Source organism: Pimephales promelas, chromosome 8 (assembly GCF_988280905.1).
Source record: "Pimephales promelas chromosome 8, fPimPro1.hap1.1, whole genome shotgun sequence".
Lineage (NCBI taxonomy): Eukaryota > Metazoa > Chordata > Actinopteri > Cypriniformes > Leuciscidae > Pimephales > Pimephales promelas.
In genome coordinates, this window is record NC_142776.1 from 8969691 (window position 1) to 9110242 (window position 140552).

General features: G+C 36.8%; 12 protein-coding genes and 1 long non-coding RNA gene across 26 annotated transcripts in view; 7 read left to right on the forward strand and 6 right to left on the reverse strand.

Annotated features, from left to right (window-relative positions):
• Positions 1-6952: 6952 nt before the first annotated feature.
• Positions 6953-16332, reverse strand: LOC120491627 (uncharacterized). 2 transcript variants are annotated; one of them, XR_005625280.2, is made up of 4 exons: positions 16213-16332; positions 10277-10373; positions 9408-9500; positions 6953-9303 (listed from the first exon to the last, which is right to left on the reverse strand). It is a non-coding gene; the product is annotated as an uncharacterized LOC120491627 (long non-coding RNA). The 2 variants fall into 2 exon arrangements; XR_005625279.2 differs by lacking the exon at positions 16213-16332 and adding an exon at positions 13979-14053.
• Positions 16333-21096: 4764 nt separating this feature from the next.
• Positions 21097-30170, forward strand: mcm6 (minichromosome maintenance complex component 6). Its single transcript, XM_039689497.2, has 17 exons — positions 21097-21297; positions 21589-21735; positions 22521-22631; positions 22764-23013; positions 24208-24373; positions 24459-24604; positions 24689-24839; positions 25877-26018; positions 26218-26359; positions 26437-26544; positions 27274-27429; positions 27517-27645; positions 27912-28073; positions 28158-28290; positions 28634-28819; positions 28930-29069; positions 29522-30170. Exons 1-17 carry the CDS (start codon positions 21197-21199, stop codon positions 29639-29641), a joined length of 2490 nt encoding a protein of 829 aa, XP_039545431.1. The 5' UTR covers positions 21097-21196; the 3' UTR covers positions 29642-30170.
• A 1022-nt stretch (positions 30171-31192) lies between these two features.
• LOC120491634 (uncharacterized) lies at positions 31193-34023 on the forward strand. 2 transcript variants are annotated; one of them, XM_089133874.1, is made up of 4 exons: positions 31217-31296; positions 32519-32616; positions 32691-33003; positions 33096-34023. In XM_089133874.1, the coding sequence occupies exons 2-4, from the start codon at positions 32547-32549 to the stop codon at positions 33253-33255; spliced, it is 543 nt and encodes a 180-aa protein (XP_088990000.1). In that variant the 5' UTR covers positions 31217-31296; positions 32519-32546; the 3' UTR covers positions 33256-34023. The 2 variants fall into 2 exon arrangements, with proteins under 2 accessions (XP_039545524.2, XP_088990000.1); XM_039689590.2 differs by lacking the exon at positions 32519-32616 and having other exon boundaries at positions 31193-31296.
• Positions 33547-47740, reverse strand: tmbim1a (transmembrane BAX inhibitor motif containing 1a). 4 transcript variants are annotated; one of them, XM_089133872.1, is made up of 13 exons: positions 47290-47707; positions 46247-46310; positions 40204-40511; positions 38420-38490; positions 37682-37746; positions 37500-37553; positions 37359-37409; positions 37124-37163; positions 36767-36804; positions 34920-35007; positions 34731-34826; positions 34569-34622; positions 33547-34466 (listed from the first exon to the last, which is right to left on the reverse strand). In XM_089133872.1, exons 3-13 carry the CDS (start codon positions 40496-40498, stop codon positions 34317-34319), a joined length of 1002 nt encoding a protein of 333 aa, XP_088989998.1. In that variant the 5' UTR covers positions 40499-40511; positions 46247-46310; positions 47290-47707; the 3' UTR covers positions 33547-34316. The 4 variants fall into 4 exon arrangements, with proteins under 4 accessions (XP_088989998.1, XP_039545522.2, XP_088989999.1 ...); XM_039689588.2 differs by lacking the exon at positions 46247-46310 and having other exon boundaries at positions 40204-40514; positions 47290-47740; XM_089133873.1 differs by lacking the exon at positions 46247-46310 and having other exon boundaries at positions 40210-40514; positions 47290-47708.
• A 702-nt stretch (positions 47741-48442) lies between these two features.
• pnkd (PNKD metallo-beta-lactamase domain containing) lies at positions 48443-55294 on the forward strand. Its single transcript, XM_039689586.2, has 9 exons — positions 48443-48632; positions 49023-49138; positions 49216-49328; positions 49733-49791; positions 51906-51998; positions 52094-52260; positions 52501-52587; positions 53975-54090; positions 54742-55294. The coding sequence occupies exons 1-9, from the start codon at positions 48472-48474 to the stop codon at positions 54913-54915; spliced, it is 1086 nt and encodes a 361-aa protein (XP_039545520.1). The 5' UTR covers positions 48443-48471; the 3' UTR covers positions 54916-55294.
• A 122-nt stretch (positions 55295-55416) lies between these two features.
• catip (ciliogenesis associated TTC17 interacting protein) lies at positions 55417-58355 on the forward strand. Its single transcript, XM_089133875.1, has 10 exons — positions 55417-55625; positions 55788-55856; positions 56397-56582; positions 56670-56725; positions 56863-56949; positions 57053-57220; positions 57357-57481; positions 57722-57798; positions 57894-57982; positions 58096-58355. Exons 2-10 carry the CDS (start codon positions 55790-55792, stop codon positions 58279-58281), a joined length of 1041 nt encoding a protein of 346 aa, XP_088990001.1. The 5' UTR covers positions 55417-55625; positions 55788-55789; the 3' UTR covers positions 58282-58355.
• A 352-nt stretch (positions 58356-58707) lies between these two features.
• On the forward strand, positions 58708-74327 carry casp8 (caspase 8, apoptosis-related cysteine peptidase). The gene is made up of 16 exons (XM_089134600.1): positions 58708-58847; positions 60091-60392; positions 60632-60731; positions 60978-61128; positions 61222-61259; positions 62186-62210; positions 62293-62348; positions 62722-62842; positions 62940-63438; positions 64757-64878; positions 72186-72214; positions 72450-72572; positions 72713-72830; positions 72910-73032; positions 73139-73622; positions 73814-74327. The coding sequence occupies exons 2-16, from the start codon at positions 60094-60096 to the stop codon at positions 73959-73961; spliced, it is 2436 nt and encodes an 811-aa protein (XP_088990726.1). The 5' UTR covers positions 58708-58847; positions 60091-60093; the 3' UTR covers positions 73962-74327.
• Positions 74328-78611: 4284 nt separating this feature from the next.
• casp20 (caspase 20, apoptosis-related cysteine peptidase) lies at positions 78612-81517 on the reverse strand. The gene is made up of 5 exons (XM_039689602.2): positions 81419-81517; positions 80428-80750; positions 80215-80320; positions 79080-79572; positions 78612-78877 (listed from the first exon to the last, which is right to left on the reverse strand). The coding sequence occupies exons 2-5, from the start codon at positions 80725-80727 to the stop codon at positions 78745-78747; spliced, it is 1032 nt and encodes a 343-aa protein (XP_039545536.2). The 5' UTR covers positions 80728-80750; positions 81419-81517; the 3' UTR covers positions 78612-78744.
• dytn (dystrotelin) lies at positions 81434-91621 on the forward strand. 3 transcript variants are annotated; one of them, XM_039689601.2, is made up of 15 exons: positions 81434-81715; positions 81850-81889; positions 82267-82338; positions 82447-82645; positions 82727-82812; positions 82888-82988; positions 83074-83145; positions 84237-84400; positions 84717-84828; positions 86002-86114; positions 86733-86874; positions 88164-88237; positions 88359-88509; positions 89079-89565; positions 90630-91621. In XM_039689601.2, the coding sequence occupies exons 2-15, from the start codon at positions 81871-81873 to the stop codon at positions 90731-90733; spliced, it is 1896 nt and encodes a 631-aa protein (XP_039545535.2). In that variant the 5' UTR covers positions 81434-81715; positions 81850-81870; the 3' UTR covers positions 90734-91621. The 3 variants fall into 3 exon arrangements, with proteins under 3 accessions (XP_039545535.2, XP_039545534.2, XP_088990002.1); XM_039689600.2 differs by having other exon boundaries at positions 81435-81623; positions 90630-91620; XM_089133876.1 differs by having other exon boundaries at positions 81478-81556.
• A 7028-nt stretch (positions 91622-98649) lies between these two features.
• adam23a (ADAM metallopeptidase domain 23a) lies at positions 98650-122755 on the reverse strand. Of its 3 annotated transcripts, XR_005625262.2 has the most exons (27): positions 122459-122755; positions 121527-121750; positions 120938-121014; positions 116988-117051; positions 116811-116893; positions 116410-116473; positions 112986-113058; positions 112811-112896; positions 112651-112716; positions 112380-112448; positions 112126-112292; positions 110888-110972; positions 110690-110777; positions 110522-110573; positions 110308-110407; positions 109264-109335; positions 109083-109169; positions 108882-108962; positions 107086-107136; positions 106923-106986; positions 106671-106776; positions 105439-105558; positions 105169-105337; positions 102967-103078; positions 101645-101735; positions 99769-99959; positions 98650-99109 (listed from the first exon to the last, which is right to left on the reverse strand). XR_005625262.2 is itself a non-coding variant. In XM_039689422.2 (26 exons), the coding sequence occupies exons 1-26, from the start codon at positions 122535-122537 to the stop codon at positions 99064-99066; spliced, it is 2376 nt and encodes a 791-aa protein (XP_039545356.1). In that variant the 5' UTR covers positions 122538-122755; the 3' UTR covers positions 98650-99063. The 3 variants fall into 3 exon arrangements, 2 of the variants coding, with proteins under 2 accessions (XP_039545356.1, XP_039545357.1); XM_039689422.2 differs by lacking the exon at positions 99769-99959; XM_039689423.2 differs by lacking the exons at positions 99769-99959; positions 101645-101735 and adding an exon at positions 102599-102689.
• Positions 122756-123970: 1215 nt separating this feature from the next.
• On the reverse strand, positions 123971-130078 carry zdbf2 (zinc finger, DBF-type containing 2). 5 transcript variants are annotated; one of them, XM_089133877.1, is made up of 7 exons: positions 129983-130078; positions 129355-129442; positions 129007-129047; positions 127405-127438; positions 127175-127271; positions 126788-126915; positions 123971-126649 (listed from the first exon to the last, which is right to left on the reverse strand). In XM_089133877.1, the coding sequence occupies exons 3-7, from the start codon at positions 129041-129043 to the stop codon at positions 124207-124209; spliced, it is 2739 nt and encodes a 912-aa protein (XP_088990003.1). In that variant the 5' UTR covers positions 129044-129047; positions 129355-129442; positions 129983-130078; the 3' UTR covers positions 123971-124206. The 5 variants fall into 5 exon arrangements, with proteins under 5 accessions (XP_088990003.1, XP_039545351.2, XP_039545353.2 ...); XM_039689417.2 differs by having other exon boundaries at positions 129007-129051; XM_039689419.2 differs by having other exon boundaries at positions 129007-129051; positions 129359-129442; positions 129851-129987.
• Positions 130079-130432: 354 nt separating this feature from the next.
• eef1b2 (eukaryotic translation elongation factor 1 beta 2) lies at positions 130433-132982 on the reverse strand. Its single transcript, XM_039689425.2, has 6 exons — positions 132825-132982; positions 132342-132464; positions 132019-132148; positions 131759-131822; positions 130785-130910; positions 130433-130627 (listed from the first exon to the last, which is right to left on the reverse strand). The coding sequence occupies exons 1-6, from the start codon at positions 132902-132904 to the stop codon at positions 130473-130475; spliced, it is 678 nt and encodes a 225-aa protein (XP_039545359.1). The 5' UTR covers positions 132905-132982; the 3' UTR covers positions 130433-130472.
• A 253-nt stretch (positions 132983-133235) lies between these two features.
• Positions 133236-140552, forward strand: part of ndufs1 (NADH:ubiquinone oxidoreductase core subunit S1) — a 10882-nt gene continuing 3565 nt past the window's right edge. Inside the window, exons 1-15 of the mRNA XM_039689424.2 lie at positions 133236-133494; positions 134104-134186; positions 134307-134398; positions 134485-134592; positions 134700-134776; positions 134880-134961; positions 135079-135209; positions 135633-135818; positions 137776-137910; positions 138005-138119; positions 138221-138366; positions 139792-139920; positions 140016-140145; positions 140260-140420; positions 140538-140552. The exon at positions 140538-140552 is cut by the window's right edge and continues 140 nt beyond it. Of these exons, the coding sequence (XP_039545358.2) occupies positions 134108-134186; positions 134307-134398; positions 134485-134592; positions 134700-134776; positions 134880-134961; positions 135079-135209; positions 135633-135818; positions 137776-137910; positions 138005-138119; positions 138221-138366; positions 139792-139920; positions 140016-140145; positions 140260-140420; positions 140538-140552 (1586 nt within the window). The 5' untranslated portion in view covers positions 133236-133494; positions 134104-134107. The remainder of the gene's footprint in view (positions 133495-134103; positions 134187-134306; positions 134399-134484; positions 134593-134699; positions 134777-134879; positions 134962-135078; positions 135210-135632; positions 135819-137775; positions 137911-138004; positions 138120-138220; positions 138367-139791; positions 139921-140015; positions 140146-140259; positions 140421-140537) is intronic.

Below are 140552 nucleotides of genomic sequence, written 5' to 3' on the forward strand. Positions count from 1 at the left end.
AGCCAGTACATTCTTCAAAATTTCTTCTTTCAAAATGTACGTGCTTCAAAAAGACTAAATGAGTAAAAAGAGTAAATGATACCTAAATGTATACCAAATAGTGATCATCATAATAAATAATAAATATGAAAAAATAAAAAACATCCCGGATTCCAAATCTTCTGAAACCACAAAAATCTGTATAAAGAACAATGCTTTTAATAAAAAGTTATTATTCACTGACATCCTGCTCTCCTTGTCACGTTTAAGAGATGTGCGATTTGTAAATAATTTTCCAGAGTCAGACTCTTCCCAACATAGTGTCGGCCCAGATCCGGCCCACATCTGGTAAACGTGATACTATGTTGCTGCCTGAGTTAAAACAAATCTGTTCACAGTGGTCTGGTTCACAAACCTGAGTGATTTTTTCCAATAATCTGACATGATTTGCTTCTCTTTTTCAGTTCACTCGTAATAACATAAAAAAAGAGAAGCGCGTTCTTTTTTTGTGTGTTCTGCAGAAGAAAGAATCTAATACAGATTCTTTATTAGGGTGAGTAAACAATAATAAAAAAATCATTTTATGATGAATTCCTTTAATTCTGTGTAAAATTGCCCAAAAAAACTCACACTGGGCCTCATTCCACAGCTCTGCATGTGTTTTTCCACTTACGAGCAGGGTGAGGGTTAGAGGGTAAAGCTATTGACATCCATAGTGCAGGAAGGAGATCATGTCTGGGATCATTAGTGGCCACTCACAGTTCCTGCAAGATTGACCCTAGCGGGGCAAAGAGACACTTTACGACCCCACTGACCCCCAAAACCTCAGCATGTTTACCCAAAAGGACTGGAGCCACAGAGGTCAGTAAAACCAAGATCATTTACAAATGAATCACAGTTCCAGGGGGCTTGAACAATGACCAAACAAATGCTACTGTACCAGTAAGCCGTTTAACACATGTCGGACAATTATCACGGACGAATTTGAAGCAGCAAAATAGCTTACATACACTGATTCCCACACACTGTCATTATGTACACCTATGATATTATACCCTCCTATTATACACATAAACTTCACACACATATCACAACACTCGCCACCCAAGAGCCTGTTGTGTGATAAACGGATAAATGTGTGTGTTATTCTAAGGGAAGTGGCTGTTTGGAAGACAGTTTCCTGCTGAAAACCCACAGGGACTTCAGCTCCCGCTGTGAAAATACTTACGGGGTCTGACTACAACCCATTTCACATTTTTTTCACTTTGAACAACAATGCCATTTCAGCAGGTTATACGGACAAAAGCTGATATATGACAGAGTTAGAAGTCAATATTAACCTGCATATATTGATATTTTGATAAATATTTATGCGTGAAAATGAAATGAAAAGTGATGTCCAGAGGAGATTTGTTTAGGGATTTGTTTTTATTGACCCTACACTGTAAAAAAATATTGATGGTTTAAGTTAAAAAGGTAAGTAACCTGTTTGCCTTAAAATTTTAAGTTGATTGAACTGGAAAAAGTGAGTTAATACAATGAAGGAGAATGATTTAATCATCAGAAACTCAAAATTATATGTTATCTGAACTAAATAAATTATTTAAGTTGATTTGACAAAAGAAAATATGTTGTGATAACAAATCTTGAATTTATTTGTGACAAGTTGACAAAGTGACAAGTTTGCTTACACCATCAAAATGTGAGAAAAATATTTTCAAGATTTGTTATCACAACATTTTTTTCTTTTGTCAAATCAACTTAAATGATTTATTTAGTTCAGATAACTTATTATTTTGAGTTTCTGATCATTAAATCATTCTCTTTCATTGTATTAACTCACTTTTTCCAGTTCTATCAACTTAAAATTTTAAGGCAACCAAGTTACTTAATTTTTTAAGTTAAACCAACAATATTTTTTTTTACAGTGTGAGGGAAGAAAAGCCAGTAAACTTGTTCAAAGTATGAGACAAAATAATGTATCCCCAAAAAAGAAGTAAACTAAAGCAAAAATATATGCATAATATAATAAAAAGCTTACTAAACACGTTCACTACAACATAATCAGTTATTGATATTTCACCACTTCTTTCTTGTTTTTGCATGTGTGTGTGCGTTTTTTTTTTTATGACAGCCAGGCAAAGAATTATGTTTAGTTGCATTATCAAAATCTTATATGTATGTGACAGAGGGGTTGATAAATAAAAAGGTTCATAAAAACGAGAAGTCAAATAATGACTTAAAAATTTGTATACATTTTTTTTTCACAATGTTTATATTAGCCTGTGGCAAATGAGCTGACAGACACAGATTTGTTGTAACATGTATACGTATGGCTGCCAGGTAACATGTCTTGTTTGGTGATGAATTATGATGACATTTGCACCATAGACGTGAGTCAGTCATATAATAATAAAAATACATGAATAGCTGGCATCGTCTAATGTAAAACGGCAACAAAAAACAAAAAACAAGTTGACTGTTTCGAGAGAAACAGCGTTATCTTCCAGAAAAGCAGTCACACCCTCCTCATTTGTGTTGGCGTCAGATCAGTTAGCAAATATCCGTTTCTTTGCACTGGAATGCTGATGATTGGCTTTGATTATCTTGTGTTTTTGTCGACGATGAAAACTCAAAAGTTGGCTTTGTTCTTTAAAAGCATCTTTAGCATTTATGCCAGGACTCGATTTTATTTTGTCTCCATGCCCTAAACCTTTATTCCTCACCGAACATGAGCCCCTCGACTCTCACCCGGGGCTATACGCTTGGAAACATGATCTTGGGGGAAGTGCGTTTTGAGGCAGGGCAGCTGCCCCTTTTAAAGGCTGTAGATGAATGATGGGATTAGATGTGTTATATGTGGATATGCATGTGTGTTTGTGTATGTTCAAGTTTAAGACCTGTGACTTATTTCATCACAAGTGATAAGCTCACCCTATTACGGAGACTTCCATATATCCTGTTTAATATCCAATACAGCACCTCTTATTAATTCATCAGAAGTGATTTTGTAATTCTAATGTCATTTAATCTAAATTCTTACCCTTCATTCCTTTAAGAAATATGATATGCTTCAAAAGAGGATTTTGTCAAGTGATTAGCGGAAAGAGGAGCTCATATCAAAGTGAGTGGGTCGGCATTCACTTAACACACACGCGGACACGCATAGACATACACGTGCACACACACACACTGTACTGACAGACGGGCAGGTGCTTGGGCACCTGTTTTGTACAAAAAAGTAAGCTCACTTACATTATTTCTCCACCTGCAGTCCTTCTATAGTTATCCCTTGTGGGAATACCCACAATACACACACACTTCCTCATTTGGGCCTACACACATCTCACTTTTGGCCCATAACATTATATTTCACCTCTTCTGCACTAACAGAAACAAGCAAACAGATAGTTCACATGCGTGAAGTTAAAGGATAATTTATTGTCAGTTCGTAACACGTAAGATAGAAATGGCAATAAAACTATGACTTGACAGTGAGATCATCCAACTATAAACTTACATACATGCTAACCCTTATCATTATCTCACATAATTCAGGCCATCACATGTTTTCTCAGGCGTTGTGTGACAAGCATGACCAAGCAATCAGAAACATATTCAGATGATAAACAATCCCCAAACTGAACGTTTTGGTCTTCAGGAATGGGTAATTTTGGCCATGTGGACTTATAGAAAAAAAAAAAAAAACATATATATATATATATATGAAAATGAGACTTTTCACACTCTAAGTAGTTTATTTTATTGGTCCATTTTCAATTCAGAGGAATTAAGAGTCATATTCTCTAAGAGTAATGAAAATACCTCCCACAGAGTTTTGCATTCTGTTTAACGGCAAAAGACATTTTTAACTTTTTGGGAATTTTTCTTGCTAAGGTTGTCGAAATAATTATACAGAAATAAATAATATTGTTTTAAGAAAAGTTTTTCCTTTTGCGTTTTTTACGTAAGATGGCAACGCTGTATTATTCATGCCAGACCAGTAGTTGGCGATGTCACTTTGTAAAGAAACACTACGTGCCTTTAGACTGAACACGTAATAGAGTGGTGAAGTTACGGCATCCATAGATATCTATATAAAGGCTAGATGTCTCACGGCGGAGTATTTATCGTAATCCCTGGCGGCCATCTTGTCACAGGCAGGCTTTCTGGCGGGCTCGGTGGTATCTGATGTACGAAATACTCTTATCTTGTTGAAATCTTGACGGATTTACAAACGGATTGGTTTCTTACAAACGTTAAAAACGTGGCTATAATTCTGGATGATTATTAATTTATACACTTATTATTCATAAGTGTGCAGTATCATAACTACATCTCTGACGTTTTTAACAAACCAGACCGTTTGAAAATCGGTAGAAAATTGAGCAAGTTACGGTGATTTAAAAAGTACATGCACCATTAAAACAATGTTACGAGTGAGCGAGCTGCCTGTGACAAGATGGCCGCCAGGTGCTGACGTCGACCTCCATTGGCCAGCAGCGCGGACGAGATATCTAGCCTTTATATAGATATCTAAAACGGCATCAATCTGTAGGCCAAAACGCGGAAGTGAGTTAGCATTTTAGCACTCCCGGTTCCCTCGCTCTAAAGTCTATAGGATTTTTGAATGGGTTTTTGCTAAATCGCCTGCCTTTCACGTTTTGACACAGACCACATAGTTATAACCTGCTTGTGTTTTTTTTAACTTTATAAAGGCTTCAAAAAGTATAAATTTTGGATTAACTTGTAAGATCATTTTGATAGACAATCTGGTAAGGGCCACAACTCTTTGTTGAACACAGATCTTATTTTTTTGCGATTTTCCAAAAGTCTATGGGGAAAATGCGTAGCTTTTCAATCGAGGGAACCCATGCGCTGCTAACTTCCGAGTTGCCTTACAAAGTGACGTCATCACTTCGGCACTCTATACATGCGTATGAAGTCACCGTTTTCACAAATTCGCATTTTTGTATTTTACATAGAAAACGATCACTTTCAAAAGTTTGCGTTTTCAGGTCAGCATCGTTGTGTTACTGAACGGCCAAAACGCATAAAAAGTTTTTCGTTTTTTATTTGAAAATGGTGTCATGTAAAAGGCCCCTAAGAGTCGGGCAATCCATAAATAATAATAATAAAAAAATACAATCAATTTTTAAAGATGAAAACTAGCCACAAAAAAGAGTTTACATTTATATTTAAAAATAAAAACTCAATAATCCCCTGGGTCATAACAGTGCCGAAGTTAAAAAGAGTCACCTGTACTATAAATCTCAAACAGCTAAGCGTCAATTTCCAAGTTTGGAACAACAACCAGGCAGGACAAACCATGACATGCGACTAAAAACATTTTAGCTCATCACAGGGTTCAAAGTTCACTGGACCATAACGAAACATGTCGTAAAGATCCAACATCAAAGCACGTATAAAATGTATGAAATTTAAATAGTGAAATCGGACAAAGCAACCGCTCTTGTGAGCATTCACATGATGGTCGTTAACCTATCATGATGGTCGTAATCATTTATCTCAGACACTGTGTCTAATTGGTCTGATGTGAGAAAACCTCCAACTTGTAGGCTAACTCACACAAATCCAATTCATGCTTATAATTTGACCTACCCTGGGAGGCAAAGAAGGCTGAGAGCGCACACATGTCAACAAAATGAAAGACAAACCAGCGCGGTCACTTGAACTCCTCACACTGCTTCGTGTGAGACATAAATCATCTCAGCAGCTCTTTCTCATAAACAGCCAGAATCAAAAGCGAAATCATGTTTATATGAGCAACCCCCAATTTCCCCTTTCGTCAGTGTAACACAATGGTTTTGCGGGCAAAGCTTCAGAGGACTTCGGGGCACTGAGATGTTGAGTGAAGGTCTGAACTATTTTCCCACTGCTTCAGAAAAGACTTCCTATCAGGAAGAGGGAGAAATAGAACCTGGAAGTTTACTCAGAGATTTTTTTGCGGCTTGTTTTTTGGCGATTTCCTGTTTCGGTTTGGCCTCAGCTGAGCCGCAAGAGTAGGACGAGGAAGAGAGGGCTTAGGCGAAGAAAGAGAAGAAGGAAGGATGGTGGTATAGTAAACGGAGGAGAGGGTTGAAAGATGGAGGCTTCCCCCCTCCTCCTCCTCCTCAGACCCCCAAACCCAGCTGTCTAAATGGAAAGGTGGCACGACAAGGAGGGAGGAGGAGGTTACAGTTGGAGGATGCTTATTGTTTTGTGATTCCTGTGTTTAGGGTTCGGTTTGTGTCCCTCAAACAAAGGCCCATTCTACTGGAAGGGATATCAGCAAGTCATTGTGTTTACAGGTTTACAAGCACGCAAAAACAAGTAAGCTAGACAAATTGGAGTGGCATGTCCAACATTGCACTTATGCATTGGGTTAAGATAATTGTTTATCATAACATATTCTCCATAAACTCCAGATTCCATTAGTTGTTTAGTTGGGCTCATGCATAAAACATCAGCAGAATGAATATTTGTGTAAAAAGCATCTCTGACATACACTTTCAAATATGAAACCACATGCTCCGAAACATGTAAATGTCATGTGCAAAACGTTCTTTTAGGCAAACTGAAAACACTGCATTTTGACACAAATGACCATAATAATAAAGTAACATAATTAATTAACCAATAGGTAAATGTGAAATAAATTACAAGTTTTGGTTGTGTGCTTTTGTCACAATTATTTAATGTTATAGATTTTTATTTCAGTTTTACGTTTAGTTAAACTAAATGAAAATAACAAATGTTGCCTTGGCAACTGGCTAAAATTAAATTAAGTTTAAAGGGATATTTCACTTTGAAATTATTTTTTGATATGTTTTAGCTTATCTCAAAGCATCCAAGATGTAGGTGCCTTTGTTTCTGCAGTAGTTTTTTTTAGGTCAAACCGTTCTTTACTCGTAACATCATCAAAAAGTAATCTAATTACATAACGCACATTACTTGTAATTAATTACTTTACTTGTAACGTCAAAAAAGTAATCTGATTACTTATGGCATGAAACACATTACTTTACTTGTAACATCAAAAAAGTAATCTGATTATGTATGGCATGTAACACATTACTTTACTTGTAACATCAAAAAAGTAATCTGATTACGTAGGGCATGTAACACATTACTTTACTTGTAACATTAAAAAAGTAATCTGATTACGTAGGGCATGTAACACATTACTTTACTTGTAACATCAAAAAAGTAATCTGATTGGCATAATCAGATAAATCTGAAACGCATAATCTGAAAATCTCTTTAAAAAAAGTGTAAAAAAAAAAGCAAACAAAAAAATTCTAATCTTGTTTTTCATACGCAAAGAGAGCACACAGGGAAAAAAAATCCTGAGGTCATAATTCATGCATGAAAGGGTTAACTGTCAAAAGCACAAAGAAAACGAGTTCCAGTATTCACTGACCAACTTAATGTTGCGCCTGTTCTGTGTTTTAGTCTGTTTTGGACTTTGAATTGGTTTTCCATCCTTTACAGTTCAGTTTCCTTTGTCCTCGTTCATCTGTTGCATCGGTTTTTGATTTGCCCTCCTGTGTCCCACCTGTCTTGTTAATTATCTTTGTTATATAGCCCCTCATTTTAAGTTGTTTCAGGGGCATGTTTACCATCACATCACCTTTCATTTTAATTACACTTTTACTAATATGATACTAATTGTTGCAGTTTTGCAAGTGGAATATTTACCCAATCTCGCCTAATACAAGACAGCTGCTCAACAGTCCATGGTTGTCTTTGTCTTGATTCTCCTATTCATGATGGACCATACATTTTCAATAGGAGAAAGATGTGGGCAGCAGGTGTAGAGTACGAAATCACTCTGTAGAACGTGTAAAATTAGGTCTGGCATTTTCTTGCTCTAGTAACCATGGACTTCCCCAAGCAAATGTCATCTTGATGGCAGTATATGTAGTAGCATGATGGTTCCTCATGCTATGCCATCTGAGGGCTCAAAGGTCATGCAAATTAAAACGGTCTGAATCTTTTGAATCTCCCTGAATCTTTTCATAATATTATGTGTGATAGACGGTGAAAGACCTAAATTCTTTGCAATCTTGCACTGAGAAAGTGATTTTTGAATTGTTTGACAATTCTCTCATGAAATTTGGCACAAAGTGGTGAGCTTTATTTGCTTTGCTTGCCAAAAAGGAGCATCTACCAAAGGCTCAATCATGATACCCTCACCTATGATCAATTCACCTGCTTATTGTGGACTATTTTAACACAATTTTTATTGGATATTCACTTTCATTTTGCAGACTTTGCCAACTTTTTTGGAGTTTGTTGCAGCAATCAAAATCAAAATGTATAAAATATAAGTTGGTCAGTGAAATCATTGGAAATCTTTTCTTTGTCCATTTGAGAATGCACAGATCCTCGATTTTATTACATTTTTCTAATGGAATTGTAATTCATGAACGTACACACGTTTATCAAATCTGAGGTTTACAAAAGCGTTTGTGAATCCAGAAGCGAGTTTTCAGGAAGGTCCCTTTTATGCGTAAATTACTCCAAATCTACACAAGTTTCATAGAGCTAGGCCCATGATAATCCGAAGGACACTGTTATTGTCCTATGAGACAATATGTCCTATATAAATGCCAACAAACGATGTGAAATCCATCACGCAATGATTTCTTGCATGTTTAACACTATGATGATCTAAGAAGGAATGATGGGTTAGTAAATGATGACATCATTTTCATCATAGGTTGAACTACAGTATCGCACTTTATTGTGGTATGGTTGTTATAGTTTTTCAAATAAATAGGCCAATAGGAAATAAAATAACCACAATAAATCTAAAATAAACATGACGGTTAGTGTGTTTAGCATAGACGTGGTTGTATTGAGCTGTGCACACATCCCATTATTCAAAGGTAAATACAGAGAGAGTGCAAAATATTTACAATTCAACACCATTTCCTTCTCAGCTAACTGTAGAGATATGAAGTTGTTGTACAGGTTTTCTAATTTCCTTACTTTTCGATCTTGATATCATTAGGCAGAGGTTCATTCATTGTCTATCATGCGATTATTGATTCAGTGAACTCTCAACTTCTCACTTTACGAGTCAAGTACAGTAATCTAATCTAACGTTGAGTGTCCTATGACAAGATCAATGAATGGCATTCAGTGAATCAAGTGCAGACATCAGGCCGATGGTGTGAAATGAGATGATAATGTTGTTTATGTTTTATGGAACATGACTGTACAAAGAGATTGTAGATTTGTTACGTGCTGGTATGTGTTCCCCGACGCATTTCTTTCTGCCGCCGTCCGTCAGTCTGACTGCTCCTCTCAGCTCCACTGATAGTAAAAAGAATGTACTATGATGACACACAAATACAACGTCATCATAACAGTCAAATTCTGATGTGCATTCCAGTAAACCTGTATTGACTGTGTCAGACCTGTCAGGACACCGTTTACTGCTCCTAATTCTGGAATCCTGCTTGTTAAAAGTGTAGACGGCTGTTCTTTGATGCATTTATTCCTTTTCTCACCTGAGGAGACAAGGAAGGGGTCATAAAGTCATCAAGTTCCAGATATTTTGCATTAATTTCTTTTGTCTGCCAAAACATTGAGCAATAATGACTGAAGACATTAACACATTAATTTGGACACCAGGCACATGTAACCGGCACTTAAAGGAGTAGTTCACTTTAAAAAAAATAACTTTTGCTGATAATTTACTCACCCCCATGTCATCCAAGATGTCCATGCCATTCTTTCTTCAGTCGAAAAGAAATAAATTTCCAGGATTTTTCTCCATATAATGGACTTCATTGGGAACCAAACTGAGTTTTAGTGCAGCTTCAAAGGGCTTTAAACGACACAAGACTATAAATAAGGGTCTTATCTAGCGAAACAAGCGGTCATTGAAAAAAAAAACTAAGTTTAAGTTTTATAAGCACAAATGCTTGCCTTGCTCTGTTCTGTGATGCACGTTCGTGACTCTCCTGTTCGAACTCGTTCATCAAAATGAACAAATCCTTTTTCGTGTCATGACTCGAAGGGTCCTAGATAAGACCCCTATTCATCATCTGGTGTCGTTTAAATCCCTTTGAAGCTGCACTGAAACTCTCGTTTGGACCATGAACTGTTTGGTTCCCATTGAAGTCCATTATATGGAGAAAATCCTGGAAAGTTTTCATCAAAAACCTTCATTTCTTTTTGACTGAAGAAAGAATGACATGGATATCTTGGAGGACATGGGGGTGAGTTAATTATCAGCAAAAGATTTTTTAAAAGTGAACTACTCCTTTAAAGGTTTACGTACCAATTTCGATGAATCTGTTTGGCATGTTCAGAGCTGTTCGCCCAGGTTTTTGTGGCTCCTGCTTCCCAGCAAAGATGGAACGTTTTCAGAACATCGGCTAAAATTGTTGTACAATAAAAAATAATAATAATGAAAAAATGTTTACTGTCATGTCAGATACGCCATTTATTGGGTTCAACTCAATACATGAATGACGTGAATGCAGGTTTCAAACTGACTGTCAACAACATCAGACAGAAAATGACAGCTGATGATGTTGACAAAATAACCATATTTTGCCATCAAACATGTATTAAATGCATAGTCATTGTGTTTCACTGTGGTTGGTAGATAGTTGAAATAAACAAAAAATATCTCACAAAGTTGACCAGAAGTAGAGAGATCTAGGCTATATTTAAGGTGCTTTTTTAAATATCAGGACAGTAGTAATATTGATTGGTATAAAAATATGTATTTATATTGCTGTTTTATAATATATATCTTAATATCCTGTTCAAAAGGCTAGGGCCAGTAAGATTTATTTAACGTTTTTGAAATAAGTCTCTTGAGATCAAAGATACAGTAAAAACTAAAATAACTTTTCTATTTTTCTATTTTAATATAATGTACTGTGGTGGCAAAGCTGAATTTTCAGAATCATTACTCCAGTCTTCAGTGTCACATGATCCTTCAGAAATCATTCAAATATGATTATTTGGTGCTCAAGAAACATTTCTGTTGAAAACAGTTGCGCTGCTTAATATTTTGATGGAAACCGACAACTAACAACTGTCATTAAGTGACTTTCGCTCAATAATGACATTCTGAATGCAAATATTACATTGTTTAAGATGTCTTTGTTATGACATCTTGACATAAACCAATACATCATAACCTGTCAGTGCCTTTGTCATGACAACCTGACATAAAATTAAGTTAAACTGCCATGTGATTTGCTTTGACATTGGCTGTCATGAGGCCATTATAACTGTGTCATGAATATTTTTCATGACCTCAACTACAGTGGTACTAATTGAATTTGTCATTAAAAAGTTATAATGGCTTCATGACAGCCAATGTCAAAACCAACCACCAGTTTAATATAATGTTAACCAATAAAGCTAGGTGGTTTCTTAAGTTTCATAATTAAATATGTCATGTTTATGACAGGTTGTGATGTCTTAGTAATGCCAAGTTGTCATGACAAAGACACAGACAGGTTATGATGTATTGGTTTATGTCAAGGTGTCATAGCAAAGACATCTCAAACAATGTCATATTGGCATTCAAAATGTCATAACTGAGAGAATGACACTTAATGACAGTTGTCACAATCATGCATAACACCTCATATTCATAACATATGTCATGTTAGTATTATGCACACCCCTTCAAGTAAAGTGTTACCCAAAATAGATATTTTATACAATTTTAAATTTCACTTTTGATCAATTTAATGCATTTTTGCTAAATAAAAGTATTTGTCTTTTAATAAAAATCTGACTTTTAGTAGTGTGCAAAGAAAGTATTATCAATAATAAGTCTGATGGTTGAGTGATAAACAGTAACCTTCTAATCTTCAAAGTAATCTTCTAATCTTTCAAAATTAAAGGCAGGTAAAAGTTTTTTCCATGTGTCAAGAATTAGACTAAAGCTCTAGAGTCTAGACTACAAACTACCATCATTTCAAGTGAGCAAAAGAAACTATTAACGCATGCAAGAGTGCACGTATCAGATGATTTCATATCCATACATACGCCGGCCTCTATTTATAGAATATTTACTGTCCTGCTGTCTGTAACAAAACAGGAACAACCTTTTTCCGCTTCACTTCAGGAAAGTTAAAAAGTCTAACAGACAACACATATGTTGTTGTGATACAGTGACAGAAAACACGCTTCAAAACACACACGGACGCACACAAACAAACAACCATATGCGAGCTCACATCTGTGCGAAACAGGTTGTCTTTGGAACCCAACACACAATAACTCACGCACAAGCTACTTGTTTGCAGGATACTAAAAATACAACAATAGGTCCGTCACAATATGATTATTCCGTATAATAGCTTCCTTCCAGGTCAAGTCCTCTCATCTCTCTCTCTCTGTCTGCAAAGGCCACTGATCAACCAAAGGACCCAATCACTCATTTGTTTGCTAATTTTCTCACGATCTCAGCTGTGAGGAGGATGTCCTCAAAAGTCCAACAACATCCTGATAGACAGGTGAGAGTCGAGGTTGTGCGCTTGTATGTGTGTGTGTGTGGTTTCTTTAGAAAGACTTTCAGAGGTTTTGTGCTAAGGCACCAATGAACTTCTTTCCTTCAAAACCCCCACTGTGGTTATACTAAGAATCACTCAGGTACATTTAGAGGGTATTTTTGTTGTATGATTCCTGATATCTCTTTGAAACATGAAAATATTATTTTTGGGTTTAACAAAGTCTCTTTAAGGCAAGTAATTTCAATTGGCGGCCATTTTTGAAACCCCATGGGCAGCTGTTCCAGTCATGCAAGTCTGTATGGGAAAACAACATATTCTCAAATGTTCACCAAGCTTATGATTAAACTTTATATTTGAAATCAATAATGAAATCTGTCTCACGAAGAACTGTCTAATAAATTTTGTTTCTAAATGCTCAAAACTGCATTTTTAGGGAGCAGCCAATGCGCATGTGCAGTCAGAGGACGTGTGACGCAATGACTTTGATTAGCTCTTTTATTTAGAAGGCGGGACTTATTCTACTTTTTTGCATTCATAGTAATATGTGTGCACTGTCTTTCTAATAAAGTCTTTCACACATTATTAGAAAGAAGAGTCCGATTTTTTAATTAATCAATGTTTTTGTTGTTGTTTTTACATTATATTTTTTATAAAAAGTATACATTTTTAAGAGTAAGAAAGCTTTTTTCTTGAAAACTTAAACCTCCCAATGTAAATGATTTCTGATTCTTCTAAGAAAGCTGTGAAAACTATAAATATTTTCAAAAGGTATACAGTATTATTTGCACCCTTGCTTATAATACATTCTACATGGGTTTTCAATCTTTTAGATGTCATGAACCTGAACCTATATTTTTTTATAATCACCCATTTTTCCTTTGACTACTAATGAAGTGTTAAATGTAATATTTATTTATTTTAATCAATTTTTAAAAATATAATTTAATATATTTAATAGATTAAAAACGAATTTTTGTAATCACACTTTTATTAATTCATTTATTTTATTTTGTATACTTAATATTATTCATTCATCACTCCCACAGCCCCTTGTTTGAAACCCCCTGCTTTAATTTAATAAAATATAATATATACCTCTTTTACTCTTCCTTTTTTCAAAAGTCCGGGTCAATACAAAAGCTTTATGAATCTTATAAAGGCTGGCGTTTGTAGACAGGTGTGTTTTATTATTTATGACTAATCCACTGTTACGGAGAGGCTGTTGTCATAATTCAGATTCATGGTCAAGCTCAATAGTAAGCGAGTAACAGTTAGCGCTTCCTAACTAACAGTGACCGGCTTTCCTGTGAGTCTGAGGTAACAATGGTGGGAAAAAAGTCCCTTCATTGACGGGACCTATTTTCACACGTCCACGTGAAACCCACGACAGCACGCACTCTACGCCCTTGACAAAGACCACCAAGTTCAAGAAAGACACTTCTGACAAAAGGACTATCATGACAACATAAACAAAGCGTTAAGAGAGGGCCTAACGTTACCCCTGAGGTTGTTGTGGTGGAGTCCATGGGAAAATGGGAGGGAGAGGGGGTTTAGGACTATAATTTAAAGGTAAAGTGTGTAATTTTTATTTTATTTATGTCAAAATAGCTTACAACTATAAGGACGCCATTAACAGGCAGATTTCTCTAGTGTAAACACTGTGGCTTAGTGGTGCTATCAAAACATTGATCTATTTGTTTGAGCCTCCGGACAACCGGATATAAAACAACATTAGCTCAACCAATGGCATTTTGTGGCTGTGTAAAAATCCCAATGGGCTCTATGCACGGCGGTATTTCCGGTGAAGGATTAAGAATGCTCGATAACTTCCGCCGATCGTAGAGTCCAATGCAATACAGAGAATTTATATTGAATTTTATACTCCATGGTTATAATAAAGACACGTTAGTCACAAAAACAGATAAAACAGACACCCCTCGTTGTGTTTATGCTTCTTTTTAAAATTATATTAAATAAACATAACTATATATAAAATTACATCTTTAAACGTATGTAGGTTTCGTTTCAAAGTCGGGAGTACAGTACATTTTGAAGGCTCTGCCATAATCCCGTTTTCCTCGGTTCTCCTCCACTTTAATCTCCACAACCGGAAATGGACGAGCATCCTTGCGTCAAATGCGGAATTTATGCGTGCATATAGCCCATTCTATTTGTCGTCAGAAGTGGCATAGATATGACAAACTAATGTCTCTACTGACATGAGTAGACATGAGTAGCAACTCATAATGTAAAAACGATGCACAATGTAATAAGTATTTTCTCAAAACGTAATAAAATCATGAGCTCATAATGTAATAACAATCGTTTGTCATATTTTTATAATTGTAATAGCTTTTAAAACATAACAAATATTTGTATTCCTTTAAAGTACATATTTAAAAATCTAAATCAGTCATAGGGTAAACTACCTGCAAAATGTGACGGATTTAAATATTCATTATTCAATTATTATTATTTGTTACAGCTTATGTCTTTTAGAATTATGTGTTTGTGTTTCTGTTGTAGGAGAAGGTTTGGCCTGCACTCAATCCAGCCGAGATAATTATTATATTTTTATTAAACATAAAACACTGGCATTCCTATGCACTTTAAAAATATAAATCCAGTCTTAACCTGCCGACAAAATCTATCATCAGATTACTACTACTACTACTTATTTACACAAGGTTTGTGTGTGTGTGCATATAAGTGAGTGTGATTGCATTATCTGCTTCAGCCAATGGAAGCATGGAGACCGTTAAGCAAGTTAAGCAAACATTTCTTCATTTTAATACAAGTTACAGCAAAACAAAACCTGAATTTACATCAGAGGGCAAGTTAAAAAAAAATACAGTCCAACTTACAATCACATAGTGTGGTTATAAAAAGTCTACACACCCATGTTAAAACAGTTTGGTTTTGTGATGCAAAAAAGAAAGAAAGATAAATAAAATCATAACTTTTTCACATTTGATGTCAAATTACAACCTGCAGTGCATAATTGTAATTACAATGCCAATGTATTGTTTCACTTATTCATTATGTGCTGGTATTTCCTTATGAAACTGTGATTACATTATAAGTTCTTAAAGTAATACATTTCTCATTCAGTAACTTATAATACATGTGGAATTTGAAAAATTGTTATTTCATTGGAAAATCGTCATTATGAGCTCAAGATTTCATAACATTTTGACAATATTATTACATTATAAACATTTATATTACATTATTAATGTAATACCAATTACATTAATGTGCAGTTATTACATTATGCTTTGTTATTTTATTATGAGTTGCTGGATGTTACAAAAAAATGCTGTTCTTTTGAGCTAAAAGAATCCCTAAAAAAAATAATTCACTGTTTGCACAAAAATATGAAGCAGCACAGCTGTTTTCAGCATTGATAATAATGAGAAATGTTTCTTTAGCACAAAATCAGCATATTAGATCGATTTCTGAAGGGCCATGTGACACTGAAGTCATCACATGAATAAATTGCATTTTAAATATATTTAAACAGAAAAAAATATTTTAAATTGTAATAATACTTCATAATATTACTGTTTTTCTGAATAAAGTCTTAACCCCCCGAATATAGTCCTTAATCAGAAAACAATGAACATGTGATTTACTTGCACATTTATGACCCTCTCTGTGAGAAACAGCATGAATCAAATAGGCTGACAGTGCATGAATTGCCAGACTTTGTGTGAAACACACAAACACACACCTGCTGTTAGACACAATGATCTTCCTCCGAAGACTCGTTTTCTCACTGTGTGCTAATGAGAGACCAGCTCAGTCGAAGATTCCCACCAGTCTACCCTAAACAAACAACAAGGCACATACAACACTGTTGGAGGGAGAGAGAGACATGAGACATCCAGGTGCAGACACAGACAGATGTGCCATTTTATTCCCATGCCTAAAAACACATTTTGGATATACACGTGTAAATACTGTGTGCAAATACACCCACCCCAGACACATGGCCCATATATTCAGCATGCAGGTTCCTACAGGTATATGTAGCCTGTGTAATTATAGAAGCCTGGTAAAAACACACCTGAAAATCTAGATTACGAGGGGTTTTGCTTTTGCAACCAACACCATTAAATCCTCGGTGGATTTTCGCTCTTTGGAAACTCTAACCGAAAGACTTGGTTTGACCTCAAACAGCTCTCAGAGCTCTAAGTGCTCCTGTGACCTTTCTTTTTTGCTGACCTTTCACCTCTGACATCTGTACTCTGCTCTCTTTCACTCTCTCGCTACTGTTGGAGGTATCTGAAAGCTGTGCTATGTATCTGTGTATATCTGGGTGCAAACATAACTTTTTGCCAAACCAGCCCATGGTGAGTAAATTAACACAATTTACCAGGGATACCGGCCACTAAAGGGTTAGTTCACCCAAAAATGAAAATGCGTTCATCTTTGGAACACAAATTAAGATATTTTTGATGAAATCTGAGAGCTGGATCACTCCTGCATACTAGTCCATATGCTTCTTGAGGGATTGAAACTTGCCGGCCTCGAAAAGTTATTAAAGACATCGTTAAATCTTGGCTCAATCTTAAGTTTATCAAATGACGAGAACACTTTTTGTGCGCAAAAAACAACAAAAGTAACGACTTTATTTCAACTATTCATTTACTTCTCTCTCTGCTTTGAGTCAGGTTACTAGTTTAACAACGTAAGCTTCTGTTATTTTACGTCACACGCATCACACACATGACCAGCGTCGGCCAATAGTGAGCCTACGTGTGACGTAGCTCTACGCTATCACACTACGTTAACTGACTAGAGGCCCATAGAGAAGGAAGTGAATAGTTGAAATAAAGTCGTTATTTATGTTTGTTTTTACGCACAAAAAGTATTCTCGTCGCTTGATAAAGTTAAGATTGAGCCACTGAAGTCACTTGGACTATTTTAACGATGTCTTTAATAACTTATCGAGGCCGGCAAGTTTCAGTTCCTCAAGAAGCCTATGGACTAGTATGCAGGAGTGATCCCTATGGAAGCTTGTTTCCACCATAGAATGAAAAATATAAAAGGTAATTGCGACTTTTTATCTCACAATTCTGACTTTTTTTCTCACAATTGCGAGTTTACTGATTTCTCAGAATTGCGAGATGGAAAGTCAGAATCGCGAAATATAGTCAGAATTGCGTGATATAAAGTCGCAATTGTGAGATATAAAGTCAGAATTGCTTGATATAAAGTCGGAATTGCGAGATATAAAGTCAGAATTGCTAGATACAAAGTCGCAATTGCGTGTTATATCTCGCAATTCTGACTTTATATCACGCAATTCTGAGAAATAAAGTCATAATTGCGAGATATAAACTCGCAATTGCGAGAAAAAAAGTCAGAATTGTGAGATAAAAAGTCACAATTATTTATTTTATTTTTATATTCAGTGGCGGAAACATGCTTCTATGTGATCCAGCTCTCAGATTTCATCAAAAATATCTTAATTTGTGTTCTGAAGATGAACGAAGGTCTTACGGGGTTGGAATGAGGGTGAGTATATACTGACAGAATTTTCAATTTTGGGTGAACTAACCCTTTAATATGTATTTTGCATTGGGGTCTGTATGAATTTTTTTATATTTTTGAATAATCTCTTACTTTTAAAATTCTTTTATGCTCACCAAGGCTGCATTTATGTAATAAAAATGCATTAAAACAGTAACATAGTGAAATATTATTACATTTTTATAACTGTTTTCTATATTTTATTTTGAAATGTAATTTATTTTCGTGATGATGACAAAGCTGAATTTTCACATTATCCATCAGAAATCATTCTAATATGCTGTTCTGGTGCTATAAAAAAACATTTAAATCAATGTTGAAAACAGCAGTGCATCTTCAGGATCCTTCATGAATACAACGTCCCTTTTGATCAAATGAACGCACAAACAGTGACAAACAATTCAGGTCCCTGTATCACTCACATCATCATATACAAGCATGTCTCTGACTCAATAAATCTGTGTGCATGCTATTATAGATAACAATTTTTGCAATGAAATCATTGAATGCTGAAAACGCTAAATTGCACCTTTTCACAATGCACAGAACACAAGAGTGACTTCAGCACAGCTCTCAGAAAACAAGTTACTTGAGTCTAGCTAGCTAACGTCATTTGGGGGTGGAGGAGTGGGAAGGATGGTGTCTACACATCAAAACACCACCACCCAGAAACAACTCACATGTTATTATGACTTTCAAAACGATATCTGTCACATCTTGTTTTATGTACCTTGACAAATACTTGCTTTCACCCCCAAGTAAGATAGTGTGTTTTTGGCAGTTATGCTGTTGTGTGTGGGATTGTCAAAGACATAAATCTCCTGACTAATGCAATATCTTATGCTCACCATGGCATCTGCAAGCATGCAAGAAAGCCCTCATATATACTGCTGTGCCAAATGTTACGAAACATCTGATGTACTAAAGGCGCCCTGCAGACAAGACCGTCTAGAGACTGTTCGCCGTAACGCTATACCTGGCTAAGGTGTGTGTGTGTGTGGTGATTTAGTCACTACGTTAGCGTATGTTTATCTAATTTACTGAGTTACGTCTATGGTCTACAGCAAAGTGATTGAAAACATGCTTGGGTTTTTAACACTTTGAGGGCACATTAACACACATGCACCCACAAATAAAGAGAAGAGGGGAGAGTGTTCAAATCAACTTAACCATTACAAAAACACAGGCAAGCGTTAGTTTGACGTCTGCAAGTCTTCATTCTACCCACCAATGAAAGTGTGACTTCAAAATTTAAAAATGCCGCCAGAGGATGAATTCAACCGCCATAAGGGAAACCACAAGAACAAAAGACATAGATAGACCACAACTCAAAGTCTACGCCCAACAGACACTTAAAACTCTCAGACACAAATACACTTACATACCACAAAAAAATGTGTTCTTACTCACTAGAATCGACCAGCAAGTGGTTTTCTACCAGACTAAACTACCACTTCTTATTTAACCACACACAAATATGGTTATTCGTCCACAAAGCCATCCAGCCACACATATCTGACAAAAGATCAGTCACATTTATTAGTTTGTCGAAAAAACGAGTTGAATGATTTGAAATCTTGACAATGCTTGTGTTTCTGAAGGCCTTGAATCAAGATAAACAATACTTTACAATAGTTATAATACTTTCACTGTGACATGTCAACGGTGCAAAGAATTTTTCATGTTAACTTTTTGTAATAGAAAGAAATCTTCACAAGTAATTTGTGCATGTTATTCCAAAGAGAAAAAAAATTGTATTTGTAATTTTTAATCAAAATGTAATAACCTGCTCATTATCTCAAATGACTTTCTTCTCTGTTGATGGCACTTAACTTATCGTTGAATGTCCCTATCATGTCAGATTATATGTCAGAAACATATATCCTAACATATCATAACATTGAAATATCATATTTACTAATTAATTAGGCCTACTTATTAATGAAAACCACAGATCATGCTATTTTTGTTGTTGTTTGGGAAAACATAAATCACATAAAAAACATTTAATGCTGGCCTTGGGCATATATCGAATGAAATATGAAATATGTTGTACCATGTTTGCACAGAGGAATATTTTTTTTCACTTGCATTTTTTGACACATTTGCAGTTTTTATCATATAGTGTTATTATGCTTTGTTTAACTCTCTGGCGCTCTCTGCTGTTTTGATTAAAAAGCTGGTTACTCGGCTGTTAACATAATAATATAGCAATAGCGCCATCTACCTTTGACACGAGGCAATTCGTAGTGTAGGCTACTGTGCCAAAAAAAAAAAAAAGAGGAAGAATAAAATAAACAAAAATCAAGTTGAAACGAAACAGACATGTTTCGTTTAAGTCATTAACGGAGGCAGCTGAACTGCCTCGATAACAATGCAAAGTAACGGCGAATGGCAAGTGATGTCACAAATAACTGCAAAACAACTCATCTTTTTTTATTATTATTTTGCTGCAGGCCTATTCATATCATGTGCAAAACAATAATGGCAATTCATTATTTTGAAATGTAACAGTTTCCAAGAGAACAAGCTCATCTAAGCACTATCCGTGGGATGAATCATAAACGACTGTGATTGGTTCAACTTTACTGGCTCAGAGACCAGTAACAGATACCACGTGACAAACAGTGCCGCAGTGTAAAAATAATTTTAATGGCACTGTTGAGATGCGATAGTTAGTAAAACACGAAATGCAGTGTTAAAATAGCAGGTTTGTTATTTATACTGTAAGTACTAACTTATGTGTGGATCTATTTACGGTAACCTTACCTCTCTAATCGTATTAAACGTCAAATGTCTAAGGTCCGCCCGTTTCGAGTAACGTTAACACCTGTTTAAACCTTTCACATTACTAAATATTTTTTTTATTTTGTTTCAATCGTTGACATTTTTATATTATTTAGAACTAAAATTTCCTGAAACTATCTCTGAAACTATCTAACCTCAACAAGTCAACATGATGCCACGACCCTCAGAAAGCTCGAATATGATTGGCCACAATGGCCCAATTGTAGTAGCAGCACAGAGAAGCATCTATCTGATTGGTTCCTGGTGGCGCGAAACAATCACATGGTACAGCTTTTCGCGCGAAAACATCTGCAAGAGCTCGTGTGCTTCGTGTGGTAGACGGGACGGAGGCTACATTATTGTTATAACTTTGTAATACCAATTGCTTTGAAATGGATCTTTTGGAACCTGGAGCGAATCAGAATGCTGGTCAGATGATGAAGGACGAACTGGCGGAAAAATGCCAAAAATTATTCCAGGATTTTTTAGAAGAGTGAGTAAATGCGGTGTTTCTTATTGTTCTTCTGGATCACAGGTTAGACACCAGAACAGAACAACAACAATAATTCTAATAAACATTACACGCTTGTACAGTAACGTTACGCATATTAACATTTTTTTATGTTAAACTACACATATTTATATGCAATGCACATTTTCTAATGAGACTTGTGTGCACGTGACCATGCACCATCTTGTTATAAGTTGATCTACTATAATTATACTTTACGTGATTTGTATTAATTTGTGGTCTTAATCAGAATTTTACTCAAATACTTCGCAGGTTTCATAATAGTGATGGAGAAGTCAAGTACCTGCGGGACGCAGAGGAACTGATCCGGCCAGAGAGAAACACACTCGTGGTCAGTTTTACTGACCTTGAGGGCTTTAATCAAGAACTGGCAACCGCCATCCAGGAGGAATTCTACAGGTCTGAAAGCAGCCAAAAGAAAACATTTAAATTGTTCTCATACATAGCTCTAGAATTAATCCACCACATTCTGCCCCAATTTTAACTTCTATGCACTAACACTTAAATTAATCATTTAAAACAGTGCACTTTAACATTGTACTTATTTTATGTAATTACAACTGTATTTAATATGTAATTACTCAGTTTAACACACCCTTAAACCTAACCATACCTCCAAACCTGTCCTAATCATACCTGTATTCCCACCTCAAAATCAACACAAGTGTTTTGCTATACAACATGAACACATTCAGTCCATTGTATTTAAGGTTTTTTATTATACAAGTACATAGTAGTTAAAGACATCTTATATAATGTGACTCTATATACTTTGCTTATCTTACTGTTTAATGACTAGTACACACATTGATCATAATATTCATGCTTAAAATTGTTATTACTATAGTAACATCATTTAAGTTTAGCTTTTATTATTATTATTATTATTTTTGTATAAAACTGGTATAACACTTTCAAGATATTGCATGCTTACGTTTGAAACATAAGTGTGAGTGAATCAGAGAATATACCTGAAAGAACCTGAAGTACTCTCATGTAACCCATAATGATAAATACATATTCTCAGATCACGGTTAATGTGCAAATGAATGTGTATAATATGAGTATGTACTGCAAATGGACTTGCATTTGACAAAGGCTTTGCTAGTTACAAAGCTGCCTTTTGAAATTGATAACACATTATTTTTAATAAATATATATATATATATTTGTATTTTATTTAGACTTTACCCCTTCCTGTGCCGTGCTGTGCGCAATTTTGCTCGGGATCATGGAGAAATTCCCCTCTCCAAGGAGTTCTATGTTGCCTTCCAGGATCTACCAACCAGACACAAGTAAAGAGAATTTTAAGATGCAATGACTGATTGATCATTTTGAACTAAAATATTTGACAAAATTCTAAATAGATTTTTTAATATTCTGAACAAATGCGTCCCTAACTGATGTTCTCTTGTGGGTTCCTGCAGGATCCGTGAGTTAACCGCAGTGAAAGTTGGCTCACTCGTGCGCATCAGCGGACAGGTTGTCCGTACTCACCCTGTTCACCCTGAGCTGGTGAGCGGGACCTTCCTGTGTTTGGACTGTCAGGGAATGATTAAAGACGTGGAACAGCAGTTTAAATACACCCAGCCGAGCATTTGCCGCAATCCTGTATGCAACAACCGTAGACGTTTTCTCCTGGACACAAACAAATCCAAATTCATTGACTTCCAGAAGGTATGACAAGTGCTTTTTTAAACCATATACTATTACGTTCTTTGGTAAACCCCATATCCTGTCTTGAAATGAAGAAGTCACAGTGTAAAGCGTGTACAGGGAAGGTTCAAAAAGACTGCTGTGTTGTTGATAATGTCACAGGTTCATCAGTAAGGATATTTTTCTGTTGGCTCTGCCAAAATTATTAAGTATGCCATTATCCTGCAACTTATTTTTAAGTGAAGTGTGAGAAAAAAATGTTGCATGACAATTTGCAATAAAATAAAAACCTCTGACTATTTATATAAAATCATCATAGAGGCAATATTTGAAGCCAATGGAGAACGAAAGTCCAGAAAACAAAATAATTAAATCAGTAATATTGAGAATGGAAAGGTGTGTCAATAGATATTTCTAATGTCACCTTAATAGAGGCATAAGTTTTATTTTTTATGTATTTACACAGGAATTGTGGTGCATGATTTGTGCAAAAAATATAATTGCTTTTTATCTGATTAAAATTGGGAGTGTGATAAAAAATATAATTATCGGAACAAAACCATTAGGTACCACATGGCTGCACAATTTGGACCAAAATTATAGTTATTATAAGTTAATAATAATAATAATAACAATAGTTATTGTTAACAATTATATATATATATATATAAACAAAACAAATATTATTGTTATAGTTCACATAAAGAACATATTCATTTAATTAAATGATAGCCGTTACAATTGTATAAGCCATATCGCAACTTCGTGTTTAAAGTTATTATGAAGTCAAAATCGACAACTCTTTATTTTTTTATGAGACATCACATCATTTTTTATATTTTTATTTATTGTAATATTATATGTAATCTTTAATCCCCTCCTGTTACTTACATGAGATCTCCCTACATTTTTTCCTTGTCTGAGAGGACTCTCACTCGGATTAGTCACAATAGGGAAGAAAAGACTATTGCAACTTTCATTTCATGCCGACTTTAATCATGCAGCCCTACACAGAAATAACAGTAGCCCGAAAACAATGTATTGCTCGCTTGAATATTATATTTAATAGTCTATCCTATTTTATTGTGCTCTGTCAGGATGATTGAGCAGATGGCAGTTCATCATACTGGCCCTAAGCCATTCTCTCTGTCGACCACTGTATCTACAATTTAGTGTTATTAGTTTATGTTGACGGTTTACTTACCCTGACACCAGGTGCGTATCCAGGAGACCCAGGCTGAGCTGCCACGAGGCTCCATTCCTCGCAGCATGGAGGTGATTCTGCGGGCTGAGGCTGTGGAGTCGGCACAGGCCGGTGATAAATGTGACTTCATTGGCTCTCTCATTGTTGTGCCTGATGTATCTCAGCTGGCCACGCCAGGTATACAGCTCTCATCCAGTCGGGCATCACTGATGTTAACACAGTGCTTGTAATTCTTAGCATCATGCGACTATGTGTGTTTCAGGTGTGCGGGCTGAGACCAGCACACGCACTGCTGGTGTGCAGGGTTACGAGAACGAGGGTCTCCGTGGGCTTAAAGCGCTGGGCGTCAGAGAACTTAACTACAAACTTGCTTTCTTGGCATGCCACGTATGCCTCACCAATCCCAGAGTAAGTGTCAAGCCCAACATTTTGACATGGAGGTCTCGTTTTTTATCACATACTATTATTTTAATGGGCTGTCGCTGTTTGTAGTTTGGCGGTAAGGAGATCCGGGATGAGGAGCAGACGGCGGAGAGCATTAAGAAACAGATGTCGGTACAGGAGTGGGAGAAGGTGTTTGAGATGAGTCAAGATAAAAACCTCTATCACAACCTCTGCACCAGTCTCTTCCCCACCATTCACGGTTAGTCACTATGGCTGTCAATGTCTTATTCTAAGTTGGGCACAAACACAAATTGACACTATCAAAATATGAGGATTATGTTCTATTTATACTAGTCGGTATGAATACTTGATTCTGTTCATTAAACCTTTTAATGCACAGGTCGCTCTAGTCAGGTTGCCTCCACCTGATGTATTAAAATGCTTTAATAAACAGCTAGCTGTGGATTATCCCTTACATTTATTATTGGTCAACTAATAGATATTTAATTTAGTCACAGTAAATAACCATAGCCATCATTTGTTCACCCTCATTTTGTTCCAAACCCATCATACTTCCGTTCATCTTCGAAACACAAATGGAGACATTTTTAATGAACCCCGCCATTGAAAGTCTATTACAACAAAACGTTGACGCTTCGAAAGGTTCATAAAGACATTGCAAAATTAATCATATGAATCAAGCATCTCTCGCAGGCATGTTTGAGCTTCTGTTTCCATATTTGATATGCTATGTATGTGCTTTAATCAATGATTATACATGAATAAAAGCCTTAATTAAATCTATTCATTGAAGTTGTGTGGACTTCTAATGAAGGGAGAGAAATCTCTTGGGTTTCTTTAAAAATATTTTAATTTGTGTTTCGAAGATGAGCGAAAGTCTGCGGTCATATTATTCCAAGGGTTCCAAGTAAATGACCATTTTTGAGTGAAATAACCCTTTAAAGAGCTATTTTTACCTGAACTGCCCTTTAACATTACTTTCAGTGGTTTAACCAAATGTAATTCAGTTGTTTTAGACAAAGTTAAAATAAAACCAGTTCATTTAGACTTTTTAGGTCATCCTGACTATCTTTTGACTTGACATTTTTTTACATTGTATGATATAATTAACTGCACAGTTAATGTTTGTCACTGAAGTCATCTTGAGATTTGTTGGCCAGCAAAGACATGAAGACGTGCATGTCTATCATTTGTAATATGATTCTACATAAACCATTCCACACAACCTGTTGGATAATATCAAGATGCTTTACGTTATTCATGTGTTTTTCTCAGGTAATGATGAAGTGAAGCGAGGAATTTTGCTCATGCTGTTTGGAGGTGTTCCTAAAACCACCATGGAGGGCACATCTCTGAGAGGAGACATCAACGTCTGCATCGTGGGAGATCCCAGCACAGCCAAGAGCCAGTTCCTTAAGTGAGACTTGTTCAGCTTCTAAAGCACATGAACACTTTTACAGGATTCATTATATATTAATGTAATTACTCTAGAACAGGTTATATATAGAAGATATGAAGAAATCATAGTGACATTTCAGCTAGTTTTACATTTTTGACCGAAATGAATATTAAAGAGTAGAATACCTATTAGTTCTAATGGTTTGGCTGTTATTCAGGCATGTTGAAGAGTTCAGTCCACGGGCGGTCTACACCAGCGGGAAAGCCTCCAGCGCGGCAGGTCTCACAGCTGCTGTGGTGAGAGACGAGGAATCACACGAGTTTGTCATTGAAGCTGGAGCGCTCATGCTGGCTGACAATGTGAGTTCAACTTTTACAAATGATTTATTTGTGTAAAACCCAAGTGATTTGATATTCATAATATTTGTTGTCGATAGGGTGTTTGCTGCATTGATGAGTTTGATAAGATGGAAATGAGAGATCAAGTGGCCATCCATGAGGCTATGGAGCAGCAGACCATCTCCATCACCAAAGCAGGGGTCAAGGTAGGGGTCAAAGTTCAAAATGTGGAAGCATCACTGCCTCTGTGAATAAAAAAAAAAAAATTAGGAATGGACTAAAACCTTATATTACAGTGTGAGTCATTTTATGTTATGATAATGATAAAAATCACTATCTTTTTCCGTTATTGTTTGATTTACATTAAGGACATAGACAGCAGCATTTACAGTATATTAGGCTGCTGTCACTTTAAGACTTAATCCATTGACGCACATCCGATTTTTTTTCTTAAAATGTAATGTAATGTTAAGATGACATCTTACATGCGAGAACCCAAATTGAATTCTGTTCGATGTCTTAATATGCTTTAACGGTTATCGGCTTTCAAATATAAAGAATTATTGTTATTGGACAAAATGTTCATTTCAGTGCATCCCTAATCTAAACGTAACCATGTATCCAAAATTTATATACATTTTCAGATTTCTACACTGTAAAAACCTGTCCAATTGCTTCCTTTATTTTTTAAGTATAATCAAATTGGTTATGCAAGTCATTTCAACTCATTACAACTTAAATGAAAAAAATTAAGTTGAAATTGGTTAAATTATTTAGATGAGTTAAAATGGAAAAACACATGTTGCCATGACTTATTGATCATATTATTTTTTAAAGTCCAGTAGTTTACTGTGTCTATGGGTATATTTCTCACTTCTAGCTATAATCGCTAAGATATTTTATACTTGTTCTAAAAAATATTTTTCAAATTGTAGGCCACTCTGAATGCTCGCACATCCATCTTGGCTGCGGCGAACCCAGTGAGCGGGCGTTACGACCGCTCTAAATCTCTCAAGCAGAACATCAACCTGTCGGCACCCATCATGTCACGATTTGATCTCTTCTTCATCCTGGTGGACGACAGCAATGAGGTATGAGCATGCTTGTTCTGAACAACATATGAAGATGTTTGTGGATGCTGTTATACTGTTAGTAAATGCCTCGGTCTCTCTCTTCAGGTCACAGATTACGCCATAGCCAGGCGTATAGTGGATCTTCACTCCAGGATTGAGAATTCTGTCGAGCGTGTCTACAATCTAGATGAGATTCGCAGATACTTGCTGTTTGCTCGCCAGTTCAAACCAAAGGTGAGCGACAGGAAGACTCATCTGCATTCTTTCTGATACTGCCAAAATATTGAGCAAATGAATCTGAATACTTGGGCTGGGTTAAAAAGATTGAGTTGATATCCTGTATCCTGTTTATCCAAATGGATCAATATGGAAATGAGCTCAGATCAGAGTTGAATTGAATCACAAGCTTATAAATCACAAATTGAATTTAATTGTGATGTTTGTAAATAGAGCCGAAGTCAGCTATTTATTAACTGCGTTTCGATCTGTGTGCGTGATAGATCTCAAAGGAGTCTGAGGAATTCATCGTGGAGCAGTACAAGCGTCTGAGACAGCGGGACGGCTCCGGAGTCACTAAATCAGCGTGGAGGATCACAGTTCGCCAGCTGGAAAGCTTGATCCGTCTTTCTGAGAGCATGGCCAGGATGCACTGCTGTGATGAGGTGGGAACGAAAGGCGGGAGCATGATTTTGGTTATTAGATATTAGTTAAAAACGTTCCTAAAACTTCCTGTTTCTATTTTTTAGGTTCATCCTAAGCATGTCAAGGAGGCTTTCAGGCTGCTGAACAAGTCCATTATTCGGGTCGAGACTCCTGATATTAATTTGGATCAGGAGGAAGAGGAGGCCATGGAGGAGGAAGACGACAATCAGATAAATGGTACAGTTGTCGTCTCTTTCTAGGCACCTTAACGTTTCATTCAGGCTCATTTTGAGTAATTTTGGTCGAGTTTAACTTGGTTTAATCAATGGTTCTCGACCGGGGGGCCCCAATATGTCTTTTAAATGTATTTAAATTGACTTATATTAAAGTCAATCATCAATTTGTATTTACATCGCATTTGTGAATAAAGGTCAGGCTAGTACTCTATGCGGTGGAAGCAACTTCAAGCCACAACTAAACTAAACCTTTAACTGGAAAACATTTGCAAGCATAAAGGGAAATCCGTCTTTCATTATTAGGAGAGTTTTGAACCATTTCTTTGTTTTCTCGCTCTTTTTAGGCCATGACGCACCTAACGGTGTGAATGAAGCTGTTAACGGGGAAGTGAATGGTCACGAGCACACAAACGGTATTAACGGCCATGGGGTCAACGGAGAAAGCGCTAAACCCTCGCTGCGACTTTCGTTTGCCGAGTATAAACGCATTTCAAACCTGTTGGTGCTACATCTGCGTCATGCCGAAGAAGGTGAGCACTCTGTACAAGTCTTAACAAACTGTCATTTTAGCAATTAACATGACAAGCTCAGACAAACACAGCACAGAGGAATCTAATTTGAATTGTGCCATTTCTCCTAGTGGAGGACGAGTCTGCACTTAAGAAGAGTGAAGTTGTGAACTGGTACCTGAAGGAAATCGAGTCAGAGATCGATTCAGAAATGGAACTCATCAATAAGAAGACAATGATAGAGAAAGTTATCTACAGACTGGTTCATTACGTAAGGAAACATTTTCATGTGATATAACCCTTTTTAGTTTTATGTGAATATATGGAAGCTTGTTTCCACCACAGATTAAAAATTAATTTCAACCTTTTAACTGACATTTTTCTCACCATTGTTTATATCTCACAATTTGAACTTTATAACTGGCAATTGCAAATTTGACTCTCACAATTCTGAGGGAAAAAGCTAGAATTACCAGATATAACCTCGCAATTCTGACTTAGTTCTGAGTTTGTAATTTTGAACTTTTTCTCACAATTGTGAGATATAAATTTGAAATTGCGAGTTATAAAGTCAGAATCGCAAACATGCAAATGCAAGAGTTTGAATTGCAGGATAAAGTTGCACTTTGCTTTTTTTCTTTATTCTATGGTGGAAACAAGTGGGATGGAGACTACATGAAAAGTGTTTTAACAAAAAAATGTATTGACTTTTATTTTTATCAGGATTATATTCTGATTGAACTGACACAGTCTGGTCTGAAAGGGTCAGCTGAGTCCAGTGGAACAGAATCCCAGGAGGATGTTACTCTGGTGGTCAACCCCAACTACACATTCGATGACTAGACCTTCTGGTGTATTAACTCAAAATAAGGGATGTTTGATGAGATGGTGTTCAGGAAGCAGCTCTCTTCAGTCGTTCTCTCTTTGTAAATTGGTTGTTTTCTGGTTTTAGGATTGATATATCCATCATCATTTTTAAAAGAGGATTTGTGACCTTGCAAAAATGGGGGGGAAATTCATTTTGTAAATATGTTTCTTTGTTTTGACTGTTATAGTGTTTTAGAATATTTTAGAATGTTGGTATTGGACATACAATGCCTAAAATGTTTTGCATATACAGTTTATCATGTTTTTTTTTAAGTGCTGTCAAAGTATAACATAAAAGTAACTTGTGTTCAATACATTTTAAAATTGTTTATTTTGTGAAAAGTGTGTTTTGTGTTTAAAACAGAAATCTATACCCTTTGAATACCCTGTAAAATGTTATTGGCCAGTTGTCGGGCAATATACTGCACGTTCAGTTGCATCGAATTTTTAAATCAAACGTTTTCATGGATTAATAAATATAAACTGGATTAAGAATTTACCTAAATACACGGCTAAGTTATGTCGGTGCATTTGATGCAAATACAAAACAAGGTTCAGTATTTACAGAGACGATATTTGCATCACTTAATTTCTAAAAATGAACCAACTTATAATAAATTGACATAGTACATCAGTAGAGGCTTGTGACTTCCAGCTGAATAATTTTTCAGAATTCAATTATAGATTAACATCTTAAAATCAAACACTTTATTTACACTTAAGAATGTAAATAGATTTTTTTTCAAGAAACATGCAAATATACAAACATTCAGGAGAATGTAAGAGTTCAAAAGAAACATTTTTATGTAAAGTCAGATATCTCAAAGTAATAAAAATAAGAGATACAAATAAGTAATAAGAGGACAAATAAAAGACTAACGATAAGGAGAAAATAAAAGATTAAGTACCCTATATTTTATAGGGAAACAATAGCTAGATAATAATAATAATAAAAAAAAAAAAACATCAGACCCATTACAGAATAATTGTTTCAGGAATCTAGCAAATTTTTATTGCTAATTTAAACTAAAATATTTAAGCAGTGATTTTACCTCAATCAAATTAATATTTGAGTTGGAAGTGAGCCCATAAATGTCTGTTTATGGATGAAAAATTTGCCAAACAAAATAAAAACGTTGAAAATAAATTCTTTATGTGTTGGAGTCAGTGTAATTACAAATAATATATTTCATGGAGTGTGCATGAATGGAGGTTGTATTTAAATTAGAATAAGTTAGACCAACATTTCTGAACCAATTTACAAGAATAAAATAAGTGAATCATCAATGTTGAATCTTCTTCACCACAAAACGAATAAGTAGGCCTACTAGGAATATCAATATTTGGACACCGTTGAATTAATGATCTTATGCAGTTTTTAAACGTTTCTATTAAAGTATTAAGTATTCTATTAAATAACTAAATAATATATTTAGGGGTGTGAGTGTGTGCAGTTTATATTGTACAACAAAACATCAAAGTATAGTCAAGTGATGTTTACTACAGGTTTTTTAGGGAAATCTCGAGAGAACCACATAGACGAGAACCACTAGCGAGACTTCCGCGTTCTCTTTCTTACACAACAAAGATGGCTGCGCCCTGTAGGAAACTGATGAGGTCGACTTTGCAAGGTAGATAAACAGGTTTACAAATAATTCATTTTCTAAATTATTATACGTATGAATGAATTGGCTGGGCATTATTGTTTTACTATTAAAGAATGTGTGTAAACCACCGCTACTAAATAAAATTTAAGGTGTGTTTGCAGCTTACCTTGATAGTTTGACATTCATACAACATTTATCTACTAACGTTATCCACTGAATGAATGCAAAGAACAGGTTAAGCTAAATATGTGTAACGATAACTCTGAGAAGACGAACTATTGTGAATTCATTTCTGAAATCTGAAAAATCTGCAAGTTACTCAGAATTGCGAGATACAACAATTGCAAACAGTTACTGACATTTCCCTCGCTGAATTGTGAGATAAAAACTCTCACTTCACTTGGATGCAAAAAGTCATAATTGTGAAATACATTTATATATATATGTAAGCTAGTTTAGGTTCCATAGCTAGTTCGACTGCTGACATCATCTGCACCCACTTAACCCTAACCCTTAACCCTCATTACTAACACCTATGCACCTACTAACCTGATCAGATGCCTCCTCTGCGTACAGATAACTCTTTTTCTTAGTGGCTCAGTTGTTATTTTGTTTTTTGTTAAACGTTGGAGTTCACAAAACGTGCTGGGATGGTAAGAAAGCACCTGCCTAGAAAATAAATGTAGGCTCCATGCCATTATTTAAGGGTTAGTTCACCCAAAAATTAAAATTCCGTAATTATTACTCAATGTCATTTCGAACCCATAAGACTTTCATTCATCTTTGGAACACAAATGAATATCTTTTTGATGAAATCTGAGCAATTTCTATCCCTCCATTGACACTGACCGTCTTCGCAACTACCACTTTAATGCTTCAGAAAGTTCATAAAGAGATAAAACTAATCCACATGAATGGAGTGGTTTAGCCAAATTTCCTTAGGAGACATCATATAAAGATCGCTTTATATGATGAACAGATTGAGTTTAGGCTTTTCACACATCAGTTACAGTATGTTAAAAGGAAGCTCAAGCATGTTCGCTTGACATGCAAGATCCAATGAGGGTCATTCTTGTGTATCAAGCAGGTTCAGTAGAGCTTCTGGTTGTGTTGGCTGATAAATGTTTATATGTACAAATAAAAGCCTAAATCAAATCTGTTCATCATATAAAGCGATCGTGTTTCTTCAGACTAAACTGCTCAATTCATTGATTAGTTTTATGATTTCTTTATAAACCTTTTGAAGGGTTAATGTGGTAGTTGGATTGCTGTCAATGGTGGGACAGAAGAATCACCTCAAATTTCATCAACAAGATGAGTCTTATGGTTCGGAACAACATGAGGGTGAGTAAATGATAAGAGTTAAAATGTACTATCCCTTTAAAAAAAATTCTAACCTATATAAATTTGTTTTTCAGGTTTGTATCAGCTATCAAACAGGACCTTGTGGATAGGAACACACTCTGAGCAGATAGTTGCCCTTCCCAGACTGCAGGAGAATGTTTTGCACAGTAGAGCTCTACACTGTGGACATTATGCCTTACAAACCATCACCAAGATGGAATCTCCAAAAGTTCTGAAACCACAGAAAGGAGCTGAACCTGAAAATAAGACCAACCAACAAAAGAAAGAAGAAGAAGAAGAAGAGGAGGAGGAGGATGAAGATAACAGCCCTGAGTACATCCCCAAAAGACAAGCCAAAAATCCAATGATGAAGATTGGATACGCATGGTAAGTGCAGCTTAAATTGCATGTTTTAAGTCTTTTAAACTAGTACTGAAATCTATGAATTAAGTAGCAACTGACTTGGGTGTTTCTCTTAGGATGATTGGCTTGCCTACTGGAATCATCGGCTTTATTCTGGCAAAGAGACAGGTGGACAAGAACCGACTGAAGCAACTGAAAATCAGACAGCGAATGAAGAATTCTAATGAGGGAGATTACGAGAGTAACCGATATAAACCAGCCCCCAGGATCCAGTGAAAGCTCTACTTCTGTGAAATGACTCTATTGTACTAAAGAATGGCTTCATTGAACACTAATCATCAGGTTGCCATGGAGACCATGAACCATGCAGAATATAACAAAGACATTGTAGAAAGCAATCATTTATTATGGTGGACCTTTCGATCTTATAAACAAGGATTTGATGAAGACTTTGCATTTAGGTTTGCAATATATATATATATATATATATATATAGCAAACATGCTTGATCATAAACATACAGAATACAACCAATATTATCAATAAAAAAACAATGAAATAACTGAATAATATTCATTTTCCTTTTAATGATGTCGATCCTTACAATAATGACTATAAAACTTCAGTCACATTGTTCTGAGAACATTGTAACAAAAATACACGTTTACATGACATCATTCTAATATAACAAATGTATTTAGATGTAGTTAAGACTTTTTATAACAACTTATTTACAGTGAATTTTGGTGCTGAACAAAAATGGAAAAGGCACCAATGTACATCACAATCTGTGACATTTAAGTGTAGTAACAGATTCAAAGGCATTTCCCAAAACTAAAGCAAAGAAATATTTTAAGAAATAGTTTTTTATTCTTTATAAAATGTCAAATAAATACTCTAAATTACTAATCTGAAATACAGTTAGATTGTATGTACAAAGCAGAAAACTTACATACCCTTGTCCAAAACGTACCACACCCATGTAACTTCAATAGTAAATACAGCAAATCTAAGTCTATACAGTAGAAATTTGCATAATACAGACCCATTTCTAAAAATGAGCATCCATTACCACGACATGGACCAGAACAATGCCAATGTAATCTTGCTAATATTTTATGATAATGCATACATATGGTTTGTAAATTTCAAATAATAAGTCATGGAAATTATATTCATCCCTTTGTTTGATCAGTATAATGCTTGATATATTTTACTAGTTCAGTATTATCTGAGTATATATTGTTTGGGAATTGACTGAGAAGACAGTGCATAGTGAATAAACAATAAAGCCATTATAAAAGTACAGAAAAGCTCCATCCGCCAGCTTGACGCTTCTATCTCTCAGCAAATCCGATAATTTGCAGGAGGAAGAGGAAGATCTGGACAATGTCAACATAAAGGGAGAGAGCAGCAAACACGTACTCCTCTGGGCTGATGGAGAGCTTCCTGTTCCCGATGAGCAGCTGGGTATGATAGGCCAGAAACTAATATTTAAAAACACAAACGGAAAAGTGATTTTAGGATGGAAAGAGTGAACAATGTTAGCATGCAGAACCAAAGTCTTCCAAAAAAGTGAATTGACATACCAGAGTGAATGCAATGGCTCCTATAGCTGCATAGAGCATGTGAAGCCATGGGACCTGAGAAACAAACAAAGAAAACAATATTTTATATATTATATATTATTATATTTTATATGATCAAATTACTTTTTTTTTTGCAAATAAAAGACGCAAAGTCACGCTTACGTATTTGAATGACAGCACAATAACCGTAATGATGCCAGTCACAAACACCACGATTCCGAGTACGGTGAAAAAGCCTGCACATTTAGTGAAATCCACCTGTAGAAGAATAGAAAAGCGTGTTAACACACACTTTGACACAATGCCTGGTTGTAAAATCAAGCTTCTGTTCATATTATATATGCACCCCACCTTAGTCTGAAAGCAGAAGATGGTTACCGCAACACACACGACAACAGTGATTCCCAGCGCCAGGAACACAGCCTTAGTGCTGTAATAACTGCAAACACAAATTTATTTTAGTCCCGTTTCACATGTACATAAATATGGAAGCTTGTTTCTGCCACTGAATAAAAAATAAAATAATTGTGACTTTTTATCTCACAATTCAGACTTTTTTTCTCAAAATTGCGAGTTTATATCTCGCAATTCTGACTTTATTTCTCAGAATTGAGAGATAAAAAGTCAGAATTGCGTGATGTAAAGTCGCAATTGCGTGTTATAAAGTCAGAATTGTGAGATATAAAGTCAGAAATCCATGATGTAAAGACAGAATTGCATGATAAAGTCAGAATTGCTAGATATAAAGTCAGAATTGCTAGATATAAAGTCAGAATTGCTAGATATAAAGTCAGAATTGCGACTTTTTATCTTACAATTCTAACTTTTTTTCCTCAATTGCGAGTTTACATCTCGCAATTCTGACATTATAACACATAATTGCGAGTTTGTCGAAATTCTGACATCTTTTCTCAGAATTGTGAGATATAAACTCGCAATTGCGACCAAGACCAATTCAGGCCAATTCTAAGGTGGAAAAAAAGACTAACTTTTTCCCCCCTCAGAATATTTTAAATCTCACAATTCTGACTATATCTCGTATTTCTGACTTTATAACACGCAATTGCGACTTTATATGTAGCAATTCTGACTTTATATCTCGCAATTCTGACTTTATAACTCACAATTCTGACTTTATAACTCGCAATTCTGACTTTAAATCTCGCAATTCTGACTTTAAATCTCGCAATTCTGACTTTATATCTCGCAATTGCGACTTTATATCACGCAATTCTAAGAAATAAGAATTCTGAGAAGTCAGAATTGCGAGAAGTAAACGGAATTGTGAGAAAAAAAAAGTCAGAATTTTGAGATAAAAAGGTCGCAATTACCTTTTATATTTTTCATTCTATGGTGGAAACAAGCTTCCATACATACATGTACTTATTGTAGTAATGGGTAACTAATAACTAGGTACTAGGTACTAACCCTAAACCATGTTGTAACCACACACACACACATATATATACACACACACACACACACACAGACCACCCACTAAGTTGTAAGCCTATCTTTGAATACTGAGACCCACACAGCATTTGATCACTGGATTTAAAGAAATACTTCTAGTTTTAAGAAGTGTTTTCTCAATATTGCAACATTGCATATTTAACCAGCTCTTGACAAAAACATGAATCATTATTTTTTTTAATCACTCAGCAAGTCATTTAACCACATATTCCTAACATTGGAAGTCTTTTTGTCTTTCAAACACATTAAAATGTACTAATTGATGTCATTACATATTTACATGCAGGGACTCCCAACTTTTTTGTCAGCTGAGCCTCTTTGACCTAATATACTTGAAGTATTTAAGTTAATAAATTAGGTCAATAATAATAAATAAATAAATAAAATAAAATTAATTTCAGGATTCTCTGATTTTTTTATATCTTATCTCTTTATAAAATCTTTTATTTCAAAAATTATTTTAATTGAACTTTTTTTATGATTCAATGAGCTTAATTAATATAACCCCAGTCTGGGAAACCCATTAATAGGCAACGGCAAGTATCAAATATTAAAAATACAGTGGCAACAAAGCATAAAAGGGGGGTGGAAACAAAACCTTTCTATCACAAAGAAAGTGTAAAGTATATCCATTGAAACACTATTGACAGTCCTCATGCCATAGTCATGCTATTTTACTGTTTTCCCCACTCACTGTATCTCATCGTGTGTGAGACATGACTCACCTTGCAATATTTCCAGTCATGAATGATAAGGCCAGTGTCTAAAACAAAACAAAATATGCAATGTTATGCAAAGACTTTCTGTAACATCCTTAAAGAGATAGTCCACTTGCAAACCCTCAAGTTGTTCCAAACCTGTAAGAGTTTCTTTACCACACAGTTGTTAGCTATTGACTTCCACAGTATTTTGTTTCCTACTATGGAAGTCAGTGGCTACCATCAACTGTTTGATTACCAACATTCTACATTCTAGGGTGAACTATCCCTTTAATACTTTCTCTACACCATTACATGAAAAAACAATACTGGCCATTACAGGTTTGGCCACATTTCCAATTCAAAGTGAATTTTCCAACTCACAAAAATGGCCAACAGGATAAGGTTCCATGGGAAACGCCTCCTAAAAAGTGACAGAGCAAATGCTAAATCCATTGGTTCACATGACAACTTATGTTTGTGGTAGCTTTTTTTTTTTTTTTAGTTTTTAGTTTTTAGAGTTTTTTTTTTTGTTTATACTGTGGTATGATTTTTGTATTACTGAACTATGAGCAGTAGCTGCTATGAGATTGATTCAGAAAAGGAGCGATCACCTCACCTTGGTCCAGTACAGCAAACCAGTACGATGTGTGTGACAAAATAGATAGCACTGGAAAAAAATATTGTTCAACATTTACATTTAATGTTTTAAATGTAAAGTATTTGACAATGTGAACAAACAAAATGTCTAAGTTCTTACTATGAAACCCAGTAAATGGCAGGGTTCTTCCTCACATACACTCCTACGGGTTCCCTGTATGAACAAAAACACACACCTGAGTTTAATCACAAAGCCTACCTAAACAAGCAGTGATAACGCTTAACCTTTTTCTCTGTGAACACAAAGCACATGAAGTAACCACACCGAGAACAGAGACTCACACAAATGTGAAAATAGCCACGATGGCAGCTGTGACAAGAAGCTGAGCAGCAAGGATCAGGTAAACCTGCAAAACACAATGGAAGCATTATTATCCATTATAATATTCACACACAATTTAAATTTAAGAGGACCTATTATGCCTTTTTTACATGGTCAACTTTCATGTTTCTATTAGAGCATGAAAAAGGTCTGCAGTTACAAATCCCACTCCTATGGGAACTATTCTCTATATTAGTAAACTCGAAACATTTTGATTGTTGTCTTGAGTTTTCTTTTGGGAATGAACAATATTCCTCATTTAAATAACTGACACCCAAGGCATAAGCAAATGTGTTATGGCCATGTCCATGAGATGCTGTTTTTTCACCTGAATCTATTGAATTAATAAGGCAAAACTAACACCATTGTTAGACCCGGAGAAGATGAAACGTGTGATAATGGTAAAGGGCGTGACATTTCTGAAATGAGTTCAAAGTGCTTGACCAATAACAACACATTGATTCCGTTGAGAAAGAGGGGCTTCATAGGGAGAGGAACTAAACAGAGCATTGATGACAGACTAGGAAAAGAGGTGCTACTCCAATGCAAAATAAGGTGTTTTTGAACATTTAAACATGAAAACCAATCCCCAAATATGATATCAAGACTTTGTAAAAGGGCATAATATGATCTCTTTAATCCTAAAAAAACTCTTTTACTTTGAAGATGATGCCAATTATAGAAAAATGGTTCCTTACTTTCCGTATGAAACTATGGCGGACACTGGTACTCTCGAATCCATCTGTGGTGGTAAATCCTTCATCGTCACCTGTAACAATCATGTTTTCAGTGAAAACTACATTTTATGAAACTTAAAACCATGATCATCTAAACAAAGATTAAAATAGAAATATTTATTGTGTGTCATTTTTAAATCAATATCAATTTTAAATGACGGTTGTGTGTAATTTCTAACAAGTTTTACCCAATATAGTTTGTTAAAGTTAGTGTACTTATTTACAGTGCCAGTAAATAGCATTTTTGAGATGAAATATGAAACGTGGTGTAGCATAACATTTATAAATTTGAATGTGCTATTATTGTGTCATTTCCAATTTTATTAAATTATGCAAAAAGTGTGAACATTTTAATTGCCTGAATACATTGAATGCTAGTTTTGAAATTAGCCTAAGTAGCAAAGATAAGCAAATAAATTAGTAAAAGGCTATTATGTAGTTTTAAATGTAATTTCCATGAATATTGAACATATTTGAGATGTGGAAGGAATTTTCATGAAAGGGGAGGCCAAATTATCATGTGATCCATGTATGTCCACTGTGTTAGTGGACAAATTAAAAAAACTAGTGACAGTGTGAAAACTCTGTTAGGATTATTTGTGCCGTTAAAGAAATTTCCAACTATGTAAGTGATAATGTGGTGTCAAAATAAATACTGGCGAGGACTTTACAGTGATACACAGCCAGTTAATATTATTGCAAAAGTTCTGACCAAATAAGTAAATAAACATTTAAATGATTTGATTCAATTGCAAGAAAGAGATCAGAGTGATCTACAAGACGTGAAAATGCTAAATATACGAAATCGGTTGCCAATTGACCCGTCAATTTTTCTTCATGATTTATTTTCAGACATCATGAGAATAACGTTATACTGGGTATTTTAATGTGACATGTTATATAACAAGAACATCTATGGCAAGAGATCTTTTCAATCGCTGTTTCTTTTCCTCAATTCCTTTCTTTTTTCCCATTGCAATCTGCTGTAAAAGTATGAAAAAGGACAACATATACTGCACATTTGTGGTCTGTTCTCCTGAATTTAATTTACGATATATTCCATTAATAACTCACTAGAGTGCACAAAGAATCTCTCGTAATTCTCCTCAAATGTTTTCACAGGTAAATTTATAATCTGTCAAAATTACAGACATCACTTTGAAATAGTATCACGTAATGCTGAATTTAATGAACATTTTTGATTAAGGCAACATAAATTACATAATACATATACTGTTACTGTAGCCTACAACAGTGATATTTTGTATTAATAGAGCGAGCCATTCACTGATTGTTTACAGCTTAACGGAAGTTACACCCACAATTCGTGCAAAGCGTCATGGGGCGTAGGAATAAGGTGGATAGTGTCATTAAAAATATATTTTACCACAGCTGTGACTGAACAATGAGACTCAAGAATTCAAGAGAGGCATAATTAACACTATATTACCAGCCTAACAACACTAATCTGGTTAGAGCTAGAATACAGGGAACACATTATGAAAAATTACGAATTCAGTGTAAATTCAATTCAATGCCCGGTATATGATCTTCTAAAATTAAATTTTCTTAAAAAAATTTGATTATTTAAGTATCGAACCACATCCTAAACCACTTTGCAACATAGTAAGCTGGCCAGGAGGACATATTGTTCATGTTGTTCTTAAATCAGGAACATGAGCACAGTGATAGTATCAGCCTATAAAAGTGAAGATAAACTAGATACAAGAAATAATACAACTTGCCTATACCAGGAGGAATGACAGGGATGACTGGTAGACTTGGTGGCGGGTATCCTGCAGGCTGTCCTCGGTATGGATCATTGGGTTGTGGGTAAGGCGGTTGTCCCCCGTATGGATCATTGGGCTGTGGGTAAGGTGGTTGGCCCCCGTATGGAACATTGGGCTGTGGGTAAGGTGGTTGTCCCCCGTACGCATTGAAGCCATATGCAGGGCCAGAAGCGGGGTAACCTCCCCCAGGCTGAGGGTTTGAGAGCAGACGGGACTCATCATAACCCGGAGGGAAATCTGACCTTGACATGCTGCTTTAACTCCTGCTGGGTAAATAAGAAACCATTTGTGAATCTAAAGTTCGGATGCAACCAAAGTTAAAATCAGATTTTCACCAAAACAAAATAAGAATTTATTTATTTTTTGTTCCTTCTTTGCGAGGACTCAAATGATCAAGTGTTACCCCTTTTCACCAAGAAAACTTGTTTTCTGCCTTTTCCAAAAATTCTCCCATCCAGCCCTAAAATATATTAAAATAACTCTAAATCTATGATAAAGTGCTAAACATGTAAAACAGCCCATTTCTATTTAATGATAATGATATACACTCACCTAAAGGATTATTAGGAATACCTGTACAATTTCTCATTAATGCAATTATCTAATCAACCAATCACATGGCAGTTGCTTCAATGCATTTAGGGGTGTGGTCCTGGTCAAGACAATCTCCTGAACTCCAAACTGAATGTCAGAATGGGAAAGAAAAGAGATTTAAGCAATTTTGAGCATGGCATGCCATGGTTGTTGGTGCCAGACGGGCCGGTCTGAGTATTTCACAATCTGCTCAGTTACTGGGATTTTCACGCACAACCATTTCTAGGGTTTACAAAGAATGGTGTGAAAAGGGATAAACAACCAGTATGTGGCAGTCCTGTGGGCGAAAATGCCATGTTGATGCTAGAGGTCAGCAGAGAATGGGCCGACTGATTCAAGCTGATAGAAGAGCAACTTTGACTGAAATAACCACTCGTTACAACCGAGGTATGCAGCAAAGCATTTGTAAAGCCACAACACCCACAACCTTGAGGTGGATGGGCTACAACAGCAGAAGACCCCACCGGGTACCACTCATCTCCACTACAAGTAGGAAAAAGAGGCTACAATAAATTTGCAAGAGCTCCCCAAAATTGGACAGTTGAAGACTGGAAAAATGTTGCCTGGTCTGATGAGTCTCGATTTCTGTTGAGACAGATAGTAGAGTCAGAATTTGGCGTAAACAGAATGAGAACATGGATCCATCATGCCTTGTTACCACTGTGCAGGCTGGTGGTGGTGGTGTAATGGTGTGGGGGATGTTTTCTTGGTACACTTTAGGCCCCTTAGTGCCAACTGGGCATCATTTAAATGCCACGGCCTTCCTGATCATTGTTTCTGACCATGTCCATCCATTTATGGCCACCATGTACCCATCCTCTGATGGCTACTTCCAGCAGGATAATGCACCATGTCACAAAGCTTGAATCATTTCAAATTGGTTTCTTGAACATGACAATAAGTTAACTGTACTAAAATGACCCCCACAGTCACCAGATATCAACCCAATAGAGCATCTTTGGGATGTGGTGGAACGGGAGCTTCGTGCCCTGGATGTGCATTCCCACAAATCTCCATCAACTGCAAGATGCTATCCTATCAATATGGGCCAACATTTCTAAAGAATGCTTTCAGCACCTTGTTGAATCAATGCCACATAGAATCAAGGCAGTTCTGAAGGTGAAAGGGGGTCAAACACAGTATTAGTATAGTCTTCCTAATAATCCTTTAGGTAAGTGTATCTGTTATGATGTTTGGTCTCCCTACATAATTTATCTCTGGAATACATAGATGCAATAATGTTTTTGTCTTCTTAAATGTAATATTCGTTTTTAATTTTTTTAGTCTACTGTAGCGTCTAAATGTCTCCCATGGGGATAAATACATTTTTTTTTTATCTAAACACCTTAAAGGGGCTTAAACTTTAGTTAGTATGTAATGTTGCTGTTTGAGAATAAACAACATCTGCAAAGTAACAACGCTTAAAGTTCAAACTAAAGGAAGATATTTGCTTTTGAAAAAATCGTTTTAAGGACGGCTAGTAGGGATTACACAACATTCCTCACAGGTTAGTAACATCACTAACCCTCAAAGTTACATAAACCCCACGCCCGGGAACACACAGTCCATGTTAAGAAGAAGAAGAGTTTGTAGTAGAGCACATTTGTGAGTCTGCTCAAGCTGTTGCATCCAGTTTTTGCATGCTATGTAACAAATGCAATGACATGTCACTCTGTAGTCATCTTAAAACAGTTCCCAACTTGAAACATTTCAAAATTTACCTGAACTGCTTTGCAATTAGTGACTTTCAGTCAATTAAAATGCCTTTTTTACCAGTTATATATTTAGTCATTGAATATTTCTTAAAAATAGAGTTAAAATAATCTCATGCTCAAATGTTTAACAATTGTTGGTAAATTATAATAATAATATATAGTTATATTATTAATGTCAGTGGTTTTAAAGCAATTTAAAACCCCCTAAGGCAGCTTTATGAAAAACATACTTGACATAGACCTAATTGTTTAATTTTAATAAGTGATCGTAATAGCTTTCCAAATCATGAAATTTGTCAGTGGTTTTACTGGTTCCTCATTGTTCTAAAATTAAGTTATTGAAGTGAGACTGCAGGGGAAATAACTAATAAAGAATTACAGGAGTGAGAAGTTCAGCGAGTTTCATTTTTGAAAACAATTTAGACATAAATGTAAACTGACTAGTAGAACATTTCTGAGAGAGCACTAAACTTAACTTAGATTATCCTTCCTGCTTCAAGTTCAACATCTTTTCCCAATAAGACTTCTGTGATAAAGATAGCAATGTGGCTGTGAGGGTTTTGAGAGGTCCAGATGCACAACACAGATAAGTGGACATAAATTCACTCTCTGCAAGTCCGCCCACACCCAGTGCAAGTCCACACCCAGTGTTTTGAAAGGTTTCTTTCCATTTTAATCCCTACAATGGCATGCATAAAAGACATGAACTGAAGAGTTTTGGAAATAAATGATCAGGGAGTATAATCTCCTTGTTATTCAATTAGTTTATGCAAGCGCCACTATTATTATGTAGACCTGTATAGTTATTATCTGTTGGTTGTAGGCCTGTCACGATCATACATTTTGTGCTGATGATAAATGATCATACTAATACTGCAGGCTTCACAAATATTGGCACCCTTCTTAAATAGGAGTAATACTGACAGTGAAAAATTGTTTTTGCAATTTCTCCTCCAAGCCTATCAACTAATGTAATTAAAGTCAAATAATTGAAAGGAAAAATAGGAAACAAATTTTAAAACATTTTTTTTCTGAAATATATGAAATCACCCCTTCATTTAATACTTTGTGTAGCCTCCCTTTGCCAAAATAACAGCTTTGAATTTTCTCATATAACGCGTAATATATAAAATATTCACAAAAATCTAACGTTTAATTAATTAATTCAGTTAATTTACACAAAATATAAATGTGGAATAAATGAAATAAATGTTTTTCTCCAAAAAATGCGTCACAAACAATTATTGACACCCCTACAAATTCTAATGTTAAACTTGTAAACTCTTATACAAGTTCTCAGTAATCAGGAACACTTAAGTCATGACTTCCTGTTTCACTGGGCTATAAATATGAAGTGAAACACAGGCCAAATTCTAATAGTCATCCATCACTGTAGGAAAGTCCTTAGGATACAGTAATGATGTGTGAAAAAAGATGTTGAGCTGCACAAATCAGGGTTGGGGTAAGTAGAATATTACCACTAGCTCATCCCCACTGTGAAGCATATGGTGTTGGAACTTTAATGCTGTGGAGCAAATTTTCTTCCAATACCCTAGACAACTTTTTAGGATACATGGTAACATAAACTCCATCAAGTGCCAGCAGATACTCTTTCTTTCAGCTTGAAAATGACCCAAACACATCTCAAAATAAAAATAGAATAGTTCACTGACCACAGAATGAAGGTTTTGCCATGGAGATAGTACTCCCCTGACCCTAACCCCATTGAAAACCTGTGGGATGAGCTGAAGAAAAGAGTCCACGAGCATGGATCTATGAATCTGACGGTTCTGGAGAAAATCTGTATGAAGGAATGGTCTCAGATCTATTGCCATATGTTCATCAACCCTATTAATTGAGAGCAGTTAGTTCTCTTGGAAAAGTGAGTTTGTTAATTGTGGAATGTTTTAAAAAAAAAACTTGTGAAGAACAATTTTTTGAACTCTTTGACTAATTCAATGTTACATTTTTGTGAATATTTTGAATGAAAGAAAGACTAATCAGCAAAATTGCAAACACTAATTTTCAGTCAGTTTTGCTCATATTTACCAATACTTGTGAAGCCCCGTGTTATTGTGATTAACGATTGAATTATATTTTGTTCATGTTCCTTACAGTGTAAGCCTAATATGTTATTTTGTGGCTAATACTATATATTTGAACTGGAACTACAACCCCCCTTGAAATTCACTCTCAGACCCCCGCATTTTCAACCTTAAATATACATAATATATATTAATATACACAATATATTACTTTGTAACATAACAACATAACATAATTTATATGAAGGAAGACCTTTTGACTATATGTATTTAGCCAACGTTCTTTTTCATATTATTTGGTAAATGTGATTGAAATTTAAACTGCACAATTATTGTGGTTATCTCAAAAATATTACAAGAAAGTGTAATTGAATAGCCACGATCAGATGATTACTCAACAATCGTGACCCACTTATCTGGCTGCCACTTTCCCTCTCACCATTGTGATCACAGCAAAAATAGCATTAACCACATTTTAAACAGTCTTCCTGGAAATAAACAGCCAACAAGGCACAGCCCATGAAAGGCCTTACAGTAAGTGGATTGAAAACAACTAGCATTTCCTCAGCAACTAAGTATGCCAATGCTTAAGTTTAGGAAGTGAGATTTTTGGAATTTGAACGTTACTTGTTTTTTTACAAGTTAAAACATTACTTATGCACCAGGATCAGCACTTCCTCTTATCAAACAGATGTAAAGCAGCTCACACAGAACCACACAGTGAGGTCAGCATGAACATGTGACACACATCTGCCAAGGAAAATGTGATTCAAGCTAATTCATGAGTAAATCGGTTCATCATTTACTCAAAGTGTCCTGGGAAAAGGCGTTTCTACATCTCATGCGGGGAGGAGTGACCGACAAATTCACAATCTTTAAAATAAACTGAGTCATAGGCAGTTGCTAAATGACCAAAACATTCCAGGATATGTGACATAACTCTAAGAACAACATACAACCATGTTTAATGTCACCTTTTTACTTTCAGACAATGCACATTGAAGGACTTTCTTGTCTATCTACCTCTATGGTATTCAGGCTATTTATAATGTTTACAAAAACATGTGCGGGGAGGAGTGACTGACAAATTCACAATCTTGAAAGAGCAAATAAACTGAGTCATAGGCAGTTTCTAAATGACCAAAATATTCCAGGATACGTGACAGAACTCTAAGAACAACATTATACAACCATGTTTAATGTCACCTTACTTTTAGTCAATGCACATTGAAGGACTTTCTTGTGTATCCAACTCTATGATATGCAGGCTACTTATAATGTTTACAAAAACATGGATGGTTCCGTCGTGTAATTCAAGCCAGACTGGAAAAGAATGTCTTCATTCTTTTTTCAGCTCAACACTGCCAGCATGAGTCAAGCAGGCCCTCCACACACTGTTACACCATTATGTTCTCTGCTAAGCAACCTTTAAATATAACGTGGAATATAAACTTCACTTTCTTCACTTTCCATACCGGTCCACCCTGATGCATGAGATTTGCCAAAATTGCATGTAATCTGTCATGTTCAACTAAATTTTACGCAGAGAAAAAGTTAAAACTTTTACTTTAGTTTTTTTTCTGACAAAATTGATCAGGCACAGTGGAATTTACAAAAAATATAATTATGTCATCAATTACTCACCCTTATGTTGTTCCAAAAGACTTCAGTTATCTTCGAAACAAAACTGAAGATATTTTGATGAAACCTGGGAGAACCAATAAGGTTTATTCTTGAGTGTTAAAAAGCATGATTAAGCTTCTGTAAGAACCAATGAGGTTTGTTCTCGCGCGTCAAGCAAGTTCGGTTGAGCTCTTGTTTATTGTTCGCTGATCAATGTTTATGTGAACAAATGCCTAAATTTTATCAATTTGTCATAAAAATTATTGATTCTCTTCAGAGAATTTGGACAAAACCGCTCAATTCATATGGATAGTTTTAAGATATGAACTTTTTGAAGTGCCAAAGTAGTTGCGTAGCTGTCAATGGAGGGACAGAAATCGCTCAGATTTCATCAAAAAGATCTTCATTTGGGTTCCGAAGATGAACTAAAGTCTTTCAGGTTTAGTTGGAAGGACATAAGGGGGAGTGTTTTGTTGAATATTGACGATTTTCATGTTTGAGTTAACTAACACTTTAGCAACCAATCTGAAACAACAAAAAACAGGCTGTTTCAATGCTTGGTAAGCTGCCTACTTACCGTTTTCCATCATAATTGCATTCAGTGCCCAAAAGTTGTTTAGCTACTAGGCAGCTCAGAGGTTTTGAAACAAGCCACAGACGGCAAGCTAGCTATCCAGTTCATGGGCTGGAGTGCATTTTAGAGAAAGTGTTCTCTTCACTTACTCCCATTTTCCTAGAATACAAGTTAATCTTTAAAAATACACTAAAAGTCAATTCAATTACAAATACAAGACTCAAACAGACTAGAAGTCAATTAAATTATGAAATATGTATACAGGCTAAGTCACGACTAAAAGAGCTTGACGTCATAAAACATGTTAACAGCTTGCCCTCACTCACCCCTTGCAAATATTTATATGGTAACCGTGGTTTTCGCCTAACAACTAATACATATATTTTACTATTGTAAAAACTTAATGGATTAACTTAATCATTTGAAGTAAAAAATATCTTGTTTTACAAGAGCACGTGATTGTACAACATACAAGCAATTATATTCTTACCACGCACTGTCGACAATCCAAAAAACTTTATACGATCGATGCCGGAGCTTGGAGAAAGAAATATCAGACGATATAATCCCTCAGACTGAGCCTATTGAAATAAAAACCCGTGAGTTGACACCCTGATCCACCGTCTTCAGTGTCACTTGTCTTCAACAAGCCAGCAGTCAGGGAGTCAGGCGATGACGTTCAGTTTAATAGTGCTCATGATGCTTACAAGCCAGCAGGTGGAGTCAAAAGAATCTGAAACATGTTGCGTTTAACTAATCTGCAAAATAGCCGTTGTACCAATAAAAGTATGTTTTACCCCTGAATAAAATGAAAACGACACCTAAATTATTGCGTCTCTCTGTTCTCTTTATGTAATGCTTCTCCCCCCAAAAAACTCTGTCGAGGCGTGTGGTAAAGTTGACACACCCAACCCAAGCTACACCATTAGAACAAGCTGTCATGTGTGTTCTTTCGGTCGCTTCCGTTGTCTTACACCAGGTGGTGCTAAATTGCAGTTCCTATTCCTTTCAGAAATTTCTCATTTTAAAGGGATAGTTCACCCAAAAATTTAAATTCTGTCATCATTTAATGTCGTCATTTATTTCATCTGCTGAACACAAAATAAAAAAAGGTATTTAGAAAAATATAAGTAACCAGACTGGCCCAATGACTTCCATAGTAAGAAAAACAATAACATGGAGTCATGATAAACAACAATTACATGGAAGTAAATCGTTTATATTTCTGTAATGACTTCCATAGTAAGAAAAACAACAATAACAATAACATGGAAGTAACATATGAGATTGAGATTGAGTAAATGATGAAAGATTTATTTATTTATTATTTTTGTAATTTTTTGGGGGTGGGGGGGGGGTGGTAATAAATTAAGATTAGCGTATTGCTTACCTTATTAGCAATACGACAGAGTCAAATAGAGCGATTAGAGATGGGGTCACAAAACTACATATTTATTTTTTGGTATGGTAAAACATGCTATGTAAACATGCATGGAGTTTACAATAAATGTAATGTTTGTGCACAAATGTTATCGCCCAATAATAGCTGCCAGATACAAACAATGCACCTTATAAAAAATGCATGAAGATATAGAAAAATAAAATAAGAGTCAAGTATCTGCCACTCGTAGTTGTACCTTTTAATTGCGTCATCGTCGACACGCCCTCTAGAATGGCGCTTCCGGACTGGACAGTGTATTTACTTTGCATTGCTTCAATATGTGGAGGGTTTTACATCTGTCGTTTCCCTAAATGCGCCAGAAGAAGTGCATGGAAAAACAGCCCGATCGGTAAACTGATGGCTCGCACAGAGAAACCACTGTTTTGGATAGCGTAAGTGGCTTATTTGGCCTGCTGCCGCAGTCTGTTTCATGTTAACACAGGCTACTGTTTTTATACACTCTATCGTAAATGATATTTACCTAAACAGTTTTGTACGTGATATTGAAATATAAACGATTTACTTATCGTTCCCTTCATTGAATGTTATTGATTTGTCATTTATCATGGTCCGTGACCGTGATTAATGTAGAAATCTAATGAAAATCTACTAACGGTAAAATGTAAAACGTCAACACCATGGTTAATCAATGAAAGTATTCTCTCTTATTAAACAAACTAGGGTACTTGTAATGAAATTCACTAGTCTAGACACTTACAAACTTTCATTTACTCCCCTAATTGATTATTTAGTTTTTAATTTATCTTTAAAAACACTTTCAGGTACTCTCTGTATACGCGGACCAAACTTGGGTACATATTTCATAAGAGGCAGATGAGGAAAGCACGAGAGCGGTACCCCACTGGCCATTCCAGAACTCAACCTACTATAATAAACGGTGAGCAGAAGCACCTTTTTCCATCATACACCCAACAGCTGATTACCAATAATTAATGACACTATTATTTCCAACAGGCATCAAGATAATACCAGTACCCATCTTATCAGACAACTACAGCTATGTGGTTATTGACACTGCATCCAATACGGCTGTTGTGGTTGATCCTGCCGACCCTCAGCCTGTTCAGGTTGGATTCAAAACAAGGAGTTTCAGAAATAGTTTTCTGGATTATATATCTTACTGTAATGAAATTGCCAAACCCATGTGGTTTTGTGGAAATGACTCCCGTTTCCTCACTGGTTTACCAAAATTGTGGAAGATGGAATCATTTTCAGTTATTTTTATTGGAAATCGGTCATTGTAATGGACAGATTCCAGTTTTTCATTCTCACAAATGCAAAAGTACAGTAGTAATATCAAAATATGTAGGAGTCGGCCCTTCATATACGTGAAGAGATGCTTTCTGGGAATGTGTCATGTATAAAGTCACATGTCTATAACTTATCTTTCACATGACCTTAACCAGAGCCTTAGATTTGTCTTCTCGTTTCTAATATTATTTCATGGTCTGTCTTCTTCACACCCACACAGGCATGTCTAGAGGAAGAGGGGGCGGCATTACAAGCTGTTCTGTGCACGCACAAGCACTGGTAAGAGCAAATTTGAAAATGCCAAAAATCTATACAGCCTGAATGCTGCACAATCTATTAGCAGCAATTGTATTGCTTTTATTTTTATTATGAAGATAATTTTAGCGTTGTAATGTCACATTGCACCAGTTCTAAGACACATGAGGCATCTAACAACATCTAAGGGTTAGTTCACCCCAAAATAATAAAATAATAATAATATTGTTTTAAACCCATAAGACTTTGTTCATCTTCGGAACACACGTGAAGATATCATCAATATTCTCACGAGTTCACCATCCATTGAAAGTAAACAACCAAAATACAATAAATCCATATAAATAGACACAATGGCCCTCGTTTATCAATCTTGCGTAGAAACGAGTGTATATGTTGGTGTAAGATTATGCTTACACTCCTCTCACCGCCTGATTTATGAAGATGTGCGTACGTTTGAAATCCAGGTGTACGCAATGCCTGCCCTTGATAAATCCCGCGGCCGAAAATGATCGTCATTAGAATAACACGCCCCTAAATATTCAAGTCTCCGCTCCCCCCACGCCCTCATTTTACGCCATGGACACACGGAAGATGGCAAAGAAGAGAAATTTCTCCGACGTGGAGCCAAAATGACCTATCACAATGCATTATTTTGCAGCATGTCTTTTGAAATTAGCATTCAATTTCGAATCACATCACATGTATGATAGTGATGATGATGATGTGATGTGAAGTACCATTCATTCACATTAAAGGCACACCGCGGAACTTTTGGCCAATAGTGGTGCTCGACCTGTAACTTTCACGTCTACCGTCCCTCGAGGCCACAAGCTCCGCAGCACTGTCGCAAAAGTCAACAAACAGTCAACTGTGATGAAAACATATAGACGGCAATCAAACGCGTGTTGAGGACTCGCATCAGAATCTGAGGAAGTTGGGGGTGACGTAGGTGACGTATGCCGTAAAGCGGTCGAATTTTGTAGTTCTTTTTGTGCTCGGGTTCCTACCCGAAACCCGAAGTTACATAGTGCTAGTAAAAGCGACACAGATACCTTCAGGCTACGGCAGACGTGTCATTCAACCTATTGTAAGTGGAAGTACCATCTCAGTGGGTTTTGGTAATATATTATAAAGGTTGAAAAGTTCCACAGTGTGCCTTTAATAATTGCATGACAATTTGTAATAGTATTCTTCTTATTATTATGATTTGTATTAATGATGCTTATTGTTATTTAGAAGAAGGATGTCGTTATTATTAATTGTATTATTATTATCATTTAAAAGAAGAAGAACGTATTTTTTATTATTTTGTCAGTCTGAATAATTTTTTGGTGATTGAAAGCCTTTCATTAGGCTACCGAACCCAGTCCGTGCGCACCTGCCGGGGATAATCCTGAAACGTCAGGGTAAAGCGGGTTCGCAACTGAAGGAATACATATTACAAATCAAATGCTTTGGTAAAGTCACACAAATTAAACATTGAAGTCCACCTTACACAAAAATAAACACTGAAGTTTATAATTACTATGTTGTTTTTTTGTTTGTTTGTTTTACAGTGGGTCATAATATGTCATATCTTTTAGTTTGTCAGTGCGTTTTGTGGCGTTAGGAATTTTTCTGCGGATTTCCTCACTAACTCAAAACGTGCGTACACCACCTCCTGAGCTGGTGTAGGATTTGAGCGTGCCGTACGCCCACGTCCATATTGATAAATCTCAAACTCACCGTGGTTTTGAGTGTACCCAAGGTGTACGCTGGAAATTTGGTGTACGCACTTTTGATAAATGAGGGCCAATCACTTTATATGATGAAAATGTCTAATTTAGGTTTTTATTGACAAAAACTTTGACCAATGCACATGCATATTGCACATCAAATATGGTAAAGTGAGTATCTCTCTTCAGAAGACTTGGATACTTTTACTGTGTTTTTTTTTAAGCTTGAAAATGTTGCTTGAAATTTTTTTGACTGGTTGGACAAAAATGTAAGAATATTAAGATGCATCTTAATTTGTGTTCTGACGATTAATGAAAGTCTTATGGGCTTAGAATGACAATGAGGAAACTTTTAATTTCTGTCGAACTTAACCTCATCAAGATTGAATTGCTTATTTTCATACATTTTTCCCTAACCAGGGACCACAGTGGAGGAAACAGGGCTCTAAAGAGGCGTTACAGTTCCTGTCGAGTGTATGGGAATGCTATGGACAACATTCCAGGCCTTACACAGTCAGTACCTTTGAATATATAATAATTTCAGATGACGTTGGATAGTACTTGAGAGCATGAGATGGACCACTTCAATTGATGTTTTGTGAATTTAGCCCCCTTTCAGACAAAGACACAATAGATTTTGGAACTCGGCTGCACTTCAGGGCCTTCTTTACACCTGGGCACACAGTGGGTCACATGATCTACCTGCTCGATGGCCGGGTGATCGGTGGCCCCAGCAGCTTGTTTTCAGGGGATCTGGTATTCCTCTCTGGATGTGGTGAGTGTGGCAATAAACATTGCTATCTCAGAGTGCTCTTAAAATGTCATTGTATCATTTTTGTTTAAAATATTTGTAGTGTTATTGTTCCCTGCCTTCAATGTTTGACATATAGTGTACAAATGCTTACATTACGATTTACCCCATACGGATGCACAGCAAGGCATGTCAACTGCAAACAAGAATTCTTAAATCCAGCTTGGCCTATTTAAAGCTCTGAATCATTTCCAACCCTTGTAGGGAGAATGTTTGAAGGTAATGCCTCAACTATGTTGTCATCTCTGGATACTGTGGGATCGCTGAACGACGATACTCTGCTTTGGCCTGGTATGAAAACACTGTTTTTTTATAGTCTTTTCACACGTGAAGTTGTAAACCAGAGTCAATTTTGTATTTGGGTTATTTGTTTCATGTTTCAGACTGTTCATACTTTATCCTGGGATCATAACAAATACTGGATAGACAGTTATTTGGGGTCTATTGGACAGAACATAACCTTTTTGTGTCTCTTCATGAAGCTTTTGTTGGCAATTTTGATTTCCCTTAGGTGCTGAAACTAAGCACAATGCATGAGAGTGTCTGCAACTATATAAATTGTATCAATTTTTAATGTATTTATGGCATTCTTGCACCACATTTAGGGCTTTTTCCACTTGAAATAGTTAACCCTGGGTCATTTTAAACCCTGGGTAAATGGAATCCTGGGTTATTTTGCTTCACATTTCACAATGCTCATAATTTACCCGAGGTTAATTTATCTTGGGTAATCATAAGCTTACATTTTGCACTGGACATTCCTTAACCCTGTGTTAACATTCTTATTTGCATATTCCCAATGTCATTGATTGGACGAGCCCAGCATGCAACCTGTTTACATAAAGGCATAATACATAAATCATTATAAATAATGTAGCATTGCACATCCTTTATATTATATTGTCGACTTCTTTTCTGAATGGGTTTTCTGGACTATAGAGGAAAGAATTAAACTTTTGCTGATAATTTATTCACCCCCATGTCATCCAAGATATCCATGTCTTTCTTTCTTCAGTCGAAAAGAAATGAAGGTTTTTGATGAAAACATTCCAGGATTTTTCTCCATATAATGCACTTCAGTGGGAACCAAATGGTTCAAGGTCCAAAAGACAGTTTCAGTGCAAACTGCAAACTGTTCAAAGGGCTTTAAACGATTCCAGACAATGAATAAGGGTCTTATCAAGCGAAATGATCGCTCATTTAATAAATAAATAACAAAGTTTAAGTTTTATAAGCTCAAATGCTCGCCTTGCTCTGTTCTGTGATGCGTGTTCGTGACTCTCCTGTTCGAACTCGTTCATCAAAACGAACAAATCTTTTCCCGTATCATTTGGTTCATTCAACGAACAAAATGAACGAATTGACTCGGAAAAAGATTTGTTCATTTTGATGAAAAGCGTGTAATGTAAGGATGTAGGATCAGCAGATCTTAAACAGATTCTTAAATTTGTAATCCCACAGGTTTAAAAGCAGGGTTTAGAACTACGGTAACCCGGGTTTAACTGTAGTGTGAAAAGCCCTATTTTGAATCATATGCTGAATTTAACCCTGGGTTAATTGTAATGTGACACGCCTGTTTGTCATTTTTTGTTTTTATGCTTTCGTAAACTAGCACTTGGGTGTGATTCTAAGGAAAAGCTTCATGTTCGTGTTAATGAAGTTGGTACCTTTTTCTCAGGACATGAGTATGCTGAAGATAACCTTCTGTTTGCTGCTGAAGTGGATCCTTGTAATGTTGTACGGGAGCAGAAGCTGCAGTGGGTGCAGCAACAGAGAAGTCAGAGATTGTGTACAGTAAGAAAGATGACAATTCTGTTAAAAATCCTCCTATTAAATAAGGCCAAGACAGTCCAACATAATTGTTACCAAGCTTGTTTTAAAGTAATAGTTTACTAAAAAATTAAAATTATGTCATCAATTCCTCACCCTTATATCATTTAGTCTTTCATTCATCTTCTGAACACAAATTAAGCTGTTTTTAGTGAAATCTGAAAGATTTAATCATTTAGGCATTTACTAAGCCATTGATCAGTGAAATTTGTAGAGCACTCAAATTTGGTAAATGTACCCTCAAGCATAATTTAGGTATGGTTGAGCTCTTTACCATATTTGAGTTCTGTTTGCTGATTAGTGTTTTTATTTGAATAAAAGCGATTTTTCGCTTTTAGCAAAAGTTTGTCATGTAAAGCGATTGTTTCTCTTCAAGACTTTGAGAAATAAATTGCACTTAATATGGATGGATCTCTTTTTGAACCATCACAGTTTTGGGTAAACACGTTTTCAGCGAAATAAAACTCAGATTTCATTAAAAATATCTTTTGTGTTTCAAAAATGAATGAAAGTCTTATGAGCGACTTGAAAGTGAAAAAATAATAATAGAATTTAAATTAGAATTTAAAGAGTGAACTAACCCTTTTAATGTAATTATCTCTCTTCTTTATACAGTGTCCATCCACTCTAGCTGAGGAGAAGCAATACAATCCTTTCCTGCGGAGCCACTCCCAGGATCTCCAGGGGGCTCTGGGCCTGGAGCAGAAGCAGGACGAGGACTGGACGTCATACCGCGCCCGTGTTTTAGAGGAGCTGCGTAGACGGAAGGACATTTTTAAGGACCGATAAGGCTTTTATCCTCTTACATTTGGAGGTTGCAACCACTGAAACCATTCCAAGCTAAACGTACTGCTCCTCCTTACATAAGTGAGCTGGATTAAAAGCATTAATTTAATGTGAATTTAAACAGTGACCTGAAAAGTGAAGGTTTTGAGCAGTGTGAAGTTGACATGGGCATTATTTTGTATACAAATTTTTTTTTTTACTTTTAAGTATTTGGTAGACTTTAAAAGGCATCGTTTGAACTGAAAAATATTTAAAATGTTCTTCTTTTTTTTTCTTACCCTTGACTGTGTTGGAGCGGCTCCCAGCGTTTTGAATAACTATGGTACCACAAAGTACTGATATTTATGTACTAGTTGTCATAATAAACCCATGAATTGATTAACTAATATGTCTATATTCCATTTGTTGCCCTGTGAAAATCAAATCATAGATGTGGAAATAGTGTGGCGCCATTACAAGAAGGTTTACGACAGTTAACAACATCGTTACCAAGGAAACCAAAGATGCTAATAAGTTGGAGGCATGAACGTAAAACACAAATAGACGCTAAATAAAAGGGTTTAAATGCCTATTGTAGCTGTCGTTAGAAGTTTGGGCTGTTTCCTTTCGTGTTAAAGCCATATGTGTCAGTTTATTGTTGATTCTGCTTTTTAATAAAATTAGCAAAGTACGTTAGCTCGTTTGATCATTTGCTGAAGCACCGCATGATCCAGGTAGCTGCTAACGTTATAAAGAAACAAAGACGCGAGTAACTTAGTATTAAAATTCTCAATATTATTGAGAATATCGATATTATATATGTATATTTGTCACAGTTAGGTAGTTATTTTGAACTAATGTTATGATAATCTCTGGTTTTATATCTGGACTCTAAGGCATGGAGGAGAATGAAACCGAAGAACTGAAAGCTTCAGTTAATGCAGTGGAGTTTATTCACGGCATTGGTGAGTCATTTTTTGTGGGGGGATTTTTTTTCCCATTGGTAAGTTAATTTAAACATGATTATGATTCAATAAATTACGTCACTTCTAAAGTTTTTTTGTCAGAGATGTTATTATATGGTCTGGGACCATCTGTTAATGGCAGCAATGCCCTTCACGTTCATAAAGTTGAACTACTCTTCTTTTTGAGAATAATTTGAACAGTACACACACACACACACACACACACACACATATATATATATATATATATATATATATATATATATATATATATATATATATATGGGAATATAAAATTATATATATAATTTTATTTACTATGATAACTTTGCAGGATGGATGGTTTGTGCCAGCATTATGATAAATCATGAAGTGCTGACGTCTACATAAATGTGCCTTTAATTAATGAATGCACTGAATGTTTCTGCAAGTATTTTCAGACCCACTGTGATCACCATAAATTAATCTTCGGTCAAGAGATTAACAGTACGTGATTGCAGCAGGCTTCTAATTGCAAGCCACTTCTGCTCTCACTTATAGGATCCAGGGATCTGGATGATTGTTTGTTTGCGGATTCACTTGTGACTGTGTCAGATTCGGGTAGGGAGCTGGGAGACTTCTCTGTGAGCGTCACCAAGGCGAATTACAATAAGGAGCTTTGCTATCTGCTCCATGCCAATAGTCATGGAACGATCGATGACATTCCTTGTGGCACATCCATTGAAGGTGTGAATTATTTCTTCTCTTCATAATTTGTATAATTGTTCATAAAGTTTGTTAAACTCTGTGTTTGTTCCCTTGTGTGCTTGCCAGCCTACATATCCAGAAAGCTTGAGATACTGGAAGAGAATCATCATGAATATGTAAAGGTATCTTTTCTATCGACTTTACGAAAAACGTAGGTTAGGTTCCGTTTAATTCAGTTTAATTTGATATATACAATAAATGAAATAATCGAAATCGAACTGTTAAGCCACCCAAATCTGAAGTGTTGTAAACATTCCAGCTGGAAAAGCAGACGGTGGACCGGAAGGTACATATTGTTAGACAGGATGATCAACTAGTGGTAAACAGGATCATCTCAGAGAAAGAGGTGAGTACTATGCTGCACAACATATGTTGAATACATTTCCTTAAATATGTGCAAAAGAAAAAAAAGTATAATGAAATTTCCCATTTTTCAACTCATTCTTTAGGGAGTGAAGACTCAAACACACACATTTCCATTGAGTTCTCTAAAAGGCTTTGTGTCTGAAGCGTCCAACTTCCTGATCCTACGCATTCTGGCTCGGCAGAAGATTGTTCCGCAATACATGACGTTCCTGTCATTTGATGCTGATACAGTGCTTTCTAAATCAGTTTATGTAAGTCCAGGGAGATTATTGCCTATAGTTCAACCCTTGGATGTTATTTATAGGCCAAATTTATATGAACAGTACATGTACAATTGAAGGTGGTGGGCTTTTTATCATTTTTGCTTGATCCACTTGTTTGCTTCAGAGAGAACTTGGGTGTAAGAAGCAGATGATTGGTGAAGAGCTAGTCGATATCTTTGGGATTGAAAGGACTGTCTACTCTGCAAAGGACTCCTCAGCAACTTGGCATTGCTATTTCATGTCTGATGGGTAGAATACTCTCTTCGTTTTTTGCTAAAAAGAAAAATTTGTCATCTGACTGGATGAAATTTCTCATAAGAGTGGATGATAGCTGTTGATTAGCTGTTGATGATAGCTTGGTCCTTCAAACAAACCAAAGCTGCCATACATAGTTGTTTACAAACTCAAACTTTTTTCAGCAGCTACAGAAGTTTTAAAGATTTGACCTTTGTTTGAACATTAACCTTTCCTAAAATATTTTACACTTAGGCATCTGGCAAGCAGAGTGCAGTTGGGCTCACCTGCCATTATGAAGCTACTGCATTTGCCTTTCTTCCTCGATAAAGGTTTGAAGACCTTAAAATTTGGCAGTCTGCTTCTTTGTGATCAAAAGTAATCTTTAAACTTTAAAGTAAAACTTTTTTTTTTTTTTTTTTTTTAGAGGAGAAAAACCAAATTCCTGTGTTTGAGAAGAAGCCACTCATCTGGGAGGAAGATATGGAGCTTTACTCAAAGTTTCTTGACAGAAAGGTGCCTATAACTGTTCATAAGCATTTAACTGACACCATATATTACTCAAGAATATCAGAAGCAAATTTTATATAAGCAAAGTTGTGACTCTCTGTCACCTGTTTATGACATAGGAGGAGCTCAAAGCGGACTACTCCTCCTACATCAGACAACACCCTGAGCTAAAGGCTTTGATGGCAGACTTCCTGCAGTTCCTGCTGTTGAGGAAACCTCAAGACATCTTCTCCTTTGCTCGTGACTTTTTTGCACCCTTTGCCTCTGAAAGTCCTTCAGGAAAATCCCCTAATGACTCCCAATAATTTCCATAGAGATAATAAACACTACCAAATGGTGTGATGTAGCAGAGATTGAAAATAAAGGTTTTCTTGGTATATATTCTGTGATGGTAATTGATTCATATGGATGAACAGATCCTGGTGTGAGAGACACTGATTGGTAGTGCAGTAATAAAGAAATAGTGCATATATAAAACAATAACTGAAACAGTAAACATTCTAGCTTGTAAAACATTCAAGCTTGTCTTGTCATATAACATAATTTTAATTTGTATATAGAAAATAGCTGAAGCAGTATTTATAATGATACATATAAACTCTTTATTTTTTTTTTTTCTTCAAGTCAAACTTTCTGTAAACTAAGTATTTCTTTAAAATTCCATGACTCAACTCCCAGAATTACACAACACGTGTGAACACGCCCTTGTGACACTTCCTGTTTAAAATTGAAGATGATGAAACTGAAAGTAAAAAAACGCGTTGGAAACGGCTTTAGCATGTACATCAGACTAACGTTATATTGCTTGTGGTTCCTCTAGTGTTTACGTAATACGTTGATATCATTTCAGTTGGATGTTGTGAATGTAAAGGTAAGAGGATTTTTGAGTATTTTCGTTGATTGTTCGTCCGAGTTGAATTTCATGGACGTGTTTGTCAAAACTTAGTTTAGGATTCATATGATTTTAGCAGTAGCATTTTAGCTCTCGACTCGGTGAACAAGTTTTTTTGGGGGTAACGTTAGTTGACAAGAAACAGTTGCAGCAGTGTCGTGAATTGTTAATTGTGACATTATACATTTGATCTAAAGCAATTGTTTTATACTTGTATAAATGTTAAACATTTCGCTCTACACATTGTTATTGTTGATTGTTAAAAAAATTCTTATCACACCGCAGAACTATTAGGTGATTTATAAATAGGCCTACGTGACGTAGTATGTTGTCACAAAAGTCCTATGTGTGTGTTTCTCAGTAGGCTACTTTTATGATACGATCTAAAACCGAGTCTTTGTGTTTTAGTATTATGAAATTAAAATTCTGTTAGCCAAACAAAAATTCTATTATCATATTTTATCTGCGAACACAACAAAAACCCGAAATACATTAAACCGTCGAACTCTGCTCTTAGGACATTGATATTTTCCCAAATGTTGGGTTGGGCAAGTTGAGACATGTTTGTCAGAGCAAAAGTTCACAAATTAATGAATTATTACTTCTTACTATTGAAGAATTGAATTGGATTTAGTGAAGACGTAGCAGTAGTTGTAGTGTAATCAAATAAACTTAGCAAATAATACTTTATTTTAAAAATATGTATTTCGCTCATGTCTATGCCAAAAACCTACAACGTTTCTTGTAAATAAGCATATCTTCAATTCAAAGCATCATAATTTCATTAAAAAGATTAGGAAATGGCATCACCATATTTACAAATGATCAAAGTCGCTTTTAAGTCTTTGATTTTTTTTATGCATTCTTTCACTGTTGAAACTTAAACAATAAAACATCATGTTGGAATTCTTCGATTTTAGCACTCGTTTTATGTTAACAGTATGTCCCATCTTCTTTGATTGGTAATCTTGGTGATTTTGACATTGACGAGCACTGTTAGACCGCTGAGGCAGACCGGCCTAAAAAGTGTTTAGAGTGCATCAGAGCAGCATCAAGAATATCAAATATTTGAGGGGACGCTTTGGTCACTTCTATTGGAGGGGAATTATTTCCCTCAGTGTCTATTATGGTTTCAGTCCTGTCACAAAGTATTGGCTTTTTAAGGTTGTTTAAAATGTTTTCCCTTTATATCATTGATTTTCTATTTTACATTATGGAGCAGAATATGGATCCCCAGAAGTTTCACGAGATTGACGAGAACCTGACAAGTACTGATGTGGACCAGCTGAAGTTTCTATGCATGAACCTGATTCCCAAGAAGCGTTTGGAGACCGTGAGAGATGCCAAAGACCTGTTCCTGCGACTGGACGAGCAAACACTGCTTGATGACGAGCTACTTGTCCCTGAGCTTCTGATCACAATTGGGCGCCTTGACTTGCTTTACATCCTGAACACTTCGAAAGAGGAAGTGGAAAGAAAACTGACAGAACGTGAATTTCCTAGTAAAGTTGTCTCACCTTACAGGTATGAAGAAAATTCCCAACGATCCATGAATGTAGATTACTACAATATAAAAAACTCCCTTAAAGTTATTGTCTGATAGAGATTAGCACACTGACATGCTAAACAAGATCCATAGAAGTCAAGAACACTGTCAATAGCAAATAGTTTTTTGTTTTGTTTTTTGGAAAATGCAGCTTGTTCTTACACTACTTTTAATATTTGATGTCACAATGTGTGTTTTGTTTTCCTCTTCTCATCAGAAAGATGCTTCTTAAAATATCTGAGGACATGACAGAAGAAAACCTTTGCTCTGTAAAGTTCCTTTCGGATCTTCCAAGGGCAAAACTAGAAACATCGACTGTGAGTTTTATCTTAAGCCCTGAAGTTATAATGTTAGTGCTGATTGCACTCAAATAATAAATTAATGTGAACGTGGAATATACTATTGCTGATAACGAACTAATTTGACTGCAAAATCTAGCTTTGTAAATTACATTATTTTTCAATTTTATTTAATTAAAAAAAAAATATATATTTTTTTTTAGTCTACTATTTACTGTATTTATGGTTTGCTTTTTAACCTGTTGTTTTATTTGAACCATACAGTCACTACTAGATGTTATGATTGAGATGGAAAAGAATCAGAAGCTTGGGGAAGACAACCTGGATGAACTTTACAGTATTCTTTGGCGATGTGACAAAAAGCTGGCCTTTAGGATAGAGGAGTTCCAGAAAATGGGCAGAGGCCCAGAACAAGGTTACTGATTAAATCAAATGAATTATCCATATCTGCTCTTCTCATTTATCCAAACATATACAACAATGTTTTGTTTTTTCTTATGTTTTGAAGAGACTCACAGACCTCATGAGGAAACCCATTTACCCATTGTAAGTAAGCCAAATCTTTGCCTCAATTTTCACACATTATGACAAATCATTCTCATGATGTGGTTATTTTAAATTGTTGGAGTCTGGGGATCCCCTGCCATGGATTTATGTATTTATTTATTTTGCTTAACTGCGTTAAAATGGTTAATTTGTTCAATTGTAGACATAATATGTAAAGAAAATTTTACTAACACTTTATCGTCCTTCTCCCATTTTCACCTCAATTTGGGTAGGCTGTGCTTCCTTTGTCTCCCCCAATGAGCCGCCACTGATCTGGGTAATCTTAGAAAATGTGTAAATATTTGTGTAACATTTACACCCATAAAATCTAAAGCAGTGTTTCTCAACCAAACTTTATATTTACCTTTAAGTGGTGAGCCGACAGCGAACCAAATTATTAGTAAAAACTATTAGATTCTTCTCCGACAACCATGTTTATCATTGTTCTAAGTGAACCTGTTTAATGTAGTCTAAGTCATATTTTATTGCCTTGTTTAAATGATTTTAGGATTATGGAATGTTACACAACCTGTCAATATTGGCATCTGCTTAGTTTGGTGTTTAATCTGCACCAAGTGTCAGATGTATTTGAGCCAAAATTCTGAGTTTGACTGAATACACCGCCTTTATATGCGAAGCGCTGTTTCCTCTCTTTTAAGTTTAGTCAAGCCTTTTTGTTTTGCTAACATAAAATACAGTTACACTAGAGTAGTTTTTACCCTGCTGTACATGACCTGGGTTGTTGAGAACCACACATCTACAGCTTATATCAGCAATTAATATTTTCACATAAATTAACATTCTCAAAATAAAGAGCCTTTGAAAATATCAGTTAATAATAGTAGTAGTCACATTCTAATACAGAGTGCAATTTAATGGATAATATGTGTTTCTCTTTCCTCCACATCTTGCTGTCAACACAACAGGTGAACATAGAGAGAGGGGAAGGACGTGAGTTATATATGTTGTACATTGTTGCACATTAATGATCTTTTTAAATGTATCTATTTCTAATCTTATACGCCTTTCCTAGGGAGAAGAGACTCTTCTATTGGCTCTGTTTCCACCGATTCAGACACTCCACCCAGGGTAAAAAAGACAATTACCTTTTATTCTTTATTGTTTCATTGTTAAATGACCGTTTAACAATGACTGTTAAAAGACTGTTGTATCTGTACACATCCAAGATTTCACATCAATTTTGATTAATTGATGGATCAGGGTCACGATGATCAACTGTTTTAATAGAACCCAATAGTCCCACAACTGATAGATTTGAACTTTTTCATCAAGACATACTGTAGCACATGCTAGTAACAAAAGGCTGTTTTTAATTTCCATAGTTCCACTGCTAGGATTTAACAATGATGAATTATGAATAAGATGTGTGATTGTTGTGTACTGGCTATTTGTGTAATATGTAAATAAATGTCATTTTAATGTTATTTGCTTTGCATTCAAGCAGTCAGATGACTATTATATCATGACTCAACGGCCTCTTGGACACTGTCTAATCATCAACAACTACAGATTTAAAGAAAATACCTCATTGCGCAACCGTGAAGGCACTCAGAAGGACCGAGGTATTTTGGGTATTAAGTTAACCCTTTCTTATCTCATTTGTATAATTCCTTACAATTGTGACTTCTAAATGAACACTTTCTCTCTCTATTTCTGTAGAGGCTCTTGATGTCTTGTTTAAAAGAATGCATTTCGAGGTTGAGGTGCGGGACGATCTGCAAGCCTCAGATATAAGAGATGTGATAAAGGAGTTTGCAGATAAGAATCATGCTAAAATGGGCGCTTTTGTCTGCTGTGTCCTCTCGCATGGAAAGAAAGGCACGGTGTTGGGCACAGATGGTGAACCGGTTGAAATCCGTGAACTCACACAGCCTTTTTCTAAATGCCGCACACTAGCTAGCAAGCCCAAGCTTTTCTTCATTCAGGCCTGTCAGGGTGATGTGGGCCAGAACGGTATATGGACCGCAGATGGAGAAGTGAATGATACAGAAGAAGGACCATTTGAGGAGGATGCTTGTAATCCAGCATTGCGCAAGATTCCCATTGAAGCTGATTTCCTAATCGGAATGGCCACAGTAGAGTACTACCAGTCGTATCGCCACATTAAACGAGGGTCTATCTATATCCAGGAGCTCTGTAAACAGCTGAAGAAATGCAGGTGAGTTAAAAACATAGAGGATGCATTCATGGCATGCCTTGAATGAAAGATATACACGTGACTTTTTATATGTACCTTTGCTGGGTCTGTATAAAGTCATGCTCCAGTTCTGTGATGTTTACTTTGCAGTCTTTAGTTTCCACCAGTCATCCCATCTATTTCCATCAGTTTGACCCATTCATGCCGATAAAGAAATGCTATTTGTGCATGCACTTCCATTCAAAAGTTTAGCGTCTTGTTTTAATAGGAATTCATATTGTTATTCAGAAAGGACATTATGAAGGGTTTTTTTCCCCCCGAAGAATTTTTCCTCCCGTCTCATGTCCGAGGCTCCATAGAGGGGTACCCCTTCAATAGAAATTGAGCTCAAGGCTCCCCAATGCCCCATGGGCCCCCCTACAACACTGTGCCCCTTTTCCGCCCTAAGCGACAGCCCTGTTTACTCTACACTTCAGAGAAAGAGCAGTGAGCACCTGGAAGGCAATAGAGATCATGTATTCTTCTAAACCTTACTGCAGTGGTGTCATGTAGAACTTTAGAAAAATGTTGGTCTACACAGTGTTTGATCACCTTTTTTGTCAAATACTTTCTTATTTGAATGCCTTTAAAGGGGTCATGGACTGACTTTTTTTTATTTTATATTGTTGTCTGAGGTCAACTTATGACATTCGCTTGGTTTTTACATTCAAAAACATCAAAATGAATAAGTAATGGGCTATTTTCTACCCTAGTTTTGAGCCTAGCTAAAAAAAATGCTCTGTTTTGTGAGCGTCTCGCATTGAAGACTTGGAAGTTAACGCCCACTTTTGCATATTATAACGAGTTTCAACTCACTCATCGGTGTACATGGGGGAAATTGTTTTGAAAACTTCCAATAATGTAAAATGGCAACCGGAATGATTCGGCCATACATGTTCGACCCAGAGTCCGTGTGTTGCACCATTCCTGTCAGATCCAATATAGATGGCACATGAAATGGGCGGGGCTAAACCGGCCGTGTTGAAGAGATTGAAGTTGGTCTTCTTCTGCGGGGGTGGTGTTTTATCGTTTTTGTCGCCATAGTTCCCCACTTCGAAAAGTGAGTCGTTTGCTGAGCCTGGTGTCAATAAAAGCTTTTAATGGATTAACAAGTACGTTTTCAGTTCGGAAACTCTTAGATGTCAAAAGCTCAAGGAAATTTAGATTTCTCAGTTCATCACCCCTTTAAAGAGAAACTGCCTCTCTTGCCTCCTTGGAGAAAATGCTCCTGTTGAATATTTTATGGTGGTTTAATTTAGATGGATCCATATTAAAGTCTGCTTATCTGCTTTTCTGATAGACACGAGGATATCTTGTCCATCCTGACAAAGGTAAACCGTGAAGTGAGCACCAAAGTTTTGCAAGGCCACAAGCAGATGCCTGAGCCTCGATATACCCTCACCAAGAAGCTGGTTTTCCCATGAACTGAAGCAACTGATTGACTTTGGTATTAGTGGATTTACGCTAGCCACGTTAACATTATTCCGTTACTCAGAGTCTATGTTTATCTTTCAGGGAGGATCGAGGCACTTTGGCACTATAGAGTCATATTGATCTTGCTATCTCTTTGAGTCTGGTCTCAAATTTTGAAATTCAGTTTACAGCACAGAGTTATGGAAATGTAGTTATATTTTTAAACAGTGCAATTCAAGAGTAATAAGAGTACATCAGATATGTAATGTGATTTCTATACCAGCTGTCTAAATGATTTAGTTTTGAATGCTGTTGTAAATGCAGATCTATTGATATTTCTTAAAGTTGTTTAAGACTTTAAAATGGTGAGAAATAACTGATGTATAGAAAATAATAAACTTAGACATTCTTAAAATTGTCATTTAAGAATTATACAATTTTTTAATTAAACAAAGTTTTGTTACATTTTTTAATTATTTCATTTTCTCCTGCAATTTTAAGATTGTCATTTCTTTTCCTTCGCTTTATGAAGGGAGCATTTCTTCATGAAGCATTTCTTCAAGCATTTCATAAATTTTTTTTTTTTTATAAAATACTTTAAGAAAAGAAACGGGAAAAAAATATTAACAACAATTATCGTCATTGTCATAACACAACAATACTCCAGTCCTTCAGTCTTTCAATCCAGATTAAGTTCCAAGTCCTTAAACACAGCCACTGTTCTTGTAGATTTTTAGTTTTTAGAGAACTCAATAAATTCAAAATACATTTTCTTTTCAAGTTTAAATCTTTAAAAAAAAATGCATTTAGAAAATGTATATGTGTGAATATAATAGTTAGCTATCGGAAAAATAAGGTTTTTAAGCTAAAATCACTTTTCTTTTTTAATTACATTTTTTAAATGTAACTCAGAGTTAGGATTCACATAACATTTGATAAAATCACAAATGTCACACCAAAACAACAGAGGGTATTAATATCATTATTTTCTAATTCTAATATCAGTCTTTTGAGAGAGCACTTATCTAGGTGAAACCTACGATTAAACTTAAAGGTTATTTCTCTAATTTTGTTAGTTATCAGGTATTTGTGAGGTAATGTCCAAATTTTTGTCATAATGTCACACTTACAAAACCATTCCAGTAAGTAAGAACTAATTATAAGGCATAGGAACAGACTCCTCCTGAAACATTTTTATTTATTTATTATTATTTAGATGAAGAAAGACACTGTCAGTGTTTACCTGCAAGTGTCTTACACAGTTCCACTGAGTGACAGGGATGAAAAAGCAAATCCTTTAAAAAGCATGAGAACTCCTTGTGCCACTGCATCTGCCACAATTGTTCTTTTGGAGTAAAAGGAAATCCATGCTTTACTAAGAAACTCAGAATAATTACAAATTGACCCATTTTGATTGAATAGTTGATACAGAAATAATTCAATTTTTAAACCAACTATCAAAGACAAAAGATTTATGTCTAGGTCCTTGTTATTCCAAATTATATAAGATCGGGGTGTTTAAATATGAGGAACCAAGCAACTAACATTTGCCTTTGAAAAGGGATAATTTGACCGGGATTATCATTATAATACGAATTTTAAACCCACTAGTTTAGAAAAAAAATAATATTGAGGATCAGATTCCAGATAGATGTGGGCTTAGTAATAACAGTACAAGTTTAGACTCCCCTTCTCAGTGTTCATACGTACAGATTTTCTGACAAAAGGAGCTCCCAACAAAGTATTTTTTAAAGAATGGACACTGGAGGTGTCGACACTCAAAGAAAGCTTAAAGTTTGAAATATGGACATTTTACAGACAAGGCTTACTCCTAGACTAAAATGCAAATTTGAGCAGTTTTGTCTGAAAGCAACTTGCACTGACAAATCTTAAAATAAGTCACTGCCGTTCTTTTGTCTCAAGATGCACAACAGTAATGTCTTTTTCTAACGCACATTTATAAAAGCTAATTAAATGTCCTAATTAAACTAAGGCCTTCATCTAAACCCTGTCTGTGAAACTGGGTCTTTGTTTTGTAGAAACACAGGTCTATCATCCCACAACATCTTGATGTGGGATTTTCAAACAGGAGCCATGAGACCCCCCTGGTGGTGTTCGGAGTTCCATGAAAAACTTTAGAGAAAAATGTTGTAGAGAGTCTGCCAGAAGCTAGTTATTTTAATCGCTAAAGTTTAAAATATGGATATTTTCTTACACAAACAAAACGCTTCACTTCCGAAGGCCTTTATTGACCCCCGTGTGGAGCACTTTTTTTGTTCGATGCGAGTCCTGAACTAATCTCGGACTAACAGAATCATGGGGATTGGTCAATTAAGCATTTTTTTTTTTCTAAACACTTGAAATTAACAAAATCAAATAAAACAAAATATATAATACAAAATATTTTAATTAACATTCAAATGACAGATAGAACTAGTTAGATTAGAACATAGTCTTGGGGTCAGAACACAGGACCCTTAGACTAGAGCCATCTATTGTCTGGGGGTCAAAGCAAAGGAACAACCTGGGACTCAGAATACAGGACTGGATCCACCTGGACCAGAACATCACAGCCTGTCATACTCTACAACAACTAGGCATACATTCCAGTCCTGGAGGTTACAGGGAAACATGAAGAGTTGCTCTCTCTGTTACCCCTTTTCCACCAAAAAAAGAACTGGTTCGGAACTGGTGCTGGTTCAAAGTTGATTCAGATTTGGTTCAACTTGCGAACCTTTTCAGAACGTTTTTCCACTGAGTAGAGCACCCAGGGAACGACGTCATTACGTCAGTGTGTACGTCGCCATACGTCTTAGCTAGAAACGCTTGCAAATACAACATTACTTTGGCATTATCTCTAACTCGTGAACCAAGAAGGCTTTAAAAACAATTGAAATATCTAAGTCTTTTCGTTTGATATGTAATCTTTTCTGATTAGTTATGTACCCCTGTCTTGTGTATTTTTTCTTTCCATTAATTTGTTCTATATTGTGACTGTTTTCTTCTTTGCTTATGTTTTCAATAAAAAAATTTAAAAATAGAAACGCTTGCGCCAACTTTAAGCATAACAAATACAAACGCGGAGTCCAACGTGTTTCTGCAAATGTTTCTCCTGGCTTTGCCATAATATCCAATATTATGGTCAGAAAAGATGTTTAGAACACATCTAAACCCGCCCCAGCCCCCGATGTAAGCATGATGTGGTAAAAGAACGGTTCTAGTCCAGCAAAGAGTTGGTGCCACTTTGGAACCAGTTTTCCCGGCTGAGAACCGGTTCTTTGGTTGTCGAAACACAAAGAACTGGTTTGCGCGCAGGCACCGGCTCTCAAAATGCTTTGGTGGAAAAGGGGCTGATGTAGTTCCTCCCAAGGGTCTATCCACCAGCCAGAAACTCAAGTCTCCCTGGGGATCGCCATTGGCTAACAAGCCATTACCTGCTGTTAGCATTCCATAGACTCCCATTCATTTTGGCATCAGTAGTTCTAACTCAGCAGCTTGTGTCAAAATGATTTATTGCTTTTTGATGGACAGGGGGCGGAGCTGACCTTTGCCCTTCCGGATTCCATCTTTGAAGTAGTCATAAACCTTCGACCTTTTGCATTCCATCTCTGGAATATCGATTAACCTTTGACCTATCGATCAATCAAATGGACAGGTGGTTTTTGACCCGTTGACCTTTTGCATTCCATCTCTGGAATATCGATTAACCTATGACCTTTTCTAATCGAGAACATGTGTGTGAACATTCTGGTTTTGACCCGATGACCTTTTCTAATCGAGAACATGCGTGTGAACATTCTGGTTTTGACCCGTTGACCTTTTCTAATCGAGAACATGTGTGGCTACATTCTGGTTTTGACCCAGCTGATCCCAGGAAGCGATCAATCAATTGAACATTCTGGTTGTTGACCGGTTGACCTTTCTAATCCAAAAAACATGTGTTGGTACATGGTGGTTATCCGGGAAGCGATCAATCAATTGGAAAGTTTGACCCTAGTGACCCCAATTAAATCTTTATAGTTTTAATACATTCATATCTTCTATTTCTTTTAAAGATTACTCTTAATGATTTTGTTTAATGCCGACCTAAAGTAGAATTTTTATTAATATAGCCATAACAATTTTTGCAAAAGGAAGTCAGTAAGAGGCTGCTGTGAGACTGCTGCACGATACTGCAATCCTCGTTGCCATGATTAAGCTTAAAAATTGAATCTAAAAGGAAACGTGACCGGCAAATTCAAAACGAGGGTAAATGTTGGGACAGCTTTTCCCAGGTGGATAGAGCTAATGAAGGAGAAAGACTTTGAAAGGAACGCAGAAGTCCTACTTTCTTATCGAAAGGTAAGTCAATGATCTAAATTACAAGCTTTTTCATTCCGTGGTTGTGTAATTCATTATATAGGCGGCGTAACGGTAGAATGTGTATAGTTAAACTTGAAAAAGTGCTATTGGACGACATGTCCTAGCTTCTTGGCACATACCGGTCACCGTAATCACAACACACATTTAAAAATGCGCGGCGCTAGAGAGTACTATAGGTTTGAATGCCAAATACAATTTCACTATTTTGCTAACATTTGAAAATTCTACATATATTTTGAGTAGATAACCGATAGTATATTCTCAGTGAAGGGTTTCACCTGTGTCTTTCCACAATGAATAAGGATAGTTTGGGAGATACAAGAAAAGTAAAAATGATATAACTTATAGGTAGGGTCATATAGCTACGTAGAAAAGTAAGATCATGCTTTGAATTAAGATGAGTAAAATTAAATATTCGGTCAAGACCAAGTGCAACGTAGAGTCGCGTGATTTCTTTTAAAAGAACAAAAACAAACTTTAACAACTTGTTTCATGTGACATGGACAAAATAATGTTTGAATTATTTTGTATAAATAAGATCTAAGATGCCAAATCACAGTTTTTGCTTTTAATTTTTCTTACATTTTAGTATAAATAATACCTTTGGTTAAATTCATGCAAACCCATTTATATCATACAGAAGTCTTGTAAGATAAACAGATGATAGGACTTTAATAAAAACTTTAAACAGTCTTTTAATTTTAAAAGATCTAATTGAAACTTTTAAGATTATGCTTTTAAATGAATTTAGAATAAAACTCTGAAAAGTAGACTAGCATTGCATGCGCTGTGACATAATTGTGGCTCATCTGGCCTGTAACTCCTCCGTTTCTGTGAGGGTGTGAAGCTTCATCTCACCCTATCATTGACGGATATGGGATGGAGGCATAAAGTCAAGGGAGAGGCCCATAAACAATCATAAAGTTAATTCCGTCGCTAGCTCAAGGACAGCAAAATTCGGAAGGGAATGATTCAGATTCCTCTTGGCGCAGCTACTAGAAGACTTACAACTGTCAGACAGGTTGCTCACGTCACATCTATGAGGTCAAACTCAGTTTGAGCCTGCGCAGTGTGCGCTCAGCCGTCAGGAAGTGAGTGCTTCTAATTCACTTCACTTTTCTCCTATGAAGTCTATGGGGTCGCTGTGTCCATTTATTTTACTGTCTATGGTTCCTTCAGGCCTTTCAGGTTGAGGCAGCTTCTTCACCCCATCACTTTTAGGAACATGTCCATCGCTACATCAAGATTATCAAAGAACTCCCCGACTGTTGTTTTATTACTGTATTACTTGTTTTAATAATATTATTACTGTTATGAGTTCATACAGAGAGATGGTGACGTGCTAGGAAGCCCCAGGCTGTCTTCCCTGCTGTATTGCCTTGGCATGATGGCTTTTCTACAATGTTTATGACATTAAAAATATGTAATATTACATTAAAATATGTTTAAGACTAAACTTAACTTGTGCCTCGTGTCTCACTTTACCCCACAGCCATATTTTAGAAAAAACAATCTCTCTTAGCAATTCAGGATAATCTTCAGCTTGCACCATCACATGGTTTTATATGTTGGTAGTTCATCAACATGTATGATATAATTTTTTCTACCTGAATCAATTTGCTTTGGCACAACAGCTGATTAAGCTGACAGCAAGAAAATGATTTTTTTCAAGCAAATTGTTGTGTGTGTGTGTGTGTGTGTGTGTGTGTGTGTGTGTGCTTACACACACGTGGTAACATGCTTACCACAGCACTTCTCTCCCAGAGCCTCTGTTCTCTCCTTCATGGCCAAGGTCCTCACTGCAGAACACGAAATCCAGAGGAATCCAACTCCTCCCTACCCATCTCTGCCCTCTGACCCCTAACCCCGCCCCTAATTATACCCATCTCCACCCCTAGATCTGGATCCAACTCCGCCCCCCTGGATCTCGTGTACTGCAATACGCCTTATTCACGGCAGGGCCATCTTTGATTTTTAATGAGAATGAAAGCGAGGCTGTGAGGGATAGTCATGCATCTCTTCAATGGGCTGTTATTTAATGTGTTTTCGGATTTTTCTGCTCATGAAACATTAAAAAAAATATCTTTCCAAGAAATTTCAGTTGACAAAAAACTCCCGAAAGTGTAAGCTGTGGAAAATTGAAAGTAATCTAGGAGCTTTATTCAGCTTTTTACAGCGGATGCCATTGGAAACACGGTAAGTCTATCCCTCACAGCCTCCCTGTCATGGCGCTGCTCTGAATAAGGTCTATGACTCAGGTACTACCATAGACAGTAAAGGGGGTGCTTCTGGATATTTGAGGGGCTTGAAAACATATTGGTCACATGACCACAAATGTGTTCCGTTGCCTAGATACATACAGGGGGTGTCTCACACTCCGTAACCCGTTCTCGCACATGTCAGCTTCAAGAACTCTTGAACTCTTGACTTTTTTTCCCAGCCAACTCAAATCTTCAGTTCCACGAATGCTCATAAATCTGCTTTTAAAACAGTGAAATCCCTTTTCATGAAGTCGCTATGTAATTGCAAAATGTATTTAAAAAAAAAACACCAATTCATTTTTGGGCTAGTAGACTATGGGCAAAGGTTGAATTCTTGTGCAAACAGACTGTATTAGTAATAGTAACTACATAAAGCAGAGATAAAGTAACTGAAACGTCTCTGTATTTGACAAATATTGCATTTATTTCACTTCTGCTGTGGTAAGTCTACAAACACAGCACGAGCGTCGATTACTAATACTACGGCCCGGGAATCAGAAAGTGTCCGTTTGCAGCTCCTCCCGCCTGCATGCGGTAACTCTCGTAATATGAGATATTCTTTGAGGCGGGCATTTAACTTTCTTCCGGATAGAGCGGAGAGATTCTGTCCATCTTTCTCTTTCTCCGCACTCAATGTCCACAGAACACCAACAAAATCTAAATCTATCCGACTGATCTGCATTGTTTCATAAGCCAATCTTGCACTTTTCCTCGAGTTAATGGTAAGTGTTTGTTTACTCATTCATATGTTTACGTTTATATTTTTGTATCTGCACAAAAGCGCGCGAAAACTTCCTGCACACTGACTCCACACACTCACTGGCGGTGCGCGGTGTTTTTAATATGTTGAATGTTTTGGTTTAAAACCGTGTATTGGACAATATATTACATTATTTGTTGATATACAAACATCTAATGATTCTGTTGGCATACGGTTTTTCTATTAATTACTCTCAGATGAATGAAACTGGCCATGTCAGCAACAATGATCAGAAAAGTCAGGCTACCAAGAATGAGCAAAATAAGGGCAAAGCATCAGATAAATCACGAAGAAAGAAGGCTGTAAAGAGGAAATCACAAGTAAGATTTCCTTTTAATGAATGTAATTTTAAATGTCCTGTTATTTTATAGATATATTATTTGAGAAAATTATATTTCTGAACCATTGTGATAATATTATGCTATTAGTAGTATTTCTCTTTTTATTTATTTTAACATAGGGAGCCAAAGAAAACCAATGTGTTCAAAAGAATATTTCACCTAAAAATAAAAGAAAGCGGGAGCCCCTTCAAGCCACCGGCAATATTTCTGACCATTACCCTAAAAAGAAGCATGCAGGTAAGTCATTTACAATCTGTTATGTTAGTAAACTATATGCCAAGCCTAACCTTCTCCTAAACTGTCTTTATTTTCACAGTGACAAAGCACAATGAATTTTATTCCATGTCAAACAGACCTTGTGGATATTGTTTGATCATCAACAACTATAACTTTGAGGGTTCATCACTTAAAAACCGGGAAGGGACAGACAAAGATAAAGGTATTTTGGGGAGTTTGATCCCTACTTTAAATGTAGTTTACTAATGAATATGTCAAATTTGGCTTTATGATGAAGACCTAACAATACATTTGACTTTTTCTCCTAGATGATCTTACCAGAGTGTTTGAGAACATGTTTTTCAAAGTAGATGTGCGGGCCGATTTGCAAGCCTCAGATATGCAAAATGTGATAAAGGAGTTTGCCGAGAGGGATCACTCTCACATGGATGCCTTTGTCTGTTGCATCCTCTCCCATGGAGAGAAAGGCTCTGTTCTGGGAATAGATGGAAAACAAGTTCCGATTCATGAACTCACACAGCCTTTTGCAGATTGTCGCACCCTAGTCAGCAAGCCCAAGCTTTTCTTCATTCAGGCCTGTCAGGGTAATGAGGCCCAGCAAGGTGTGTGGATGCCAGATGGACCGGAGAGCACCACAGAAGATGAAACTTCTACGTTGCACAGTGTTCCTTTAAAAGCTGATTTCCTAATCGGAATGGCCACAGTAGAACAATACCAGTCGTTTCGCAACACTAAAGACGGGTCTATCTATATCCAGGAGCTCTGCAAGCAGCTTGAAACTGGCTGTCCATGGTGAGTTGTCTTTATTTTGATCATTTTGGGTGAGTTTTATTATCTTGGAAACACATTGTGGTCTGGTCATTCAAAGCACCATCAAAAGATGCGTGCATACGGCTATTTTGCATTTGTAAACACTAATATGTATTGATGTGTCCACAACCTACTCATGTAACTTGTTTGTTATCTCTTTCTTTTTTTGACAGCAAAGAGGATATGCTCTCAATTTTGACAAGGGTGAATCTAGAAGTGAGCTCCAAAAACTATCAGCATTTCAAGCAGATGCCTGAGGTTCGCTACACTCTAACCAAAAAACTGGTCCTTCCCATGAAGCAAACTCCTTTTAACAGCTAAATGTAATATTTGTATAATTTATGATATGTTAATAAAGCCCTCCTGTTCCTTATTATGCTGGATCCATAGAAGATCAAGTCATAATGGTTGATAACCATTAGTTAATAATTTACATAATTTACAACTCCACTGTTGTATTTAAATAATGCTGGCCATATAACGATTTCTGTATTTTTCAACCTGGGACCCACGTGAACTGCACTGATATCGACATTGCCGCAAACGGTTAATAAACAAACAGCAAATGATGCGTTTACTAATGGCTTGCTTTCTATGGCTCCATCTTTCAGAAATGAAGACAGCCATAAATATATTAGTATTGTAATTGTACTGTTCTGTATAATAAAAGTATTTTTTTATTAATTGATACAACTACTTCATATTTTACAGTACAGTATTATTGGAATAGGAATATATTTCTTTTTAATTTTTATGTTAAATAACATTAAATTGGGGTTAGGTTTTCATTCTTTTTTGTCTTTACTGGATCACATGCCGGAATACATTTTGTAAAGGTTTTTTATATTTGATTGAACATTAATAAGTGATTACTCATCTAAAGGAATTGATGTCTTTAGAACAGTGAATGGATGTTTAGGAGTTTCAGTTAAATGTATTGTAAGTTAAAACAACTGCTATACATAGCAGTATAATCAAACTCAATTTATGCTGACATATTTTATCCCCTAAAGTGATATTAAATACTCTGTATAGTCACTATGGCACTGGACACAAACTGCCGTTTTAGCTATTATTGTGTATTTACAGTATAATTACCATGGCCGTTCTTGTCCCTGCCTGTGGAAATGTGTTTTCTGATGCCTACATTTGACATACAGTATACTTTTCTGTTGGTCTTACCCAATGGCATGTTTCTGTGTTGATGAATTTTATTTTAACTTGATAATGTCATGTGCATTTCATTGAATATTTAATCAGGCTTTTATGTATTTAAAAATTTTAAAGACTTTTCAGATGCAGTTTGCATGCACGGTTTGGATAATAATATGCACATATCTGGAAAAACCCTGTGTTTTAACCACAAGTTTGTCATTAAAAACTGAAAAACAAATTGGTTTCAAATTATTCTTTCTCTTCACTTTTACAGATGTGGCAAATATGCGGTGTTACAAATAAAATGTCATTCCTGTGGGTGGTAAACATTAGCAAATAACTGTCTCTGTGAAAAATTAGGGCCGTCAGAAAACTACTGCATATTTATAATCTTATATGTTTCTGACAGAACTGGTCAGAAAAACCCATGTTGATGACCAATGATTTGAATATTTGGTCGGGGGGATGTGTCCCTTCGTCAATTCTGTCATTCTGGTGAGTCTTCAAGTAACTGGTATCTTTGTATATGGGTCAGTAGTTATAGGATACAGCTTGTGTCAAGATGATTTATTAACCTATGATTGACAGGTGGGCGGAGCTGACCTTTGACCTTCCGGATTCCATCTTTGAAGTAGGCATTAACCTTTGACCTTCTGGATTCCATCTCTGAAATATCGATTAACCTTTGACCTATCGATCAATCAAATGGACACATTGTTTTTGACCTGTTGACCTTTCTATTACAGAACATGTGTTCATCTGTCTTTGATCCATGGTGGTAATAATCATTCATTTGGACACTTTGTGTTAGACCAGGTTATCCCAGGGGAAAAAATATTCATTTTTGACATTCTGTTTCTGACCTGGTGATCCAGGCACCGATCATTTACTTTGACATTTTGGTTTTGACCTGGTGATCCAGGCACCAATCATTCACTTTGACATTTTGGTTCTGACCTGTTGATCCAGGCACCGATCATTCACTTTGACACTTTGTTTCTGGCCTATTGACCCCTTTGGGGAAATAACTCCCCTGTGACTCTCTCTCTCACCATGCCTGCTGTTGCATTGCCAGAATAATTTTCTAATAATATCCCCATATCACATATAAATATGGTCTGTAAAATAAAAGCAGCTTACTTGAGTGGTGATGATCTCCCCTGTGATTCTCTCTCTCTCTCTCTCTCTCTCTCTCTCTCTCTCTCTCTCTCTCTCTCTATCTCTATCCGGTCTTTGAGAGTGACCTCTGTGAGAGCGTCTCTCTATGCGTCTGTGTGAGGGTATGAGACGGTTGCATGTTCCTTCACCCAGAGAAAATCTCACACGAGCTAAAAAATGAAACCGTGTTTTATAGATTATAAGGAAACATTTAGATTTAAATATGATGTGAAAAAATAAAAAGCATCTTACTTTATCAGTCATTTCCATAAAGATGTTGAAAAGCTCTCTCGCTCTCTCTCTCTCTCTAAATTGACCTTTTTGACAGTAGCATGTCTGTTTGTGCAAGTGAGACACACGACACGCTCCTGCAGCCCCGTGCTGAAACAGTTAGAAAAAGTTCAATCTTTTTCACACTATGTAAAGTTGAAATCATGGACCATTTAAAAGTATACCAATATGCTTTATCATTCATTTTAAATAATACAAAATGTTTTATAGATTCTAAAAAAAAACCATACAGGTTGCTAATCAGTGTCAAAAATAAAAGTATCTTACTTTTCCAGTAGGAAAAAGTCATCGGAAAAAGACATCTCGCTCGCAGATTAGGGGTCGTTTTGCTTCTATGTGTGTGCGAGTGTCAAGAGTTCACACCAGCACAGTAATAAATTAGTTCAGCCTCTGGAAACAATACAGTTGAATCCAATCTAAAAGCCATCTGTTTACCGAAATACCAAAAAATAACTGCTGTGATCACTGATGTGTTTTAATTAAAACCATCATGCTCAAATGCGCTATCATCATCACAGCATCAATCTATGAATGAAAAAAGAGGGCTGCTGCTTTTTCACGAGCTAGGCTGGCATACCACACTGCTGTGAACTTACATTTCATTCCTGATGCAATGGCGACATCTAGCGGACACAGAGTTATTTTTTGGTATTTCGGTAAACCGATGGCTTTTAGATTGGATTCAACTATGTTGTTTCCAGAGGCTGAACTAATTTATTACAGTGCTGGTTGTACTGAATGTCAGCTTGCTTATTTTGCTCAAGATAAGGATTTATTACCTCCAAATGTCATGCAATATAGAAACGATACCTCCAACCGCAGGTCGAGAGCTGTCATTCAAACCAAACAACTTTGCGATGCTGTTTGCGAATGTTCGTTGGAACGATGGTTTCGGGAAACCCCGACTAGTTGAACTATGCTGATAACGACGGAACTTGCGACCATAGTTGGCTAACGATGCTTTCGGGAAACGCACCCCTGGTCCGGCGGGGAAGGCTAACTGTCAGGCTAAGTCTGAGTCCAGGCTTAAAGGACAACTCCGGCGCAAAATGAACCTTTGGTCTAATTACACATTAGTCAACCGTTATCTAAGATTTGTTTTCATGATTGCCAAATGTAAATAGTTTTATCTGTAAAAACAGTTTAGCCTATAACGCTAGTAAATAGGGCATAGAGTAATGACAAATAAAAATCGCTTTATTACCACTAACTAGGCTCAAAATAGCCCCACACTAACACGGCAGCATAATAAGGGTCCCTACATTCAAACCGAAGCATTGAGAACTTTGTCAGTGTCCATACAGTTTAACAAACAATTGCAAAAAAACTTGTAATACATTTTTTGTTTGTCTTGATGTAAGTAATCAACTCAGTGATTTTCATGATAATATCTAAAGATTAAAATTTTTTACCCTTTTCGCATGAGAAAAAGAATGAATAGGCGAATTAATGGGATATATTTGGGTCTTTTTCTAAACCTTCCCCTAATGGGATTCTTCGGGGCTTTTTTTCCTTACTCAGGACATATTAAGGACACAAAATCAGCTGAGTTTGCTTCTGTTGCAATTTGTTCAAGGTTGACCCCCATTTTGACTTAAAATGACTGGACTAATACCACTTTATAAAATACTGATTGTTTCAAAGCAACTTACAGTGATTTAATTATGGATATATCTCGATCTGATTTTTGACTTGGAAGATCTTTTTTGGAGATATCTGCATTTAACTTTGTAACTAGGAAAAATGTCAATGACGATACTTCATTATACAACTACTGTGTATTAGCAATTAATCATTTGATACAATGCAATTATTGTGTACATTAATTTTACATTGTTTATACTTAAAAAAATCAGAATGTAATTAAAGCTATAATTAACTTCTGTAATTACATTTATTATTACAATATTGACTCTTCCTAACATTGTACCTAATGATTTTTTTGATGTAGTTATTAAAAGACACCTAATATAAACCCCCTACATTTGACACATACCACTCCTGTCATCCTAACTGATGCAATGTTTCTGACTTAATGTGTATTGCAGGTATACATTAAATTGCATTCCAATTTTGCATGCAGTAATACACCATTTAAAAATATTTATTATAAAATAATTAAATGAGTGTATTTATACATTTATAGGGTACAGAAAGTAGTGTATATAGAAAAGTAGAAACATTTTGTATAAACAAATGTGTTAACCACTGTTTATATATATATATATATATATATATATATATATATATATATATATATATATATATATACAAACTTATTACACCTGGAAAAACAAATTGATCTCAAATGGCTTTTGATTTCCTTTAAGTAAACAGTTTTGGCCCTTATTTTTTTTTGAAAAGTCCTTTAAGAACAAGGAAGAGTAAAGTAAACATATCTCTTTTTACAGCCCTTTTTGAGATTGAAATTATCCTATATTATGAAATGTATATAAAAAAGACATATCGAGCCATCTTAGCATGACATATGTAGGAGCTTTCAGTGGTTCACTGGCTGCAGGATCAGTTTCTTCCTCATGGCAACTTCATGGACAGGCATTTGTGCGCATTTGATCCCCTTACTGCTAACGTCATTATTCACACAAATCAGGATCGTTGGGATGTCTGTACCCCTGGGGACAAAAAAAAAATCAATAAATACTTTTTTTTTTTTTAAATAGTAGCCTACCGGTATATATATTTCAGATTTTGTGAATGTTATTGATTTCAGTACAGTGTACACATTATTTTCCTTTATAATTTTCTCTACTTCGTATACTCAAATGTTCATTATGAACATAAAAGTGCTGCATGAAATCTTTGTTACAAACTTACAGTGGACAATGTTTCTCTAGGTTTTGGCAGAGAGACTGAATAAACCAGGAGCCCTCTTCTGGCTTTCTATAAGAATAGTGACCGTCAGTGGTTGACCGGGCAATGAGGAAATCCGTGTCAGCTGGGATTGTGACATCAAAATCATCACCACCATCCACCTCCATCTCTGACTCTCCATCTTCTGGAGCGTCCGCTTGGACTTTCACACGATGTTGATTTTTACTCCCTCGACATGCCTGTATAAAAAACAGTTTGGGCTTGCCGGCTAGTCTTTGGCAAGTGAAAGGCTCCCGTATTTCATCAACAGAAACAACATCACCATCGGTTCCACAGACTCCTTCTTTGTTGCCGTGGGAGAGGACACAGCATACAAAGCAGTCTCCATCTACTGTTTTCCCCAGGTCTGTGAGGAGATTCTTCATTTCATCTGCAGTTTTATTTTTGTGCACCTCCACCTTAAACCCCAGCCAGCGGAAAACTTTGTCAAGGTAATCTGGGGTTGAAAAGAGAAAATAATCAACTCAATATATTCATTGATATAAAAAATGATAAATAAATAATATTTATAAAAATGGTCAAATAAATATTATAATTTAATAAAAAAAATGAAAAAGTATATAAATATTTAGAATTATTAAAACAAATCAAACTATTTTCTTTTCTGAATTATTTTCTTATATTTTCCTTTACACAATAAGAGTAGATAATCCTGGCATGGTCTTTTCCTGGCATTGACAATTTAAAGCTGTTATTGATACTTGCGGCATCAATACTTTAAAAAACGTTTTACTGCACACCTTTAAGCCAATCAGAATCAAGTATTTAGACAGACCACCATGGTGTAACTTAAAATAGTGGTTACACTTTATTTTTAAGATGTCCTTGTTGTTACAGTGTAATATACATTTAAGTACCAAGTAATATTAACTAACAACAGATAAAGGTTGGTTTACGATAGGTGTAGGTTTACGATAAAGGTTGTGTATATGGTTAGTTGCATGTAATCATGCATAATGTATAGTTAGTACTATAGTAACTACATGTAACGTGTAACAAGGACACCGTAAATTAAATGTTACCAAAATATCTAATGCTAAATATCTAAATACAATGCAAAAATATTTAAAAAACAAACTTTGGTCCTTATCTGATCCGCTTCTTTCCTTCATGGTCGTAAAATGTACATTATTGAAGATTACGCAGATACCACGTGGAATTTGTGATATTTTGTATTGAGAGACCTGAAATAAAAGCACATACGCACACATCAGTGGGCAGTGGCAGAAAACATACTTGAGTGCATCATCTACATTAATTTTAATATGAGCATCACCTGTATTTACATCACCTGTACTGGGGCATCAAAAATGGCATGATCCTTTAATGTTGGACATATTTCCAAAATACTATCATTCCATAAAAGGTCTATGAAATTGCGACAAGTTTCCTCCCCCTTTCCGATGAGTTTGTCAAGTAGGTTGATGATTTTCTTTTGTCTTTCAGAAATATCTGTGAGGTTCATATATTCACGTTGAGTAATAAGTTTAGCCTGTTGCACATTCTGCAAGATGAATTCGGCATCTACAGATAAAGTATCTATGAGGAAGACTTTATGTTTGACAATTCTCTGAAGATATTTTTTGTCCATTTTACAAAATCAACACTGATGAACTGGAGAGAAGAAGAACATAAATAGATGTTAGTTTATGAAATTGAGTAAGCCAACAGTAAATTGTTCATATTCACTTCAAAGCAAAGAAATGCTAAACAAAAATACAAAGAGTTAATAACCTAATAATGGCCATTAGCTCTGAAAAGGACAAAGTGAAATAAAACCTCTCTGTTCAATACATTATTAACTATAAGTAACACAAACCAGGCAAGAGGCAGCTTGTGCATGCGAGTTTAAAAAGGACGTTCACAAGGAAACAAATTCATAGCGTACAGGTGAGCAAAAAGTTCACTATTATATATTTTAAGTAGATTAATCTATAGTACGATGTAAATATGCTAAATACAATACTTATTTGACAATTGCTATAATAGCGTGTTTATAACATTAATATTAAACCGTTCGGTTCAAGATTATCTGACGAGACGAATAAAATAAATGTGCTTAGTAAGTTATGCTTTGCTTTCATTTTCCCTTTATTACAACAGGGTAGCAGCTAACTTAGGCTAATACTGTAGCTTCAGCTATTCATTTGCACTACTTTGTTGCATCACATTTATACAAAATGTACAAATCCAAACATCGATCTAACGTTATCTAATTTGCAATAATATATATTAGCAAAGACGTTTGGAGGTAACTTATTTGTAATTTATAAAACACCGACCTTCTTGTCAGATAATAGTTTCCCTCACAGAACTCATCACGAAGGCGCGCAAATAATGTGAATGAGGGTGTGGTTGCCAGATATTCTGGGTTGCCTAGTCTTCTGTTGGGTCGACCTATGCGAATAATCCATAAAAATGTACCACCCTTTAACTAACCTTTGACTAAATATTGATAGTGAGCCTCAGGAAGTCAAGCCACATTATGTATGAGTAGTTTTATTTTGTATTCAGTTTTGCGGGGCACAGGTTACTTTTTTTGTGCTGAATCCTTGTTAGCCTGCTACTTTCCATGCTAGGTTAATCTATTCACTTCTAAAAATTCTCTCAAAGAAGATAATGTAGTTGAAAATAAAAAGGAATATGGTGTAGATGATCACTGATATTTATTTATTATTTATTTATTTATTTATTTTTTTGTCTCCACAACCAGGGTTTTATACAGTGAACTGTTATGGATGTGGATAGCATTGGTAAGTTTGTTCCCTGTTACTTCCCTGTTTCATTCAGGATGAAAATGGCAGAAAATGTCTGTGTAAGGTGTGTTAAGAATAATAAATAATGCTGAATACGACCTGTAAATAATAATGTATTTATTTGTTAATTATTATAGAATATATATATATATATATATATATATATATATATATATATATATATATATATATATACTGTATATATTGTGCGTGTTTAGAATGGAATCTCTTTCTCTGTGGGCCAATGCAATAATATATTGAACATTAAGTACATTTATTGATCAAAATTCCATCAATTTGTTATTTAACAAATAAAAAAAGTTTTAAAACTTTTATTTTATTTTTTACTGATTAATGTATCTCTCCCACAAAAGGTCTGAATGAGGTTCGTCCTGCAGTGTATCGAGCTGCTCTAAAGCTTCGCTCATTACAAAAACTATGTCAGAGTAAGTTTTTCTGTGTTTAATTTTCTATGTGAATGCAGTAGGATGCTTTTATATAATAATATATAATCTCACACACTTACTATCTCACTTCTTTTTTTCAAACTGCAGTGCACCTGGTGTCACTGGAGGATTTGCGCCCAGTTTTAAATACTTTATGTTCTGGGGAATCAATGATAAGTCTTGCTCAAGAAGATGTAGAGCAGCTTCTAGAAGAGTTATTCCAGAGCATTTCACATGAACTTCCTGGTCAGGCAGTACCTGAAGCCACAGATCAAACCACGAGGCTTCTCTTTAAACTGTTTGACAGGTGAGGAGTGACTATGATTCAACATTATATAGGTCTATTTCTGTATTTATGCATGTGTGATTTAACTTTGCTTTCTTTTAGAGAGCAAACCGGGGTTATTCTGCTCAGGTCTGTGGAGGCCGCGCTGATCACCCTCTGTGGAGACACTCTCTCAGCTAAACAGAAGGGTCTGTTCACTTGATTTTTATCACTTATTCTGATTCTGTCTATAGCTTTCAGAATGTATTATTGTGTCTCTGCAGCTCTGTTCCGACTGGCTGAGAGCTACAGTGGGAATAAGGAGAGCAACAGGGGCTCCATCAGTCAAAGTGCACTCAGAGTCCTGCTGGAAGACCTCAGCCAGGTGAGAAAAGCAATAGCTTGATCCAATTAATAAGAGCCACTTCTAACAAATACAGCACATTTCTAAATTAAAACATCTGGTTAAGGTTCCTGCAGTGGTTCAAGAAAACCATGTGTTTGGCCTTGCTGAAACTGCAGTGTCCTCCTGCTTCAAAGGGGTATTGTACATTCTCCTAACATATTACACACACACACACACACATATACTGTATGTAAGCAATAAGGTACGAGAGGCTGTGCTGTATCGTGAATAAGTAACGGCTGAAGGGCGTTATTGGGCATGACACCAAGTGGAGTCGTTACTTATTCACGATACAGCACTTGCCTCAAGTACCTTATTGCTTTTAAAAAAAACGGTTACCACACAATAAAAATATTAAAGTAAAAAAAAAATGCATTACTGCAACTTTCATGAAGTAAAACCACCAAAAGTCTTCCTTTGTTGAAAAAAAAACAATTATTTCATAATGGGATTTCCCCCGCACTTTCAATGATTTTACTTCAATGAAAGTATTTTTTTTTTTGCAATTTCTTTGACTGAAAGATCAAAAAATAATTTTTTACAGCCATTTTTTTAAATCATATTTACCAGGAGTGCCATTAATTATGACCACAACTGTATATATGTATACGCACAACTGTATATACACGTATATCAAACCAAAAATTATTAGGACACCAGATACACTTTGACCTGTACCTGTTTTGCTTAAGTTTTTTTTTTTTTACTTTAATTTCTAATGCGACCTTTTTACATCCCTGACTGAAACTTTTTTAGCATTGTTTGGTAATTGGTTGACCTAAATTGGTATTATCTAATTGTGTACTTAAATTCAACAGCTGACAGCTATTCAACCTAATTCATTTGTGAGACAGACTAACAGAATTAGGGCCAAAACCAGTGAAATATGAGTTCTTGTAATATTTTATTACCAATTCCTATAAACTGAGATAATGTGAGAAATTTTGAAGGTGTCTGAATCAATCTTGGTTTGACTATACACAGAATATATACATGCAAATATAATGCCTTTATTTTAGAAAGGTGGTCCCTCACAAGAGGACCATATTTTTGCTAAGCTGTGGCATCAAAAAGTTTGAAAATCCCTGTTGAGCAGATTTCTTTCATTCAAAGCAATTTACAATACATGTTCCCTTTTATGTATTTGAAGGTACAGCCCTTAGTAGTTTTAGATTGTTGTAGATTTTCAGAAAATCAGGGTTTTTTCTCTCTCTCTCTCTCTCTCAGGTAATCCGAGCAGAAGTCACTGAAGAGCATTTTATTGGCTGGCTACAGTCAGAACCCCGTCTGCTGTTATGGCTGTCCACTCTTTACAGGATTTCAGTGAGTGAGGCTGTACAACACAGAGTCCACTGCCATGTCTGTAAAGCCTTTCCGATCACTGGCCTCAGGTGGGTTTTATAATATTAGTGCTATACATCCTTGCAAAGTTTGAAACTGGTTTACTGGCCCACAGCTCTGGTTGCAATGTTTATGTTTCAGGGTTATTATCCTTTACTAAAACAAAAATTGAAACAAATTAAATGAAACCTAAATAGCAATACTAAAAAAAGACAAAAATACATAGCAAAATGACCAAAAATGTAACTCAAATTAAAACTGATACTACCACTAAAATAACACTGGAATGATTGTATTAGGGCTGACATGCGTGCTGTCTGGTAGATGAAATGGATAGTGACCTGGCATGACCGTCTCTTCTCATAGGTATCGCTGTCTGAAATGCCTGAATGTACACCTCTGCCAAAGCTGCTTTCTGACTGAGAGACGCACCCGGAAACACAAGCCATCCCATCCTGTACTGGAATATTGCACTCAGGTGTATTACCATGCATAATGTTTTACATACTGTGGATGTATTAAGTAGGGATGTCAAGTTTTATGCCTTAAAGCTGCAGTCCGGAGCTTTTTTTGGGTTAAAGATAATCCAAAATACATATTTGAGCAAATACATAACCAGCCAGCATTCAAAACTCTCTGCTTGCCTTAGCTCGATTCAAAGCAGTAAGCTTGTTATAATTGTTATAAAACTTCAGTGGTACTGATGGATTTCCGCGGCAGATTCGAGCATGTCTTTGCGTCATTACGTCACATCTGTACACATAAAGAAGGAGTCTCGGCTAGTAGGCTATATTGCGTGTGAGGATGTTGGAGGTGGAGATTTATAGCCTTTTCTCACAGCACTTGATATAAGTAAACTTATCAATGGATGGCGGATCCAGAAAGGTTCAAATGATAATCACCAGTGACAACATAGTCACATATTCTGTAAAATGTAAAAGACTACGTTCGGACTTCGGAGTGTCTAACTTACGGAAAAAAGAGACTGCAACCATGTGTTAGCTCTCTAAAATGACTAAAAATGACTAACAAGTTCAAGGATACATATCGGAAGGACACATGTAGTCACGCAAAACTGACGTTGTTAACATTAACAATTTGAGAACAAAGTATAATTTGCACGGTTTTGCGTGATATGATAAGCACTTTTTAGATTTAATCAGCACGATTTACTCCAATGTCAGAATCAGAACAAAAGTGGATGTTACTTAGCCTACTTGTTCAGATGACATTTTCCAGTGAAGTTTATTATGTTGGTCAAACTTCCAAAAAGAATAATCTGTGATTCTGAATGCCAGCATCCACACCGGCGCGGTGACTGACAGCCGCACATTCTCCTCAAACATTGTGTTCATCCGCGCTGTGTCGCGTCGAAGTACACGTGAAGTTGATAATTCCGCGAATAACTGCAATTGCAGATTTCGAACAGAGATGGCGACAAAGAGGAAAAACTGCGGACTGCAGCTTTAATTTGCTGTGAGTAATTGAAATAATTGAATATAGTTTTTATTGTTTTATTTTTCATTTATTTAGACAAAATATTTTAGAATTTTTAGGCATTTATCAATTATATCATTATCGAACAAAATATAGTTTAAATAACACATACTCTTTTAATTATGCCTTATATAATGTGTTATGGTTTGTTCAGCCATCATGGAAGGAGTCAATAGCATCACTGGCCTCCAGCGCTCGACATGCTTTGGTGCCTCGACACACCCGGAGAGAAGCAGAGAGGAAGAGAGCCCTGAGAACAGGGTCTAGGTACACATTTTATGTGTGGTTTGTGTTGGAAAGAAATCAAACCTTTAAACTGTGAATGATTTTTAAAGGGATACTCCACAATTTTTTTTTCATATTAAACTCTGTTATTCCCTTAACTAAGATGAGTTGATACATACCTCTGTCGTCTCAGTGCGTGCACTCAATCGCTTTGGCGCGCGGGACTCTTTGTTAGCACTTAACTAGCCCAGTTCATTCAATATGTATAATAATCTCTTAAATATGATTAAAAGAAAAAATTGAATTAGATTAATCAGAGTTTATTTGAAACCTACCTCTCCCATGCATGCAAACACAATGCTGAAAGATAAGAGGAGATGCAAGGATGAAAATTAAGAAAATTAAAGGGGAAGATGCACACATACAGTGAGGAAAATAAGTATTTGAACACCCTGCTATTTTGCAAGTTCTCCCACTTAGGAGGGGTCTGAAATTGTCATCGTAGGTGCATGTCCACTGTGAGAGACATAATCTAAAAATAATATTTCACTGTATACTATGACAGTCACTGCAGGTATAGCTACATACTTTTTTGTGTAATTCTGTATATTAAACGTGTAGAATACTTCCCATACCTGTGGTATATGTTTGTGTCTGCAGTGCCCCCTCTCCAGTACTGCAGTTTGTGGAAGACCCAGACATGCATAATGCTCCTGAAACAAGTCTGACTGCCAGTGCCACCCCTGCTGCGGTTACAGTGCAGTCTAAAGCCCTGCAGACGGAAGAGATCGAGATTCCTCAGGTAACTTACCTGCAGTCAGTGAGCTCCCATTCCAATACAGCATTGCAAAAATACACATAAGATATAAATAAAATATTTAGGCTTTTATAAAGTCTTTTTTTTTCTTGTGATTTCAACAAAAGTTGTATTTAGTGGTGGCCAAAAGCGATAGGCCTAGGAAAATTGACCACATTTATTTAAATATGTTAAAAATTATTATTAAATTTAGTTTAAAAAAATATTAAGGATTTTGTAAGCATATTGCATAGTTGTGCTTGGAGTCCATTTTTTTTTAATTTGTGATAATGTAATGAAAAATACCAATTGTTTGGTATTGTGTGGACACAGTTCAGATCCTTCTTTTGACAAGTAGGCCGACGAAGAAATTATGAACACATGCAAAAGCAAGAGAGATCCAACGAAATATTAAAAACGGATTATGTTGTAGTTTGTCTATGCTTTTTCCTGCGAGTTTTTTGTTTTTCTTTTTTGCATAGCAAAAATGATAAATGTACCTGCCTTTTTGCCCAAAAATATTGTCAGATAAATAACTTAAGCAAGTTTAGTATTTTGTTCTGCCCTCATATTTAAAAAAAAATATATATATTTTCCTCATATTTAGAAGTTAATCGAACTTGTAGGGAACACAACAACATGAACAACATGTTTACTGATCAATGTTTACATGTGAATTAAAGCCTAAATTCAATCGGTTCATTATAAAAATTGATCAAGTGTCTTTACAACATTTCAATTCATATGGATTAGTTTTACGATTTCTTTATAACATTTTTGAAGCATCAAAGTGTCAGTTGCATAGCTATCTTTGGAGGGATTGAAAGTTCTCAGATTTCATCAAAAATATCTTCATTCGTGTTCCGAAGATGAACGAAAGTCTTACGTGTTTGGAATGACACGAGGGTGAGTAATTAATGACAGAATTTCTGGGTAATCTATCCCTTTAATCTTTAAAGGGGTATTATGTAGAATTCAGAAAGCCTTGTTATTAGAGACACTGGTGGCCATAAAGTGAACTGCAGCCAGCAACTTACTGCTTGTGAACACAATTTATAGTGATGCAAGTGAACACCAATGGTAATAGTTACACACCAATAGTAAACGACAAAAACAAATCCTGCTCTACATTTTTTTCTCATTCTAGAAGCTGCTTCACTCTTCCATCACAACAGGGACGAAAATGTCAAATTTAAGAAAAAATGAATGGGAGAAAATGCTCGCTGCACTCTGGAGATTGTCATAATGCTGAATGATCACCCTGTGAATATTTTTTTATGTTTATGATGTTATAGAGAGACACAACTGATCTCCAAAAAGACCTCAGTGTTACCCAGAAGGCCATGAGGGATCTGCAGAGAGATAAATGGTGGGCCTTTTTTCAAAGTAAAACTTTGATTATAGAAAAGACATGACAGTCTTTTGTGCCGTGTGTGCATATGTTTGAACGTGTGTATGTTCATGTTAAATAACTGCATTTTTGTGTGCAGGCTCCTGGAGAAAGAGTTTCAGGTGTGGAGAGTTGCAGCCCAGTCAGAGCATGATTCACTGGAGGACAAATGCACTGAGCTGAAGACCATGATGGAGACGCTCAACCAAAATAATCAGCATCTGGAGGACGAACTGGACAGAGTCAGACATGTGAGAAGTGACATAAGGAGGGCATTTAGGCCTAAATATAAGATATATGTATTTAAATTCCATCTTTGAATTGCACAGTTTTAACTAATAAACTTGAAGGTCACCATGAAATCAATATTGGCGATTATTATTTTGATGGAATATTGCAGTATTTACTGTATTATAAATGATGTATCCATGCACATCATTTAATACAAAAAAAATCTCTTCTTTTCTGATGACGTTTGAGGGTGGAACAACCTTTCACTCAAATAAGATTATAATACACTGTAGAAATAATTATATGATCAATAAGTTATGCATTGATCAACTCATCAAAATAAATTCTTTTTTTTTAAATAAATTATACAAAATCCAACTAATTTTCAGTCAGTTTAATGTAATTTGACATTCAAGTTGATTGTTCTTAAAAAATTAAGGCAACTTTTTTTTTTTTTTTTTTTTTTTCTACAGTGTAGTTAACTGTGCAATCCAAATGAACTTTAGTTGTAGGAAATATTTGTATTTATTTATGTAAAACATGAATGTAAAACAAGTTCTTTAAATGTCGTTTGCTGTCATTGTCACAGGTGTTGAGTCGTAGGGCTAGAGATGAACCCAGAATTGACTTTCATTCCCATTCAGACCTTCAACCAGAACATGATGACAGCATTAGTGAGAACAACTGGACACAACCAGGCTGTTTAAAACCTCATGACAGCTCCAGTGGAGAAGAGGAGATTGAGAAGGGGGGAGAAGGAGGAATAGAATTGGAGGAGGAGACTCTTTATGAGGTATCAGAAGACATCTCTACGAATCTAGATGACACAGATAGTGTTTTGAACCAGGATGTCCAGACAGCTTCGGGGCAGCAAGAGGACTTTGAGGAGGAGGGGCTACAGGAGGAACAGGAGGCACTGCTTGAAAGACAGGATCTTTCTTTATTCCATCAGTCCATGTCGGATTTAGCACTGGAAGAGCATTCCGGCTCAGACGAATCACAGATGGACGACGAGGAGGAACTTTGTGAGCTTGTACAGCAACTTAGAAATGAGCTTTCTCTATATACAACCACAGGTTTGTGGAGTCATTTTTATTATGCTTGCAACTTTGAAGCTTTGTTGTTGATCCTACAGAAAGTATTCTAATATGGTGGTTTTTGTGCTCAAGAAACATGAATTATTGTCAAAACTGTTGTGCTGCTTAATATGTTAGTGGAAACCATTGTACACTGCCATTTAACATTTTGGGGTAAGAAAAAAATCTTAAAAAATATATATAAATTAATACTTTTATTATGCAAGGGTGCATTAAATTGATTCTAGTGAGAGTAAAGACATTTATAATATTTCAATTTCAAATAAATGCTGTTATTTTGAACATTCTATTCATCAAAGAATCCTGAAGAAAATGCATCAAAGTTTCCATACAAATATTTAGCAGCAAACAATGTTTTCAACATTGATAATAAGAACAATTATTAATTGCACAAATAAGTATATATTCAGTATCATTTATCCAGATGATTTATCACATGATCCTTCAGAAATCATCTAATATGCTGATCTGCTGCTCTAGAAACATTTTTAAATTATTATTATCAATGTTGAAAACTGTTTTTTCTGCTTACCATTTTTTTCCAAACAATGAGACCATTCAAACATTTGCGATACGATTTTAAGAGAGAAATTAATACTTTCATTCATCAAAGATGCATTTATTGTGACAAAAGTGACAGTGAATACATTCATAATGTTATAAAAGATTTCTATTTATTGTTTTAATTCATTGATTTAATAATGAAAATAAATGCTGTTAATTAAAGTTTCTATAAGCTGGTTTCAACATTGATAATAATAATAATAAATGTTTCTTGAGCACTAAATAGGCATATTAGAATGATTGGATCATGTGACACTGAATGCTGTTGTTATGATGCTGAAAAATCATCACAGGAATAAATTATATTTTAATATATATACAAATAGAAAACAGTTTTTTTTAAAATTTGTAATAATTTTTCACAGTAGTACTATTTTCACTGTATTTTTGATTAAATAAATGGAGCCTTAGTAAGCAGAATAGATTAAGTAGAAAATATAAATGTGTGTTTGTGCTGTTTTTTGCATTCTCTCCATCAGGGTCTGTCTTTCTACAGAAGGAAATGCTAATGACGGCAGCAGAGGGAGTCAGAGACACAGTTTCTCATTTTGTCAACTCCGTGAGGACCACCAGTTTGGCATGATGGCAGCCAATTCCCTCACTTCCAACCAGTACAAGCCAATTTTACAAGCCAAAGTCTCATCCCATCACGAGGCTCATCATAAATTTCAATTTACCAGCTCAATTCACAATTTAATGCAATCTAAATCTAAATATAAAGAGGTTGCAACTCTTTTTCAAAATTTACTTTACTATTTATTTATATTGGTAATCTAAATGAGACATTGGTTAATAAGAGAGGCACCAGTATTGACATTCTGGATGATACTGATAACGCTATCATATTCTTGTTCCTTCATGAATATTTGATTTTTGATTTGACTGGTCAATTGCAATTCAGTGATCAAATTATTGACATAACATCTGTTGTCAAGGGCATTTCAGAAGCGTTCACTTTGCATTTGGGTCTGTCTGGGTTTATTTTTTTAGATGATGGTTGGCTGACCCTTAATTATAACATTCATCTATAGTTAATATGTGATTTTATAGGCTGTTTTTAATTGACTTTTAATACTAGACATTTTGGATCTTTTTTATTTATTTAAATAATGTCCTCATAATATATTTAGTTTGTTGGACAACAAATAAACATTATCCATTTTTATATTTTGCATTTAATACACAGTCATTTTTTATATTCTCATGTTATGCAAAACATATTCATACACATATTCATAGAGTGTTTTTATTTTATTTTAAAGTTGTCATGAACGTCATTGTTTTTGTTTTGTTTTGTTTCCTGGGGTGTTCTTGTACTTATAATGTTATGATTTTTACATCAATGATCATAATTTGGAAATAAAGGGCATTTTCCTTGTCCACTGATTTGGCTCTGTTTTAAGGGGCGTGTCTGCTGTGAGACTTCAGTGGTAACAGCCACTGCTGTGATTGGCTAACATGTTTGCATTTGAAATAGCTAAGTAAAATATATGTGGAACCTCTTTTAGCACATTTTTACTATTACAGCTCTCAAGGTTAACCAATCATGAAAAGTCAATTATAGCATTATATTCCGATCGTGGCATGAAAGGTTGCACTGATGACTATTGTAGCCAATCAAACATGTCGAGCGCATGAATAAAGTGATCTCCATTGTAACTTGATTTCAGCAATAATAATAATAATTTGTTACATTTATATAGCGCTTTTCCTGGGACCTCAAAGCGCTTCACATATGGAAGGGGAAATTTCCTCAACCACCACCAATGTGCAGCATTGGTGGTGGTGGATGATGCGACGGCAGCCATATTGTGCCAGAACGCTCACCACACACAAGCTCTACAGTACACACTAACGAAAGCATTTCATCTAACAGTACAAACATGTAAATAAGAGATTTGTTGATTATACCTGAGTTTTGTCAAGAGTCCTGAACTCAGTCACTGATAAACTTGTAAGTAACATAGACTTACGTGGCACTAAACTGGATCGAGCTACCAAACAATAAAAATGCTGTCGAAGATCACAAAATATTGTGCATTGCCTGGTTGTGGGAGAACACAGTCAGTGAATAAGCTTCCTTTGGACTCGAATTTTAGGAATGCGTGGTTGAACTTTATTTTTAAAAAAGTTCCAGCTTGCTTGGGTAAGACATTGCATGTTTGTTCGCTTCATTTCATCGCAGATTCCTTTATAAACAACACACAGTCTGGATTTGCAGACAGAATGATATTAAAAATTAGATTCTATATTGGATCCCACAGGAGTGGTGCAACACACTTATGTGAGTTAAAGGGTCACTTCACCCATTTGCATTAAGCTTTGTATCTTTAGAAACCCAGTCATATTTTTGAATGGTCATGGTTTATTCCCTTATTTTCCCCTGAGATGGGAGAAATAAGGATTTAAGTGTTTTATTTCCTGCTTATCGTGACGTAAAAATCGTCATTTTGCGTCACGATAAGCAGGAAGTCACATTTCATTGAAATGTCAACAGTTTTGTCATATGAGAACTTCATGATGAAGCACAGTTTTCCCATTCCTTTTAAGGAATACAATGCGGTAGTTAAAGCCATCCCTTCTGGGTTGATCCATCTAATTAGGAGTCATGTTCTTTTTAATAAAGTAAATACCCCATATCCTCAACCTACATTGTCTTTGAACGGCATTCAATTACTTGATAAAAAATGTAACAATAAATATATTCGTACAATATTGCAAAGTAAAAACAAAGTCGTTCCAAGAGGACATTTTTTTTGGAATTCACAGTTGGATGATATAAATTGGAAAAAAACATGGCTTTTACCTCATAAATTTTGCATTTCCAACAAGGTAAAAGAAGTGCATTTTAAAATCTTGCATAAAATTTATCCTGTAAATTCAATTATATCCAAATATATGGATGTTGATAGCTCCTGTTCTTTTTGTGGATGTGCTGATGAAACTTTTACTCATCTTTTCTTTCATTGTGATTCTACAAAGAAGTTAAATTATTTCATATTCCCTCCTCCCATGATGATTTATAACTTTTCTCTCAAGGATGTAATATGTTATTATGATAATAGTAAGGATCAATCTCTAATTCATGTGGTGAACTTTCTAATTTTATTGGGGAAATTTTTCATTCATAAGCAGAAATTCTTAGGCTTTCAACGCTCATTCCCTTTATTTTTAGTAGAACTTAAATTACTTTTCAATTCTCTTACCCTGATAGATAATAAGAAGTGTAATAGACTTATAGAGTGCTATGAAAATATATTTGGTAAGCTTCCCTGATATTATAGTGATTAATTTACCCAATATTTATTGGCTGTGTAAGAGGAATTTATTATTTATGTATTCTGTGGCTAGCTATTTTTATTGTATTTTTATTTATTTATTTATCTATTTTATTTAAATGAAATAATTGTAATGCGTATGTATGGATATGTTTGTGTGTGTGTATCTATTTTTTTTATGCTTATATTTTATAATGTGAGAAATTTGTTAACCTTTCTATTTCTGTTTGGTGTTTGAATGTATCTGACTAATTTTTGTAATTTACAATAAATTAAAAAAAAAAAAAAAAAAAATTGAAATGTCAACAGACTACAATGATTAGCTCATTATTATTCAAGGGTGTGGCACCCACTCACCCACAGGCCTATTACAGATCAGTGGGTGGGACTTCACTTGCAGAACCTGAAATCAATATTCGCCATCTTGTTTGGAAGCTAAGCTAACAAGCCCTGTGGAGATATGAAGTTATGATAATGGAAGAAACTAAACATGATATGGAAGAAGAGGGTTTTTGAAAGTCTGCTGCTTGAATCCGATGTTCGTGGCTATCTTTACGAGCTGCGGTATAGTTTAGAGCAGCTGAGGCTGATGGAGGAGCAGGAGACGCCCGGACTGGGTCGAGCTCGGCGGCCTGCTGTTGCCTGTACACTCGCTGCGTGTCACGGCCTACGGACACAGAGTCCGTCTGCTGCAGAGAATTTCAACGATGGCAATTTCTCCTGGAGGAAATCTCTGAATCAGACGAGCACACGGACGTTTGTGTTGTGAAGTTTCGCCTTCAGAACATCCAGGTATCATGCAGTCATTCACCATACAGAAATGAATACAAACGCGGAGTAATTCACTAACGTTAATGTGTTTACAAATGTAACGTGAACGGGGTTTAATGTTGTGGGAAGAAAGAGGCATGAACCGGCGAACATTTAAACATTTTAATAGTAAAATGAACAAATACAAAACGAAAGTAAGCCAGCGTTACACACAACAAAAACAAAACATAAAATCAGGCCTGTTTCTCTCTCGATCTGCCGTCGTCGCTCCCCATTTTATGCATTCGCTCCTTCTATTCGTGAGAGACGCACCGGCGCGCGCCTCACAGGTGTCTTTCATTATCACTCACGCCACCGGCCTCGCGCAGCGCGCCGTCCTCTTACATCCCTCGCCCTCGATCGTTCTGTTGGCCACAGCCAACTAACTAGACATTTTGTTTGAAATGAAATGAATTTCAAACTCTTACTCTTACTCTGGTAACAGCTAATCTTCTTCTTCTTTTTATTTGGCGGTTGGCAACTATTTCTTGTGCATTACCGTCACCACAGGACTGGAGTATGGCATAGGAGCTACTGTCTTATTCTTTACTATTATTAAAAACAAAATATACCAGCAATTTCATAGTTATTTATAAAAAAAATAAATAAAAAAAAAACTTTATTCCTATATCCTTTTTAAAAGGCCTGTACTTTTCAAAAAAGAAAATAATAGATCAAAATTCTCCCTTGAACTTCTGTCCAATAATGTTTTAGTTTCTAAAGACATTTTCTTTGCTTTCAACTCATTAACTAGTCTTTGCCTTGCTTCATTGTATTTCTGACAGTACATTATTACATGCTCTACGGTTTCAGGTATATTACTCTGGCAATACTCACAATTTCCATCTACATGCTTTTTTATTAAAAACATTGTACTATTCAACTTTGTATGACCCAACCTCATCCTAGTCAGCACAATTTCTTCCTGTCTTGATCTGGTTATGTGTGTTTCTTTTCCCACTCTCCCTTGTATCCTATATAGATGTCTTCCTGAGCACCCATTATCCCAGATATGTTGCCACTTTTTAATAGTTTTAGCCTTAATTATGCTTTTTATCTCTGCTTTACTGTATTTTACATCTATATCTATATTGTTTTTATCTGTTACTCTCTTTGCATGTTCATCAGCCATTTCGTTACCTTCCACTCCTATATGGGCTGGAACCCATACAAATGTCACCCTCCTTCCTGATGCTTGTATTCCATTTGCTAGCTGTAAAATTTCAACCAAAATATCTTCCCTTGAATCAGACCGATAGTTCTGAATACTGTACATTGCTGAACTTGAATCAGAGGCAATTACTGCCTGCAGACAATTGTTAGACTCTAGCCACAAGAGTGCTAACCATATGGCAACCAGTTCAGCAGTATACACTGCTAGGTCATCATTTATCCTTTTTGCCATTTCTATGCCCATCTCAGGAATTACATAGGCTACCCCTACTCTCTTCTCAGTGTTTTTAGATGCATCTGTAAAAATCTTTACACACTCTTTGTATTTTCCTGTTATATAGTTGCTTACCCCATACTTATCCACTCCATCTTTCTTCTTTACTTCCAATAGTTCTAAATCAACATTCAATTCTTGTAACATCCACGAAGGCACGATTGGATATGACACTGTTGGGCAGATGTTCAAAGATCCAATTCCCATGTTATTCACCTTATCTTTTATGACCCACCCATAACTTTTGATTTTCATACTTTCTTTTTCCTGACATTCCCTTAATACTATTTGAGACATGTGGTTCTCTTTATGCCCCCTGATATTTGCCCAGTATACCAGTGCTAGCTGGTCCCTCCTCAATTGCAGTGGCATCTCACCCACTTCTACTTGCATTGCAGCTATTGGAGAAGTTCTTATTGCACCACTAATTATCCTCATTGCTTGATTTTGCAAACCATCAAGTTTGTTTAAGCTTGTTTTGGAGGCAGATCCATATGCTATACAGCCGTAGTCAAACACTGATCTCATTAGACCTGTATAGATGGTTGGTAACAGCTAATGTCAGCGTTGTAGACGGAAGAGTGTGTTTGCGTCTCTGTTTGCGCTGTTCCGGTGGGTGGGTTAGTGGGTGTGTCTTGCGGAGCTGTGCAATGTTGGGGAATTCTGGGAACTGTAGTTTTTTAACACAAAGGCGCCCCTTGGTTATTTTCTGTCTTTTCTCAGTCAAGAGGGCACCAAATTAAAAAATGATTTTACATTTCGACTACATATATGATCCACTTTCAATAAAGATTAATGTTGCAATGGGTGAAATGCTCCTTTAAATGTATTTTATTTGTGCTAGTATTGCATTGTTACAGATCGTCTGATGTCTACTGTGAAATCTCACGTTACATGATTAACGATAACTTACTGGTGTCACAGGCTGGAATATCCTTTCTATTTAAGGTGTTGTTGGTTCATTGTTCTGCGATTCGTCATCGTATTTGTATGTGTGTAAATCATTGCGATTGCCATTTTTCAACATTGGAAGTTTTCAAAATACCCCACGTGAACTGACAGGGGTCGAAACTCATTATAATATGCAAAACTGTTATCCAATCATAGCAGTGGGTGTTTACTTCCAAGTATTCAATCAATGCGATAAACCAGGGTATTGAATAGCCTTACTTATTCATTATGTTTTTTAAATGTAAAACCACACAAACGTCATAAGTTGACCTTAGACAACAGTATAGACCATTTTGCAAGATGTAAACAGCACTGGTCCAGAAAAAACATTTACTGTTTCAGTTTGTAACTGTTTTCTTTATTTCACATGTAAAGAAAAAATCTTAAAGATGTTTGTTTAACTTTTTGATTCAGTTTTATATGTTTGTATTTTATCCCAGTAAAAATCCCAGTATATTTTATGTAGTGTTAAAAAACTCAAACAGGAAGTGCTTCTGGACCAGTTTTGTTTACATCTTGCAAAATAGACTATAAAAAATGACCCCTTTAACATGGTTACTTATACAATTATATATATGTTGCATTACTGTTGAGTCCATATCATAAAAGTCTGTTTGCAAAGCCTGCGCCGAAATTGCGACTGGTTTACCAAAGAATCCACAGTGAAATGTACCGAATACAAACAAATAATGCTCAACTGAGACGTTCACATTGTTGAAAAAAACCCCAAAACAAACACATTCCTAGCATTAGGATCCTTTGGAAGGTAATGTTATTTTTAGTAAAGTGATCCCTGCTCTACTCTTCTCGTCATCTCACTCACAAACCAGTGGGCGGGGCCAAAGTTGCAATGTATATGTAGGTAGGGAAGTAGGTGATCGTCTATCACCTATCGATGACGTCACATAGGCACATTCCACAAGTCATTCTCTGGGCTTGGTTAGAATAAAAACGTTTTTTTTCTCAAACAAGGAAGATTTCAGTTCTCAATTCATGACCCCTTTAATCTGAATGTGAACATGTATTTGGTGTCAATTGTCATTCTTCACGATCAACATTTTGGTTTGTACAAAACAAACTAAGATCACAAAGAGGAAAGGTTTTGTCAAGTTTTTTATTGGTGTTATTTGTTGTTTTGGCAATATTTCCATGGGAACATAAGATGGCTGTAAAATAGCTCAGGGTTTAGATGACAAGTTCAAAAACCTGATGGTGCAGATCAATGATGGTATAGAAAAACACTCTGCTCTTATTTCAGTGACATTTCCCAAAATTAGAGCTCCCTCTACTGCAATATCCCCGTTCAATTAATCATAATAATTCATATCACAAGTGCCTCAATTATGCAGTCCCACACAGATGACAATGACATTTTAATTTTCAGAAGCTGAGATTTTCATAGAAACATTCATTTTAAGTAATCAGAAGCTTATTATAATGTCAAACATAGATGGCCGAGCATATAAAAGACTGCCTTATTAATAATCCGCTAGCTTGAGATCAATTTCATTGTTTGTCTCAGTTGAGAATTCTTTACCAAACCGTAGGGTTTGTGCAATGTTTCCCCTTTGCATAGTAAGTAAATGTTAACTGTTTATCCTTTGACATGCAGATACCTTGAAAAGCGCAGCAGGCTGTGTGGGCTCCGCCCCCAGTGCAATTACATCATGCAGCTCTCTGTTTGGCCAGTGATGGCATTCAGGTCAGGGCAGACCCTACAGTGCCCAGCCAGTTTACATTTTTTTAAGGGGAATTAAGCATATATGACAGTGGTGATTTCATCATGCAGCTGTATACGCTGCGAGCCTAATGGATTAATTTTTTTACGTTTTCATTTGGGTTTGTTTCATTAATACTACAGAAAGTGCCTGCAATATAACATGCTGAAATAACAAAAAAGAAAAACTGTAAAGTTATGCCTTGAAATGTTTGTCCGAAGAAGATATGGGTCCCTCTGATTAGCCCCTCGAAACACACATGGGCGTGTTCCCCACCAACTGGAACTTCAAATCATTGTTCTTTTTTTTAACTAACAAATATGTTCTTCTTACACTGGTGACCCTCCTCTGCCATGCGAGGTCCACAGCTGAAGCTGGTCATGCCTGGGTCGGAACCGGAGATTGGGGCGTGTAAATCGGAAGTCATGCCCCAATGAGTGGTGCCGTCCACTACCAGTTATCAGGGTTGCTAAAAGGCTCGAGACCAGAGGGCAAAGGAACGGGGGCAGCGCTGAAGAAGCAGTTCTACGTGACTTTGGATTAAAAATGTTTGATCATTGAGTCTCTTTCTTCTCTCGCGCTCTGTCCTTTTTTATTCAAGTAACGCCAATGCCGTCGGCAACGGCGTCAGCATCGGGAGAAGGTACAGTCCAGCGGGTTCTGACAGAACCAAGGGGCACACTAGGCAAGGATGCAGTTCTCTTAGCCTTTAGATGGCACTGGCGTTAGGGTCATATCGTCTTTTCTTGACATTTCTTGGTGATGAGGACAAACAGGACAAAACAAACAAGAGGGGGATTAGTGCAGGCAATGCCAGAGACATCAACACTCAATTTGCTGCCCATCTGACCGCCTTAACCCGCAGCAACCACGTGGTTGTAGTCTCAATTGGCTTCTTAATCAATTCAAAAAATGAATCAAAAGCTACCCGTAACGTTTTTTTTGTTTGACTCCTAACGCCACTGGGTTACGGCGGGTAAAAGCGTCTGTCCTTCGCAGCGGCAAGGAGAGACACAGAGTGTCCCTCCGTTGACTGCGGGTGAGTATGTGTTAGAAAGACAACAAAGGATGCGGAAAAAGAACATTACCTTCTGGGAGAAAAACACGGACATAGACAAAAAGAACAGCAAGAAAGAGTTGTACAACATCGAGGGTCAGAAAAAAGGACTTCACACCCACAACACGAACGACGACGATACCACCAGGAACAACAAGAAAGGCAACAAGAACTGCAACAACACCAACAACGACAGGGGTTTGACACAACCTCCCCGTAGCGTGGCTTGATGTGGGGCATCCCAGCAGTTTAACATGCACCTGTCCATAGAGAGGTTACGTGGGAGACGCCACTATCGCTGTGTAGGGGGGGTGACTGGGGTAGCATGCAGGTGCAGTGCAGCGCGTGTGTCTGTACCAGGTCTCTGTGAAGCAGGCAGTAAAGGCAGCGGTGCCGGGCGAGTCCGGGTGGGGGGTGAGGGCTCTTGCTCTGTTCTAGGTTTTCAGGGGGCCCAGGGCCTTCCGGGAGATAAGAGGGCGTGGCAGCCAGCCATGGCACAAAGGCTGCCTACGACACAACCTCCACCCCTCTCCGCTCAAACTCTCACCCTTTCAGACAACGGAGGGGGGATTGAGAGAGAGATCACGGCGAGGAGAGCGGGTCAGAAAGTCGTCATCCCTTCCCACCCCGTCCCGCCCCAACAACCCACCCCGTTTCTCAAAGCAAGGAAAACAATAAACACCCGTCCCTCCCTTCCCTTCACTTGAGGTGAGCCCAGCCTTTGTGCGATGCTCTGATAGCACTCCGCTTTAGCTCTGGCGTGGTGCCAGTCCACATGCAAACTTTAAATGGGCTCAGTCAAGATGCTATGTGCAAACGAGCATGCTGCGGTGAGCTAAGTCCTCTTGGATAACCTCTAGATCTCAAAGCTAGCTTCCCAGAACTTCCTCCTAGTGGGGTCTAGGCTGGCCATTAGAAAGGTTTTACATCTACATAATCTACATTCAGATACTGCTTTTGAACCAAATGCACCCGTAAAGTTACACTAACAGCATGTTTGATGTTACACACATTTATTAGAATCTTTAAAGCTACACTATGTAACTTTTAAAACGTTACTTGCGGAGGAAGATTGTTTTGGTAATTACACGAGTTGCGTTTCGTCTACACTATTCTGCACGGTTGAATCTGATGGCTTGAGGCCAATAAATTAACCAATAAATACCAAAAGGAGACAGACATCCGAAAAAAAAAGGTTTGTATTTGGTTTTAGAGATTGGCACTATTACCAAGGTAAACTTTGTTCAAATCAATGTACAGCGAATGTGATGCTGCGCAACCTAAATGTATTTCTGAAAAGCAAAGCTAGTGTTGATTTGTATTTAAGTGGGCACCGTCACTTTTATTTTTTGTTACAAGCACACCTTCCACTACATATAGTAGTAGACTGACCTTCTATATGCTACTTATGGATGTGGTGTAAACATACACAGACGAATGACGTAACTATACAATTTCCAGCAAAATCCAGCCCTTCATTTTGAACAAAAAAAAAAATGTTACATAGTGTAGCTTTAAGTAATCATACAAGGTTACTTTCTCCAACAATTCCCATCTCACTACACAAATTGGTTATGGCATTACTGATATTGTACACATTTGAAATGTTAGCATGTAATTACAAAAAAAGGCTACACATCATTCTTCTCTTTTATATTTTATATTATATATAATTCATAACTGTCATTAAACATCTTGCTCAGTATCCATTTTATAATTTTGCTCGCATGCATGTCAAGCGATAGGCCAGTCTGCACGAGGTTCTGCTACAGTCTACAGAGCGCTAAACCAAATAGACTACTGTACATGTATTTACGTAGACTAAAGCATTTATTTACATATGTATCCAGTTCATTTTTGGATTGGTTATCAAGAGCTAAACATCTAGCTAGCAAATGAGGTAAAGTCGTGTGTAAAGAAGATATTAGCATATTTAAGAAAATGTTACTTTTAAACAACTTACAGGTTGTTAAAATGGCAGATATTGTTACAGAATAGTCACTTAACGTCCCTTAGGATTAACATTTTATCATAGCATATAGCTCAAAATTGAAGACTTTAAATGATGACCTAGTTTTAGTATCTGTTGTCTATAGCAGAAGCCCAGGCCCTTGTGAGTGAATGTGAGTGTGTAGTGGTAAGTGTTGTGTGCATGTGTGTGTGTGTATGTTTAAGTGTTAGTGAGCCTGTTCCAGGCTGGCAGGCATTAGGTAGCATGCGGTGCAGCTCTTACTTAAATCCCCATCCCGTCCCCCCCAGCACTATGGCTGCCATCAGGATGGCCCCTGCGATGGAGCCTATGATAAGGTTGGTGGCGCTAGGACCTGTAGAAGGGCATGATGGGAGAGAAACATGACGTAAGCTACAGGGGGCACCTGCTCATCAAATGCTGGACTTCACTTATGTTATACACACTTTCAGTCATGTGATTACTCAGGATGCATGTGACATAGGAAAGTCTTGGGAATCCGTAGGGTAGATTATGCTCAACTAACTTACCATTAATAGTGTGTGTGTGTGGGATTTTATTGGATGTGGGTTCTGGATAATTTAGGGGCTGCAGATTTTGGCACAGAGGAGAGGCACAAGTTGGTTTATCGGGTAAGATCTTAAAGCATTGATGTATTTTGAGCTACGCCACCAACGCAGGACTGACGAAAAAATGCACACACACAGACGCACAAAGAAACACTAGCCTACAAACACACTCATGGTGAACTTTCACCCACTCACGCACACATCGGACCTAGTTAGAATGGAATATTTAGCTCAGCTCTGAAAGTAGGCCAGTTCTGAGGGGATTTTGTGTCAGTTAAAAATGCCATCTTATGTCAACGTCAGTCCAAGCCATCTCATGTTTTTCCACCTTCCTCAGTTGTTCTTCGTTCTCGGTCCTCGCTTTGAATCCTTTGTTCTATGTAAATGCCCCACATGGACCAGAGAGGGAAGCGCCGCAATACTCCATTAACACAGGGTGATAGTAAAAATATCCATGATAATAGCAGCCAGGGGAGAAGAGAAAATAACCAATCAATCAGTCCAATTACACAACAAAAATTACAAGGCACCATCACATTCAACACAACGGACAAAGCCACTGGGAAAACGCACGCACACGCGCACACACAGGGGATCACAGGATCTCCCTCTTGCTGGGGGAGTGGGTTAAGGGTTAAGAGGTGCTTACTCTATTCCCCACCCTGTGCCTCCAAAAATCACCCCCAGGGCCAGAATGGTCCCTGCCACTGCCCCTATCAGCCTGTTTGTGGCCACGCTCACTGTGCAGAGGAAATAGGGGTGATTCAGCAGAGAAAATGTCACTCAAGGCCCCATTATAAAAAAAAATGTACACGTACTTAGTACTACTAGTGTTTGTAAAAGTCTTGTGAGTGGGAAAAGTCAAAACATCAAGATGGGCACCTACAAAAAGTATTGATCTTTGGAAATGGCTTTGAACTGGATTTTGGAGATAAGTTGTGTATGCAATTGAGGACTAGTCTGTAAGTTTTGTGTATGTAAGTGGGAAGCTTTTTATGTTAAGGAGAGGTCACGAACCCTTGGGACCCGGGTCCTCGATGACAGGCGGCTCTTTCGGGGGGTCGTGCATGCTGCAGTCTGTCCCTGCCCAGGTAGAATCACAAGTGCAGGTTGCTTCATTATTGCACACCTGAAAGATGATAAATAGTAGGAATGTCAATATGCGGTGGTATAAGCCTGGAATTAATATTGTGAAATGCAATTTAAAATAATGGCTTTCTACGTATATATTTTAAAATATAAATTATTCTGGTAAAGATACATTTTCAGCATCATTCAGCCAGTCTTCAGTGTCACATGAATATGCTGATTTGCTGCTAAAGAAACATTTCTTATTATTATCACTGTCGAATACAGTTGTTCTGCTTAATATTTTTTGTGTAAACCATACTTTCTTACATGATTCAACAGGATGAATAGAAAGTTCAAAAGAATATAATTTATTTCAAATAGATTTTTTTTGTAGCAATGTATAAAATATTTGCCCCAATCAAATATTTAGAAGCAGCACCAGTATGTGATTTTACTGAGAAAATTCCTTTTATGCCTTCCCTAGCCTTATACACGTTCCTCCTATGAGTATTAACTTCTTATGTCTTACTGACCCAAAACTGTTGAAAGGCAGTTTACCTTCCATTATATTTTTGTAAGGTCATGTGCAAGCGGATTGCCATATTTGAAAGGCCTTGGCATTGAAGAGTTCAAAAACCCCATGCTTAAGGGATTTCAGCAGTTTCCTCTCACCAAAATTCAGCCTTTCTAAGACATGTCAACAAACCTGATGTCAGCAAATCCCAAAACACTACAGGCAGAGAATGTGTCTGATTTGCTATTTTACTGACTGACAATAAGAGGCAACCCCAAAAAAAGTTAAGCACTTTTATGCATAATTGAAATTAAAATCAGCCCCCTTCTTACAGATTTTGGATACCCATGACAATGTCTTATTTTTAGTTGTTGTGGAATAGATTATGATTCCTCTGGATATAAATTGAATGCATGGGATTAATTAAATCCCTGTCGTTAGCATTCTGGATTAAATTTGTAAATGGATTTGAGTGGATTTCTGGCTTTAGTGGGTGGGAATTCAAACAGGATTATTTTCAAGGGTGACTGTTAGGGCTGTCACGGTACCGGAAATCTCAGTGTCTGTACCAATTTTGGTACCAGAGCAAAAATTGTTGAATTAAAGGGTTAGTTCACCCAAAAATGAAAATTAAGTCATTAATTACTCACCCCCATGCTGTACCAACCCCGTAAGACCTTCGTTCATCTTCGGAACACAAATGAAGATATTTTTGATTAAATTTGAGAGTCAATGAAGAAAGTCAATGAAGAAAATGTTTAAATATTCCATGTGACTACCGTGGCTCAACTATAAGTTTATCAAGCGACGAGAATACTTTTTGTTGCGAAAAAACAAACAAAAATCACGACTTTATTCGACTATTCCTTTTCTTTCTTGTTGGCCTGAAACGAGACTTCCTTAGATGTCCACGACGCATGCGCGAGAACTGAAGTTGAAGGAGATCGCAATTCTCGCGCATGCGTCGTGGAAATCTAAGGAAGTCTCGTTTCAGGCCAACAAGGAAGAAAAGGAATAGTCGAATAAACTCGTTATTTTTGTTTGTTTTTTCGCACAAAAAGTATTCTCGTCGCTTGATAAACTTATAGTTGAGCCACGGTAGTCACATGGGATATTTAAACATTTTCTTCATTGACTTTCTGGGCCGTCAAGAGCCAGTCCCTTAGGCAGTCTATGTGGTAGTGATCCAGCTCTCAAATTTAATTAAAAATATCTTCATTTGTGTTCCGAAGATGAACGAAGGTCTTACGGGGTTGGTACAGCATGGGGGTGAGTAATTAATGACTTAATTTTCATTTTTGGGTGAACTAACCCTTTAAGTAGTTTTCCCGTTTTGTCTCGTACCTTGGTTATCACAGTCAATCTTTGTTTCTGATAGGGCATTGCGTTCACACGCTAAACAGATCTGATTGTGATTGGCTAGCAAACACGTTGTGAATAAAATACTTTGACTCTCAGAGAGAGCAGTCAAACAAACACCAACAACAGTGTTTGAAAGCAGAGTCTATTAGCAGGTACCAAGTACTACCGATACTGCAGAAATACTGGTTTCTTCAACTTATACCGACTGGTACCAGTACGTTTGACAACCCTAAAGTCCAAGCAGCAGTGAGTATCAGATGGTGAATACTCACGCCATGAGAAGAGCAGACTCGGCCACTGGGGCCAGACGGACAGGCTGTGAGATTCAGGGAGGAGATGGGAAGACATTTCCGCTCAAGGCACATCATAGAGGGGCCGCACGGCATACCGTCTTCCACATACCCTAGATCAGTGTCATCATCCAAAAGCACATGTCCCCCGCTACATAAGAAGGAGAAATAGAAAATGTCAAAAGATGTTTTTCAGGAGATTCGCCCTTATTATTTAGCGTCGAAAAGATTTGCAGAGATCCAGGAACAGACCTACAGTCCACCAGTCGGCCCTGATGGTTAAAGGTGGTGGGAGTAACGTCACCTTTCAGTGTCCCGATCCTTGGGATTCTCCCAATATTAGAGCACAACAGGTACCCGCAGAACACATCACTGTAAATCCACAGGATTTGGAAAGTATTAGAGATGGTAATGTGATCTTGTCTAGACGGTAACCCATGTTCTGCAAATTTTATGTGGGATTCACAAACAGATTTTTTCAGTATTTGTTGGCATACATTTGCTGCTGTTATAATTTCCTTACACCCACGTAGATCAAGTTGTTGCAGATATTATCAGTAAATATATCATATTAGTATCTACAGTATATCAATAAAACAAGGCGCTTGACTCAAATAAATACCCATGCCAATCACTGGTGATGGCAAAGATGGGCTAATCTCTGTAATCAAAATGAATCACATTTTATTATTCAAAAAAAAAAAAATCTTGTTGAATTTGCACAAAAACATGTATTGGCATTAACGCTTGCACAAATGACAGTTTTTGGTATGATATTTCATACTTGAGCATTGATAATAGTTCAATTCCATCATACAAAGTCTGCAAATTACATCATGATTTGATTCAATTTAGAAATTAATATTTAGACCTTCTTCTAACATTACCGCATCAGAACAGCATTAACAATACCTGGTTAACATACATACAACTTAAAGGGATAGTTCACCCAAAAATGAAAATTAACCCATGATTTTTGATGCATATGACATTATTTTTTCAGACGAATATAATCAGTTATATTAAAAAAATGTCATGGCTCTTCCAAGCTTTATAATGGCAGTGAATGGAGGATGAGAAGCCCAAAAAAGTGCATCCATCCATCCACATGGCTCCGGGGGGTTAATAAGGGCCTTCTGAAGCAAAGCCATGCGTATGTGTAAGACAAATGTCCATATTTAAAACTTTATCAACTAAAATAACTAGCTTAACTCCGATTGTATTCGTCTGAACAAACAAAGTCTTATACACCTAGGAAGGCTTGAGGGTGAGTAAATCATGGGGTAATTTTCACTTTTGGGTGAACTATCCCTTTAAGAAGACACAAAGTTCTCAATGCTTTGTGAAAGGTGTGAAAGGCATTTAGTGCAAAGAAAATGCCTGTGAACTTTGTAGAACAAGAGTTACCATCTAGACCTGGTTTTGTACCATGGTGCCACTGCCACATATTCCCACTCTCCAAATAATTGTGGGAACTGACTCACTGTTTGCTGCAGGGCACCCATTTGTCTCCATCTCTCCCACAATTCCCTTTTTCTGTCCCCTCTGTATTTAACTTCTCATAGCAGTGCTTCTCTGACCCCGCAGTCTCTGAGAGAAGAAAAACAGACAGAAAGAGCAGCAGAACGAAAGAATGCAATTAGGAAAAAGAGGAACCACAAGAGGTTTGCAGCTTTTTTAGTGTTCCTAGGCAAGAACAGTTGAGTAAGTACTCTGAAAACATCAGTGTCACTTACTTGAACCCCAGATGTATTTACACTGACTGTCCCGGGTCTTACATTCACCACTGTAACAGCGGCCCTGGAATAGTAGCAAATAAAGTGTGGAGGGTTTGATCACAAATAGCCTATTTTTTGTTCTGCCATGTTTCTAAATTGCTTTATATAGATATTATCTGACCTGATTGAGCTGACACGAGTAGCCATCTTGCTTATGAAGATTAGGGGGGCACTGTAAGAAAATATATATAATTGAAGTATTTTTGCAATAAAAATTCTAATAAAATTATAATAAAAAAAGATACTCAGTATTTTTACTGTTTAGTTCAGCATTATTTAAGTTTTAGTATTTTCTGATGATACTAAATGTGATTTACTTGAACAAAATGTAGTTTGTGTGTCCGGTAACTAGAGCCGTGGTGTGAAGATTGTGAAACGGGTTATGTAACAGTACTTGACAAAATGAGAGACAACTGACAACTGCACTATCAAAGTTAATCTTTCAGCCCAGCACGAAGTGTTAAAACTGCAGGCGGGCTGTCATTTAGTGAACAACATGCCTTCTGTCATGGCAGTTATGGCTAATAGAGAAGCTATAGTATGACATCAATATCACTAGCTATGTTTCCATCCAAATATGCAAATCTGACTTGCATCCGACGAAAAATGTTAATATCGCATAAACATTTTCAAATAAAGCCCTTTTCCATCACATGTGTTCAAGAGAACAAAATAGTCATTGGCACATGGAAAATTGGCACAAGATATCTGCAAATATCTGCTCTTTTTTCCTACATACGTCATAAATAACATGCATCTCAGAGTTGTTTTTCCCCCCTATAAACCAGGTCAGAGGAATTTCCACCCTGCAGCTAATTTAATTGGTTAAGGGTACAATGACGGGTACGTTTAGGGATCAGTGTTTGGTGTAGGCAATCAGTACAGTCACTGAAATTGAAAGTTAGCTGCAGGGCGGGATTTCCGCTGGTTTTGGGAAAAAAATCTTGCATCTCAGAATCATCTAAATTATGTCATGTTAATCTGTCTTGCATTCGGATACCTGTTTTTTGGGAACGCAATAATGTGAGACGCATCTGGGAAGGAATTAAACCAAATCATTTTGGTGACAGACTTTGACTTTCATTTCTGAATGATCAAACCAACATTTGAGATGCTGTGTGATGAAATTGGCCCACTGGTTATCTAATCACATCCACCGTTGAGGCAAAGAAAAGGCGTTTTTTTTTTGCACATTGAGGGATTTATTCAGTAAATATGGTGTATTATTTTGTATTATTAAAAAAAAAATACAATTTTTTTGAAATTATTAATAATTAAAAAATTAATTAAAAGTTTTATCCGCATTTTTGGAATGTATTTGGATTTTGGCCTTTCCATACAGATTTTTTTTATGTGATATCCCAAAATGCACTAAGAAATAGCTAGGTGGATGAAACATAGCTATTGTGATTGCCATATAGATACTGATGCATCTTCTGAATAAATTGTGGCTCGTTATCAGGAAAACTGTGCCAGTTGTCTCCTATTGTGAAACCATGACTTATATAAATATTAATTACTATAAATATTAATTACAGGAAAAAACAGATATTTCATAGAATTAACTCTCACTTTAATTCATTTATTTTGTGTAATGCATTTTTAATTGTGTATATTTTATTTTTTAAATGTTTATTTTCCATGGGAATATCAGCAAATTTGCTTATCCATCACCATTATATTTTAATGGTATAGAAGAAAAAAATGAAATACTACCCCAAATTAGCTTTTACTGAAACAAAAATTTGCTTCTAATATGTAGTTTTATTTACATAAAAAATATTATGCACTTGTCCCTCCCTTTCTTTTGGCATTTCCCCTTTAAAAATGTTTTAATATGTCTAAAATCATATTTAAATAATTGACATCCTATAAAGAACATAAAAATGGTGTTTAAAAAAATAAAAAGAGCAAAACCTGTCCCGAGTCTCCCGAACAAGTCTCTGATATGTCACAATCATTTACAGCATATCGACAGCTGTATCCCCGTGGGTAGAACTGAAAAAGGTGGAGGGACAGGGATTGAGAGAAACAACTGATCAGTGCATTGTTAGACACTCAATAGTTGAGGTGGGTGGAAGTCGTGATGAATGGTGAGGCAAAAATGAAGTGCCTTACAAGGCATGTGCCGTTGCAGCAGGGGCCGTCGCTGCAGTGCGCTCCATTAGACAAAGAACATTTTTTACAGCAGTCTTTATAGCACTCCTGCACATCCAGAGATAAACATGTGCACACAGACCAAAAATGGTTAGCAAAACATGAAATTGTGAAAAATGAAATTGAAAAAAAAAGTGCTTACCATTCGGGCCCCACAGTCACACTCCTCTCCCACTTCCACGTAACCATTCCCACATTCTGTAGCCTCAAAGAGCTGCCGACACAAAGCACAAGATTTATCCAGCATCACGTCCAATGATTTAGCTTGAACTTGATTTTTGCTTTAAGTTTGCTGTCAATGACAATCAGTCACAAAACATGTGAGAACTGATGACATTTGGTGTCACTGAGGTAAAACCTGCTTCAATGTTTCAACTTCAGCTTTCTGTTGAAAACCTATTTTTTGTGGGTTGCGGGTACATGAACAGAACAAACAGAGAAAGGCAAGTAGATCCAAAAATAGATTAGTAGGAGTGTAGGATCCAAAAATAGAGCAAAACTGTAACATACATTATTAAAAAGAAGTGCACGCCAAGACAGCAGGATTTTAAAAGAGAGTAACGTTTGGAGCGTAGGTATGGAAACTTGTTTCTGCCATTTAAACTCGCAATTGCGATAAAAAAAAAGAATTATAAATGGTAAATGGACTGCATTTATATACAGTAGCGCTTTCACAAACCCAATGGCCACCAAAGCGCTTTTCAATTTGCCTCACATTCACACACTCATTCACACACCGACGGTTTGGAATTGCAAGAAACAAAGTCAAAATTGTGGGAAAAGAGTTGTGAGACAAAAATTAGCATTTACTTTTTTTTTCAACTCTATGGCGGAAACAAGTTTCTATACAGAAGCGATGCAGTGTTTATTCATTTATTAGCTGAAAAAATAGAAGCTGTTTACTAAAGAAGTGCTATTATAATATATATATATATATAAATTATTTCACTTATTTTTTCCCCTGACTATTAATGGGGGAAAAAATGTAATGAAAAGACAATGAAAACTGAATGATGAGATGGGGATTGTACTTTGTGGAAAAACATAAAAAAAAACCATAATATTCATTTAAAGTCTTGTGCAGTTCTTTTTATTGATGCATTTCACATTTGCGGGCATGTGTATGCAGGTGAAGTGTTTTTTTTAAATTTTTTTGCATTTTGTTCAAACTATTCTTCAAGCCTACCTTGTTGGGTTTGTTAAACAGACACGAAGCACCGCCTCTTAAAAGGAAGTTCCTGTAGTCAGAGATGCTGCATTTGGAAAACTTGCGTGGGTGTTGCACTCTATGGAAGAGAACAGGGGAAAATAAACCAACACGAATCAAGAAATACGAAACTAGAAGCTAAAATGAAAGTAGTCGGGAGAGGCAATAGGATAATGTGTGTGTTTAACGATACCCAGTGTCTTCCATTATACATCCCACCCATGAATCCATGCAGCCGCACTCCTCTGAAAGAACACAAGAGTGAGTGAGAAAATCTGTGAGTTCACTTTAAATCCTAAACTCTTACAGTGAACAGTTAAGAAATGCAGTAGTTTGACACCAGGTGGTGAAACAGACTTACTCCTCCTGATCACAGGATCCCATTGGATGCCAAGATTCTGTGCTAAACTCTGAGAGAGAGACATGGCCATTGTCCATGTGCTGCCAAACTGAAAAAGAGAAACAGATACAGCAGTGTACGGCTCCAAAAGTAAGATGTCACTTCATTTGTCATTTAAAACTGCTGTCAACCCAGAATGCTGTGTGTGCCCAACCTCACCTCATTAACACCGATTCCTCTTCCTTTGGAGCAGACACCGCTGATATATGCAACACTGCTCCGGCCATAATGAAATGTCACATTCCTGCAAGAAGAAAGAGATTTTTTTATTTGTCTTTATGTCACCTGTTCCCGTTTTCCTGTAAATGCATTACCAAAGAATGGTATTCAGCCTCATTCTTAGGAAACTGTGCCATTTGTGGCAGGAATTTATTGTTGTTATTATTATTATTACTAACCCTAAACCTAACAGTAATGTGCTATTTTATTTTTAACCCAGATTCTGAGATTGAACAGATAAAAGACAATAATAATGGCTTGGTTTTTGTTACCTAATATCATTGCAATTTTGTTTAATGTAAAAAAACTGATCACTACAATATTTTTCCCAAAACAGATGTATTATTGATTGACTTCCAATAATAGTAAGTGTTAAAAGAAAACATACAGCCAGATTAATAATAATGCTAAATTATCATGATGTTGAACAGAAAGAGCAGGGATAAATTATGCATTGTGATATTCAGCATTTTACATATACAGTGAACATAAAATATTTTATTTTCAATAAATGTACAATTAATATATTTTTAAAATTCAATCTAAATGCAAAAATATTCAATTTCATGAATAAAAGTACAATTCATTTTAACAAAATTTAAAAATTTCAAAACTTAAAATGTAATGACGATGAATAGTGATATGCAAATTGGCTGATATTCAGATGAAAAACAAATATTTAAGAGGAAAAAATTTAAAAGATATTTTGCATTATACACTAAACAGAGTTAAATAAAATATTGTGACTAAGTCCAGTATTCTGTTAACACGAATAAATGGTAGCCTGGCTAACGCCATGGTCTGGAAATCACATGTTCATTTTCTCGTATTTGAGGCGTGGTTTACGAATGCCCAAAGCCGTGTTATTGGGTGCTACAAATGTCTATCAAACACGCCTGTACGTAGCTCACCGTTCTATGATTGGTTCCCTATCTCAAGTGCCCAGGCTGCCTAGCTGCGTGAATAAAATCGTGCTGCATCAAGGCAGCATGGGGAAACCCAGGCTACATAAATGCCACAATTTCCTGAGAATGACCCACACATATTCAGAATTGTACAATATCACAAAACGTAAATCATCATCAAACAATGAAAAATTCACAACAATCTTTATCCTGTCCTGCAACTCCCACAACTGAACCGAATCCTTTCTGTGACTGGCAAACCAAGCGACTCACGTGAAGAGGTGCACGGCATCGGCGTTAATGTTGATGTTCTGTTGTCGGTACTTTGAAAAATCTCTTAACATTTCCAATGGCTTCACGCTCAGAGGAATCCGGTCCCTGTCAGTCCAAATCTCCACAGCAACCAATACCACACGTGTATTTAGCTGCTCCTTAAAAATCTAAAGGGAATTTTATTCGAATCTTAGATTAAAATGAACACAACATGAGTGGATATTAGGTTTGCGGTAAAAAATATAGAAACATACAGCATCTACAAAGTTGACCACTGATTTGGCAGAGTTCCGGGTGTGCTTTTTACTCTTATGCCTTTTAAACTGTAAAAACAAGAGATTACAATAGAAAAGCAGTTTCAAGGTTCTGCAGAACATGAAAAATATGGCAACATTTGTTATTCAGTGCCCTCTAGTGGATATTTATGGAGAAATTTGTACTTCTTCTATATGTACTTATAACAAATTTCAGTGCTTTGATTCAGAAATGCAAGTTCATTCATGAGGGATGCCTGGATAAACTCACCGTGTTGTGGTCGGCGACAATCATTATTTCCAGATACTTCATTTCCTCAAAAACGTTACGTGGCATCTAAAAAAAAACATTAAAAAATCACAAAAAGTATGAGGTATGAGCTTTGAGAAACAGCGGAGCACATGGAAAAGGTTGAGGGTCATTTTCTTACAGCTCTTTTCCTCCTTCTCTTTAACCAAGGCATGCGAGCGAAAATATGTTTTTCCTCTTCTTTTTCCTCAACTGGGTCATCGGCAGCTGAGGGAAACAGACATGAAGGTAACCATGGAGATGAGCGTGGTGATATAATATTTTGCTACATGTCTTTAGGACCTTGGCACACTTACCCCAGTCACCTGGGACAGAGGTCACATGGAGCGATGATGTTCGTCGCAAAGTATGGGGTCGTGCCTCTGTTTCCTAAAATGTACAAGCATGGTGACATTTGCAGACAACACTTGTGAATCAAGGCTGTAACCATGTCATGAACATTGGGGGGGACCGAAGTTTTTTTAGTCTTTTTATTTCAAGAAATTCAATAGTTCAAGAATTAAAATGGATTTAAGTGAATAGAGAAAAAGAATGGCGGCAGTGAAGTAATCGATTTAAAGAATACCGCACATTTAATCATATGTCTAATAGACCCTTTTACAGCCCACGTGATCAAATAGTTGCGCGCGCATTTTGGCAATGGAAGTGGTGTTGTTTCCCACTGACTGTAACCAGAGCCCGTCTAACGGAGAGCCTTGGCACTTCCTATTAGCCCCATTGTGTATCATCCTGGTTGCAGTTCCATTAGAATTCCACTGGAGGTGATCGCGTGCGAGAGCAGAATGAATGGGAGTCTATGGGGCTAAACGGCTAAATGTGTCTCTTTCACCTGCTTGTCGTTAAATCACCATAGATTTTATTGTTGATTCCGCAATATAGATTATAGGCCAAAAGTCGAATGAACGAGTACTTATGTCCTTTCGATGTCTTACAGGCTTGGTCATTGTTGGCTGGAACACGCTAGCATTCTGCTATTGTGTGACGTCATCACATTTTTGAACGGATTTTTAGAACAGATAAGTGAACTTAAAAATGCAATTTTCAGCTGAGTGTATTATCTTAGCCCTCCCTTTTGAATGCAACTTTCAAATTACTTGACAAAAAATTAGATCCTGAGAAACGTGTATTTCTGGGGGTGAAACCCATAGATATGTATATAATGCTGCGTTCCAGGCAGGTTTTTGAACACGTAAATCACGACTTCAAACCACGACTTACGACTTTGTAGCATTCCAGGTCATTCACGCCAAACTACCTAGATGTAAACAAACCAGCATGGCGGACCTTACGGGGCTCACGCACGTTTGTAATATTTTCTAACGCCAAATGTGCAATTACTCCTTGTTTATTTGTGGGAAACTGAGGAGGAAAAATAGCGCATGAGGCAAGATAAGCTGTTATACTCTTTATTTTACTTTATTTGTAAATGTATTTGGTATATATTTATCGTTGCACTCAATGGACTGAAAACTAGTTGACGTTATATTGTCCTAAAGTGTATTCTCACCATGTACCGCCTGCAGAAACACTGCATAAGTAGGGGCTGTCATTGGTTCGTGGGCTATGTGACGTCAGAACTCGTAACTGGGAGTACATCGATCTAGTACGAGTTCACGGGTGGGAAGTCACGAGTTTGACTGCCGTTCCAGTGCACTTTCACGGGTATAAGGTTGGAAAAACACGAGTTACAGGTTGCCTGGAACGCGGCATAAAGGCTAGATGTGTTACGGCGGAGTTTCCATCGTCATCACCGGCGGCCATCTTGTCACAGACAAGCTGATGTAAGATGAGAGTGGTCAGCACGAACACAAATACTCTTATCTCGTTGAAATCTTGACGGATTTACAGACGGTTCGGTTTCTTACAAACGTTATTAACGTGGCTCTAATTATCTAGATGATAATATTTATTTATACACTTTTTATTCATAAGTATGCAGTGTCATAACTACATCTCTGACGTTTATAACAAAACAAATCGTTTGAAAATCGGTAGAAAATTGGGCAAGTTATGGTCATTTAAATAGTACATGTACCATTAACACAATGTTACGAGTGAGCGAGCTACCTGTGACAAGATGGCCGCCAGGTGCAGACGTCGACCTCCATTGGCCAGCAGCGTGGACGACGTATCTAGCCTTTATATAGATATCTATGGTGAAACCCCATTGACTCCCATTCATTCTGCACTCGACGGCGAGCGCCCCCGTATGGACAGAGGCGTGTTACTGCAGCCAGTCCAGAAACCGGAAGTAACCAGCCAGTGCCAATTCTCTTCAATTAGACATTCTCTGCTGTAACGTGTTAGCAACTCCGAAAGTTTATTAAAACGGTTTCCCACCTTTAAAATGTCTGGTTGTTGTGTTTACGGTTGCACTAATCAATATTCCACCAAGGGGCTTAAAGGTTCTCTGAGCGATCCTGGGTGTTGACGTTCGGAATATTTTCAAACAAATCGGAGGCTAGCTAGACCCTCCCTCCTCCGCATCTCATCTCCTCCCCCTCCCTTCCGTCCTTCCTGAAATAATTGTGAACGCACATTTCTAGCTAATTATATCCTTGTGTGGGTTTGGCGAACATAAGCGTCAATTTAGAAGAAAAAAAACAATTTAACGTTACCCACCTGTCCAGCAAAAACAGAGCAACCTGAATGTCGGACTGGAAGCCCTTCTGCCGTCGGAGTTCTCGCCATCGTTAAAAAGCTTTGCTACCGATGTAAATTCGGAACTTCGCACGTTCTTTATCCGACTCCTTCTTCTTTTTAATTTGTTCCTCAGAACGACGTCTCTTTGGTCGTGTTTCGGCCATTTTTCAAACTTCCCTCTTATGCTTCTCTCTCCTTCACACACACACCCCCTTCATGTGCACGCTCACTAACCCCCCAGACCCACCCTCAAATACTTCTTGCCAGTGATTGGCTGGAACACTGTTTGTTAGGTTTCGTGGTCCGGTTGAGACATGATTGTTTTTGTTGCCGTTTTTGGAGCCTGTGGTGTCTACAGAGACCGCGTTTTTTTACAGTGTGTTTAGGGGACAGGCAGCTAGCCGATAGTGAGGAGACGTTTGATGTATGTGACAAAAAATGTTTTGGCCCCACATCGCTTAGAGAACCTTTAAGTTTTATATTTCCAACAGAATCACGGCCGTTTCAGAAGAACCGGCGGCGCCTGTGGCTGCATGCGATTAAACGTGTTGATTGGAGCGAGGATGTAATAAAAATCCGCTCGCGTAGCTTGACCGAGCTTGACACACTGCTGACTCCGCCATACTTCCGTTGCCAATATGCGCGCGCATACGTTGCCACGTCATCACTGCGTACAAACCGTAAAAGGGTCTATATGTCAAGCGTTACTTGTCTTATTCAGTTATGAACTATAAGAATCATGTAAATGGTAACATATTTTTAATTCAAAACGGTGACATTTGTTTTAAAAAGTTCAGTATTTTGCATATTGGACATAACTGTCAGTTTTTTAACATTTCTAATGTAAAACATTGTCAAATCTTAAATGTTTAGCTACTTAAATCACACCATGCACTCGTTTCCTATGAACAGTAAGGCCTGCCTTCTTTGATGTGATTGGCCAATCATTGGTTGATTTGATTTGGTCATTTCTAATTACTGAGAGGAACCTTGTCCTCATTAATGTCTGTGGTGGTTACGGCCCTGGTGTGAATAATGAATCCCAAAAGACGATAAGCTGTAATGATGTGATCTTACCACGGTGTGAGTCAGTTTCAGAGGCTCGATGAGATAGACAAAATTACCATCATCAAACATCCCACTAGAAGAGTGAATCACAAGAAGGGGGTTGGGAAAAGAGAGTCAATTGGATACAACGGATACAAGGACAGATAAAACCTCAATGAGTCATATCACTTGTCAAGTGACAAGAAAACCAAGAAGAAAACCACAGCCACGCTTTTACAACAACCGGACAAACCCTTCTGCTCTTTCCCTTGACGGCTCTCTGTGACACTCAACCACACACTAACATGGTGACATTCAAATCTTTTCATGTGTACCAACAGCCATCTGGCCTCACAGTGGGTCTCCAGGTCAGACTTTCTCTCTTTATCTCACACACATACATACATACAAACAAAAACCAGGTTTCTTACTGAAGTCCATTGCAGGTGGATAAAGCTACACGGGAGTCTTCTTTTCCTCTCACATGGCCGTGGTAGTAGCAGTGTTCACCGCCCTAAACAAACGCACATTCATCACTGCTATGTAGTGGTTATTTTCAGGGATCCGTTTGATATACGTAGGTACAGTGTGTGCTCTTTGTGCCTTACCCTGGAGAGAACTGGCTTATCATTCTCATAGTGGATCTCCATATAATCTGAAGAGAGCAGATCACTAAAATAGAAGTGAGAGAGAGAAATTAATCTCACATTAATTATCTAACAACTAATTAACAACAAACAGGGAGTTATGTTATGGCAAGGTTAATTATGGCACCTGTTAATTTATTATCAATAAGACATCATAAAATATTTTACAACATTCTTTGATTCTATTTCATCATCTATGATCTCTAAAAACAGTATCCTTGCTTAATCTCCCTCTGGAAGCAAAAAAGAATGGCCTCAGTCTCACCTTAGTGTAAAGAAATAAGAAGCTTATTTTCCAAAAACGAATCCCTTGTAATTGAAAAGCTATTTATCCCACAGGACTCCTTTATTTTGTGACTAAAATTGCTGCATCATCAGAATATAGAAAAAGCTCCTCCAACATGCTGCTTTAAGATAATTTATACATAAAAGAAAAAATAAGGGACCTAAAATACTCCCTTGAGGAACTCCACAAGTAACTGATAATGAGCTGGCCAATACACCTTTAATATCAACTATCTGGCCTCTGTCTTCAAGATAAGACTGTACCCACCTAATAGCTTTCTCATTGAAATTAATCGCCTTTCAGTTATACACTAATTGCATTTTTTTCCCCTTAACATTCACACAGCCAAAACGCTTAAAAACTGGATGTTTTGAATGTTCAGAACATTTAGAAATAATGGTTTCATAACTTATGAAACGTTTGCAAAACGCTCTGGGAAACTACTGCCCCAGATCCCATGCATCCGTATCAAAATGCAATAAATATGTATTTGAAATAACAAGTTGTGGCTATATCAATGTTATATGATAAATATATTAACGACAGCATCAGTAGCTGAAGTCACAGTGATGTTTTTTAAACACCTTGACTTTTGATTTATGCACTAAAAAAGAGACATTTTTCAAAATAATAATTTTGTGTTCCACAGGCAAAATTTTAAAACAGTTAAAAATGTAATCCCTGGCCTTGGATGAAAATAGAACAGTTTGGCAACTTTTTATAACTTTTTCAAATAACCTACCTGTTCATGCTGCTGAATTTGGAATAGAGCATAAAGCATTTTAATTGTCCAAAACAAAAAATGTTTTGTGTAAAGCAGGGGTGTTAAAACTCAGTCCGAGAGGTCCGCTGTCCTGAAGAGTTAAGCTTCAACTTGCCTCAACACCTCAAGACCTTGATCAGCTGCTTCAGGTGTTTATTTGGGGTTTGAGCTGAACTCTACTGGACAGTGGCACTGCAGGAGCAGGATTGGACATATGCAGTAGTGTAAAGGAATATATGCAGAAAAAAACAACAACAAATTCTTTCAATATAAGCTGCAAACCTCTACCCAATCTTCTGGGACCATCACAACTTTCAAAAAACAGTGGAAGACACATCTTTTCAGCAGGCATTTAAGCACTCCATAACCACTTACTACTAAAACATCCTTGTTTTTCTTGTCTTGCCTTGTCTCTTTTTTTTCCCTCAGCTCTAGCTTCCCAGCTAAAAAAGTTCTAAGAAAGGTTTGCTAATGTTTCCAATATTTCTGAATGTTCTATCAATGTTTAAAGGGTTAGTTCACCCAAAAATGAAAATTCTGTCAGTATTTACTCACTCTCATGTTGTTCCAACCCCGTAAGACCTTCGTTCAACTTTATTTCAACTATTCATTTATTTCTCCCTCTGGCTCGAGTCAGGTTACTAGTTTAATAGCGTAAGCTTCTGTTATTGTACGTCACACGCATCACACACATGATCAGCGTCGGCCAATAGTGAGCCTACGTGTGACGTAGCTCTACGCAATCACACTACGTTAACTGACTACAGGTCCATGGAGAAGGAAGTGAATAGTTGAAATAAAGTCGTTATTTTTGTTTGTTTTTCCGCACAAAAAGTATTCTCGTCGTTTGATAAAGTTCAAATTGAGCCACTTGGACTATTTTAACGATGTCTTTGATGACTTTTCGATGCCAGCAAGTGTCATTCCCTCAAGAAGCCTATGGACTAGTATGCAGGAGCAATCTTAATATCTTAAATATCTTAATTTGTGTTCTGAAGATGAACGAAGGTCTTACGGGGTTGGAACAACATGAGGGTGAGTAAATACTGACAGAATTTTCATTTTTGGGTGAACTAACTCTTTAAAACATCCAGTTTCTAAAATGTTATTCTTTTTCTTGGTTATGCAAACGTTAAGGGAACATTTAATTTTATCATTCTTCAAAAATTGTATGTCACTTTTAAATTTTCTCCAAACATTCGAACATAGGAGGTAACATTTAAAAAACACATAAGATGAGCGTAAGTCCCTTTCAAGGAAAGTCTGTAACAATACATTGTGCCACAATATATCGCAATACAAAAATCCAACAATACGTATTGTGGATAGTGACAATATGTATCGTGGATCGTCCCCCCAAAATAAAATTACGGTGTGAGAAAAAAATTCAAGTTTTCAGAGTTTTAGTGTCAGTACTACATTTTTTAATGTTGATTATAATGTATAATAATGCAATGTGGGAATATTTGTGGGTCCTGATAATGCCAAATGTCTGATGTTACCAGTAAAAAGTGGCTGACAATATTTTAAATATATCTAGTCAGTGAAAGCGTGCAAGCATATTCATCTACAATAACTCAGTAATTTCAGCATCAGAATTGTGATATTTTTTTTTCTGGTGTCACTATTGTCCTTGGGTTACAATCACCAAGTCCAAGCCATTTAAACCTACAATGTAATATCAAATTTAGCATTTTAATAAGCAGCACATTTTTTGTTAACTTTTTACCATTTGTCTTGGAGTATCGCAATAATATCGTATCGTAAGTTCAGTATCGTGATATGTATCGAATCTTGACATGAGGGAATCGTACTAACATCCTTACTCTGCACCACTATTTAAGTCCTATCTATTTGAATGTGGGAATCCTGAAATCTCCAAAACTGCTTGCCGAACTATAACAATTAAATGACATATTTCAAATCAGCAACACACATTTGACACAAACTGTCCCATAAATGTTGTTTCTTTTGCTTGAATGGCATTAAAAGAGCTTTTTTTTTTTTAGGCTAGCCCAGCCAATGCGCATGTGCAGTCCTAAGGTTTCTATGGGAACCAGACCAGCTGCAGTGACACAATGACTTTACCTATCAGCGATTGGCTTTTTTATTTAGAAGGCGGGACGTGTTCCGCCATATCGCATGTTGCAGTTTCTCCAATTCATAAGTAATAAGAGTGAGCTGTCTTTGTTTATCTATAGTCTTTGGTGCAACTGAACATTTGAATGATGTTTAAATAATGTTTTTTTTATGCTAACATTATGCTAACATTAATAAAGAGCAGATAACTTTGGTTCTATTAACGATACTGGACAAATGTTTGTTTATAACTTTGAGAGAACCTTGTCAGAACATCAGCACAAGTTCTGAGAATGTTAGCTGGGTTGTTTCCTAATCTTTCTACTTAGTATACTAAGAATGAATATTGTTAGCTCTCAAATTGTTTCACATTTGTAAACAGCCTTGACAGAATAAATGAAAATGTAATTACTAGGGTGGCAGTTAATCTCAAATAAAACACCTAGCACTTTTTACTTCACACTTTTTACAGGGAATAGTTCAGATGATTTAAAGTAACCACATTGTTCTTAGCTCTTCAACGAATGCCTTTAATGTAAAGGTGCTGACAGACAATAAATGGCAGGGAGGAGAGGACTGAATAGGAAAGTGGCACACCATTCACTCGAATTTTCATGATAAGCAAGGAAGAACTTTAGCGAGAGATTTTAGGATTTTAATACAAAAAGGAGAGAATATAGCAGTGTTCAACTGAACAATGTACAATTTAGAACTGAACACCAGAGCAATACGTTGTTCTGAGAGGCAGACCTGTCTTTTACTCACACAGACACACACACTTACTTGTTCAAAGTGAGGTCCAGGGTGAATGTGGAGCCAAAGGCGTCCAGCTGGAAACTTGCTTGGGCCAGGTGGACATCCTGTGGTCAGGGAGATAAACAAGGTCTCATTAACACTTCACAAAACATATGTGCCGGCCCGGCAAAGCCCGCAAATGTAATGATAAAATTTCATGTCTGTCTTGCACACACATTAACTAATATGTTCAAAAAGCAAATCTCTGCAAGGGCATCTATAGATAAAACACCTGCTCTAGTCAAGAGCATCATAAATCACACAGCTGTGCTGTATTACAGCAGAAATACTGCATTGGCAAAAGTAAAGTGAGAGTGTGTGCACAATGCAATCCCACAACGTCTGTTCAGTATGGAGAGCGAGGGAGAGAAAACTGCCTCTTTTGCGAAAAGTGCATTAGATTTGTGAGGGAGGGCCTGTGAACCTGGATCAACTCTGAGCATTGGGCATACTGCACCATTCCCAGCAGCTGCTAGAGGTATGAAATGAAGCAGCTTCCTTGCTTCACAACTCCTTAGCGCATGAGTGTTGAAGACCTAAATGCAGGGGGGAGGGCTCTTCATATTTTGCGTCTCACCTGCCCATCCACGGCCTGGTTCCTCGCCCGAGTGTCCAGGTCATGGTACGTGCTCTCCGAATCCTCATTCAAGTAGTAAATGAGCCGGGAGGGATATGTGACGGTGACCTCATGCTCTTCCGATTTTCTTCCCGTGGAATTGCCCTGTGCCGCTGCTGTCGCTTCTCGCGGGGTCTCAGGCACGTGCTGATCCCTGAGATCCTCATTCTGCACGGCGCTGGAAACTGCAGGATAGGAGGACACTGTTTACTGCTTTACAGTCTTCATCTCAGAGAAGGATCCCTTCAATTATATATGAACGTGTGCCAGCCAGCAGTTGCAGCCCTGTGATGCTGCAGAGAAGCTGCGCACAGATCTCACTTATGCAGATCTCAGTGTATCGAACACTACGGCTCATAACCAAATAAAACACTGAAATCTGATCACACATTTATGACAGTGGATGAGAGGGCGAGACATGAAACGTAAAGGCAACAGACATATTGACAAAACACAGCCATATCATTTTTTTCTCAACTTTATCAGCTGGATATTTGGATATCTGATCTCTGAATTGTAAAGGCATTAGACACGCATCATGTCAGCAAATGGTAATCTATTGTCATGGTAATCGAATTAAGATTCAGTCCTTATACCACGTTCCCATAGAACACCATACTAATGGGGCTGTCAACCCTTAGAGAGGCCTTCAAAAGCTTTTACCCCCCCTCTGCAGAGATTGACATGTATAAACGGTCGTAAACACAGTTAAGTAATGGAGGCTGCTCAATCAAAGCCTACACAGAACCTGCGTATTTTGCTGGGAATTCCTGTCGCAACAAAAGGCGTTGGAAAAACAAATTGCGCTAAAACTAACGTAACGTTACAGTAGAGCCAATATCGAATAATATTATGTAAATTATAAAGTTACGCAACGTGAAGGTTATACTTACCCGTTGAGATTGAGGCGATAGAAGATGGCACGGAAAGAAATATGCTAGCGAGCAGACACAGATGGAATATCAGACGCATGATTCATATTTGAAGACTAAATAAAATGTCATTAGCGCATCAATTTACAGCGAGTCCATTATTATGAGGGCGATTTTAGTGCGTATCCCGCGGGAAGAGGGGGAAATCCTTCATGCAGCATCGGAGACTGAGGGGTGGGTATCACGGTTGGGATGCTGAGGTGGGGAGGACTGGGAAGAAGGCAAAGGGGTGGTAGCACGGGTGGATGGAAGGCGGTGGCCAAGCAAGCAGCTCATATTTTAAGGGAAGCCACTGCGACTGCGCAGTGCATCTTCTGCTGCGCTGACGCGTCATCCATTTTCACTTTGTACACAGAAATTCAGAGATTTACTAATGACTTCTCAATGACCTAATACATTTAGACAACTAGAATGTCTATACACTAGCCCACAATCTAAGCCTGAAATAAAAGGGTTGGTCTTTCACATGTTAATAAAGACATTAGTTAATCAGTTCATTACAAGTGTATTTACGTCAGACCACATGGACAGACCATCGTTCAAATGTTTTGGGGGAATTATTTTTTTTAGTCATTATTTGCACTATATATTTTATTTTTATTAGTTGCATCATACAATATTACTACTGGTACCGGTGCGGCAACACTTTATTTTGATGGTCCATTTTGAATATTCTTTTGACTTTAAATAACATTGCAACTACATTTCTACTAACTCTCATTAGAGTATTAGGCTGTCTGCTTAATATCTGCTAACTCTTTAATGCAATGGTCCTCCAACAAAAATTCTACTGACTATAACTTTACAAGTACGTCAACTTATTCTAACCCTTACCCTACCAGTCTACTAATACTCTAATGAGGGTTAGTAGATATGTAGGTGCAGCGTTACTTATAGTCAACAGAATGTGTTAAATGTATCAAAATAAGGGAAACATTGCTGCCCTGATATACAGATGTATTTTTCAGCTGTAATTATATATTTATTCTTTCATTTTTTTCTCAACCCACACCACTGCATTTTGCAACAGAAATACTCTGCTAATACACACTACTTGTATCCCCAAACTGTAATTTGTTTGTATATATTGCTCTCTGTGAAGTGTTTAATTACGTCTGATTCCCAAACCAACTTTACTTGACTTAACTAAATTAAATGAAATACTTAAAAAAAACACCAATGTTGCCACTTCAGCTCATTTTCTTGGAATATCCCTTCCATCACTAAGATGCTTTGACCTCATCCATTTGGAACATCAAAACTTTTTTAAAGGGCAGGGTTTAAAAGGCCTATAAAGGCACTTGTATTGATTGTTTGTGAGAGAGAATGAATGGCTGATTTCAAAAGAGCACATTCGCCTGTAGGATGCGTATCGTTGACTTAAGCAGTTTTTGCATTTGTTATTTTGTAAGACAATTTGATATAGTGCCAAAACCCAAAGAGAAAAGCTAATACACTTATGAAAGACAAAAATATTAATTATAAATTTAATTTACAACCATTTATATCAACCTTTGTGAAAATACCCATTAGAAACTTAAAAAATATACTCATTACAAGTTAAGAAATGCATATGACAAATAAACAAACATATACAGACAAAAATGAACTTCAACTAGAAACAGTCAGCTGAAATTCAACTGTGCAAAACTATACAGCATTTGAAGAACAGATGACAGCTTATGCTCATGGCTGGTATCTGATAACGTTCAGTCTGCTATATTTACAGTGGCGGTCCTCCCCCTCACTCTCTTCTGCTGACTGGCACTGAGCATTGTATTTATTTGTTTAGAAGAGGCTGTAATAACCGGCTGAATCGCCAGTTTAGAGGAAGCCGATGATCTAAGCGTGGCCCTAACAGGGTTCTTGTTTCTGGGAGATGTCCTACATTCTGCAGATATATGGGAGCTAACAGTTTGCCGGAGATTGCTTTGTGATTTTCCTTTGCGCTGTGGTTTAGTTGACTTCCTCTTAGTCCTATAAGGGGGTCCCGACGGTCTCTTGGCTGGAGTCAAAGGTCCAGCCCTCCGTAAGCTACGTCTGATTGGTGTTTGGTCAACTGGTGTTTGTTGTCGGTGTTCCTCTTGTTCCAGTCCTCCAACCTTGTAGGAACTACTTGCACAAGAGTGAGAACGTGCTTTGGAAGAATCATCCACATGGGCTGATGGAGTGAGGTGTCCAAGGAGGAAACAACTGCTACTTGAGATAGAGGAGCGGGTGAATAAGGCTTTTCGGCTGCTGGACAAAGAAGAACCAGGTTCTGAGGGGCCACCGCTCTCCAGAATAGAGTCTGAGGTGGAGGTACACAGATCAGCCATGCTGCTCCTACCACGACCCTTTCGAGATCCACCTGATGACTGTCCCTGCTCCAGGCCCTGCCTCTCCTTATTAATATCCGGACTAAGGCTACGGAACAGCTGCCGGACATGTGAAAGAGATTTGGAATTAGAGGGTAAAGACATGCCTTTTGGTGGACTCTTCAAGATCCTATTGGTCAAAGGGTCGTAGAACTTAAGAGGTGTCTTTTTGTACTTGTACTTTGGTCCAACATCACTATCACATGACTTTCGCTTCCTCCCTGCTTTCTTAATAGGAGTGGGCTTGGAGATTCCTTGACCCCCATCTGGGGAAGAAAGCACATAGACCACAGTTTTAGGCTGTAGAGGACTCATTAGTTTGCAGTAAGAAGCAGGAAGCTTTAATGCACATAGTCTGGTCTTCATGTCAGGGGTCCTTTCGGGGCTAGGGCATTGCTGGGGCTCTTCACTGTGTGTTGAGGGGAATGTTTCTTGTGTTGATTTTGGTCGCACCACGGGGTAGCTAAGAGGGATGGTCTGTGTACCATGGCTTACCTTTACCACTTGGCAACGTGATGCTAATCTGTAAACTTTTTGCCTCGTTCTTCTCAAAAAAACAGCTGAATGTTTGGGGTCTTCTTCATTGTGTTCCAAAAGCGGCAAGATGTCTGTAGGCTCACACCCAGCAGTATCTGCTTTATCTTTTTTGCCCTGGTTCTTGTTCTTTCTCCTTTTCTTACTGTGCTTTCCAAACATAGCCAAGGATTCACTGTCAAAATAGCAACGGAATTCACCTTGTTGGAATTCTTGAACTATAGAGTCTATCTTCTTGTCATCTTCAAACATCACCTGTGTCCACGTTTTTCCAACAAAAGACTGTGGTATGTGGGGAAGATCGGGAAACACCTTCTCAGGAGCACTTTCCTTAGTTTCCTCAGGTGTTCCCACAGAGTTTAGAGCGGTGTCCAGCTGAGTCTGGTATTCTTGGTCTTCAAGGTTTATATGCACTTCCAGTAATTCGGCTAAATTCTTTTCTTCACCCTTTGCCTTTCCCAGAGCCACCTGTACTGCATTGTCCCATTCTTCACTGCCTTCAGATTCACTCATAGACTGAGGACTCAGAAGGAAGCTGCCATCGTCCTCTTGCTGGTCAACTTTGAGACTGTAGCCATAACAGTATTTTTCAATAACCTCCTCTATCACATCTCGAATCTGGTCAGATAGATGACTGAATGTCTGTTCCCTATGAAGGCCTTTCCAAAGAGGCAGTCCTGAAATCCACACTGTGGACGACTCAGCCACTGGTTGAAAGGTTGCAGGCTGGTCCTTCGAGGTAATGCTCTTTGCAACTGGTGGTGCATGGGATGCTGTAATGGAGTCGCTCCCCTCATTATCCCTATTGGTTTTCTTGTGTGCTTTCCTGTGTTCAACAATTCCAGCCTTGGCGACTGGTGGCTGCTTTGAAGCACAGGGATGTCCAGAGTGTGTTTGTGAGCTTTCTCTCTGATCAAGTAGTGTCAATTGTGATGTATGTGGTTTTTCATTGGCAGAGCTGCCACTAGTCCTGTGCAAAAAACCCTGTGTGGGGGAATACTTTTCAGGGGGAGGTGGTTCAGGCACCATTTTTCCTATTTGGGAATCAGTTTGTATGTGTGTAGTTGCAGTGAGGTCAGTATTCACTGCTGGAATTGAGGCTGCGATTCGCAGCATTTGGCATGACTCTTCATCAGAGGTAGGCATCTCCTCTCGTGTCCCAACAGAGACTTCATTATCATCTGATCCACAGTACACCTCTGAGAGCACCTCCTTTGGGACAAGTGGGGTGGTTAGCGAGGGTAGATCAGCATGGGTAGGCCTACAGTAAAAAAAGAAGAGTCAAAAGCAATGACTGAACCGTTTTTTTTTTTTTTTTTCAATTAACAAATATGGCTAAATATTTTTTTTTCAATTAACATGCTAAATAAGAAATCTGATATATTAAAACATAGCCTACCTTGTATCGCTGTAGTGATGAGGATGATGCTGGAGCACATCCTGGAGGAATCTCTCTAATAAACTTCCAGAAGATACATTTGTTCTAGCAGCTCGTACCACTTCTCTATGTTGGGCACTCAAGATATGCTGCAGAATACAACAATAAATTGTTTACAATAAAGCCCTAATAATTCATAATATCATAATATTAATTATTATAAAAGATGAATATGAATATCATAAAAGCATGATATTAGAATATGGAAGTCACAATATGGAACGCAATATATTTCTAGTTCTTACCATTGATTTGTTTAAATAGAACTACTAATCCAAGTTTAACAAACACATTGAACAAAACAGTAATTAAAGGGGAAGGAATGATGGATGCCAGAGAGTTACGCACCTGTTCCACACTATTGTACAGAACTTGACAGCAGCTGCAGTAACCTTGTCTTTGGGAGCCAGAAGGACCAGCAACAGGCTGTTCTCCTCTACTAGTCCTTCAGATGGGGCAAAAAATAAAGTTTGATAAATAATATCTGTTTAAATTTGCAATTTAATTACTACTGAGAATCCATAATGGAATGGCTAGTGGGTTGGTGCAAATGTTGAATTTATTTTCAGACAACTCACCTGCCGGACATAGCAGCTGGACACCTCTCTGCATCTACAACACATGAACATTTTTTTTTACATGCATTCTCTGAATCAGTGGTTCTCAACTAGTTTTGCTTCCGGATGTTACATTGTATATCAGTGGTGACCCAACACAGTAGAAAATCTATTTATCTTATAAAAGTTAAGAAAAATGCCCTTAAAATAAACATAACTTATAACTATTTATTAGATAACTTAAGACAACAATTTCTCATTATTAATGTTCATTCTCAATATTTATTGTAGTCTTCCTATTATTCTATTTTCTTTTGTAGAGTTGTTCATCATTTTTAAAGATAAGGACATGTCTCACAACCTGTCCATGTTGGAATCTAATTTGGCTAGATTCCACCAAGTGTCGTGAACAGCACATTCCAGGGCCCAGTCGAGGCCCCTCTTTGGCTGCAACAGTAGAGAAAGGTTGGCTACATTTGAATTGGCTCTTGGTGGACTAGCACAAAAAAATGTCCAACACTATCAGACAAGGATGTTAGGACATCTGACAGACACCTCTTAGAGGGCAAGAAAAAGACCATGTGTTTATGTGAAGTTTCTGGCCCTCACCCAAATTGAGACCAATTCCTAACGTTTCGATCCGGACTAGGGGTGGGCGATATATCAGTAGACACGATGACCTGGTAGAAATTTGTCAGCTGGTAGTGATTATGGATTCTCATCTCTATTGTGGTTATGCTCCTGTGACTCGGCTGTTCTGTGTTTTCACAAAAGCTCATTGTTTGCATGGATTTTAAGCATTGTGGTTTAAAAACCAGTGTTTTTTTGTAAACTGTTAAAACCCAAATAGCAGCGAAAGTGAACTTATTTTGCTCTATGCATGCTGTCTAATATGGTTTCTGAAAGCTGTCTGAGTGACATGCACACATGAAGCCGCTGTTCAATAGCTACGTTTACATGGAACCTAATAAATAGGGATGCACCTATACTGATACCAGGATCGGTATTGGGCCCGTGCATTCGTGAACAGGCAGTAGAGTACTTGTGACAAAGAAACACCAACAACAGAGAGCAGAATAGATATATCAGATTCATATGTCTATGAAGTTTGAGTTAATAACGAGCATTGAACTTATAACGTGCATTTGAAAAAGCAACACACGTCAAATATCTTTCCAGACACGAGAAGCATTTATGAATCTCTTGTCCAACAAAAGACAACATTTAATAAATAAATCAAAGCATTTCAATCTTCTGTATATTATTCTAAATATGCAAGTATGCGGAGGGGAGGGGCAAATTTAGAGTGTCTGCATGAGAGCACCCTCTGGCTTTCAGATGGAGCAGCATCAGCCATGCTGCACTAACAAACTGTGCATAAAATAATCACAGCTTTTGCCAAATCGTATGCAATTTAATTTCGATTAATTGTGCAGCCCTAAAGTGAGAATTAACAGTTGAGAAATAAAATGCATGTGTAACAGTTTATTTGATTCGAGCATTCGGTCTTAAAGGGACTATTTTAGTTGCTATTATTATTAGTCACACAGGCTCTCTGGTGCTCAATGATTTATATAAATAAATAAATCTGAAATTCAATAGTTTGAGATTAGAGAACCTTACTTTTAGCAGAGGATTGTGGTCCTTCCTCCAAGGGCATGGTACTGTCTTCAAACAATCACACAAACACAGAGAGAAAGTTGCTTGCATGGTTTATTACTGTACTGCACTCTGTACAGATATATATATATAAAAAAACATTTCACATGTTTACATGTTATACACGCAATTTCCACTTGCAAATGGCTTAATTTTTTAACTTTTTTGCATTGTACATTGCAGAAAACATTTCACTGCCAGCAATTACTGATGTATTCAATATTGAGCATTGCATATAGATAACGTTACACTTACATGTAAGTAAAATATCATTATGAACAGAATAAAATAAGAGTATATAACGTTACTCACCTACATGGAGGAGAGGATGCCTATTAATGTTTCCGTGTCACATCACCGCGTTTCCGCACAGCCACGTGTAGTAAGTTAACAGTAATATCTAAAGATATATAAGTTAATACATTAACCAGAATTAGAAAGACACTTAAAAGGCCTCGTGCTTATGGTTGATATAACTTAATTTTATATTTAAAACAACAAAATAGGTCTGTATCTTAAATAAGCTTTAATACTTTAATACACAAATCAACTTCTCGTCAATTTGAAAAGTTTTTTTTTCTTTACTATGTTCAGCTTTAACTACTCGTTGTGTAACGTTAACATACATGTGCCGGCCTGCAAACACAAACACGGCCATTTAAACAGCGCGTCCCAGAATTACCACAGAAACCCACTTTCACTTAAAATGTATTTGAAAACGTTTGAATTTTAAACACTGTATCAGTATACAAACACTGTTTAGGATCACACAAACTGCAGTTTGAACTAGCCTGCTATGCTAACTCACCTAGCAAGCTAGTGGCACTTAGCATGACAACGTGGAGGGTGACAACGGGACCGTGACATGGTAAATATCCACTTAAAAATGATCTAGAAATGCATCAACTTGATTAGGCTGCAGACTTCACCATGCTTTCACCTGATTATGGATGTTATTCCACTTAGATCCCATCGGTATCTGTTTTTAGCGCAGGTCTGCTCGTGGAGTGACGTAAGATTAAAGCGCGGGAATCCGCCCACTAGTAAAAGTCTGGGACGGAATTTAATCAATGGGGCTTTAAATTCAACGCTGCCAAATAACATTTATAGAAAATTGCCTTCGTTGATCGGAACATTAGAAATATTGCAAACTACGCAGTTTTGCAAAAGAGTTCTCATGACCATGTTAAACCTGGCAATACACGTCACGTAAAGTCAAATTATTACATAATTTTAGAAGTTGCACAACATTTGATTCTAAAAATTACTAAATTAACTTCATAAAAATAGCACGTTAATACTAATCATTTGCAAAATATTCAAAATGTTAATTTAGAAGACAAAGTATAACTTTAAATACAAATAAATAAAAAAGATCAAGAAACAAAGCTGCATTTTAAGTGTTTTTATTGGATTAATGTGTCATGCTTTTAGATCTTGTTAAAGGCTGCCACATCCATTGACTGCACATAGTCCTCAAAGGCTGTGATCAATTCCTCCAGCTGGTCTGTTCCAACTTTATCATCCTCCACGACACAGGCAATCTGTAGCTTCTTGATGCCATAGCCGACAGGCAACAGTTTAGCTGTACAGGAGAAGTCAAATAACAATTAAAATAAAAAAATTAGACAAAACTGTAATTAATGGCCTGAGAGAAAAAAAGAAAAGTTTTGGGGGGTAGGCATAACATTTAATCAGTTTTAATTAACAGTAATTGCAAGGGATGAAATAGATTGACTTACATTGTCCCCAGAGTAAACCGTCCATCTGAATGCTGCGTACACACTCCTCAAGCTTGGCCATGTCGGTTTCATCGTCCCAGGGCTTGACATCCAACAGGATGGAAGACTTGGCGATAAGGGCAGGCTCTGCTCAGACATTAAAAAGACAAGTGTCAATCAGAAAGAAAACAAAGGAATCCAACCATCACAATTTAACGACTAGTGAATATCAGGTTAACATGAGTATCAATCACAAGATTCAGTCGAAAGATGGTGATGTGAAATCATCATTAAACTAGTCAACGTTGCTATGTACACTATCGGTCAAAAGTTTAGTATAATTACACATATATAAATCATGTTTTTGAAAAAGTAGTAGCTGATGTTCACCCAGGCTGCATTTTATGAAAAACAGTAAAGTCATATTACAATTTAAAACAACTTTTTTCCCCCAATTGATTTTAAATTGTAATTTATTCCCGTGATGTCTTTTTGGGGTAAAATGATTCCTCAGAAATCATTATAACATGTTGATTTGGTGCTCAAGAAACAAATGTTTAAAACAGTTTTTGCTGCTTAAATTGATTAAAAGTGACAGCCAAGACACCTAATGTTAATAAATGCCGTTCTTTCTGCCTTTTATTCAAAGAACTCTGAAAAAAAGGTTTCATGGTTTAAACAAAAACATTAAGCAGCAAAATCATTGATAATGGGAACCATTATTAATAATTGATCACCAATAATAATAATAAAGCAACAAATCAGCATTTTAGAATGACTTCTAAAAGATCATGTGTGAAAATTCAGCTTTGCCATCAGGAATAAATTACAAGTTAAAATATATTCAGAAAGAAAACAGTTACTTTAAATTAGTAATATTTTACAATGTTCCTGTTTTAACTGTATTTGATTAAACAGTCTTGGTGAGCATAAGAGACTTAAAAAAAAAAAAAAACTTTTGACCATTAGTGTAGATTTAAAAGACAACTACATACTTTTTGACTTCTTTGCGTTGTATGCTGCAAGCCTCTCCTCCTTGATTTTTTTGGATTCCTCATCCTGCAAGGAAATACATTCATAATCAGTTGTGCAGATGGCACAATAACAGAGCAACTGCCTGGACATTTTTTCTACTAACTGGCTTTCAGAAACAAAAGTTGTCCATCACTACATCAGCCGAAAGATGGTGAGAAAAATCATCATGTGACCAGTTAGTTTGATCAAAACACACCATCAGTTCTGCTACTGTACTAACCTCTTCCTCATCAGAACCAAACAGATCGATGTCATCGTCGTCTTCATCAGCTGCTGCAGGCGCTGCTGCCGTCGTGTCCTGAACACCAGCAGGGCCGTACTGACCGAGAGGCTTCTTCACACCTGGAAGGCTAAAGGCAAGAGGAGAGTGAATGCATGCAACTAGACGAGAGCCCTTGTGACATTCTTATATCTCCCAGCCAAATCAGAGTTTGAAGGATTGTACATCAGCCACTCAGCCGAAAGATGGTGATAGAATAATCATCACATATTGGGGGAAGTAGTACCAACAAAGCATTAAATATCAGTCAAGCATCATATTACCTGCCCTTCTCCTTCTGGTAAGACTTGATGTGGTTGTACCACCGCAGAGCGTGGCAGAGGTCAGCTGAAGGGGCACCAGACAGGGCATCAAAAACTGCAATATCAGCCTGAGAGGGCACATACCTGCCAAGAAAATGTGTATTGATCAATCAAATGTGTATAGATATTGGTGTTTTCCATCTTTAAGCAAATTAGAGAGGTTTATGAATGGACTGCAAAATGTTTATGCATGGATCAACAATACAGCAAAGAAAATATGGCACCTCAAAAAATCTTGGGGGAGGGGGAAGGGTACTACTGCAAATACAGATCCTAGAACTATCATACATATACTAGTCATAGCAAAGAAATTAATGACTTCTGCCTTTGGAGTTTATCACGGCAATCAGAAATGATTATAGTATTACAGCATATGGAAAAAAGTATAGACATGAGTTGTTACAGGGCAACTAAGGAGACAAAAACACTTTCAAAAGAGCTTACCCCTCGATATAACTTTTGTCTGCCAGAAACTCATTCAGAACTTTGAGTCCAGCGGGTGTTTTGAGATCACCAAAGCCCATTATTGTAAGTTACCGGTGAGACCTCGTGTACAGACGTGGAACCCTGAGCTTGGAGGAAGAGCGAAGGAACGAGAAAAGAACGTGAGATCGTCTTTATACGTCTGACGCCATGACTCCTCCCACGCTGACATATTTTATTAAAAAATATTAAAAAATAAGATATATTTGACAGTCATTTGCGGTAGGTATCACGTAACATTTGTAGATAAGCAAGATAAGCATATCCTGCTTTTCACAGATACATCTCGTACCGAAAAACGTGTTGTCTTGTTGACTTTTAACGTGAAAGAGAGAAGGAAACGACCGCTTTTATGAGCGGAAATGACGACTATAAATCGTCAACACAAAACGTTGGCTTTATTATTTAAAAAATGAATTTAATATATTAATGTATTTTTACATACATGAACGCATTAATGTTCTATATTATAGAATAATCTGACCCAATTCAATGTTTTTATTATCAAGTTTCAATGCTCGATGTGAATCGGCTATTTCCGTCATCTCCTCCGTAATCACCCGAGTCACTCATAACTGAACCTACAGCAGTAGTAGCGCTGTTCTGGTCTAGAAGGCCAAATAGCGTCAAGGTAAGAATTAAATATTGCATTTTGTCTAGATTAGAGTGTAAACATCGTTTTGTCTAGACATCTGCTTTGTGAATAACTGCTGGCTTTATAAACGCATGCGAAACATGGGTAATTTACAGTAATGTTCTCCCCTGTCCTTGAAGCCACTGCGCCTCTGAGTGTTAGCCTGCTAACGTAACTAGTGTGTGTAGAATGAAAATGTCAACAGCATTGGTTTTGAATTATGTTTTAATCTACTTTCCCTTTACAGTAAAATATAGATATATGATATACTTTGCCTTTACATAGTTATATGAAAATGGTTCTTTTGTAAGGATACAAACACGCTATGTTGCTGTTATGAAATTGGGGTTTTGTAATCTTTGCCATGTTACTTATAGTCTGCACTCGTCCGAGATTTGAATGTAAAAGGAATTTATTAAATAATACTGTTTTTTGCACACCTAAGGTCTGATTAGAAAGAAATATTGTGGCTATTTATTTGTAATTTCCTTTTGTTACAAAGTACTGTGGCATGTTTATCCATTTTTAACCTAGATACTATGCATTCCAATAGTGGGGATCAACATATTACGTGTGCTTGTAATCACTTGCCATTTTCTTTTACAGCGACATGTTGCGTTTGCCAGCAGTAAGTCGGGCTTTGGCTGGTGTGGCCCATTCCAAGGGCTCCATTGCCACCACTAACAATGGTAATTTGCTCTATGCATTCTTTTTTCAATCTTTCAATGTGTGATGCACATTTTTAAGAATGCTGAGCAACTTTACTGGTTTGCCAGTCATTTTCTCACACTTGCTTGTTTTTGCGACAGTGTGGACATCAATCCGGGCCTCAAGCAATATGGTTGAAGTGTTTGTAGATGGAAAGCCTATCATGGTGGAGCCAGGGACTACTGTACTACAGGTAATGATGCAGAGACATTTCCTTTTAATTATTCTATGCAAAGATTGTACTTTCCATGTTAATGTTGACATGCCAACTGTGTTTAGGCTTGTGAGAAAGTTGGCGTGCAGATTCCTCGTTTCTGCTATCATGATCGTCTGTCAGTGGCCGGTAACTGCCGCATGTGTCTGGTGGAAATCGAGAGAGCGCCAAAGGTACATGCACCATTGAAAGCATTAAGATTATGTCATCATTACACATTATCGTTTATTATCAAAATACATGACGAGTCTTAATTTAAGCACCTGTTCTTCATCAACAGCCTGTTGCAGCGTGTGCAATGCCTGTCATGAAAGGGTGGAACATATTGACCAACTCAGAGAAAACACGAAAAGCCAGGTTTGAGAAGTAGTTTCTTGCTTTAAAAATACTACTCCAAGGAGTTGTCATCATCACATGTACTATTTATTTATTTATAATTTTTTTATTGTGCTTATGATAGAGAGGGAGTCATGGAGTTCCTGCTTTCCAACCACCCTCTTGACTGTCCAATCTGTGATCAGGGAGGAGAATGTGATTTGCAGGTAAGAAAAACATTGTTTACTGCAATTTGAGAGAACTTGAGTATCCATTCAAGAATGGAAAACAATCATCCCTGATACATTTTTTATGATCATCTTGATGTTGTGCTGGATATATAGGACCAATCGATGATGTTTGGTGCTGATAGAAGCCGTTTTACAGAAGACAAAAGAGCAGTGGAAGATAAGAACATCGGACCTCTCATCAAAACTATCATGACCCGCTGTATACATTGCACACGTTGTGTTCGGTGGGTTGGAGATCTATTAGTATAGATGCTACATAAATGCACAAAATGTATGTTGTGCAGGGCTCATCAATAAGGGACCAATTCAATTAGCAGTTAATGTACCATCAGAAATTATAATATTTTAGTTGCCATAAAAAATGATTTATTAATTTAAAATCTATTGTAATTTAATAACATTTATTATTAGATCACTTATAAATACACTTTTAGGTTTGATTGATATTTAAAAAAAATGTTTTTATGTAATGCTACTTGATGACCGCTATAACACAAAGTGGCATATGGCAAAGCATTACTGATTGGATTACTTTGTTTTGTTCTCATGCCTATTACCCTCAGGATCAGAGAGAGAGTGTTTCAGTCCTAAATAAATGTCTCTTTCTACAAATATATATATATATTTTTTTGTGTGTAACTTTACAGTTTTGCCAGTGAGGTTGCTGGTGTGGAGGACCTGGGAACTACTGGACGCGGTAACACCATGCAGATTGGCACCTACGTAGAGAAGATGTTCATGTCTGAATTATCTGGTAATGTGATTGACTTGTGTCCTGTTGGAGCGCTGACCTCCAAACCTTACGCCTTCACTTCACGACCCTGGGAGACCAGGTACGATCCTGAGAGAGTTTTTTCCTCTCATGTGTGCATAGCGGTGCCAACTGTCCCGAATTAGCCGGGACATCCCGATTATTGGGCCTAATTTATTCGTCAACTATCCCGAATTAGCCGGGAAGTCCCGATTATTGGGCCTAATTTATTTTAATAAATTTAATCGGGACCTCTCTTGTCCCGATTATTGAGTGCTACACTGATCTGACTGATACAACAGCAACACGACACTTGAGAATCCCCACGACACCGGTCCTCATCCAGTCACGCACATCCGACCATACAAATAAACTATAAATCGAGAATGAATTATCTAATCTATCTAGATATACATTATTTATAAAAAATCCTGCATACTCCAGCGCCAAATCTTGTAGCAAGCCCACGGCAGAGAGTGATAGAGCGAAAGACATTGCCTGCGTGATCCCGCCCCCTCAAAAAAACTGATCGCCAAAATCCTGTATTTTTCTTTTTCGAAAGTTGGCAACCCCTATGTGTGCACTTTCATTCCTATATTTGAGTTGTTATTTATGCTGCTTTATAATCCCTTAACTGCCTAACATAGATTATTGCATAGATCAGCAGATTATTGATATAGAAACCTCTTCAAAATTATGTAAGAATGTTATATGTTTCAAACTGTGTTTTTGAGACCACACAGTTCACAGTTTTGGTTCACTACAGTTTTAAGGAGAAAATATTCAGCAATGGTGTTGACTTGAATTTACACATGGTTTGTCTTAAACAAAATCAAAAACACCACATAGACATAAACAAAATTGAAAACGTTATTTTCGTTACAGGGCAACTTAAATACTAAATAATTTTTTACTTTGTATTTTATTTTTATGTCTAACCAAGTTGTGATCCAAATCTGAAGTTGATTAGATCACAAAAATGTTAGCCTGGATGCCAGCTGAATTTAGCCCCGCCCACAATATTTGAGGTCGGGAAGTTCAGTCTGGACTTGATCCGTTGTGGAGCGACTATGCTCGAACCAGAGCTCTTCAGACCTTCAAATTGCTCTTCAAATTGTCAGGGCGGGCTTTATACGATGATGGACAGATGATCAACAGTAACGTAATCATCCACATCATCAAAGAGCGCTTGGGTTGAATTCGTTTACAACAAAGGTGGCTGCCGCTGGAGAATTGAGATGTAGATTAAGCCATCGCGTCTGTTATAGAAGATATCAACAGTGCGTTCATTTTAAAAGAGGAACAGAGATGCGATCAAGGCATTTGTTGATCGGAAAGATGTTTTTGCCGTCCTTCCTACGGGATTCATTAGGTGTAGGTCTATCCCATTGAGTGCAGAGGCATTTTCTTTCCTGGTTCGCTTGAAACACGCTGCATAATCACAGCCCAATGGAGCAGTATCAGACTCCATTCTGACTAGAATCTGAGAATGACAACGTCAGGCTACAAAAATGTTCCAATGAGATTTTTTTTAGGTGCTGTACCAATAATAGCCATTGGGTGTCCCTTTTTTCCATTGAAATACCTTTCTGTCACAAGATAATCACCAAATATAGAACCTTGAGTCTTTGACCTTTCCAACAATATGTGTTTTGTCAAGTTTTGATTCTAAAATAGTGCAGTAAAATTTGTAATATGAAACCTGACATTGCCTACTTGGAGGGAGGAGCCTGCTAAAAGAAGTTTAAGTCCAGGGGGTAATACAGCATTCGGAAAGCGTACCTTCTATGGGGGCATCTATTGGCTAACAAGCCATCACCTGCTGTTAACATTCCATAGACTCCCATTCATTTTGGTGTCACTTTGACAGCGAATAACTTTACATTTATGTCCGATTTCAAATTGGTTTTCACTGGATGAATAATGAGGATGTAAGCCTTCGAATGACTCTGAGAGTTAAGGGCTTATAATAGTGGGTTACTTGAATATGTGTGCACCCTAATTTTGAAAATGAAAATGCTGTTCTCATGTGTCTACAGAAAGACTGAGTCCATTGATGTGCTGGATGCTGTTGGCTCCAACATTGTGGTGAGCACCAGGGGTGGTGAGGTCATGAGAATTCTTCCCCGTTTGAATGAGGATGTCAATGAGGAATGGATATCCGACAAGACCAGGTGAGTGTTAAAATAAGACAACACTCCTCTCTTTCTCCATTCACACACACTCATGGTTGGTCTACTGTCCTGTCTCTGGCCCACCCTCTCTAAGGTTTGCATATGATGGACTGAAGAGGCAGCGCCTGACCCAGCCCATGGTGAAGGATGCCAGTGGACAGCTGGTTGTCACCACCTGGGAGGATGTTCTCACACGTGTAGCTGGAGCAGTGAGTGATTGCGAATTATAAACTAGAACCATACATTCATGTATATGCTTTGTCATTTTCAGACAGTAGATTTCACTGGTTGTGATTTTTGTGTTTTGCAGCTTCAAGGAGTTCAAGGTTCTGAGGTAGGAGCGATTGCTGGTGGGATGGTAGATGCTGAGGCACTAGTGGCTCTGAAGGACCTACTGAATAAACTGGACAGTGAGACCCTCTGCACTGAGGAGGTCTTCCCAATGACTGGTTCCGGGTGAGTCCTTATCCAATAAGAATGATGTCTGCCATGATTTTAGTAACATCTCTTCTCGTTCACACTGATTTCATATAATTATTATTGGATTTTTTTCTAATAGTATTTGTGATGTTTCTGCAAACATTGCTGTTACTATTGGTCATCCCAAAGGTTAGGAATTTTCAACAAATTGCTAAAATAAAGGATTTGACTTCGTCTAACCAGTACGATTCCAACAAGTGTTATACCAAGGGAAAAACCATGGACATATTTTGCTTCATAACATTGACCTTTGAAATGGAGAGATTCTCTTATCTCCTACTCGTGAAGACAAACATCCCTTTAAACCACATAATCGTAAGATTTAACAACAATAGCAAGCATTCCAAGAGCAAGGAAATAGGTAAAATAATTTATCTAAAATTTAAAAACATAAAATAAATAAATAAATAATGTAAATCAAGTTAAAGTTAAATAGAAAAACCAAATATTTAAAATAATAAAGAAAATAAAACGTGAATGGATGGTTGCATTCTTAAAGTAAAACAGGTTGTTTATAAAAACCCTTAGACGACACCTTAGCAACTGTTTTAGGGAACACTTTATTTTAGAATGTCCCTGTTACACATCTGACATGTACCTGCTATAGTTATAACAGTAAATTATGCATAATGGAGCACAAGTAACCCTAAACCTAATTATAGCAAGTACATTTTTAATTATTACTCGGTAGCCTACTTATTGTACAGTATATTATATTGTAACAAGGGTACATTAAAATAAAGTTTATAGATTTATTAATGGTCCTGATATTTAAGGTGCTTATTGGCTTAAAATTTAGTTCATCCAAAAAGGTACATTTTCATCAATTGTTCACCCTCACGTCATTCCAAGCTCATAAGACTTTCCTTTAATTTTAAAGAAAGTCTGAAAGATTTCTATCCCTCCTTTTTAAAGTTCATTCCACCAAAACTTTCAACCTTCAAAAAGTACTGGAAAGTAACCCATATGTATCAAGCTATTGAATCCAGGTCTTGGCAAGATTTGTATTAACTTTTTAATATATTTAATTATTTAATTTAAGCTTATAGTCACATATAAACAAACATTCATCAATACACACTTATGAACACAAATATGGTCACTGGCAGCTCATATATACTTTTGACACGTGAGAACAAACCTCATTGGTTTACGCTTGTCAAAAAAAGAACGTTTGAGCTTCGATTAATAAAGAGTATGTTATCTTTATGAACTTGTTGAAGCTTAAATTTTGGTGTAATGGGCTTTCAGTGGAGGTACAGAAACCTCTCTGGTTTAAAATGAACAAAAGTCTTACCAGTATGGAATTGTGGGTGATTAATTGATGACAGTTTTTGGTGAACTATCTCTTTAATCTTACTATTACAGATTTAAACTAATTTTGCTCTTTTGGCTCCTTAGAACCGACTTGCGCTCCAATTACCTCTTGAACAGCCGTATCACTGGCATTGAGGAGTGTGACCTTCTGCTTCTGATTGGAACCAACCCACGTTACGAGGCACCTCTCTTCAATTCGCGTGTCCGCAAGAGGTAAAACCATTGCAAACTCTTGTTTGCAATAGTTGGTACCAGTTGAGCAGGTGTCTTTTCACTTCATCCCACTTTTTCCTTTCCCTATTCATCAGTTGGTTGCATAATGAGCTCGAGGTGGCCCTGGTTGGTCATAAGGTGGACTTAAGCTACAGTTACAACCATCTGGGTGAAACCACACAAGTTCTGCAAGAGATCGCTGATGGAACACATCCTTTCTGCAAGGTAACATTATATAATAATGTTGGTGTTTACTGGGAACTTTGATTCAAGTTTTTGCTAAGCAATTCTTTCTCATTCAAGAGTCAACTTCTGATAGAGTTTGGTTTTGCATTTCAGGTCCTTGCCCAGGCCAAAAAGCCCATTGTAGTGGTGGGGAGCTCCGCTCTCCAGAGGGATGATGGGGCAGCCATCTTTAAGGCTGTGTCCACGATTGCTCAAAATTCTCGAGCCATCAGCGGTGTTGAGGAGGGATGGAAGGTTCTCAATGTGCTGCACAGGTCAGATACTGCCATAAGTGTGTGTGGATATGTGGAACTTTCTTTGAGTATCATATGTTTGTGTGAATAAAAGAATTGTGAAAGTACTGACCTTGTCATATCGATGTGTGACCTCAGGGTGGCCAGTCAAGT

Excerpts from the sequence above, each read along its gene's own strand:
- pnkd (XM_039689586.2), top strand. The coding sequence starts at position 48,472 with ATGGCGCTTCCGGACTGGACAGTGTATTTACTTTGCATTGCTTCAATA. Across the intron at positions 52,261-52,500 it reads GGTATTCCTCTCTGGATGTG|GGAGAATGTTTGAAGGTAAT; the intron begins GTGAGTGTGGCA and ends CAACCCTTGTAG. Across the intron at positions 52,588-53,974 it reads CGATACTCTGCTTTGGCCTG|GACATGAGTATGCTGAAGAT; the intron begins GTATGAAAACAC and ends CCTTTTTCTCAG.
- eef1b2 (XM_039689425.2), bottom strand. The coding sequence starts at position 132,904 with ATGGGCTTTGGTGATCTCAAAACACCCGCTGGACTCAAAGTTCTGAAT. Across the intron at positions 132,465-132,824 it reads GACAAAAGTTATATCGAGGG|GTATGTGCCCTCTCAGGCTG; the intron begins GTAAGCTCTTTT and ends TTTTCTTGGCAG. Across the intron at positions 130,911-131,758 it reads CAACGCAAAGAAGTCAAAAA|AGCCTGCCCTTATCGCCAAG; the intron begins GTATGTAGTTGT and ends ATGTCTGAGCAG.
- casp8 (XM_089134600.1), top strand. The coding sequence starts at position 60,094 with ATGGATCCCCAGAAGTTTCACGAGATTGACGAGAACCTGACAAGTACT. Across the intron at positions 61,260-62,185 it reads AGGAAACCCATTTACCCATT|GTGAACATAGAGAGAGGGGA; the intron begins GTAAGTAAGCCA and ends TCAACACAACAG. Across the intron at positions 62,349-62,721 it reads ATTCAGACACTCCACCCAGG|CAGTCAGATGACTATTATAT; the intron begins GTAAAAAAGACA and ends TTTGCATTCAAG.
- casp20 (XM_039689602.2), bottom strand. The coding sequence starts at position 80,727 with ATGGACAAAAAATATCTTCAGAGAATTGTCAAACATAAAGTCTTCCTC. Across the intron at positions 80,321-80,427 it reads TTTTTGATGCCCCAGTACAG|GTCTCTCAATACAAAATATC; the intron begins GTGATGTAAATA and ends CTTTTATTTCAG. Across the intron at positions 79,573-80,214 it reads CGGATCAGATAAGGACCAAA|ATTACCTTGACAAAGTTTTC; the intron begins GTTTGTTTTTTA and ends TTTCAACCCCAG.
- dytn (XM_039689601.2), top strand. Across the intron at positions 82,989-83,073 it reads TGCTGGAAGACCTCAGCCAG|GTTCCTGCAGTGGTTCAAGA; the intron begins GTGAGAAAAGCA and ends CATCTGGTTAAG. Across the intron at positions 86,115-86,732 it reads GCCCTGAGAACAGGGTCTAG|TGCCCCCTCTCCAGTACTGC; the intron begins GTACACATTTTA and ends TTGTGTCTGCAG.
- tmbim1a (XM_039689588.2), bottom strand. The coding sequence starts at position 40,498 with ATGTCAAGGTCAGATTTCCCTCCGGGTTATGATGAGTCCCGTCTGCTC. Across the intron at positions 37,747-38,419 it reads GCCATAGTTTCATACGGAAA|GTTTACCTGATCCTTGCTGC; the intron begins GTAAGGAACCAT and ends TGTGTTTTGCAG. Across the intron at positions 37,164-37,358 it reads GTTTGCTGTACTGGACCAAG|GAGGCGTTTCCCATGGAACC; the intron begins GTGAGGTGATCG and ends GTCACTTTTTAG.
- LOC120491634 (XM_089133874.1), top strand. The coding sequence starts at position 32,547 with ATGGTGGGACAGAAGAATCACCTCAAATTTCATCAACAAGATGAGTCT. Across the intron at positions 32,617-32,690 it reads TGGTTCGGAACAACATGAGG|GTTTGTATCAGCTATCAAAC; the intron begins GTGAGTAAATGA and ends TTTGTTTTTCAG. Across the intron at positions 33,004-33,095 it reads ATGAAGATTGGATACGCATG|GATGATTGGCTTGCCTACTG; the intron begins GTAAGTGCAGCT and ends TGTTTCTCTTAG.
- adam23a (XM_039689422.2), bottom strand. The coding sequence starts at position 122,537 with ATGCGTCTGATATTCCATCTGTGTCTGCTCGCTAGCATATTTCTTTCC. Across the intron at positions 112,449-112,650 it reads TTGTCGCCGACCACAACACG|TTTAAAAGGCATAAGAGTAA; the intron begins GTGAGTTTATCC and ends TTGTTTTTACAG. Across the intron at positions 105,559-106,670 it reads TGGGTGCCCTGCAGCAAACA|TGATGTGTTCTGCGGGTACC; the intron begins GTGAGTCAGTTC and ends GTGGATTTACAG.
- mcm6 (XM_039689497.2), top strand. The coding sequence starts at position 21,197 with ATGGATCTTTTGGAACCTGGAGCGAATCAGAATGCTGGTCAGATGATG. Across the intron at positions 22,632-22,763 it reads GATCTACCAACCAGACACAA|GATCCGTGAGTTAACCGCAG; the intron begins GTAAAGAGAATT and ends GGGTTCCTGCAG. Across the intron at positions 26,019-26,217 it reads GCCAAGAGCCAGTTCCTTAA|GCATGTTGAAGAGTTCAGTC; the intron begins GTGAGACTTGTT and ends GCTGTTATTCAG.
- catip (XM_089133875.1), top strand. The coding sequence starts at position 55,790 with ATGGAGGAGAATGAAACCGAAGAACTGAAAGCTTCAGTTAATGCAGTG. Across the intron at positions 56,726-56,862 it reads ATCATCATGAATATGTAAAG|CTGGAAAAGCAGACGGTGGA; the intron begins GTATCTTTTCTA and ends TAAACATTCCAG. Across the intron at positions 57,983-58,095 it reads CAAAGTTTCTTGACAGAAAG|GAGGAGCTCAAAGCGGACTA; the intron begins GTGCCTATAACT and ends TTTATGACATAG.
- zdbf2 (XM_089133877.1), bottom strand. The coding sequence starts at position 129,043 with ATGCCCTTGGAGGAAGGACCACAATCCTCTGCTAAAA. Across the intron at positions 127,439-129,006 it reads ACCACAATCCTCTGCTAAAA|ATGCAGAGAGGTGTCCAGCT; the intron begins GTAAGGTTCTCT and ends CATGTGTTGTAG. Across the intron at positions 127,272-127,404 it reads CCAGCTGCTATGTCCGGCAG|GACTAGTAGAGGAGAACAGC; the intron begins GTGAGTTGTCTG and ends CCCCATCTGAAG.